This window comes from Haliotis rubra, unplaced genomic scaffold (genome assembly GCF_003918875.1).
Source record: "Haliotis rubra isolate DU_JTF1 unplaced genomic scaffold, ASM391887v1 Scf820, whole genome shotgun sequence".
Lineage (NCBI taxonomy): Eukaryota > Metazoa > Mollusca > Gastropoda > Lepetellida > Haliotidae > Haliotis > Haliotis rubra.
Window position 1 is genome coordinate 36,682 of NW_025767547.1, and position 107,513 is coordinate 144,194.

Here is a 107,513-nt window from a genome sequence, read left to right on the forward strand (position 1 = left end):
CGGGGAAACTGAAGCCAAAATAATGACTTCCTCCCAGAGTCCCACGAAGAAATGGAAGACGACGTTTTAGATAAAAGCAGCCTGTAGACAGGTTCCCTGCCATTTAGACTCGGACCACCATGCAGTCAACAACGTGTCCTGTGTGCTATCAGACCTTTTCCAGGACAGACAATATGTTGAGACATAGAAGAAAGAAACATCAACAACTCCCTCCTCCGCCTCCTCCTCCTCCTCCACCACAGCAGCAGCAGCAGCAGCAGCAACCAGTGCAACCACATTCATCAGAAAGTACTACACAGTCATTGGAAGAATGTAGGCTGCAACATCTCTTCACCATGATCGTCTCAGGGCCCACCTCCTGTGGGAAAACCTACTTAGTGAAACGGCTTCTAGAACGGATGAACATTAAACCTTATCTTGAACGTATAATATGGCTCTACAAACGATGGCAGCCCTTGTATAACGCCATTCAAACCCATGTTTATCCCTATGTGGAATTTCATCAAGGCATTCCTTCTGATCTCGAAAAGGATGCGTTTCTGGACCCCCATGTGGTAAATGTGGTGATCCTCGACGACCTAATGTCGACAGCGAGCAAAGACCCACGCATTACAGATCTGTTTACGGAAGGAAGTCATCATCGTAATCTCTCAGTGATAGCCTTGAACCAGAATTTGTATTTCAGTAAGGATCCCACACAACGAAGAAACTGCCATTATCTGCTTCTGTTCAACAACCCTATCGATCAACAACCCATCATGACTTTGGCGAGGCAAATGTATCCAGGTAACACAGACCGTTTCATGGAGCCGTTTCAAAGGGCTATCCAGAAACCATATTGCTACTTGTTGGTTGATCTAAAACCCCAAACACCTTCCCATTTGCGACTTTGCCCCAATGCATTCAGCTTAAAAGGAGACATCCAAGCTAGGACCATTCAGTCCGAGTTAGACTTTCGACGTGAGCAGACGTGTGAAGAAAACCTCCCAACCATGCCATCTTGTGATGACTGTGGACTCATGTTTCAAGACCTGCATGATTTGCAAAAACACAGAAGAAACTGGTGTCCTGTAAAGTCTTCAGTGTTTCCACCGGGAATACCCCAAGTTAAAAGGAAGTGGGAGGAAGACGACAACTTCTCCTGTGAAGGCACCACGTACACTGTCAGATTGTGACTATTGTGGTCAAGTGTTTAGCAATAACCACAACTTACAAAGACATTTACACGATAAACAATGTCCTGAAATGGAAAATGATGATGATGATAAATCATTAAACGATGTCACACAAAACAACAGGAAAAAAAAGATGGCTGATCTCGAAGAGCAAGGTATAAGACAAATGTATTCAAGTACACGTGAGCTGAATAAAGACTTTTTTGGATGAGAAATGACAGTTGTACATGAAAAGAGGTTTAAACGAAGACACGATTCAAGCCAAACTGAACAAATCCATGTGGAGCACGTTTAAAGAGACGTATGCCCGGTTTATTACTTATCTGTACCATATGCAGTATGGTCCAAATACACAAGGAATACTGAAACAAGTAGGAGACACAAATAATCTGTATCATGACGTGTTTTCCAATCTGTACCAATATAATTCTTGGGTCGAAGGCTTGACCGAAGATGATAATGCAGACATAACATCTGATGAAGAGAGTGAAGGCCATGACGATTAGGAAGGGTAATAAGACAACAGATGTAAAGTAGACTTCTGGGAGCGCTCCTTTCCCGTAGTTTTACTCGTTTGAAACGGAGCTAATAAAAAAAAATGAAATCAGTTTATCTTGTTTTTTTGTTGTCATGTATACCTCGTTAGGAGCCACATTAACTTAGTGCGCCTAGTGGCAGCAAGATGCTCCCCGGGGAGTTGAGAATGGTAATATGGCTGTGATTGTCATCCAAGGAAAAAGTTACCAGCCCTTTGAGCATGCATGCGGTATGGACTATAGTGCTATATAAATACCCATATAAAGATAATATACACCAGTGCGTTGTCATTTATGATTACTCTTTCATGCTAACACTATACAATTACACCCCATTCCTGATGGAATTTTAGAAAGTTGCATTCCTAAATATGATGTACAAACCCCCTGACGAGAACGCACATTTCAAAGCTGACACGCCCTAGCTAGTGTTCATTCTAACGAGCTTTCTCTTTATGGATGTTTTTACACTCGCGAGAAATGTCGTCAGGTTATAACTGTCGACAGAAACCTCCCTCCCTCTGTCACAGCAGTGCCCCCCTGCCCCTACCCCTCCCGCCACAGCATAGTGCCACACACGCAAATGTGGGTCACCAGATTGCGTCTCTGCTAGCACTGTGAGAGGGAGAGTGTTTTGCACGACAGAATCCCAGATATAACATATGTTATATTTACATGGAAGGTGCAATATTAGTCTCATGTGTTTTGGTGGTTGATTCATTCAATACAATCACAAAAATATGGGATTTGGGTATAACATCTCAATATCATCCCTGATTCCTAAATTTATCGCATTACAAGGCAGGATACAATGACAATATGGATTGGATATTCAAATATTGAATGTGAATAACGGTAAGTTTGAAATACATTTGAAATTCTTTTGAGTTGGGTTGTTTTGGTGATGGTCAAGACAAACTCAAACCATTTTCATGTGGCAATGAACGCTGATTGCATTGAACACATGTGTTATAAAACCGTGAACTGAACCCGTATCATTTCTTTTACACATATGTGTGCACATGTTAGACTAGACTAATGTTTAGTCTCTGAATGTATTATCTTGATTGTAACAAACAAAGCTATTTAAATTGAAAAGGAGCCCAAGGCAGACCTGGGGGAAATCTAGACTTCATTTAGAGCCTTAGCACTGCAGGGAGGGCTAGGCTGTAGGCAAAATAATATGGTTCAGGGACCGTGAGACAGGCTAATGTTAGACCCACGATTTTGAGTACAACTTGAGGAGGTATCATATTACACCTCGGCTGAGTGAGACGAGGGAAGTGTGTGGAGGCTGCGACTGTAATTCACCATGCCTCAACGGCGCGCACTCTGAGATAACAGATTTTCTCCACAGGCCACAGAAAAGGTTATTGAGTATGGAAAATATAAACATTTTGTAAGAGGACAAAATGATCACTTCAACTGACTGTCAGAGGGTTTTTTTTTTATAGGTAAGAATGAAACCGGATGAAACTAGTTTGTGGTCAGTGGTCCAGTCAGTCCGATAGTTGTTCTACGCTGATTGGTCTAAATTAATGGGGTGATGTCATGGTGTGATGCTGTGGTGTGTTTCCCACGGGACGCGCGGTCATTGACCCCTCAGTCAGGGTGAGTCACAACGGAGTAAGTTTGCTGTATGCTGATTGGTCCATACTGATGGCGTGATGTCATGGTGTGATGCTATGATGTGTTTCCCACGGGACGGACGGTCATTGACCCCTCAGTCAGGGTGAGTCACACCGGGTTGAGTTTGCTGTATGCTCATTGGTCCAAAATAGTGGCGTGATGTCATGGTGTGATGCTGTGATGTGACGCCGGATCCCACGGTCATTGACACCCCTGTGAAATGAGGTCAGCCAGGTGTTCGATGATGACGTCATTTTTTGGCCTATTCCAGCCTGTCTACAACACTCACTCATCGAGTGTCGACCATACAATCCGGTGCTTATTATCATGAGCCTCAATAAACACTCACTCACTCTGTTAATATGGTAATGTACGATTCATGTATAGTATGAATGTGTGATTGAAAGGTTTCATTTTTTTAATGTGTAATAATGAAAACTCACAGGTCCCTGTTATTTATTGTAATACTCACATGAACATATTTTATCCATTTAACAAAGTTGTCCTAATGTCCATTTTAATCAATGCGTAACTTTATGTAAACCTACACACACTTACAACTTTATAGTAAACAGAAGCCTGAGGGTTTCTCTGAAACATACTTTTTTATGTTAAAAAGAACTATGATAGAGTGCAAGGGTGAAGTTTGTACTTTGACCTCGAGGGGCATTTGATTCAAGTATCTGACCTACTCCTGAAGTGGCTTGCCTCCTCATCCAGAACATACGTCATTCCGGCCAGTCACTGACACTACAACTAGACTCATAGGCGGATCCAAAGAGGTGGGGTTGGGGGTGGGTGGGTAGTACAGGGGTGCGCACCTCCCTTTGTCCTGAAAGTTTATTAAATAACCATTGAACCTCTCGTGAAAATGAAGTGTGCACCCCTATTTCTCAAGAGTGTTCACGACCCCTTTCTCAACAAGCTGTTTCCGCCCCTGGACTGTCACGTATCACATTACAGAGCTGCATTGTGTGCACCACCAAGGCGTTCGTCTATTGTGTAATCCCCTGACATGAACACCCTGAAAAGTTGCTGAATCATACTATCTCCATTTCTCGGACCAATATTACTTTGCATGTATATAGCCTTGTGGTTAAAGCGTTCGCTCGTCACGCCGAAAACTTAGGTTCGATTCCCAGATGAGTATAATGTGTAAATCCGTATCTGGCGCTCTGGGCGTGATATTGCTGGAAACTGAAATAAACGGCTTTGAACTCACTCACTCATTCGTTAATGTTCGCTACTCCTCGAATATCGAATATCGAATCTATGTTTGAGACTTGTAAACTGAAAACTCATTTGGTTCACCTCCTTACTGACCTCATAAGTCGCCAATTCGCTCACATTGTATTTCCCAAAGAGGATCACACTTGATTATTCCATTACCCATGCTGATGACATCATAGATCACAGATTTGTCTATCTGTATTGCAACAAATTATCAAAATAAATGAGTGTGTTTTGTGTTACGCCGCTTTTAGCAATATTATCAATATCACGGCGGGGGACACCAGACATGTCTTTCACACATTGTACCCATGTGGGGAATCGAACCGGGTCTTGGTCGTGACGAGCTAACGCTTTAACCAATAGGCTACCCCACCGCCCATCAACATACGTGGGTGTAGCGGTATTCCAGTTATATCACGGCGTGTCAGCCTAATGAGCGACAAAAGCCATCAACATAATGTTGGATAACAGACCCGAGATCTCGGAGTCAATATTCTGTGTGTGAGCGGGGTATCGATGTAAAACTGTCAGAGTACAATAATAGACATGTATGTATCACCTGTATCCACGCACTTGTACATGCTCAAAGCGTCAATACCCCAGTTATCCCCAGCTGCCTGTAAGAGGGTTAACAGTCACGTGTCTTATCCATTCACCAATTCACTGCCCGGTGAACAGAGGCAATTTTGAACAAACTCACACTTGCCTGAGTTGAGGCCAGCAAAATTCCAGTTTGGTGACACAGCAAAAAAAGTGACGACAAATATGTTCAACGCCCATAATATTCTTAAATACTCTTCCAGATTTATGTAAAATATATATTGACGGCAAAAATGTTCAACACTCTAAGTCTCCTTACATATACCCGGGAGTGCATGACCCAGGGCAGTTAATTGACGGCAAAGCCAGTGAATTTGTATTGTGATGTCGGTTTCGACAAACACCTCAGACGTATCATATCGCCATCAACATATCTTTCCAGGAATTCTATTTTCTCTTATGTTTTTCTTTTCCTGGAACACGCTTCGGAAATAGCTCGTGGCTAAACCTAACCTATATTACATTGATCTCGTGACGCTTCTGTGGACAGATTCTGTGTAACCGCCATTGTGTGATTTCATGTTTGTCACACAATGGCGGATACTTGTGTCCAGTTACTAAGTTATTAGAAACAGCATCTGTTATATGTTATACATAGAGGTATTACAGCTTTATAATGATAATGTTGGACAGTCTTGTTGGAGTTAGAAAACGTAGAAATTGTTCAGTCTGTCCATAAATTCTTCTCAGAATCTGATAGAACTAATTAATCAGTATAGTCTTATACTTTGATTATATAATTATAATCTGCATGTAGCTGGAATGGAACCATGGAATTTATCATAGGCTCCTGGCGTGTCCAAGGGACGCAACTCTGCCACGGGGCCCTCTGACTGCATGAAAAAAGACGATAGTGTCAAATCACACGTAGATGGTCCATAGTGAGCAGCGTTACAGCCACTGCACTCACCCGTCAAAGCGGAGAGAAACAACCACGGATCAAGGATATTAATCAGTAATAAGATACATAGTTCACCTGAACAGTCTATAAATAGGGTGTGATCATGTAATTGTCCCGAGCGTGGGCTATGCACAGGTGATTTTATCTGAAATAAAGATTGCTGTTCCCGGAATTCATTGAAGGCGGGCGTACCTGGACACGCAAGGTAAGCGCTTGCTGCACGTCGGCCGGTCGGTTGGTCGGTTGTTGTGAAGGCTGAAAGTTGAATGCTTTTCTTTGAAGGTATTTTAACTTCCTTTACTTTTATTTGACGCGATGTTTGGGGATTTGTCACCCAGCCTACTGAGTCCCCTCTAATGGCAGTCAGTTGCTGTCACCTTAACCCATCTTCTTCAAGTCCGATTTGGGTTGATTGCGTCCCAGGTATTAGTCTCTCTTATACCACTACCACTAGGGTGTGTTATGTCCATTGTTCCGGCAGGTTGATTTTCTGTGTATCAACCTTCTATTTGCACGTGCAGAGGTTGATATGTGGATAACAACCTTGGCGGTGCAGGAAACGCACGTGCAACAAGCAATGTACGAGTCCATTCGGCGCCCACGTGGTATAAGTAGGTTAGCACCCCCCTCTGCGGGTGATATGGATTCAACGCTCTCGCCTGACGGCTCGAGCGTTGAAATCCATATCACCCTTGAGGAGGGTGCTAACGTATACATAACAGCAGGTGACATGGTCAGACATGTGCAGTGCGACGTAGTAGGTAAACACGGATGTGGTTATCAGCAGTGCTTGATTTCTGTTTCTGTGCATAGTTGTACTGTGAGTAGACAAGTCAAATGTAATCCATATGTGTACTACTTCGGTGTACGTTTTGAAAGCTCTACTGGGATGTCTCGTGTGATAAATAAATTGAACACATATGCAAGTTAAGGGTTTAACTTGCGTTCAAATTTATTGTTCACATTTAGGTACATGCCGGCTGAGATACGCAGGTCCTCTGTGTGACTGTAGCTATTTATACCATGCTGCAGTTCTCTAAGGACACCCCGCTCAGACACATTAACAGACTCAGAGCTGACCTTGTTTAGCCCCTTAATATCGAGTCCTCAACGGGATCTTCACGGGTACGTCGTTTAGTACAGACTGACTGACTGAGTAAGATTTTACGCCGCTTTTAGCAATATCACGGTGGGGGACACCTGAAATGGGCTTCAAACATTGTGCCCTTGTGAGGGATCGAACCTGGGTCTTCGACGTGAAGAGCTAACGCTTTAACCACTAGGCTACCCTGACTTTTAGTAACGTCTTTAGGCACGGCAAGGAGATTCAAGCTTCCATATTCGTGCAGACGCTAAATCTGCCAATTTAAATTCAGATAAATGAATTTGATTTTGCATGGACCACTATCAACCTGCCATCACTGTGAAATGTTCTGTCAATTCTACTTCATAGTGACTGAACCGAAGGCATGTTTAATTTGATTAATATTTTATATTAAGTTCTTTGGTTCTACCATAAGCTATCTACTCATTCTCTAATTTGGTTGCAGAATACCGTGTTGAACAAAATACAGATGCTGAAATACCCAAAATCCACTGGAAAGAGGCAGCTCCATCCACCTCTCACCCTGGTAAATCCACAATGCATGGTCTCCAAAGATCTGTCAAATCCAAATCCGCTGCAAAGTCTGTCTCTGGAGCCGAAGGGCAAATGTGTGGACCTTCATCAAAACCTTCAGTTACCAAGATACCTCAAGTAAGCTATCCTCCCCGGTCTAAGGACGACAAACATGGACTATCGCCGTCAAAAGACAAGAAACAGTCAGCAATAACAGCATCAAGTGCCTTCAGAAAGGAAGAGAGAAGTAAACCTAGTTCAAAGCAAGGCGTTTCAAAACGTGATGACACAAATACTCGTACCCGTTTATTATCGGATACTGTCAAATTTCCCAAGGTAAAGTATCTTCCCCCGCCCCAGCAGGGAAAACTTGAACAGTCATCTGTGAAAGACACAACACATCCACCAATACCAGGTCCAAGTGTCTGGACAAAGAACAGGGACAGCCGAGGCATATCAAAATTAGAGCCTCCAAACACCTCTCGACTAACAGACGACACAACACCATTGAAGAACCAAGGTAAGGCAGTGAGGCATAGGCAAACTTATTCTAAGTCAAATGCTAATCAGTCAAAGAAAGCTAATGAGGGTTCATCAACAAGGGCACCAAATAAGGCAGGGAGCGATGAGCATGAAATAAAACCTGCTGGCGATTCAACAACAAAGGGATCGCCAGAAAAGGAATATGATGGAGAAATATTTTCAACCTCAGACGTGATCCTGAAAATTTCGATCATAAAAGATTCAATTCTCTGCGTTTGTTCATTTTGTTTCAAAAATACATCGAGGATAATAGTTTTCTTCGGGAGATTAATCATACTTTGCCTGTCAAAAGTCACTTTTCAACCATTTCCCGAAAAAGATCGAAGGGACTGTCCTGCCAAGATGATATCCTCTGCCCATAAGCCTGCTGGGCCATTATCTACTGTTGGCGTGAAGCAGGGTTCTGGGAAGGCGGCAAGAGATTCTGACAAAACGAAATTAGGCCATTTACAGTGTGAACACAATGACAATGTTGTGGACACATCAGAGATGGATGCATTGATTACTGAGATGGTAAATAAACAGATCATTCGGAGCTCTGGCAATCCAAAAAGGGACATCAAGAACTTCTTTGAAAAAGAAGTGAAAATGGAAAAGAAGGATATCGACGTAACGTTGGGGCATTTTAGGAGGTTGAAAGAAAAGGTTATAGGACTATTAAACAGTGAGATGAACTTTGGAACATGGACTTCTTGCAATGCAGGTTCTCACTTCGATGGAACTAAGGTAGGAACGGAATAAACAAAAATAAAAGTTGGCTTCATGAGGTTATAACAAACGTGTTTTGGTATGTATTAAGGGGGCAAGGCTGACTATATTCTTATAATAATATTATAAGTAACACGTAAAAAATATCTAAAGCGTTAGATTTGAATACTGCTAAAGTCAGTCAGGTGTATAAGCCTCTTCCTTTCTCAGGTGGCCCGACCAAATGAATTTGACTGCACAATCTTCCCAGTTCTTCAGACCAAAATTGTGGCTGAGTTTGATGACACCTGTAAAGCTGGGTCATGCAAGGTGAAGGTCGTCGGTGATGTGCATGACCACGAGAAGGATCTCCAGCTATTCCTTGAGGGAAGCTATGTAAACTCTAAAAGGTTCAAGGCATACGTCTTTGAGAAGCTTGAACGTGTTCTTGAAACTGATAGAAAGTTAAAGGGTTCGTTGATTTATTTCACTTGTTCAAATTTTATAATGTCCCTGAATGATATGTATGTTTGAATGCACACATTATATACCAGACCCAGTATCAAGCGAGAAACTTGACATATTCAAATATATATAACTGCAGATATGTTTCGTTTCAGATGCTCGCAAATTTTCGTTTACCCAGTCTTTCGCGGTGAGCTATGAGGGTATTCCAACTGAAGAAGGGATGAAAAGTATTGACATTGACTTTTTGCCGTCGCTGAACATCAAACCCTGGCCTCCGAAGAACATTTGCCGTGACATCAAGAAAGTTATCCCGGACCAGACTAAAGCTACAGCCGTCCAGAGAAAGGGATTCAACGTAACTGCGAAGCACTGGTGTCATGGTTAGTACTCAAACAAAAATTGATTGACTGATTGTTGTTAAAGACCACAATTGGCAATATTCCAGCTATATGGCGACGGTCATTAAATAATCGAGTCTGGACCAGATAATCCAGTGATCAAGATCAGGAGCATTGATCTATGCAATTGGGATATGTGTCAACCAAATCAGCGAGCCTGACCACCCAATTCCAATTTGTTGCCTCTTAAGACAAGTATAGATTGCTCAAGACCAATTCTATCCCGGATGTTCACTGGTCGATCAAACAATAAAATATGTATGCGAGCTCTATATATATGGCTCTGAGAAGTGAGAGACCTATTTGAATTCTTAAAACAGCGTGTATACATAAATGTGTACAAACGAAACGACAAGAAAGGTAACCAACCGATCTCCTTCAAATATATCTTGTACTAAATGCCAAGGACAAGAGTTTGAGATTGCTCATAGTCCTGTTATTCTAACTGCTTGGGGGAAATTGTAAGTGAATAATTTCTTTGATGAAATATTGGAGTTCACCTGAGGTTTGTCTAAAGCACCCCATCCTTCATGCAAAGCTGGATCCCAGAAACCTTTGATCTAGGATTCGAGTCCTTGATTCACCCTCATTATAGTCTTTGGTCAACATCAGAGCTGTTCATGCTCACTTCAGGGTTTCTTCCTGTACAGATCAACCGTTGAACAGCAAAGGTACGAATCTGAAAATTCCTCATATATCTTTCTTTTGAAAAGCCAAAGATCCTGACCTCCTGGCAAGTTTCCTGTTCCTATGCTGAGAAGACCATCACCAAATATGCCGATAAAGTCTCTTGGAAACCGTCACTTAGGACATTGAAAAGAGTCTTGGAAATTGCGAAAGGCAACAGTGATTCTTGTGCCAAGAGTAACAGCCCAGAGCTCTTGCAGATCCAAAAAGCAGTGAGGTATGTCCAGAAACAGAAACCAGAACTGTGTTCTTCACTGCTTACAACGTATCACATCAGAACCTTGATGTGGTGGCAGCTGTATGAACTGACATTAGGGGAGCACGTGTGGGGGACAGAAACAATGGCCACAAGATTCCAGGAATGTCTCCGGAAGTTCCAGAAGATGATGACAGGGGAAATGGTTGTGCCGCACTTCTTCCTTCCCCAGATCAAGAACATTTTACCGCATAAGCTAGGAAAGGAAAGGGAATTCCTCTATGTCATAGCAAGGGCAACTGAGGTAATATTCAGCAAGAAGTGACTCCCAAAACTGGACAAACATTTAAACCATTGGTCAGTCAAGGATACGTACTTATCGGTCCTTGGGGGAGTGAAGGATGTGGATGCAAGTAAAACAGTCGTGTGGTGCTGATACTGTACATTGTCCTCATCTGTCTTGTTACAGTTGATGGACTGTGGGGTAGCTAAGTGGTTAAAGCGTTCGATCGTCACGCCGGAACCCGGGTTCAATTCCCCACATGGGCACAATGTATGAGGCCCAGATTTGGTGTCAAGAGCCGTGATATTGCTGTTATATTGTAATATTAGGCGTAAACCTAAACTCACTCACTCTTAAAATTGAGATATATGCAATGACCCTTACACGTATGTGTTCTCACTATTTAAGTATCATAGTAACTGTTAATATCCACAAGTTATTATTGTTATCACCCCAAGAATATGCGTCACTTTGAAATGACCATCTTAATTATGAAGTTTTCCAAGTAAAGACAAATCAGTAATTCGAGATACAGCCACATTTGTCAATTAATCAACGGCTCGCGGCTGGACATGCTGTCTTCTATGGATTTCCAACTGTACCATAGGGCGCAGGTGTACACAAGTACTGAATAAAGCATGAGTCTGTAAACTGTTTTGTGACGTTCCGTACTTGTATGACAAATCATATCAAATGTTCACATGCAACCTGCTTAAAGGTCACATGCAAGCAAAAAAACAAACATACTTAAAACACAATTATCATTAATTCATGACAAATAATATAAATTGCTGATTATGAAAAAACAAAGAAACAAAATTATAAGAGTACAATCGCAAATCAAAAGCGCAATATTTTGGGCTTGGGTTTACTTCCCTCGAAACGAAGCAGCCGGGATACCGAACCCAGCCAGAGCGGGTGGGCGTGCACTTTAGTGTAACGAAGTCTTTCATTGGCTGGTTCATTTGCCGATACACTCAGGACTCTTTGTGTGTGTATATGGAGATGTTGGGTTTTGTAAATACATGCTCATTGTTTCTGCATTTGCGTTAGATCCAATCAACAAATACTGAGATGGTGAACTACTGCGTAGCTGGAAACTGTCGTTCGTCCAAGTACAGAGCAGGACTTGAAACTGAGTTTGCACCGGTTTCCGTCCGATCCAGTCATCCGAGAAAAATGGATGCAGTTTGTTTGCAACCCACAGACATAATAACATGTCATGTGTACAGCTATCACACCTGCCTGTGTGTGTAATTACATAATGTGACACAGACACCCATAAATCAATGGGTTTTGTTTATGGTCTATAGCCTGATAGGTGTTAAGTTCAAATTGCATGTGGTCAGTGATCGAAGTTGCGTATTGTATATTGTCATTATCAGACAGGCAGGCAGACACATAGGTGTCAATAAAACAGACATTGAATTTTGTCTGTGACGGAGACTGCTTATCACAATCAGCATATTTTTCTATGTTTCAATAGACATGTATTAAAATATTTCAGTTTTCATGCTGAGCAATTTTTAACAATGAAATTAGTATTTCTAAGGCTACACCTTCTTGAAAATTCGGTTTGCAAATCTGCCTACCCCCCCCAAAAGCAAGATGTGAAAATATATAAGAAAAAGTATGGGACCAGTGTATTTTTATTACTGCAGACACAAGATTTTTTCATAGCGTTATTTTTCAACTTTATAACTTTTTTGATAATAAAGTCCATACCGAAAGGTATCAGAATCTGCAAAGTTGTGTTTTACGTTGCATGTGACCTCTAATGTGATTGTCCTGGGAAGTAATGTAATTCTTTTGAAAGAATCCTATTTGGAAATAAAATGATAAAGATAAGGTAACAATTTTCTCTCATTTTTCTGTTGGGCTCGGTGGGGTATGCTAATGGTTAAAGCGTCTGCTCGTCACGCTGATGACCCGGATTCGATTCCCCACATGGGTACAATGTGTGAAGACCATTTCTGGTGTCCCCCGCCGTGATATTGCTGGAATATTGCTGATAGCGGCGTTAAACCATACTCACCCACTCACCTTTTTCTGTTGTTAAATGAACAAATGTATGAATGTTTTCACCTTGTTTATTCGCTGTCGCGTGTTGCTTGAACAAGAACAGAATTGCAAGTTTATTTTTAAAGTGCCTATCACTTTATGCAACCCACATATTTAAACATGTCAACGACAAAGTGTATACCATTGTGTTTGTTTGTTGCTAAACGCAGCACTCGGCAATTCCAGCAGTATTCCAGCAATATTCCAGCAGTATGGCGGCGGTCTGTAGATGCACATAAGTTCAGCAGAGTGTAGTTGAACATAAGTTCAGTAGAGTACAGTTGAACATAAGTTCAGCAGAGTACAGTTGAACATAAGTTCAGCAGAGTACAGTTGAACATAAGTTCAGCAGTGTACAGTTGAACATAAGTTCAGCAGTGTACAGTTGAACATAAGTTCAGCAGTTGAACATAAGTTCAGCAGAGTACAGTTGAACACACAAGTACGTTCAGCAGCATAAGTACACTTGAACAGTTCAGCAGAGTACACTTGAACATAAGTTCAGCAGTGTAGAGTTGAACATAAGTTCAGCAGTGTACAGTTGAACATAAGTTCAGCAGAGTACAGTTGAACATAAATTCAGCAGTGTACAGTTGCACATAAGTTCAGCAGTGTACAGTTCAGCAGTGTACAGTTGAACATAAGTTGATCAGTGTACGGTTGAACATAAGTTATGCAGTGTACTGTTGAGCATAAGTTCAGCAGAGTACAGTTGAACATAAGTTCAGCAGAGTACAGTTGAACATAAGTTCAGCAGAGTACAGTTGAACATAAGTTCAGCAGAGTACAGTTGAACATAAGTTCAGCAGTGTACAGTTGCACATAAGTTCAGCAGTGTACAGTTGAACATAAGTTCAGCAGTGTACAGTTGAACATAAGTTCAGCAGAGTACAGTTGAACATAAGTTCAGCAGAGTACAGTTGAACATAAGTTCAGCAGAGTACAGTTGAACATAAGTTCAGTAGTGTACAGTTGCACATAAGTTCAGCATAGAAGAATTGAACATAAGTTCAGCAGTGTAGAGTTGAACATAAGTTCAGCAGTGTACAGTTGAGCATAAGTTCAGCAGAGTACAGTTGCACATAAGTTCAGCATAGAACAATTGAACATAAGTTCAGCATAGAACAATTGAACATAGGTTCAGCATAGAACAATTGAACATATGTTCAGCAGTGTATGATGATACGTATGATACCAATGTTTATTTAACAATTATTACAAGCGTACTTGGTGAAAAGAGTTTCCCAAATACACCCCGTGGGGCCTGTCCAGAAGCAAATTCCACAAGTGCCGACTGTGCAACATATCAGTATTTAATCGGCATAGGTTACAATGTTCAATTATTTTTCTGCCACTATGGTATGAAGGAGATTATCACTTGGCCAGAGATGACAAAGTATTGGAATGCATAACTCCGGTAAGGCATCCGATTGGGACATGAATGTCCACTGCACAATTGTCAGTCGTTTGGTCAGAAAATACTTGGAAACAAATAAAGTGAAGGACTGGCCACGTTCTGGACGACCCAGGGTGACGTCAGATCGTGAAAAAAGGTTCGCTATTGAGACGAAAAAAGACCAGAATGGCCTTAGAAGATCCGGGTACAACGATCTTCCCCAACAATCAGAACTTGCAGAAAAATACATTGGTCAGATGAAAGCCAATCCGTCCTATTGTAACTAATGTACGGTTGAGAATTTGGAGCAGCGAAATACAGCATTTATAGCAAAAATATTCAGAGGCCGGTGAAATACGAATGTACATATCTTTATGTTGAGGTATATATAGAAGCACATTCCTCCGTGTCCTGTTACAATACAGGTTATGCATTAGGCTCTGTCGATCTCCCGAAAACACGCTGATGTTGGCATGTACCATGTGATTAGTATCTCAACAGTTCAGTGTTTACAAAAGAGAAGAACAAAGTAGAGAGCCTTTACCGTGAGATCTACACCGGAATTCCCCCATACACACACACACCACACCCTCCATCCCCCTACACCCCCACCCCCAACACACGCAAGGTCATGGCAACATATTGAAGTATTTCCGACGTTTCAACGTTCAAATATTCCACATTTGCATTTACGTACATTTCCTAGAATTTCTCGCTAAAATAGACACTTATAGTGTTACGTAAACGCAAGAGATATTAGATTAACGCAGTTAATGGTGTAAATCGTAACTGTGTAAACAACTGAGGCGTTGTCGCTGCTGGTGTCTGCTTGTGGCTAAAGCAGCTTCGGCCTCCAGCTGTATTCAAGTAGTTTAACGGGGTGTCAGCCTCGAGGGGAGGGAGTGTGTGAGTATGGTTTTACGACACTTTTTTCAATATTGCAGCAATATTACGGTGGGGGAAACCAGGAATGGGCTTCACGCATTTTATTTATTTTGGGAATTCGAACCCGGGTCTTGGGCGTGACGAGCGAACGCTTTAACCACTATTCTACCCCACTTCCCCTTCTCACGAAACCCTGACGTGACTGACGTTTATAAAAACGTTTACCACTAACGTTCTGGCGGTAAAGGAATCTTGCTTTACACTTTTACTGACTACATTTGTATATTACTGTACACATCTATCTTCCTGTACACTGTCTTACTGTACACATCTATCTTCCTGTATACATCTATCTTCCTGTATACATCTATCTTCCTGTACACATCTATCTTACTGTACACATCTATCTTTCTGTATTCATTTATCTTCCTGTACACATCTATCTTACTGTACACATCTATCTTCCTGTATACATTTATCTTCCTGTATACATCTATCTTCCTGTATACATCTATCTTCCTGTACACATCTATCTTCCTGTACACATCTATCTTCCTGTATACATCTATCTTCCTGTATATATCTATCTTCCTGTACACATCTATCTTCCTGTACACTGTCTTACTGTACACATCTATCTTCCTGTATACATCTATCTTCCTATATATATCTATCTTCCTGTACACATCTATCTTCCTGTATACATTTATCTTCGTGTATACATCTATCTTACTGTACACATCTATCTTCCTGTATACATTTATCTTCGTGTATACATCTATCTTCCTGTATACATCTATCTTCCTATATATATCTATCTTCCTGTATACATCTATCTTCCTGTATACATCTATCTTCCTGTACACATCTATCTTCTTGTACACATCTATCTTCCTGTACACTGTCTTACTGTACACATCTATCTTACTGTACACATCTATCTTACAATATATAACAAGTTTTATGGATAACAACTTCTTTATTTTCGTGAGTGCGACGTTTCGATACAGATTCTTGTACCGTTGTCAAGCTCTTGCTCTTGCTTGACAACGGTACCAGAATCTGTATCGAAACGTCGCACTCACGAAAATAAAGAAGTTGTTATCCATAAAACTTGTTATATATTGTACGTCTCAACTTCTAAAATGCCACTCAAACAACACATCTATCTTCCTGTATACATTTATCTTCGTGTATACATCTATCTTCCTGTATGCATCTAAAGATTTTAAAAACTCTCCAAACAACAGTGCTTAAAATAATTATATTAAGAAACTGAACTAAAGTATTTTACTGAAATAAAACAAGTTTTTATCCATAGAGTTTGCCAATGTTGTACTTCTATCAACCTCTAAAATGCCATTCAAAGAAGTTATAATAATAGTATATTTGGATGATAAAGTTCAGGCATGTTCGATCTTGTACCGAAGCATCTCAGAATGTTAGAAACAGTATGGAACTACCACAGTTGCTATAGTGATGCAGATGCAGAACGCACAGACGCAAGGGAGGCGGGTATACAACCATTTCCCACTGAGGGCATCTCATGCAAGGACATTCTTGACACATGGAAGCAGTTGTCGCTGAGATGGTAGAGACAAGCATCATTCGGAAATCAGAAAGTCCGATCACAGTCCGACCACATTTTGTTTAAAAGACGTTAAGGTGGAGCGGGACACTAAGTGTACTTTAAAACTCCCCAAGAGGTTCCTGGAAGAGTAGGACCATTGTAGCAGTGAGAGAGAACTTAGGAACTTGTGTATGTTACACTTCTGGCTTATATTTCGTTGGATGCGGTGGGGTAGGCTAGTGATTAAAGGGTTCGCTCGTCACGCCGAAGACCGGGTTCGATTTCCCACATCGGTACAATGTGTGAAGCCCATAGGTGTGTGTATGAGATAATTCCAAAATGGAACTTTAAGTTCAACGCTGATAATACTTTAACAAACAGCATTTATCAAACATGATGTAATATCGCCAAAATGGGAAGAAATTTGTCAAAATTATCTGTCCTTGGCCTGCCTCTAAAATCAGAAGGTTTCCGCTTTAGTTCTGCATACAAATCGTGCAAAGAGACGCGTACAGGTCCATACTTTTTGCAACTTTGTACCCCACTATACACTTTCGTCGAACGTGAGAAAACACTTCATTCCCTGGAACATGTTTTGCATATTGAGGGAGGATGGTTATTGTTAAATGTATATTTAAGTTACATTTATACTGCCATCTTTAGGATTTTGTCTGGAATGGAAGTAAGTGTCAGCTGAAGTCTTTTTAGAAGACAAAACGTGAAATGTTAGAAATGTATAAACATTTAGGCATGTCGGCATGTTCCATCAGCTGTCCTCTGGGACTGACACGTTTATAATGCATGTGTATGGAAATTAAGTTGGGACTGACAACATGACAACAAGACCAACAACATGGGCATTAGGTATCTAGATGATCTCATATCGTTCATCAACGGTCACATTGCCACTTTCCGTTCACTAACCTCCTGAACTTGAGGAGGAACTGACCCTTCTGTTTCGTATTTTATCTGTGCAACAAACCCGTGAAGTTCTGGGTTAGAATTCTGGTTAGATTCATGTCATCGTATCCCATTTGCGTAGATCGATGCTCATGCTTTTGATCACTGGAGTGCCTGGTCCATATCTGGAATACTGCTGAGTGCGGCGTTAAACACCAACCACCAACAAATCCAGTAGTCAGCTGTCCTTGCCACACGTCGTGGACGCAACGTACATCACTGTATCCGTGTAAAACTTTGAACACGACATTCAACCCTAATTCCCTGACTTCATCTGTGTTTAATCCGACATCTGCTCATCCATTCGATAGAATTATTGCACAAAGAAAACAAGGCGAATATTCATTTATTTCCATTATGAATTACAATTCTGGGCAATTTCTTTCCAACTTGTCAAGGACCCAATCTACCAAAACTTACAATTTGATCTTAGCATCAGTGTTTTATTTTGGTGTGGAGTGAGTGAATGAGTGAGTGAGTGGATGTCATATAAACAATAGTTTTGTCAGTGAAAATACCTGTAATATGGTGGCAGTGATACATCCTTCCAATTTGATTTGATCATCAATTTCCTGTCTCAGATGGAAAATATTGCCGCTTTTCCTTTTCATAAAGAAACTGGTTAGTTCTACTTTTCACAATCAAATCTCTGTCTCAAATGGGATATATTGCCTATTCTACTTTTCATAAAGAAACTGGTTAGTTCTACTTTTCACAATCAAATCTCTGTCTCAAATGGGATATATTGCCTATTCTACTTTTCATAAAGAAACCTGGTTAGTTCTACTTTCACAATCAAATCTCTGTCTCAAATGGGATATATTGCCTATTCTACTTTTCATAAAGAAACTGGTTAGTTCTACTTTTTACAATCAAATCTCTGTCTCAAATGGGATATATTGCCTATTCTACTTTTCATAAAGAAACTGTTTAGTTCTACTTTTTACAATCAAATCTCTGTCTCAAATGGGATATATTGCCTATTCTACTTTTCATAAAGAAACTGGTTAGTTCTACTTTTTACAATCAAATCTCTGTCGCAAATCGGATATATTGCCTATTCTACTTTTCATAAAGAAACTGGTTAGTTCTACTTTTTACAATCAAATCTCTGTCTCAAATGGGATATATTGCCTATTCTACTTTTCATAAAGAAACTGGTTAGTTCTACTTTTTACAATCAAATCTCTGTCTCAAATGGGATATATTGCCTATTCTACTTTTCATAAAGAAACTGGTTAGTTCTACTTTTTACAATCAAATCTCTGTCTCAAATGGGATATATTGCCTATTCTACTTTTCATAAAGAAACTGGTTAGTTCTACTTTTTACAATCAAATCTCTGTCTCAAATGGGATATATTGCCTATTCTACTTTTCATAAAGAAACTGGTTAGTTCTACTTTTCACAATCAAATCTCTGTCTCAAATGGGATATATTTGCCTATTCTACTTTTCATAAAGAAACTGGTTAGTTCTACTTTTTTACAATCAAATCTCTGTCTCAAATGGGATATATTGCCTATTCTACTTTTCATAAAGAAACTGGTTAGTTCTACTTTTTACAATCAAATCTCTGTCTCAAATGGGATATATTGCCTATTCTACTTTTCATAAAGAAACTGGTTAGTTCTACTTTTCACAATCAAATCTCTGTCTCAAATGGGATATATTGCCTATTCTACTTTTCATAAAGAAACTGGTTAGTTCTACTTTTTACAATCAAATCTCTGTCTCAAATGGGATATATTGCCTATTCTACTTTTCATAAAGAAACTGGTTAGTTCTAAATAGTTTTTTCACAATCAAATCTCTGTCTCCAAATGGGAATATTGGTTGGGATATATTGCCTATTCTACTTTTTTTTAAAGAAACTGGTTAGTTCTACTTTTCACAATCAAATCTCTGTCTCAAATGGGATATATTGCCTATTCTACTACTTTTCATAAAGAAACTGGTTAGTTCTACTTTTCACAATCAAATCTCTGTCTCAAATGGGATATATTGCCTATTCTACTTTTCATAAAGAAACTGGTTAGTTCTACTTTTTACAATCAAATCTCTGTCTCAAATGGGAGATATATTGCCTATTCTACTTTTCATAAAGAAACTGGTTAGTTCTACTTTTCACAATCAAATCTCTGTCTCAAATGGGATATATTGCCTATTCTACTTTTCATAAAGAAACTGGTTAGTTCTACTTTTCACAATCAAATCTCTGTCTCAAATGGGATATATTGCCTATTCTACTTTTCATAAAGAAACTGGTTAGTTCTACTTTTACAATCAAATCTCTGTCTCAAATGGGATATATTGCCTATTCTACTTTTCATAAAGAAACTGGTTAGTTCTACTTTTTACAATCAAATCTCTGTCTCAAATGGGATATATTGCCTATTCTACTTTTCATAAAGAAACTGGTTAGTTCTACTTTTACAATCAAATCTCTGTCTCAAATGGGATATATTGCCTATTCTACTTTTCATAAAGAAACTGGTTAGTTCTACTTTTTACAATCAAATCTCTGTCTCAAATGGGATATATTGCCTATTCTACTTTTCATAAAGAAACTGGTTAGTTCTACTTTTTACAATCAAATCTCTGTCTCAAATGGGATATATTGCCTATTCTACTTTTCATAAAGAAACTGGTTAGTTCTACTTTTTACAATCAAATCTCTGTCTCAAATGGGATATATTGCCTATTCTACTTTTCATAAAGAAACTGGTTAGTTCTACTTTTTACAATCAAATCTCTGTCTCAAATGGGATATATTGCCTATTCTACTTTTCATAAAAAAACTGGTTAGTTCTACTTTTTACAATCAAATCTCTGTCTCAAATGGGATATATTGCCTATTCTACTTTTCATAAAGAAACTGGTTAGTTCTTCGTTTTACAATCAAATCTCTGTCGTCACTGTTCAAGAGTTTGGGTGATAAAAGGGTCTCACGTTTTATCAAACGTGTTGATATTTTCACAACAAATGTCACTTTGGTGAGAGTCTATTAAACTAGTACTTAAAGGACATCTGGTCAGTTCAGTTTACGGGGCTTTGTGGTAGATGTGATAATATAATATAATATAGTTACATCAATGTACATCGAGTAGGAACTATATCCTATCATCGTCAAGCACGCCGTGTGGCGTAGGAATATGTATCACTTCACTTCATCATGGCGGATTAAACTAGTAGTATCGTCTGCTTTGGTTGTCCCTGCCTTACCACGAGTACGAACGTCGAAACTGCATCCAGAAAAATAACATGGTGGCAGCGTAAGAAACGAACCTCGACTCGAACTTTTGAACTATGGTTTGTGTCATGACGACGGTTTCCTTGTCAGTGAAACGAAGATTTGAGCAGTGTAAGCCGACTGGTGCTAGTGCTTGCAGACAGAGTGGTCAGTAACGGACTTCGAATTTGATTGATTTGAACTGATTTCGTCACCCTGTACCTCGGTTAAGGTCTAAAGTGTCGGTATCAAGTACGTTCGAACATAAGGAAACATCCGAGAATAAGAAAATTGTGAACTTTATCAAGAGATTTGAACTTTTACTATGTTTAGAACTGTCGTCGCTGCAAGGAGCTCACTAATAGCGACCACGTGATAAGATGACCGCGCTCATGGATAAACATCCTGTTATCGCTACTCGATAAACGGTAAAATAGCACTTACGGGATCTGAACATTCCATACGCAAACAAGCATGGATATAATAACTACTGGTCAAGCCCGGATTTAGCGGAGGCATTTCGATTTTTTCGCCAAAGATGTGAACTTTATTTTTCAAATATCAAAGACGACAAACGCCGGTGACGAGGGAATAAAAGCATTCAACTCTTGGACGTTGACAGAGACACAAAAGAAAGACTCCAAATATATTTTTGACAAATTTGAATCACAGATTAAACCAAGCGTGAATTACAGATTGCAACGCCTATACCTTAAAAAATTCAAGCAAAATGATGTCAAGATTAAGGCTTCAAGCGCTTAGGTGTAAATTCAAACAAGATGAGATGAATGAGAGATTGATAGAACAATTGATATTCGGAACAAAGATGCCAGAACTTCAAAAGGAGTTGCTTGGCAAAGATGACAAATTAACTCTAGAACAAGCAATGGACTCAGCATGAGTTCAGGAAGCTTCAATTAAACACATGGCCGAGCTACAAGGTGCTCAGGAGTCCTGTGTAAATGCCATAAGAAAGGAACAACACCCGCGTGTACCTGCGTGTGAACAGTGTGGGAACAGCCCTGCCCTGCTCATGGGACATTTTGTGAGAGGTGTGGAGGGCTGAATCACTGGAGTATGTGTAGAAGTAACACATCAAACCATCGAGGACGAGCACGTGAGCGTGGCCATGGAAGAGGCCGAAGTCACTTGAGGGTAAGAGGTCGTTCCAGGCCTCATCGAGAAAGGAATATCCACTCTTCAACAGGCGAAAACCCTGAGGATATCGAACAACACTTCGAGCCCCTTACTTTCCAGACCACTGATGTCATCAAATCAGATTGCACTGAGGACGACGGAGAAGAAGTATTCGCAACTATCGATATCTCTTTAGATAATAACAGCCCTGCTCATCTCAAGGCAAAGGTCGACACAGGGGCTCAAGGTAATCTATTCCCTCTCAGAGTTTGCAAGTTGATGTACCCTCACAAGATATCACCCCAAGGGACTCCAATTTGTGGTGCGACGACAGCGTCCACAACAATCCTGAGTGCATATAATGGTGCCAGGATACCGCAGTATGGCAAGATAACCATACCCTGTCATTACAAAGGTAAGGATAGCGGAGCAGTATTTTATGTTGCTGACTCAGAAGGCCCGATTATCTGCGGACTTCCTACCTCGCGTAAACTAAGCCAAGTTACCCTCCACTGCGAAGTTAAACAGACTCCTGTGGACTCAATACCAGATAAAGATGGACTGTTACGAATGTACCCAGACCGTTTCCAAGGTATAGGAGACTTTAAAGGCAAGTTCCATATCACCATTGATCCTACAGTCACCCCTGTAGTCCATGCTCCAAGACGATGCCCTATACATCTCAAGGATGAAATTCAAGCTGAAATGGATGAGATGGTGAAGATGGGAGTTATCACAAAGGTTAACGAAACGACAGATTGGGTTTCGAGCCTTGCCTACAGCCGCAAGGCCAGTGGACAACTACGAGTTTCTTTAGATCCCAAAGATCTTAACCAGGCCATAAAGCGACCACATTACAAGACCCCTACATTGGAGGAATTCACACACCGTTTCTCTGGAGCCAGAGTCTTCTCCCAGCTGGACACCCGACATTGCTATTGGTCTATCTCTCTAGATGAAGAGTCAAGCAAGCTCACTACCTTTAACAGCCCATTTGGTCGTTACCGATTTCTCAGACTGCCATTTGGTCTCAGTCTGAGTCAAGATGTGTTCCAAGAAAGAATGGACCACATACTCACCAACTGCCCAGGTACAATATGCATCGCCGATGACGTTGCAGTATTCGGCAAGACGGAACAGGAGCATGACAAAAACATGAACATACTGATGAAATCAGCAAGAGAACATGGTCTCGTGTTCAACCCAGACAAATGTGAAATCAAGTGCGACAAGATTAAGTTCTTCGGACTTGTATTTGACGCTGAATGTGTCCCGATCCTGAAAAGGTAAACGCCATCAGAGACATTCCACCACCATGTGATGCAAAGAAGGTACAAGAGTTTCTCAGCAACCTACATGGGACCATTCATCCCAAATCTCTCTGAACACTCAGCTCCTCTGAGAGAACTCATCAAGAAAGACAGAATTCACATGGAATCAGTCCCACCAAGCTGCATTTGACAAGATAAAGGAGAGTGTGTGCAGCGAAGTAACTCTAACCTATTTCAACCCACAAGTCGATTCAGCTGTGAGATTCGATGCATCTACAAAAGGACTCGGAGCTGTTCTCCTTCAGAAAGACAAACCCGTAGCATTTGCCTCCAAATCACTCAGTGGAACTGAGCAGAGGTATGCAAATATCGAACGTGAGATGTTGGCAGTGGTGTACGGATATGAGAGATTCCATACCTTCTTGTATGGGAAGCAATTTACTGTTGAATCCGACCACAAACCCCTTGAGATGATTTATCTCAAGAATCTATCAGCAGCTCCACAGAGGCTCCAACGCATGCTATTAAGAGTTCAACCATATGACATGAAAATCAAGTATCGTCCTGGTAAGGACATGGAACTGGCAGATGCCCTCTCGAGATCACCTACACCAAACAGTGTGACCATAGACTTGGACACTCGTGTAGACATTGTCCAGTTTTCAGAACAGAAACTAAAATCCCTCAAAGAAGAACCTCGACGTGACGCTGAGCTACAAGCCCTGAAAGAAATTATTCTGGAAGGATGGCCAGAACGCTAGAAATCACTGCCTGTCCCAATGAGACCCTACTGGTCTTTCCGTCATGAACTGACGATAGAAGATGGTATACTCCTTAAGGGAGATTAGGTACGGATCTGTTCTACTTCTCAGGAGATGAATACCTTATGCTGTGTGACTATTATTCCAAGTTCCCGATTGTCCGGAAAATAACTGAGACTGGAGGAAGTCATGCCGTCATCAAGGCACTGAAGGCCATATTTTCAGAACAAGGCATCCCTGAAAAACTAGTAAGTGACGACGGCCCACACTACGCATCTGCCAACTTTGCCAACTTTGCCAAAGAATGGAAGTTTGAGCATGTAACATCTAGCCCACATTACCCTCGTCCCAACGGGTTTATAGAGAGACAGATACAAACTGTCAAGAACACATTACAGAAGGCGAAAGTTTCTCATGTTGACTACGACAAAGCACTGTTGGTACTACGGACAACCCCGATCGATCACCATTTTCCGTCACCCTCAGGACTCCTCAATGCACGGAGAATGAAAACGAATCTACCAGTTAGAGTAAGGAATGAAGATTACAACATAGACAAACTAGGAGAACATCTAGAAACTCGCCAAATGAAGCAGACGTACTACCATGACCAACAAGCTGGCAGTAAGTTACTTCCCCTGGTACAATTCGGAATTCAGGACCAGCTGTCTGGTAACTGGAAACCAGGCATCGTGGTGCAAAAATCTAAGGAGCCGCGATAATACGTGGTGTCCACCCCAGAAGGTAGACTGTTACGGAGGAATAGGCTGCACCTCCGAGAGGCACATACCCCAGCTTATGTTAGACCAGCCGAATCTGCCAGTCCTCCAACAACCGACAGGCAGCCACTCCACCAACATGATGTCCCAGCACCAGAAGTGACCCGCACCAGGTCAGGCCGGATTGTGAGGCCGCCGAAACACTATGACGACTGAAATGTCCTACTCATCTGATACTGGATTCAAGTTAATCCTCAAATAATGATTCACGTTAATTCTCAAATGACGATTACTCAACTTAACAAATATCACCCTGAGCGCCCATCTCTGCAAAGACTATAACATTCTCTCTCATAAATTACATGGACTCTAATCGTTAATTGAATGAGAGGGATGTGATAATATAATATACTATAGTTACATCAATGTACCTCGTCAAGCACGCCGTGAAGCGTAGGAATATGTATCACTTCACTTCCTTACTACTAGTTTAATCCGCCATCATGAAGTGAAGTGATACATATTCCTACGCCACAAGGCGTGCTTGACGATCACAGGATATAGTTCCGGATTAAACTTGTCACGCCGAACACCCGGGTTCGAGTCCCTGCATGTCTGAAGCCCATTTCTGGTGTCCCCAGTCACGATATTGATGGAATGATGCTAAAAGTCGGGTAAAACTGAACTCACTCACTCACTTATGTTTACGAATATTGGTCGGTGACTCTAGAAAACAGGATTTCCATGGATCTGACCAAGATGTACATGAACTCTCTGTCCTTCCAACGCACCGTGCTCATCATATTCCGGACGTTAGGCAGGAAGAAATGGGGCACCGTCATCTCGCCAGTCAACATTTTCTTGAACTTGCCCAGACAGAAGTGTAACCTATGTTCCTGAGTTTCATCCTCCCACACATGGAACCCGGCGCTGAGGTCGTACAACAACGTCCACATCAACGTCCTGATGTGGTAAGTTGTGAAACATAACCGAAATGAGGCATCCCTCAAGTAATGTTGTTTGGTGTGTTCAGCGACTTGCTGGATCATCTGTGATTTTCCTGTGACCGTGAGGCCCTGTTGGCCCTTGGCAATCTCCATCACTCGTTTCATTGTTCGGAGGATAGGCTTCCAGCTGTCTTTGTTCCCGTGCAAAGTGAGTTTGTTCTCAGCGAGGGAGAACGACATCTGCCACTGATTGTCTGCATGGTGTGCTGAAAGAAATATGAGCAATTTAGTATTTGAACCGATGTTGTGATATTATGCAAAGAAGAAGATTCGATAGACATTACCCACTTGGCATTTTCAAATGAAGTCGTACTTAGGAATAACTGAGAAGACCCTACCTGGACAGCACTTTGTTGTAATGTTGAATCCTTTTTCCTTGATGTCAGAAAGGTTGATGAAATGGGATATTTCCTTGAGATTTTCGCATTTGCTTAGATCCCGAGCAGTCGAAGACGGTGGCCACTGTGGTATGTTGATTGCTGGGACGATGTCCACGTCGATGTCAAGGGTGCCGTGGAAGGTTGTGGTGCCGGTGTAGGTGATGCCGAATGATGGGGAGTTTTGGTGTTTTAGGTTCCCTGTGAGAAAGAAATGTCATCTATACCACTAAAGTGAAGGAACCACTTAGGCAAGGAACGACAGAGGTGATGACACAGTTTTCATGAACGTGTATTTCCATCATTACCAAGCCTTTATAATTACTGAAACACTGATCAGTAGGTCTTGTGGTTTGGGATGCATCACCCCTTGGGGTGAAAACATCATAACACATACCACATCTTCTTCTTACTCTTACTCAACTGAGTAAATCGATTCTCATGTTGATCACTAGATTGTCCAGACTTGATTATTTACAGACCGCCGACATATAACTGAATTATTGCGGAGTGCAAAGTTAAACACGAAATAAACACACTTACTCTTACACCTGCGATTTCTGCGCACAAATTCGCCCATCAGGTCAAAGAAATACTGCCTATACTCCCCAGGGTTGAGGAAGCTATCTTTGCACAGACTGTTAAGAGCTGAAGACGTATTTTCAACTCTGACCTTGCAGTAGCCAGGATAACAGTCCCTATACACTGGCTGAAGAGGTGAATCAACTTCCGGAATGAATAAACAATCCATTTCATTGGGTCGAGACACCTTAAACAAGAAAACTGGAGGCTGAGCAGTGCACCTACAGGTAAACATGATTATGAAAGATCTTTCTGTAAACTGTGAGATATTTCTATTTGGCTAACACTTTGATCTTAAGTGTGGTGGTGCTTCTATAATCCTCTGAGAAAATATTACGACATGTATCAGTAACATGTGCTTATCATATGTTGTCGCAATTCACACTTAATCTACTGCAACTATGATTTCAGTGAACACACGAGATGTGAGTTGTTATACCTTCAGTGTCCATATGCTGGTGTAGAATGTTTGTGTAATACTAAGTACTTTGATGAAAAGATATTGCTGAGTGTGGCGTTAAACAACAAACAAACTAAACAGCAACGAACACTCACCTTAGTTCTGTCGTAATATGAACCTCCCCGAAACACGGTCCACGTCCAAGGCGTCTTCGATTTGAGAAAGGTACAGATATCGTTCTGCAACTCTGTAAAAATCGGTGCCACATCCCCGATTTCATTTTGTTTCAGTGTCACCTCATATTTGAAGAACTTCAAAATATCACTCCTTGGATTCTTTGAATGTTTCAGTGTTTTAGTACTGACCATGTGCTCAATAAAATCTTCCATCTTTGCCACGACATCTCCACGCATCACGTTTGAATGGGGCATGTGTTGTCCGGTAGTTGGGTTACCGGATCTTAAGGGTGTGGTATTCACACATGGAGACATTCTTGGGCGACTTCTACCATCACATTTGTTGTGGTTACTCAAATCCACAAACCACTTGTTGTCATCATTTGTCCTTTGCCTTACAGACTGGTGTCTACCATGACATATCTTGTGTTCACCTAAATCCACAAACCACTTGTTGCAGTCACGACATTGTTGTTTGTCATCATTTGTCCTTTGCCTTACAGACTGGTGTCTACCATGACATATCTTGTGTTCACCTAAATCCACAAACCACTTGTTGCAGTCACGACATTGTTGTTTGTCATCATTTGTCCTTTGCCTTACAGACTGGTGTCTACCATGACATATCTTGTGTTCACCTAAATCCACAAACCACTTGTTGCAGTCACGACATTGTTGTTTGTCATCATTTGTCCTTTGCCTTACAGACTGGTGTCTACCATGACATATCTTGTGTTCACCCAAATCCACAAACCACTTGTTGCAGTCACGACATTGTTGTTTGTCATCATTTGTCCTTTGCCTCACAGACTGTTCTCTACCATGACATATCTTGTGTTTACCTAAATCCACAAACCACTTGTTGCAGTCACGACATTGTCGCTTTCCGTCATTCTTCTTTGACATGGTTGGCTTGATTCGTTGTACAACAATGCGTACTCAATATCTGCCGTATGGATCGGGGGTTAGTTTAGACACTGTTGACTGTGTAGATTCGCTCGGAAAAGAGGCAGTGGGTCTGAGATCCTAACCAACATAACACTGGGCGTTCACGGTTGAATAATTGTCTACGTTCGTTTCTTAAGGTTACCTGTCCTGATGCATGACTTCACGTGTGATTCCGAGAATAGGTCACCGGCAACCCACGCAGGTCGAGCGAGGCGTTCCTTGGTTGGGGCGTGGTCGACTGTGTGCCATAGTAACCAACGTGGATTGTTGCTGACGTAACATCACTGACAATGAAATTATTGATTCAGTGAATCGACCAAGTCGGTTTGCTCATTACATGGTATCTTTGCTGTTTGTTATTGATTCATAAACACCAAGTCGTATCATAAATGCACAGAAATGTCTTATAAAGTGTTTTATCGCACACATGTATTAACAACCACAAAAAACAATACGTCTTTCTCGTTTACAGTGAGTACTATCACACTGTCAGAACGACTAGTTATAGTGAACTGTCGACATATGCAGATCCCTAGTTTCTCGTTTTCAGTACTCACAGGCGGAGTCGAGCTTGTTCTCCTGTCTGCCATTGACTGTGGTTGAACACTCTCACTGAAGTATTTCTCTCATTCATAACATTATACATTTAATGTCTGTCACGTGACACCGCAATGTTTGGGCGTATTTTATGCTATCATGTTGCTCGCCAAGCATGATCTCCGCCGTCAGCAATAATACTAGCACATGCTACTGATCAATACATTACACCCCCACAAGGTCTTCGTGGGCTTTCTGTTGAGGCGGAAGAAGAGATGTACAGAGTCTTGGAACTCACAAAGGCTGAGGTCGGGTTGTACTTTCTTTTATACGTTCGCAGGAAATCCAATTTTCCAAGAACTGGTTTAACCAGGTCGCCTACGGGTGTAAACGACTTTAAATATTCATAATTATGTCAACGTCTGCAAAGGATACGGTTTTAACAATATAACATTAAGGCAGACCTTTAGATTACGCTGGGTTGAGGGACGAGGGGTGCGTATGTTTTTGTGGTGTGTGTGTGTGTGTGTGTGTGTGTGTGTGTGTGTGTGTGTGTGTGTGTGTGTGTGTGTGTGTGTGTGTGTGTGTGTGTGTGTGTGTGTGTGTGTGTGTGTGTGTGTGTGTGTGTGTGTGTGTGTGTGTGTTGTGTGTGTTGTGTGTAGTTGTTCGTCACTGATCCCAAAAACATAATCTCTAGCCCCATGTGTAGTGTAATTAAGAACGGTTTCGTCAGGTACTATTGTACTAGCAGAACGAGAACGCTTGCAAAGAGGTTGTTGTTATGGGACTTTTTACCAGTAACTGACATGATTCCAACAGCATCAACAGCATCAATACCGACCTTTGACAACGTCGTAGCTGCCGTGGCACGGACACAGTGGTTTGTGTACGTTTGAAATAAACCCGCTATTTTGGAGATTGTTGACATCATTTTTTCAGAGTATTGTTTCCCATGCGTTGCTGGGAATAGCAATAATCTGGCACAGGGTTGGATAAAGGACAATGAACGAAAGACGTATTTAACGGATTTCTTTTTTCAAGGTACAGTGGATGTTTAGACTTTTCTCGACTTTCCACCTCATGACGTGTTTTGCCGGACTCACTGTAAGTCATGTGAAACCTTTCAGCCCCAGCATCATCAGGGGACAAAACAAAGGAATCATGGCGCAGATCCCAAGACCTACAGTACCACGATGGTCAAACTGAAGGGCTACCTGGAACCACACTTTCCTGACCAAACTAAGGGGGAGAGTGATGCCACTTCAATTCATATTTCTTAATCTCCCTGTGAAATGGCATCCTGGTGGCGTGTTACGTCTTCGCCAGCTCGTTTAAATTTTGGACACTTCCAATGAAAACATGGTTTGATGTCATAAATTCTTTAAACAGATGGAAGTCATAGCAGACATTTAATTTTGTCCTGACTTCTTCTCAGAATGGAATTTAGTTTTTTAACTGGTTGCATCTCATAATCTTTGCAATTGGGATACGATGACATGTGTTGCATCTTACGACAAACGTGTTGCCGAAGGGTAGGGTATCCTAAAGGTGGTTAAAGCGTCGGCTCGTCACGCCGAAGACCCGGGTTCGAATCCCCACATGGGTACAATGTGTGAAGCCCATTTCTGGTGTCCCCCGCCGTGATGTTGCTGGAATACTGCTAAAAGCGGCGTAAAAGCAAACTCAGTCAGTCAGTCAGTCACGCGTTGGAAATCTTGAGGTCTGATGCCCCGGTTGCCCAGATATAACAGGTGGTAGATACCCGATAATGAAAATTTCATTCGAGTCCATAAAAGAAAAAGGCAGTGGGTGTGAGCCCTTAACCAACATAACACTGGGTTTCCCCTGTTGAGTCATTGTCTACTTCCGTCTCTGAAGGTTATTTGTCCTGGTGCATGACGTCACGTGTTATTCTGAGAATAGGTCACCGGCAACCTACGCATGTTGAGCGAGGCGTTACTTGGTTGGGGAGGGGGGCGTGGGGCGTGAGCGTGATAACATCATTGACAATGAAATTATTGGTACAGTGAATCAACCAGGTCGTTTTGCTCATTTCATGGTATCTTTCTTCTTTGTTGTTGATCCATAAACATCCATAAGTCGTATCATAAATGCTGCCTTTAGCAGAAATGTCTTATAAAGAGTTGTACACGCATACATGTATTAATAACCAGAATAAACAATACGTCTTTCTCGTTTACATTTTGTACTATCACACTGTCAGAACGACTAGTTCATACTGACCTGTCAACATGTTCAGATCCCTAGTTTCTCGTTTTCAGTACTCACAGGCGGAGTCGAGCTTGTTCTCCTGTCTGCCACTGACTGTGGTTGAACACTGTCACGGAAGTTACTTCCCTCATACAGAATACCATACATTAAGTGTCTTAAGCCTAATTTATGCTGTCATGTAGCTCGCCGAACATGATCTCATCCGCCAACAATAATAATAACTGTCCCTAGTATGCTACTGACATACTAGCATATGCTACAGACATACTAACATATGCTACAGACATACAAGCATATGCTACTGACATACTAGCATATGCTACAGACATACTAACATATGCTACAGACATACTAGCATATGCTACTGACATACAAGCATATGCTACAGACATACTAACATATGCTACAGACATACAAGCATATGCTACTGGCATACTAACATATGCTACAGACATACTAGCATATGCTACTGACATACAAGCATATGCTACAGACATACTAACATATCCTACAGACATACAAGCATATGCTACTGACATACTAGCATATGCTACGAACATACTAGCATATGCTACAGACATACAAGCATATGCTACAGACATACAAGCATATGCTACTGACATACTAACATATGCTACAGACATACTAGCATATGCTACTGACATACAAGCATATGCTACAGACATACTAGCATATGCTACTGACATACAAGCATATGCTACAGACATACTAACTGACATACATGCTACTGACATACTAGCATATGCTACTGACATACTAGCATATGCTACTGACATACTAGCATATGCTACTGACATACTAGCATATGCTACAGACATACTAGCATATGCTACAGACATACTAGCATATGCTACAGACATACTAGCATATGCTACAGACATACTAGCATATGCTACAGACATACTAGCATATGCTGACATACACAGACATACTAGCATATGCTACAGACATACTAGCATATGCTACTGACATACTAGCATATGCTACAGACATACTAGCATATGACATACTAGACATACATATGCTACAGACATACAAGCATATGCTACTAGGCATATGACATACTAACATATGCTACTGACATACTAAGCATATGCTACTACAGACATACTAACATATGCTACAGACATACAAGCATATGCTACTGACATACAAGCATATGATACAGACATACTAACATATGTTACAGACATACTAGCATATGCTACAGACATACTAGCATATGCTACTGACATACAAGCATATGTTACAGACATACTAGCATATGCTACAGACATACTAACATATGCTACAGACATAAGCATATGCTACAGACATACAAGCATATGCTACAGACATACTAGCATATGCTACTGACATACAAGCATATGCTACTGGCATAAAAGCATATGTTACAGACATACTAGCATATGCTACAGACATACTAGCATATGCTACAGACATACTAGCATATGCTACTGACATACTAACATATGCTACTAACATACAAGCATATGCTACTGACAAACAAGCATATGCTCCTGACATACTAGCATATGCTACTAGACATACAAGCATATGCTACTGACATAGTAGCATATGCTACTGACATACTAGCATATGCTACTGACATACTAGCATATGCTACTGACATACTAGCATATGCTGCTACTGACATACTAGCATATGCTACTAGCATATGCTACAGACATACAAGCATATGCTACTGACATAGTAGCATATGCTACTGACATACTAGCATATGCTACTGACATACTAGCATATGCTACTGACATACTAGCATATGCTACTGACATACAAGCATATGCTACTGACATACTAGCATATGCTACTGACATACAAGCATATGCTACTAGACATACAAGCATATGCTACTGACATACTAGCATATGCTACTGACTAGCATATGCTACATAATGCTACTGACATGCTACTAACATAGCATAAGCTACTGACATACTAGCATATGCTACTGACATACAAGCATATGCTACAGACATACTAGCTTATGTTACTGACATACAAGCATATGCTATTGACATACAAGCATATGCTACTGACATACTAGCATATGCTACTGACATACTAGCGTATTTTACTGACATACTAGCGTATTTTACTGACATACTAGCATATGCTTCTGACATACTAGCACATGCGACTGATATACAGGCATATGCTACTGACATACAAGCATATGCTACTGACATACTAGCATTTGCTGCTGACATACTAGCATATGCTACTGACATACAAGCATACTGACATACTGACGGAATGCTTATCAGTACATTAAACCACCACAAGGAGTTGATCACTAACCACAAAAACATAATCTCTTGAGTAATAAAGTACAGTTTTACCATGAACTATTGTACTTACAGAACGAGTACGCTTGTAACTAAGGGTGTTATATAACTTTGTAATGACTGCACCTTCCTGTGCCCTGTACCTGACATGATTCCGAGAGCATCAACGCCGACGACAGACAACGTTGGAGCAGATGTAACACGGACACGGTGGTTTGTGTACGTTTGTGTCTCCGCTGGTTTGGAGATTGTTGACATCATTTTTTAAGAGTATTTTTTCCCATGTGATGCTGGGAACAGTAACACTCTGGTATAGGGTTTGACGTATGGAGGAAAGACGTATTTAACGGATTTCTTTTTTCAAGGTACAATCAGTTTTTAAGGGACAGTTTGCATCGTCCGTCTCGTACATCCGAAGATGATTTGACTTTTCTCGACTTTCCACCTCATGACGTGGTTTGTCGGACTCGTTGTAAGCCATGTGAAATCTTTCAGACCCAGCATCATCAGGGGACAAAACAAAAGAATCATGGCGCAGATCCGGAAGACCTCCAGCACCACGATGGTCAAACTGAAGGGCTGCCTCGAACCACACTATCCTGACCAAACTTATTAAATTTGAGAGTGTACCACTTGAATACATTTTTCCTAATCTCCTTGTGAAATGGCACCGTGATGGTGTGTTACGTCTTCGCAAGCTAGCTTCCATTTGGACAACTCCAATGAAAACATGGTTTGATGTCATAATTTCTTTGAACAGACGGAAGTCATAGCAGACATTTGATATTCCTTTCCAGTTTTTGTGCTGACTTCTTCTCAGAATGAAACTCAGTCCTTGAACCAGGTACATTTCAAAATCTACGCAATTAGGATACGACGACATGTGTTGCCTCTTACTACATGCATGGGTTGCTGAAGACAGTCCTACCTGGATCTTAAGTATCAATAACCGCTCTCGCTCGGGGAATACAAAATTTCACACTCGTTTCATATAAGTCGTATGACACACTTGCCCGTGTAATAATCTGTATTTATGTAGCACCTGTGCACTTGTGCATGCTCAAGTCGCTAATACCCCGGTTATCACAAGCTGTCTGTAAGGCGGAAGAAGGCTATCAGTCATATGTCTTATCCATTAACCCATTCAGTGCTGAGTGAACAGAGGCAATTTTCAACAAACTCACAGTTGCCTGAGGTGAGGCTACATATGTCACGTGGGCATCGTTGTGGGGCCCGACTGAAGTCCTGAAACTCTCAGGAGTCAACCTAACATACACGGTGACCCATTCAAGGACTTTCCCTGACAAACGTTGCTTGCCCTAGTCTCTATGCACAAGAGCACACACCACTACAAATATCAAGTAAATGATTGTAAGATTTAAATTGCGCTACAAAAAACATAGAACGTATACAGCTTTGTGGTTTAGCACAGTACTATTGCCTTCATCTAAATGCGAAAACACCCACCCGTATAAAGTTCGCAGAGAGTATTTCAGCTAAACGAAAATTTCTCAGCGAAATAAATACCTTTCAACAGCGTTTATGGTTGCTTGGGTAGACATGGAGATACTGACGGAAATCATGATGAGCCAGGGACCGTTGGAAAACCAGAAATGGCACCAACTGTACCAATGTGGGGACTCGAACCCCATTTTCGTCGTGACGAGCTCGAGACAATACCCCACCGCCATTCACGAAACATACGGCACAAACGCCACAGAACACCCATTCTCGATCTCTACAAGATTCAGTTAGACCTGAAAGGCAAAAATGTTGAAAGAATCCATGAAATCCGATGATATGGTGTTCTCTGAAAGGCAAATATGATGAAAGGATCCATCAAATCCGATGATATGGTGTTGTCTCTCTGATGATGAATGGATCCATGAAATCCGATGATATGGTGTTCTCTGAAAGGCAAATATGATGAATGGATCCATGAAATCCGATGATATGGTGTTCTCTGAAAGGCAAATATGATGAATGGATCCATGAAATCCGATGATATGGTGTTCTCTGAAAGGCAAATATGATGAATGGATCCATGAAATCCGATGATATGGTGTTCTCTGAAAGGCAAATATGATGAATGGATCCATGAAATCCGATGATGTGGTGTTCTCTGAAAGGCAAACATGTCCTGTCCAACCGATAGCGCTGGCAAATTCACAAAATGTGCTCAAAATTTATATTAAAAAAGCTATCTTCTGATAAAGCCTGTTATTTCTTTTTTTTTTCTCAGAGATTATGGGTGATAACAAATGGTCTTTTCTGGAAGTTTTGTAAGGTTGTTTTAGGAACTGGTTCAAAGGCGACAATGTTAGGAGAACGTGTCACTTTAGTATACATGTTGATACTCTCGACAGGTCTGTGAAATATAGATAGACATCCCTGACTGTGTTAAGATAATGCAATCGGGAGAAAAACACGAGCTATATATCAAAATCATTGGTCATGGTATTGTATAGAATATGAAGGTATAGGAGAGACTGTATGGTTCTTATCGGTATGAATTTATCGGCAGAATAAAAAAATGTATACAAAAGTCTTGAGTTTTCAGGTGCTGTAAAATAGAAATATTCGACGTTAAAAGGTCCTTGACATAAAAGCAATTCTTGTCCCGGTGACTTTTAAAGAAAATAAACACATGCTCACTTTATTAAAGTGATCTGGAAATTATGCTTGGTGTAAGGGGAGAACGAGCATTGATAAGACACTTTTGTTCATTACAGACGCCATGTCTTCAATACCTGTGCACTACTTGTTGGGTTGACTGTACATCTGGCTTCAATATATGTATACTACTTGTTGGGTTGACTGTACATCTGGCTTCAATACCCGTGTACTACTTGTTGGGTTGACTGTACATCTGGCTTTAATATATGTATACTACTTGTTGGGTTGACTGTACATCTGGCTTCAATATATATGTACTACTTGTTGGGTTGACTGTACATCTGGCTTTAATATATGTATACTACTTGTTTGGTTGACTGTACATCTGGCTTCAATATATATGTACTACTTGTTGGGTTGACTGTACATCTGGCTTCAATACCCGTGTACTACTTGTTGGGTTGACTGTACATCTGGCTTCAATATATATGTACTACTTGTTGGGTTGACTGTACATCTGGCTTCAATACCCGTGTACTACTTGTTGGGTTGACTGTACATCTGGCTTCAATATATGAGTACTACTTGTTGGGTTGACTGTACATCTGGCTTCAATATATATGTACTACTTGTTGGGTTGACTGTACATCTGGCTTCAATACCCGTGTACTACTTGTTGGGTTGACTGTACATCTGGCTTCAATATATGTATACTACTTGTTGGGATGACTGTACATCTGGCTTCAATACCCGTGTACTACTTGTTGGGTTGACTGTACATCTGGCTTCAATATATGTATACTACTTGTTGGGTTGACTGTACATCTGGCTTTAATATATGTATACTACTTGTTGGGTTGACTGTACATCTGGCTTCAATATATGTATACTACTTGTTGGGTTGACTGTACATCTGGCTTCAATATATGTATACTACTTGTTGGGTTGACTGTACATCTGGTTTCAATAAATGTGTACTACTTGTTGGGTTGACTGTACATCTGGCTTTAATATATGTATACTACTTGTTGGGTTGACTGTACATCTGGCTTCAATATATATGTACTACTTGTTGGGTTGACTGTACATCTGGCTTCAAATATATGTATACTACTTGTTGGGTTGACTGTACATCTGGCTTCAATATATATGTAATACTTGTTGGGTTGACTGTTGACTGTACATCTGGCTTCAATACACCGTGTACTACTTGTTGGGTTGACTGTACATCTGGCTTCAATATATATGTACTACTTGTTGGGTTGACTGTACATCTGGCTTCAATACCCGTGTACTACTTGTTGGGTTGACTGTACATCTGGCTTCAATATATATGTACTACTTGTTGGGTTGACTGTACATCTGGTTGACTTCAATACCCGTGTACTACTTGTTGGGTTGACTGTACATCTGGCTTCAATATATGTATACTACTTGTTGGGATGACTGTACATCTGGCTTCAATACCCGTGTACTACTTGTTGGGTTGACTGTACATCTGGCTTCAATATATGTATACTACTTGTTGGGTTGACTGTACATCTGGCTTAATATATGTATCCTACTTGTTGGGTTGACTGTACATCTGGCTTCAATATATGTATACTACTTGTTGGGTTGACTGTACATCTGGCTTCAACATATGTATACTACTTGTTGGGTTGACTGTACATCTGGCTTTAATATATATGTATACTACTTGTTGGGTTGACTGTACATCTGGCTTCAATATATGTATACTACTTGTTGGGTTGACTGTACATCTGGCTTCAATATATGTGTTGGGTTACTACTTGTTGTATACTACTTGTTGACTGTACATCTGGCTTCAATATATATGTACTACTTGTTGGGACTTGACTGTATTGCTACTTGTTGGGTTGACATCTGGCTTCAACATATGTGTACTACTTGTTGGGTTGACTGTACATCTGGCTTCAATACCCGTGTACTACTTGTTGGGTTGACTGTACATCTGGCTTCAATATATGTATACTACTTGTTGGGTTGACTGTACATCTGGCTTTAATATATGTATCCTACTTGTTGGGTTGACTGTACACCTGGCTTCAATATATGTATACTACTTGTTGGGTTGACTGTACATCTGGCTTCAATATATGTATACTACTTGTTGGGTTGACTGTACATCTGGCTTTAATATATGTATACTACTTGTTGGGTTGACTGTACATCTGGCTTTAATATATGTATACTACTTGTTGGGTTGACTGTACATCTGGCTTCAATATATGTATACTACTTGTTGGGTTGACTGTACATCTGGCTTCAATATATATGTACTACTTGTTGGGTTGACTGTACATCTGGCTTCAATATATGTGTACTACTTGTTGGGTTGACTGTACATCTGGCTTCAATACCCGTGTACTACTTGTTGGGTTGACTGTACATCTGGCTTCAATATATATGTACTACTTGTTGGGTTGACTGTACATCTGGCTTCAATACCCGTGTACTACTTGTTGGGTTGACTGTACATCTGGCTTCAATATATGTATACTACTTGTTGGGATGACTGTACATCTGGCTTCAATACCCGTGTACTACTTGTTGGGTTGACTGTACATCTGGCTTCAATATATGTATACTACTTGTTGGGTTGACTGTACATCTGGCTTTAATATATGTATCCTACTTGTTGGGTTGACTGTACATCTGGCTTCAATATATGTATACTACTTGTTGGGATGACTGTACATCTGGCTTCAATATATGTATACTACTTGTTGGGTTGACTGTACATCTGGCTTTAATATATGTATACTACTTGTTGGGTTGACTGTACATCTGGCTTTAATATATGTATACTACTTGTTGGGTTGACTGTACATCTGGCTTCAATATATGTATACTACTTGTTGGGTTGACTGTACATCTGGCTTCAATATATATGTACTACTTGTTGGGTTGACTGTACATCTGGCTTCAATATATGTGTACTACTTGTTGGGTTGACTGTACATCTGGCTTCAATATATGTATACTACTTGTTGGGTTGACTGCACATCTGACTTCAATACCCCTGTACTACTTGTTGGGTTGACTGTACATCTGGCTTCAATACCCGTGTACTACTTGTTGGGTTGACTGTACATCTGGCTTCAATATATGTATACTACTTGTTGGGATGACTGTACATCTGGCTTCAATACCCGTGTACTACTTGTTGGGTTGACTGTACATCTGGCTTCAATACTCGTCTACTACTTGTTGGGTTGACTGTACATCTGGCTTCAATACCCGTGTACTACTTGTTGGGTTGACTGTACATCTGGCTTCAATACTCGTCTACTACTTGTTGGGTTGACTGTACATCTGGCTTCAATACCCGTGTACTACTTGTTGGGTTGACTGTACATCTGGCTTCAATACCCGTGTGCTACTTGTTTGGTTGACTGTACATCTGGCTTCGATACCTGTGCACTACTTGTTGGGTTGACTGTACATCTGGCTTCAATATATGTATACTACTTGTTGGGATGACTGTACATCTGGCTTCAATACCTGTGTACTACTTGTTGGGTTGACTGTACATCTGGCTTCAATATCTGTGCACTAATTGTTGCGTTGACTGTACAGCTGGCTTCACTACCTGTGCGTTGACTGTACACCCCGAGACGTATCATGTCAACCTCACACACATCTTTCCAGGAATCCTATTACTGTATGCTGATTGATCATGAGTCCCTTTTATAGCTGCAACTTCTGGTCTTGTATATCATTAAGTATATTGGGTTGCAGTCTTTCACTTTCTGGAGGACTCGATCTCAAATTGAGAGTTAGATTACCACAAGGCTGTTGCGAGTTGTTATGGTAAATGCGTCTTGCAAATATGTTGACTTGTTACCTGTCTACAGGGGAATTAAATAGTGTGGCGTAATGGGAATTCAGGGCAATGTCACGTAACTCCCTGCCTCTTGAAGTGAGTCAGTGGGTTTGGTTTTACGCCGCTTTTTGTAATATTCCACCAATATCACGGCGGGGGACACCAGAAATGGGCTTCACGCTTTGTACCCATGTGGGGAATCGAACCCGGGTCTTCGGCGTGACTAGCGAACGCCTTAACCACTAGGCTATCCCGCCTTCCCCCTGTCTCTTGGAAACAAGTTTTCTTATAGCAGGAAAATGATAACATTTTTGTGATGGGAGGTATGTGAATAGCTGACAGATACATTTAGTATCTTTGGCCTCGAACATCAAATGATCTAAAAAGTACTGTTCATCCCGTAGGTTACATAGAAGCCCCTTGTCGAAGTGAATATGAGGCATAGTTTTGGCAGTGGTAAATGGGCTGCCATTCCGTATAGCACCAGATGATGTTGTTATGTGCTGGTTTGATGGGTCCTTTCAGCAAAATGTCATGTGCAAATACATTTTTCCACAGCCTCTGAGGCCAACTATGACCGCATTGGAAAGGATGGTATACTTGAATTGTTCAGGCGCATATTGTGGCGGCGGCAGTAAAGTGAATCGCGATGGATATACTTCAGTGACTTTGTTGAGACGATGTTTAGTTCTCTGGTGACGTAACATAACGTCTTTTCTTAAAAATACTTTCCCCCACTCAGGACATGATGTTGACTCCATGGTTTAAAGACAGCAACTGAGGGTACAGCTGTTGAATTCCTTAGGATAGCCCATCCATTTGACAAATACTTCCTTCTGACCTTTACTCTTTCTGGTTTGCAAGGTTTTTTCAACCCGCCTCATAGTATCCCCAAACTTGTAGACTTTCTGCATTTCACTTACATTAAAACTAATTTGATCCTATTTATTAGATAGACGAATACTTAGTTATTTAAGGATTTGTAAACTGATAGTTATGATCAACGTATGGAGGAGTGAGTAAGTTAGGCTTTACGCTACTTTTAGCAATATCCCAGCAATATTACAGCGGGGGACACCAGAAATGGGCTTCACACAATGTGCCCACGTGGGGAATCGAACGAGGGTCTTCAGTGTGAAGAGCGAACGCCTTAACCATTAGGCTACCCCACCAAAGTAGGGAGGAGAACGGTCATCGACACGACGTCTTGTTCATTATGCAACATAACAATTAGTTCCGTTACATCACGGAATATATATGGAAGGAAAGCCATGAGTGATGTAGGGTATGCTGATGACACACGCAGAAACAACCAAGAGATTCATCATAGGCTCCTGGCATGTCAAACACGGATCGATGATAATAAATCGACAAGAAGATCGTGGGCGTGGGCTTTCCAGGTAAATTTCTCCGATATATAGATTGGCTGTTCCTGGAATTCACTGAAGACTGACGTATATATACCGAGTATGTATACCGAGACGCAAGGTAAGATCTCGCCTCTGTTCGTTCCTACCTTCCTTCATTCGTTCGTTCGTTCGTTCCCTTCGTTGTTTGGTTGGTTGTCACTCGATCCACTGAAGGCGGACGTACCGAGACGCAAGGTAAGGTCTTGAGCTGTTTTTTGGGGACGATCGGAAAGATCGGAAACATATTATTCCTTCCAGGATTATCGGTTCCTTACTGACAACCGACAACCACGAGTCAATTCGAAAACATATGAGTACCTTTCTTTAGCTTTAATATATTTTTTGACAACCAGTGCAGTTCTAACGCTAAACGTGTTTCTTTTCACAGTATCGCGGAGAGTGTTTGTCAAAAATATATATTTGGTGAATCAATGATATGGTTAACGTGAAATGCATTTGACTAAATTGTATTTATTGAACTAATAAAACTTTTAATTAATATATTATTGCTATACATAAAACAGTCATGTGTTACCATCTTATCACGTTGGTATTCTATTCATATTTGGCCACACTGACTCATTATCAATTAAAGTATGTAATTTCTAAATTTGAATATTTTTGTTTGTTGAATTTGTTATTTATTTTCTAATACATTTGTTATGCTGTAACAATGTTTTCAGTAACTATTCCAAATTATAAACTATTTTTACCTGTTAACATTTATATTTGATAGGAACTAGTTAATAGATATAATTAATGGAGACAATTGGCTTTATGCAATGTATAATGCATGTGTATAATACTTGAGTTTTTTAACATAAATAGTTTGTTAACTAGTCGGTAGGCTTAACATATAATTTTATTCTCTTTCAAGCCTAAGGGATGACTGTATTAACTTTACTGGATAGATGACAGAGATTTGCATGTGTCAAATTGGTTTTCTTTGACGTGCTGTAAATATATTGATAATGACATAGTGTAATTATTTCAGTTACTACTGTCAGATATTCAAAACAAAAATGTCAAAACCCTCAGCCAGATGAATTTTCATCATGAAACAATAATTTATCAAATTATGTAAACATTATTTTAGTGCGGTAACATATAAAACAGGTTGATGGACAATATTAATTACACTTTGTACTGTCATGTATGTTATGAGCCATGTACTATGATGTACAGTACATGCGTGTTACTTAGTTCTTGGTTATGCAGGGGTGAGGTTCTGCTGTGCTGTAAGCAACATATTAAGCAGCGCACAGCACCTTCGAGTCACAAGTAGACAAAATGCAAGACCAAATACATTCAAATATGGGGCAATCACTCAAAGACTTTTCCTGTATTGTAAAATATACTGACCAAATACATTTCCTGTATTGTAAAATATACTGACCAACACATGGGAAAACTAAATATGTATACATAATGTATACTATGTCATGACTGTAGATTCTGCAGACACAGGCTGATAGCAGCATGAGTATGATTACTTGTCATGAAATATAATGTTCTTCACCTACTTTTTGTAACTTCTATATTCCAAATATTCTGCCATTAAGGCCATGTTGGGTAACTGGCATTCTCCAATGTTTTAAAATAATTGAAAGGAATAATGTGTACTGGTTATTGTGCTATGAACCAGTGTTGAAATCTGACAGCAAATACAAAGAAATTCATATCTCAACAACGATTTTATGCCATGTAGAAATACATGTCTGTGCCATTGATAAGTTTAATTTTCATTGGCAAGCATGTTTCTTTTTCATGGAAACCGGGGTAGTAGGGTGGCCTAGTGGTTAAACTGGTAACTTGTCACACTGAAGGCCCAGGTTGATTGCCCAGGTGGGTGCAAACTGTAAAGCCCATTTCTGCTATCCCCACCATGATGTTGCTAGAATATTGCTAAAAGCGGTGTAGAACCGATCTCACTCACTTGGAAACCTTTGCTATATACACTGAAAATCTAATCTCATACCTTCATCGTTACATATTTTATGTTAAATCAATATCATCGCTAAAATCAGAAATCTTCCAAACCATTCAATTTGTACTTGGTTTATCCACACTTAAAAACAATAAACAAGTTTTAAAAGTATTCTGTAATTTTATTCCAAGTGCATAATTACTCAAAACATTCTTTGCATTTCCCAGATGTTAAACCTGAAAAATAATGTAACAGTATGAACTGGAATATTTTCATGGTCACACGTCTAAATTCTCACTGAATTATATGAGAGTCCCAAGATGTCCCAAGACGTTCCACAACACCTTGCTGATGGCAAGCATTTCCTGTTCAAGCAAGTGTCTAAAGTATGATGTGTAGGGCTATAATATGTTTTATAACTGTATATGCAACTCTTGCTGTATATTCTTTGGCAATGTATTGCTTGACCACCAGATGTTAAAAGAAATCTGAAGAATCTGTTTCAGTTTGAGTTGCTCTAGATGTCAATGATAATTGGGGTGATACAGACATTCCTCCTTCTTTCTCCTCTTAAAGATGTACATCTGCTCCAACTGAAAAAAATACATAACACATGTGAGACCAAGTATGATATACTTCTAAAATGTAAACAGTTCCTTACAATGCTGATATCAAGATAGTATTGATAAATTAAGCATGTTGATGTTATGTTTAACTGAACACAATAAACAAATGCTAAATGGGGTCGTATTAATCAAGCTCATATAAAAGAATACATTTGTGAGAGACACCGATTCAGAGCTATTCACATCAATCAAAGTGTGGATATAATCATAATTGTTTACATGCTATTAAATTACTATTTAATGCATTACATTTATTTTTTTAGAATTACACCTTGGATTTCATTGCACATACATGTATCTTCTAGATATTTCCAAATTGCAAGATATTGTATATATTGACACACTTCCCGATAAAATGTTTTTTGCACAACTTTACAAATATTGACCAAAAAAACTCACATGTTTGTGAGGTTTAAGTAGGATATTAAATGCGATCAAACGACTCACCAATCTGCACACATGTCAACTCCACCCTTACTGTGCCTGCCATGCTTAAACTATACCAGCCTTTAAATGAATACAAAGAAACCGATGTAACAAATAAACTTACCTGGACTAATGAATGATTCAAAGAACCAGAAATGAAGACGACGCTGTGACAACTCTGCAGCTTTTGGCAGGTATCCACGTGCTATTCATGCAACATAGCCATGATACGTTTATAGTCTGTTACATGACATAGTTTTCTGAGTCACACAGCGAGTGTAGAGTATGATGACCCACGGCGTGCCCCATGTAACAGCGTTATCGCCATTGCCGAAAAACGTTTGTCACCGGAAGTACTAAACAACGTAAGGTCTCGCGAAGTGCCGTGACCTACTTACGGGTACTATTGGTTAAAGGTTGTTGTAGTCACACATGGTATTCTGAGGCGCCGAGTTACTCTAAACTAGAATTATATTCAGTGTTAAATAGTCCGGTGGCATCAGAGCCACTCATGTTTAGTAGATCTTGAAAATAAGATAGACGAATGCTTAGTCATTTGAGGATTGGTAAGCGTATGGTGAGGTGAGGTGAAATTGGGTTTAACGTCGTACTTGAGAATATTTCGCTCATATGACGACGTGCATGCGTGTGTATGTGTATGTGTGGCTGCTTGTACTAGCCCAGACTTAAGCTGGTTTTATAGTGCTAGCCCACTGAGATACCATGCCGCAGTGAAGCATGAATACCCCACCCAGACACATTATACTGACTCCGAGGCGACCAGTACCCATTAATGCCGAGCGCCAGGCAGGCACCAACAAGTACCATATTTTAACGTGTTTTGGTATGACGCGGTCGGGGATCGAAAACGCGACCTTCCGCTCTCCGGGCGGACGCTCTAACCACTACACCACGGAGGCGGTCGGTAAGCGTATGGTTATCCTTAAAGCAGGGACTAGAAGAGTCATCAACACGACTCTGCCCATTATGTAGCAGTTACATCACGGAATACAGATTGATGTTCCTGGTATTCTGGGAAGGCGGACGTACCGAGACGCAAGATAAGGTCTTGCAGCTGTTCGTTCGTTCATTCGTTTGTTCTCTTCGTTGGTTGGTTGGTAGGTTGGTTGATTGATAGATGTGAATAGGCCAGCAATATAGGTTGAATTTTGAATAATTTTCTTTGACGTTTCATTGCATCCTTTTTATACTTTTAATTTAATTTTAACACGATGTTTTGGGCTTTGTCACCCTATCTATTGCTTAAGTCTCCTCTATTGACAACCAGTTGCTGTCCCCTTTCCTAAACTTCTCCCATTAGATGAAGTTCGATGTGCCTGTGTGACTATCGTTGAGGTATTCCTCTGTATGTAAGGTATGTTCACTGTGACGTAATAGGCAAACGGACAACGGGTGTGGATATTAGAAGTGCCCTGTGCGGCTTCTGTTCCTGTTTTGTATGATAGCCAGCTGAGATACACAGGTCCTCTTTGAGCTTCTGTTCTTATGTTGTATGAAAGCCAACTAAATACACAGGTCCTCTGTGTGGCTTCTGTTCCCAATTTGCTTGAAAGCCAACTGAGATAAGCAGGTCCTTTTTGTGGCTTCTGTAGTTAATTTGTTGTCAAGAGTTCTATAAGGACACCCCGCTCAGACATGTTAAACTGACTCAAATCTGACCTTGTTTTATCCCCTTGATGTCGAGCCCTAGAGAGTTACCATCTATGAACGTAGTTTAGTTGGTTGGCTGGCTGGTTGTTTAGCGCCGCACTCAGCAATATTCCAGCTACATGGCGGCGGTCTTTTAATAATCGAGTGTGGACCAGACAATCCAGTGATCAACAGCATGAGCATGACATGTGTCAACCATGCAGCGAACCTGACCACCCGATCCCATTAGTCGCTTCCTACGACAACCTTTTGTTGCTGAAGATCAGTTCTAACCTGGATCTTCACGGGTACGTCGTTTAGTACAGACTGACTGACCGAGTAAGGTTTTACGCCGCTTTTAGCAATATCACGGCGGCACGGCAAAGGGATCCAAGCTTCCCTATTCGTGCAGACACTCAATCTACCAATCCACAGAGGTGGTGTAATTTAAATTCAGATAAAATGAATTTGATTTTGCATGGACGACTATCAGTCTGCCTTCACTGTGAAATGTACTCTACATTTAGAAAATTACACAGTTTGATCTGATTAATTTTTGAATATTAAGATCTTTTGTTCATGATCTACCATACACTGTCTATTCATGATCTATCAAAACTTGGTTGCAGATACCTGTGTTGTACAAAAGCCTAAAATACGGATGCTGAAATACAGACCGAAAAATCCACTAGAAAAAGGGAGCCCCACCAACTACAGCCACAAACTCGGGTAAACCCACCCATGTATGGCCTGAAATCATCTGTAAAAACCAAACCCCCTGCAAAATCAAAACCTTCAGTTTAGAAGATATCGCAAATAGGCTACCCTCCTCCGTCTAAACATAAACTATCGCCGACACGAATCAGCCAACAATAACAGCATCACGTGCCCATATAATGAAAGGGAGAAGCAAACCTAATTCAAAACAAGGCTTTTCAAAACGTGATGGCACAAATATCCGTTTATCATCGGATAATGTCAAACGTCCCAAGGTGAAATATCCTCCCCGGTCTAAGGACGGCAAACATGGACTTTCGCCGTCAAAGGACACGAAACAGCCAACAATAACAGCATCACGTGCCCATACAAAGAAAGGGAGAAGCAAACCTAATTCAAAACAAGTCTTTTCAAAACGTGATGGCACAAATTTCCTTTTATCACCGGATAATGTCAAATTTCCTAAGGTGAAATATCCTCCGCGGTCTAAGGACGGCAAACACGGACCATCGCCGTCAAAAGACACGAAACAGCCACCAACACCAAGTCTAAGTCTCGGGACAAAGAACAGGGCCCCAAAGGCCTCTCCACTCACAGACGACAAAACACCAATGAAGGACCAAGGTAGGACAACGTGGCATAGGCGAACTAAGTCTAAGCCTGTTGCTAAGTCAAATGCTCATCAGTCTGAGAAAAATGTTGAGGGTTCACCAACAAGGTCATCAAAGAAGGCAGAGAACGGTGAGCATGAAACTGCAGGCGATTTAACAACAAAGGAATATGATGGAGAAACATTTTCAAACTCAGACGTGAACCTTAAAATTTCGATCGTAAAAGATTCAGTTCTCTGTATTTTTTTCAAACCCGTTGGTTCATTTTGGAGGATAATAGTTTTCTTCCAAAAAATGATCATACTTTGCCTGTCAAAATTAACTTTTCAACCTTTTCCCGACACAAAACGAATGAAATGTCCTGACATGATGAGATCCTCTGCCCATAAGCCTGCTAGACCAGTATCTACTGTAGGCGTGAAGCAGGATTCGGGGAAGGCGGCAAGAGATTCTGACAAAAGAAAATCATGCCATTCACAGAGTGAACAGAAAGGCTATATTGTGGACATAGCGGAGATGGATGCACTGATTACTGAGATGGTAAATAAACAGATCATTCGGAGCTCTGACAATCCAAAAAGGGACATCAAGAACTTCTTTCAAAAAGAAGTGAAAATGAAAAAGAAGGATATCGACGTAGCGTTGGGGCATTTTAGGTGGTTGAGAGAAAAGATAATGCGATTATTAAACAGTGAGATGAACCTTGGAAAATGGACTTTTTGCAATGCAGGGTCTCACTTCGATGGAACTAAGGTAGGAACGGAATTAACAAAAGCAAAAGGTTTCCTTCATGAGGTTATAACAAACGTAGTTTGGGTTGTATTGAGGATGCAAGGCTGACTATTTTAAGGGTAATGCTATTTTTGAGGGCATTATCATTTGCAGAAGCCCGAGGTCTTCCATTAACTGCCCCGACAATGGAGGGCAGTTGAAAAAGACCGAGGGCTTCTGCAAATGATAATGCCCTCAAAAATAGCATTACCGTAGTTATTATTACTAAAATACATGGAATTTGTGTTGAAAAGAAAAAGGAAACAATGAAGGAATTTGACTGTAAGTTTACCCAAATCAACTTCTGACGGGGTTGACTGCCCGAATGCAATTACGTCATCGAACAATTCAAGTGACGTCACAACAGAAAGTGACGATATTCGACTTTGGCCTTTGACAAGACCATAGCCTGCAACATGTCAAACTATGTCAGTGTTCGGTTTTGGTCCATCAACAGCCTTAATAGTGCAATGGTTAAGGTTCGCACCAACAAGAAAGCCAATTTACCGCTATTTAAAGCGGGAATTCGGGTTGCTTTGACTTGTTTGACCCAGAATATCAACAACAGAACTGATCGTGGCCCGTCGTTAAGGTTGAGCGGTCCAATATCATTTGCAGCGGCCCACAAATTTCTGATAATGGGAGGGCCGTTTCATGATAATTCCATGTATTTTAGCTATAAGTTCTTTTCTAAGATGCCTAGCGGTTAGAACAAGCGAAAAAAAAATACATTATCAGACAATAAAGGTATAGTTTTTTGATGACGTAACAATTGAATGACGTTATCCCGTCACTGCGCCATTCTAGTGTGCCCTCTCGTAATCGAACCATTTTACATTACGTCACAATGTAAGCGACGCCACGATGCATGTCAGTTGTCATCGACTCGTACGGCCTCCTACAGTAAACTTCACCGTTGCATCCCCTTTCTTGGTTTGCAGTTGCTTCACGCAGCTAACATCACTGGTGGAAACATTACGTTTATGTTTTACGACGGTTAAAATGTGTCAATTCGACTCACAAGTTTTCAGCGACACGGTAACGTTCGCAATGCTTACATTCCCACAATGCAATCTTGGAAAGTCGCTTGACTACTCAGCTTCATCTGGATGTACTGATCTAAACTTACGTTGGTAGTAGAAATGCGACGTTCGTATTGCCCCATATGGTTTGATGTAATTAAAATAATTCAGAGGAGATATTTAATCCGAACGTAAACCGTCATCAAACTGTTATCATTTGTTTTTTTCTGTTAACGTTCGTCTTAACGTAGGGGGGCAGACACATCAATAGAACAGCGCGCCAGTTAGCCCTGTGCGAAGATTCTTAGGAATTTAGGCCACCGACACCTTCGTTTGTTTTCTGCCTTAAATTAATCGTAATTGTCCTTAGAAAGTATTACATTTGGCATCTTAGAAAAGAACTACAGTTCGCTCTACCACCATGTATAGTGTAATAAAGCACACTTTCGCCCTGAACTATTATAACGTATTTATAAAAGCACTCGGATGCAAGCGTCCTCGTACTTTAGCTATAATAGTTCAGGGCGAAAGTGTGTTTTATTACACTATTCATGGTGGTAGAGCGAACTGTATTTCTTAAATAATAATAATATATTTAAAACGTTAATGATATCTATAACTTTAGATTTGAATACTGCTAGAGTCAGTCAGGTGTATAAGCCTCTTCCTTTCTCAGGTGGCCCGACCAAATGAATTTGACTGCACAATCTTCCCAGTTCTTAAGACCAAAATTGTGGCTGAGTTTGATGACACCTGTAAAGCTGGGGCCTGCAAGGTGAAGGTCGTCGGTGATGTGCATGACCACGAGAAGGATCTCCAGCTATTCCTTGATGGAAGCTATGTAAACTCAAAAAGGTTCAAGGCATACGTCTTTGAGAAGCTTGAACGTGTTCTTCAAACTGATAGAAAGTTAAAGGGTTCGTTGATTTAATTCACTTGTTCAAATTTTATAATGTCCCTGAATGATATGAACGTTTGAATAGACACATTGTAAACCACACCCAGTATCAAATGAGATACTTGACATATTCAATGCCACCAGGCGGAAATTTAAACAACAACAGATCTGTTTCGTTTCAGATGCTCGCAAATTTTCGTCTACCCAATCTTTCGCGGTGAGCTATGGGGGTATTCCAACTGAAGAAGGGATGAAAAGTATTGACATTGACTTTGTGCCGTCACTGAACATCAAACACTGGCTTTCAAAGAGCATTTCCCGTGACATCAAGAAAGTCATCCCGGACAAGAGTAAAGCTACAGTCGTTCAGGAAAAGGGATTCAACGTAACTGCGAAGCACTGGTGTCATGGTTAGTAATGATTGATTGATGGTTTGATTGTTGTTTAACGCCGCACTCAGCAATATCCCAGCTATATGGCGCCAGCCGATAAATAATCCAGTCTAGACCAGACAATCCAGTTATCAACATCATAACCTGGGTGCCGTTCCACTAACCTATCTTAGCCCTATGCCAATCGTAAACCCCTAAAATCCCAATCTTAGCGTGACGATCGGCATACCGTTCCACTAACCGATCTTAGCCTTATGCCAATCGTAAACCCCTAAAATCCCAATCTTAGCGTGACGTTACGATCGGCATACCGTTCCACTAACCAATCTTACCCAAGTCAATCGTAAAGTTAAGATTCAAAGTCTAAGTTGCTCATGGCCAATTTAGGATAACTAAAATCAATCGTAGAGAAACCAAAATGGTGGCTTTCCTATTCCATGTGAAAAATAAGAGCGAGCATTTCACCGTGAGCGTCCCCTAAAATCCCCCATGAAATGAATTTGTATATTTCTGTGATGTAAACAAACACTGCACTGCCTTACAAATGTCAGGCCAGTCTGACCACTGTTGTCATGGGAACACAACCGAGCGAGTCGGTGTAACACATTGTACAACAATATTGCATGGTTAAGAATAGGGACAGCCGTGAAGTGAACAATGTTCTAAAACAAAAAGATGAAAATATGTTTGATTTCACGTGCACTTATTTGGTGGGGGGATTCTAAAGGCAGGCCGCGTGTTATTCAAGACCACTGACAGATTCTGCGTACGTTATAGAGGATGCCTCCTCACGCCTTGTTTATTCTGATTGACAAGGTTCAGGCACATATTAAAAGCTCTGACACAATTGACATTTTTAAAGTCCAGACTGAAACCTGTTTTCAGTATATTACTTATAATCTCGGCTGTAAATACTCTCGTGTAAATTATCTGTACATAGCGCTTTGAGCATGCCCCAGGATGTAGAATAGGCTCACTATAAATATGCATTTATTATTATTATATTATGCCTGATACCCAGCGTTCACACGCACTTGCACCTGAAACCAAGGTGCTCACTACCCTAATATTTTGCTCTAGGTTTTTTTCTTTACGTTTACACATGGCTGGAAAAATACCCATGAAGGACCGGGTTAGAATAATGAACTTCAATAACCCATGCTTGTCGTAAGAGGCCACTAACGGGATCGGGTGGTCAGGCTCGCTGACTTGGTTGACACATGTCATCGGTTCCCAACTGCGCAGATCGATGCTCATGCTGTTGATCACTGGATTGTCTGGTCCAGACTCGATTATTTATAGTGATCGTAAGACCGGCTACGATCGGCCTAAGATCGGGTAGTGGAACGGGTGTAACTTTAAGCTAAGACGATTGTAAAATTGGCGTAACTTGCTAAGATTGATATTAGGTAAGATCGGTTAGTGGAACAGCACCCTGAGCAAAAAGGGATACAATAACGTGTGGCGACAACGTCAGCGAGTCTGACCACCCAATCCCGTTAGTCGCCTCTTACGACAAGGATATGTTGCTGAAGGCTATAATTCTAACCCGGATCTTCACGGGTCAGGCAAACAATGAAATATATATGCGAGCTATAAATATATTGATGGCTCTGAGAAGTGAGACACCTATGATTTGAATTCTTGAAACACTGAGTATACATAAATGTGTACACACGAAAAGACAAGAAAGATAACCAACCCATCTAATTCAGATGTATGTGAATATATCGAGGATTCGAATAGGAGATTCATCCTCAGTATATTCTTTGGTCAACATCAGAACTGTTCATGCTCACTTTAGGGTTTCTTTCTGTAAAGATCAACCGTTGAACTGTTTGTTTTGGTAAGCAAATGTACAAATCTGATAAATTCCTTATTTATCCTTCTTTTTTGAAAAGCCAAAAATCCTGACCTCCTGTGGCAAGTTTCCTGTTCCTATGCTGAGAAGACCATCACCAAATATGCCGATAAAGTCTCTTGGAAACCGTCACTTAGGACATTGAAAAGAGTTTTGGAAATTGCGAAAGGCAACAGTGATTCCTGTGCCAAGAGTAACAGCCCAGAGCTCTTGCAGATCCAAAAAGCAGTGAGGTATGTCCAGAAGCAGAGGCCAGAACTGCGTTCTTCACTGCTGACAACGTATCACATCAGAACCTTGATGTGGTGGCAGCTGTATGAACTGACATTAGGGGAGCACGTGTGGGGGACAGAAACAATGGCCACAAGATTCCAGGAATGTCTCCGGAAGTTCCAGAAGATGATGACAGGGGAAATGGTTGTGCCGCACTTCTTCCTTCCCCAGATCAAGAACATTTTACCGCATAAGCTAGGAAAGGAAAGGGAATTCCTCTATGTTATAGCAAGGGCAACTGAGGTAATATTCAGCAAGAAGCAGTGACTCCCAAAACTGGACAAACATTTAAACCATTGGTCAGTCAAGGATACGTACTTATCAGTCCTTGGGGCAGTGAAGGATGTCGATGCAAGTAAAACAGTCGTGTGATGCTGATACTGTACATTGTCCTCATCTGTCTTATTACAGTTGAGGGACACCGGGATGGCCAAATGGTTAAAGCGTTCGATCGTCACGCCGGAACCCGGGTTCAATTCCCCACATGGGCACAATGTATGCGTCCCAGATTTGGTGTCAAGAGCCGTGATATTGCTGTAATATTGCTAAAACGGCGTAAAACTAAACTCACTCACTCTTAAAATTTATGCCATGACCCTTACACGTATTTAATGTATGTGTTCTCACTATTTAAGTCTCAAAGTAACTCTTAATATCGACAAGTTATTATTGCAATCACCCCCAGAATCATCTTAATTGTGAACTTTTCCAAGTAAAGACAAATCAGTTATATGAGATACAGCCATGTTTGTCAATTAACCAACGGCTCGCGGCTGGATATGCCGTCTTCTATGGACTTCTAATTGTACCATAGGGCGTAGGTGTACACAAGTACTGAATAAAGAATGAGGCCGTGAACTGTTTTGTGACGTTCCGTATTTGTATAACAAATATATTCCATGTTCACATGAAACCTGCTTAATGTGATTGTCTTGGGAAGTAATATCATTATTATTTGGAAATAAAATGATAAAGATAACGTAACACTTTTCTCTTATATTTCTGTTGGGGATGGAGAGTTATTTAAAAAATGGAACATAGAGTTCAAAGCTGATGATACTTTAACAAAGTGCATTTATCAAACATGTATCCCGGGCTGGTTATAGCGTTTTGGGGATATCTGTCTCTTCAAACACAGAAGTCCATCAGTGGGTCCACAACACTTTATTTGTAAGCTAAGTATGCAATTACATGATAGTGCAGCAACGGCAGGGCAGCATCACAGAGGCGATCGTCAGCCCAACTGCCAAGCCGCTGTCCGAGGGTCAAATCCCGTTACATTCAGAATTCGTTGTCTATATACTTGACTGTCAGCCTGGGCCTAGATTTTCGAAGCTCTCTTAGCGCTAAGATAGTCGTAAGTTAATGTTAATGTATGGCACTTACGACTATCTTAGCGCTAAGAGAGCTTCGAAAATCTAGGCCCTGCCCTGTATCGTAGTACGATACAAGTATGGTCAGCCTGCAGTATCCAGCATGCACCTCAACCACAATGTTAAACTTCCGTGGCCAACCGGCCATATACTCTAAGGTTAATTAAGGTTAATTACACGCAGGCAGCTGATCTGTACATGGCTGTGCTGATGGTCATAATAATAAGCTGCTGATATTTCATGTATATTGTCAGCACTGTGATCTAGACTTAGGTAACACAACTTTAACTTAACTCAGAGAATATACAAACATGTCTATATTCCCGGGTAAACCCATACCCCATCAAAGTGCCTACGACACATGTCGTACTCTAACCCAAAGGGGGAGAAATTTGTCAAAATTATTTGCCCTTCCAACATTTGGCCTGCCTCTAAAATCAGAAGATTGGCGGCGGTCTGTAAATAATCGATCTAGACCAGACAATCCAGTGATCAACATCAGGAGCATTGATCTATGTAATTGGGAACCGATGATATGTGTCAACCAAATCAGCGAGCCTGACCACACGATCCGGTTAGTTGCCTCTTACGACAAGCATGGTTTTGCTGAAACCCAATTCTAACCCGGATCTTCACGGGTATCTGACTATTGGGAAGCTGAAGTCATCCCTGTACAGTCTGGTGGATAGTGGTTTGTCAAACTTAGACTATTTAAAGAAAGGTTCCACAATAAATGGTACATATTACGCTGATGAATTACGTAGGCTGCGTCATCAGATCAGAGAAAAGCGCCAAGGTGTCTGGCTCCTCCAAGACAATGGTGCAGTTCATACGGCCCAAGTGGCAGTGAATGCTGCACAGGACTGTGGCTTGGAGATCCTCCCTCACCCAGCCTATTCTCAAGATCTTGCCCCTTCTGAGTTCTTCCTCTTCCCTCAACTCAAATCTGTCCTTTGAGACGGATGAGGAGGTCATCACGGATGATGAGTTTTTAGGGTCACGTGACAAACAATGGCTTTCGGGCGGGTTAAGTGATGTTCATCGCATCCAGGACGTGTGGCAAGGATAGCTTACTATTGGGTTGGTTGGTTGTTGTTTTACGCCGCACTCAGCACTATTCCAGCAATATGGCGGCGGTCTGTAAATAATCGAGTCTGGACCAAACAATCCAGGGATCAACAGCATGAGTTGAATCTTTATGCATAGTTTGGTTTGTTTTTTGTTTGGTTAACGTCGCACGCAAGTCGCAAGGTCATCCCGCTCTGGCACATTAAACTGACACAAATCTGACCTTGTTTTATCCCCTTGGTGTCCAACCCTAGAGACAGCTACCATCTATTGACGTCGTTTAGTTGATAGAGTCTGGACCACACAAGCTAGTGATCAACATCATGACTATCGATCCACTCAGTGGGGATACGATGACACATATCAACTAAGTCAGAGAGCCTGAACATCCGATCCGGTTAGTCATGTCTTACGACCAACATTGTTTGCTGAAGATCAATTCTAACCCAGATTTCCATCACCTAATGTCTGTGTCATGTCATAATGAATTTGAAAAGAAAATACTTCATAACAGCCCTGCATTCGGTTCTCTCCATTTTGAGAGGAAATGATAGGGTTTGACAGCTATATATAGGAAAGTTTAGCACGTGGAATTCATCTTGTGCATGTCAAGCACGTGCTAAGATACTGTTCTTAAAACACTGTGAGTTTTGTAGAGTTTGTGCGATCCGTTCATTGGGACAACCCTCGTAAAACTTTGAATACAGCATTAAACCCCATTTGCCTGACTTCATCTGTGACTTTTATCCGACATCTGCTCATCCATTTCAGAAAATTAATACACAAATGAAAAGAAGGCGAACATTCATTTATTTCCATCACGATTTAGAGTTCTGGGCAATTTCTTTTCAACTTGTCAAGAACCCAATTTACCCAAACTTACATGACTCTATTTAATCTAAGCATCAGAGATTTATATGGTGAAATGTATGTATGTGCGTGCGTGTTTTCGTGTATGTGTGCGTGCGTGAGTAAGTGAGTGAGTGAGTGCATGAGTGAGTGAGTGAGTGGAATATAAACAATGTTTAGTCAATGAAAATACGTAATATTTTGTGGCAGTAATATATCTTTTCAATTTGATTTGATCATCAAATTCCTGTCTCAAATGGAACGTGTTGATATTTTTGCAACAATTGTCACTTTGGTGAGAGTCTGTTAAACTAGTACTTAAAGGACAAGTTGTCAGCTCTGTTTACGGGGCCTTGTGGTAGACTAGTGGTTAAAGCATTCGCTTGTCGCGCCGAACACCGAACGCGCCGAACACCCGGGTTCGAGTCCCTTCATGGGTACAATGTCTGAAGCCCATTTCTGGTGTCCCCAGTCACGATATTGCTGGAATGTTGCTAAAAGTCGGGTAAAACTGAACTCACTCACTCAGTTATGTTTACGAATATTGGTCGGTGACTCTAGAAAACAGGATTTCCGTGGATCTGACCAAAATGTACATGAACTCTCTGTCCTTCCAACGCACAGTGCTCATCATATCCCGGACGTTAGGCAAGAAGAAATGGGGCACCGTCATCTCGCCAGTCAACATTTTCTTGAACTTGCCCAGACAGAAGTGTAACCTATGTTCCTGAGTTTCATCCTTCCACACATGGAACCCGGCGCTGAGGTCGTACAACAACGTCCACATCAACGTCCTTATGTGGTAAGTTGTGAAACCTAACCGAAATGAGGCATCCCTCAAGTAATGTTGTTTGGTGTGTTCGGCGACTTGCTGGATCATCTCTGATTTTACTGTGTCCATGAGGCCCTGTTGGCCCTTGGCAATCTCCATCACTCGTTTTATTGTTCGGAGGATAGGCTTCCAGCTGTCTTTGTTCCCGTGCAAAGTGAGTTTCTGCTCAGCGAGGGAGAACGACATCTGCCACTGCAGATTGTGTGGATTGTGTGCTGAAAGAAATACAAGCAATTTAGTATTGGAACCAATGTTGGGATATTATGCAAAGAAGAAGATTCGATAGACATTACCCACATATTCAAATGAAGTGGTACTTAAGAATGACTCAGAAGACCCTACCTGGACAGCACTTTGTTGTAATGTTGAATCCTTTTTCCTTGATGTCAGAAGGGTTGATGAGATGGGATATGTCCTTGAGATTTTCACATTTGCTCAGATCCCGAGCAGTCGGAGACGGTGGCCATTGTGGTATGTTGATAGCTGGGACGATGTCCATGTCGATGTCAAGGGTGCCATGGTAGGTTTTTGGGCCGAAGTAGGTGATGCCGAATGATGGGGAGTTTGGGTGGTTTAGGTTCCCTGTGAGAAAGAAATGTCATCTATACCACCAAAATGAAGGAACCACTTGGGCAAGGAACGACAGAGGTGATGACACAGTTTTCATGAACGTGTATTTCAATCATTACCAAGCCTTTATAATTACTGAAACACTGATCAGTAGGTCTTGTGGATTGGGATGCATCACCCCTTGGGGTGAAAACATCATAACACATACCACATCTTCTTCTTACTTTTACTCAACTGAGTAAATCGATTCTCATGATGTTGATCACTAGATTGTCTGATCCAGACTTGATTATTTACAGACCACCGCCATATAACTGAAGTATTGCGGAGTGCAAAGTTAAACAAGAAAGAAACAAACTTACTCTTACACCTGGGACTTCCGCGCACAAATTCGTCCATCCGGTCAAAGAAATACTGCCTATACTCCCCAGGGTTGAGGAAGCTGTCTTTGCACAGACTGTTAAGAGCTGAAGACGTATTTTCAACTCTGACCTTGCAGTAGCCAGGATAGCAGTCCCTATACACTGGCTGAAGAGGTGAATCAACTTCCGGAATGAATAAACAATCCATTTCATTGGGTCGAGACACCTTAAACAAGAAAACTGGAGGCTGAGCAGTGCACCTACAGGTAAACATGATTATGAAAGATCTTTCTGTAAACTGTGAGATATTTCTCTTTGGCTAACACTTTGATCTTAAGTGTGGTGCTTCTATAACCCTGTGAGGAAATATCATGCATCAGTAATACGTGCTTATCATATGTTGTAGCAATTCGCTCTTAATCTACTGCAAATATAATTTCAGTGAACACACGAGATGTAAGTTGTAATGCCTTCAGTGTCCATTTGTTGGTGTAGAATGTTTGTGTATTACTACGTACTTTAATAATAATATAATAATGGCATATTTGTAACGCGCATATATCCATGCTTATGCATGCTAAAAGCGCACAAATAAAAATGTAAGTAAGGCAAAGAGCTACAGTTCAAAGGCTATCTTGAACATGTGTGTTTTCAGATTGGATTTAAAGGCATGAAAGTCACAACAGTCTCTGAAACTCTGTGGGAGACTGTTCCAGGCTATTGATCCTGCATGGACAAAGGACCTGTTTCCATACAGCACTGTCTTCACTTTGGGAAGAACAAGCAAGTTCTTATCCTGTGAGCGGAGAGATCGGGAAGGTGTGTACACGGTTAGATGATTGGATAGACAGGAAGGCGCAGTTCCAGTGAAAACAAGGCATAAGAGTTTAAACTTGATCCGGAACTCGACTGGAAGCCAGTGGAGAGTGTACAGTATAGGAGTAATGTGTTCATATTTTCCAGAGCGAGTCACGATGCGGGCGGCGACGTTCTGCACTCTCTGTAGCTTGGCTATCTGGGTCTTTGATGCGTCGGCCAGTAAACAGTTACAATAATCAAGCTTACTCATTAAAAGTGACAATACAAGAGTCTTGGCAGATTCAACTGTAAGACATTGGCGAATATGTCCAATTTTGCGGAGTGGCGCTTCTTTGGACCAAACAGAATGCATTCTGTCTTGTTGCTGTTGAGCTTAAGTTTGTTGTGGGTCATCCATGATATAGCGTCATCACAGCAGTAACTCATGTCACTTTGATGAAAAGATATTGCTGAGTGTGGCGTTAAACAACAAACAAACAAACAAACAAACAACAAAACAGACAAACAAACTAAACAGCAACGAACACTCACCTTAGTTTTGTCGTAATATGAACCTCCCCTAAACACCTTCCACGTCCAAGGCGTCTTCGATTTGAGAAAGGTACAGATATCGTTCTGCAACTCTGTAAAATATGGTGCCACATCCACGATTTCAGTTTGTTTCAGTGCCACATCATCGTTGAAGAAATTCAAAATATCACTCCTTGGATTCCTTGAATGTTCCAGTTTGCAAGTACTTACCATGTGCCCAACAAACTCTTCCATCTTTGTCACGACATCTCTATCCATCTCGTTTGAATGGGCAATATGTTGTCCGGTTGTTGGGTTACCGGATCCTAGGGGTGTGGAATTCACACATGGAGACATTCTTGGGCGACTTCTACCATCACATTTCTTGTGGTTATTCAAATCCACAAACCACTTGTTGCAATCAGGACATTGTTGTTTGTCGTCCGGTGACCTTTGGCTGGCTGTTTGGCCCCTACCATCACATTTCTTGTGGTTATTCAAATCCACCAACCACTTGTTGCAGTCAGGACATTGTTGTTTGTCATCCGGTGACCTTTGGCTGGCTCTTTGGCCCCTACCATCACATTTCTTGTGGTTATTCAAATCCACAAACCACTTGTTGCAATCAGGACATTGTTGTTTGCCATCCGGTGACCTTTGGCTGGCTCTTTGGCCCCTACCATCACATTTCTTGTGGTTATTCAAATCCACAAACCACTTGTTGCAATCGGGACATTGTTGTTTGCCATCCGGTGACCTTTGGCTGGCTGTTTGGCCCCTACCATCACATTTCTTGTGGTTATTCAAATCCACAAACCACTTGTTGCAGTCGGGACATTGTTGTTTGTCATCCGGTGACCTTTGGCTGGCTCTTTGGCCTCTACCATCACATTTCTTGTGGTTATTCAAATCCACAAACCACTTGTTGCAGTCGGGACATTGTTGTTTGTCATCCGGTGACCTTTGGCTGGCTGTTTGGCCCCTACCATTACATTTCTTGTGGTTATTCAAATCCACAAACCACTTGTTGCAATCAGGACATTGTTGTTTGTCATCCGGTGACCTTTGGCTGGCTGTTTGGCCCCTACCATTACATTTCTTGTGGTTATTCAAATCCACAAACCACTTGTTGCAGTCGGGACATTGTTGTTTGTCATCCGGTGACCTTTGGCTGGCTCTTTGGCCTCTACCATCACATTTCTTGTGGTTATTCAAATCCACAAACCACTTGTTGCAGTCGGGACATTGTTGTTTGTCATCCGGTGACCTTTGGCTGGCTGTTTGGCCTCTACCATCACATTTCTTGTGGTTATTCAAATCCACAAACCACTTGTTGCAATCAGGACATTGAAGCTTGTCATCCGGTGACCTTTGGCTGGCTGTTTGGCCCCTACCATCACATTTCTTGTGGTTATTCAAATCCACAAACCACTTGTTGCAGTCAGGACATTGTCGCTTTCCGTCATTCTTCTTTGACATGGTTGAGTGGACTTGTTGTACAACAATTTGTACTCACATTTCTGCCGTGTGGATCGGGGGTTAGTTTAGACACTGTTGACTGTGTAGATTCCCTGTGTAGCAGGTCCGAGATACTACCTTGTCCTTCTCAGTAGGCTCGTGGCAGTCACGTCACACCATGTCTTTGTACAACCGGTGTTAGAAACCCGATACACTAATGAATCTTTCATTTGATTCCATACAAGAATAACATGCACTGGCGAAGTGTTTTAATGAGATCCTGATGATAAAAAGCTCGGAAAGAGGCAGTGGGTCTGAGATCTTAACGAACATAACACTGGGCGTTCACGGTTGAATAATTGTCTACTTTCGTTTCTGAAGGTTACCTGTCCTGATGCATGACGTCACGAGTGATTCCGAGAATAGGTCACCGGCAACCCACGCAGGTCGAGCGAGGCGTTCCTTGGTTGGGGCGTGGTCGACTGTGTGCCATAGTAACCAACGTGGATCGTTGCTGACGTTACATCACTGACAATGAAATTATTGATTCAGTGAATCGACCAAGTCGGTTTGCTCATTACATGGTATCTTTGCTGTTTGTTATTGATTCATAAACACCAAGTCGTATCATAAATGCTGCCTTTAGCAGAAATGTCTTATAAAGTGTTTTATCGCATACTTGTATTAACAACCACAAAAAACAATACGTCTTTCTCGTTTACAGTGAGTACTATCACACTGTCAGAACGACTAGTTATAGTGAACTGTTGACATATGCAGATCCCTAGTTTCTCGTTTCAGTACTCACAGGCGGAGTCGAGCTTGTTCTCCTGTCTGCCATTGACTGTGGTTGAACACTGTCACTGAAGTATTTCTCTCATACAGAACATAATACATTTAGTGTCTGTCACGTGACACCGGAATGTGTGGGCGCATTTTATGCTATCGTGTTGCTCGCCAAGCATAACCTCCGCCGTCAGCAACAATACTAGCACATGCTACTGACATACTGACGGAATGTTTATCAATACGTTACACCCCCACAAGGTCTTCGTGGGTTTTCTGTTGAGGCGGAAGAGGAGGTGTACAGTGTGTTGGAACTCACAAAGGCTGAGGTCGGGTTGTACTTTCGTATATACGTTCGCAGGAAATCAATTTTCCAAGAACTGGTTTAACCAGGTCGCCTGCAGGTGTAGATATCGCAAGTCCTCGCCCACTTTAAATATTCATATGTTAACGTCTGCAAAGGATACGGTTTTAACAATATAACATTAAGGCAGACCTTTAGATTACGCTGGGTTGAGGGACGAGGGGTGGTTTTTGTGGTTTTTGTGGGTTTTTTTGGTTTTTGCGTGCGTGCGTGCGTGCGTGCGTGCGTGCCTGCGTGCGTGCGTGCGTGCGTGCGTGCGTGCGTGCGTGGTCACTGATCCCAAAAACATAATCTCAAGCCCCATGTGTAGTGTCATTAAGAACAGTTTCGTCAGGATCTATTGTACTTACAGAACGAGGAAGCTTGCTAAGAGGGTGTTGTTATGTGACTTTTTACCATTAACTGACATGATTCCAACGGCATCAACACCGACCTCCGACAACGTTATACTGCTGTGGCACGGACACAGTGCTTTGTATAATTTTGTGATAAAACCGCTGTTTTGGAGATTGTTGATATCATTGTTTCAGAGTATTGTCTCCCATGGATCTCATATTCTACGCAATTGGGATACGATGACATGTGTTGCATCTTACGACAAGCATGTGTTGCCTAAGACATTCCTGCCCAGATCTTCACGGGTTGGAGGTCTGATGCCCCGGTTGCCCAGATCTTCACGGGTTGGAGGTCTGGAGGTCTGCTGCCCCAGCTGCCCAGATCTTCACTGGTTGGAAGTCTGGAGGTACGATGCCCCGGTTGGATCGTACCTGGGTTCAGTCAGCCACGTGTTGACCTCAGAAGACTAACATGGTTGCCCAATTAAATTACATTTGTGACGTCATTCCAGTGTCTGCTCGCTCCATTACTTTTCACGAATGGAGCGATGTGTACCAGTTTCAAATTAAAGCCTCCACTTTGTCATTTTGACATTTAATTTTGATAACAGAAATATTCCCAATACTTTGAATGTAATTTAAGAGGGTAATGTCCTCGTAACTCTGCATTCCTTAAAAATAATGGAGCCGAGGCCCTCGGACATTACCCACTACATAAGGGGGCGCGGTGGGCGAGCTGGCTAAGGCGCAAGGCTAGTGATCCAGCGAGGTTGAGGTGTCGGGATCGAGCCCACCTGTGACCGGGTGTAAAAACCTTGGAGTCAACTTTGTGTGCAGACTCTTTCAGTGTTGTCACAACCCCTAGTGTACAGTACACAACTCTGTGCACTTAAAAGAACCCACGAATCCGTTGGTATTTGACCAGATGGTGGCCACATGAATACGTGCAAACACCTAGTTGCGGGTACAGCAACGTGCAGTGAACATGGACAAAGTACTGTGACTATGTGTCCCAGTCCACCCAGCTGTGAATGGGTACCTCGTTAGGATGAGAAAGCCACAATAACTCGGTGCGCCTAGTGGCTGCAAGAGTTGTATACTCCCAAGGGAGTTGAGATTGATAATGTGATGTGCCCTTGAGATTGACATCCAATGATCGAGGGAAAAAATACCAGCGCCTTGAGCATGCACTAGTGTGTGTATATGTGCGCTATATAAATATCCTATAATAATAATAATAATAATAATAATAATTCATATCTGTCCATGGTCATTTCAGTCTTCAATCCATGAAACATAACCAAAACTCAGATGGTCTACATATTGTATTTCAAAACATAACCAATAGATATATCATAACTGTGACAGTAAATTGTATTTAAATACTTTTGTCACCACACAATAAAAATATGCTGCCTTTATTAAATATATGTCCATTTGTATGATCTACAATCTAATATACACATCTGCACTTCTACATAAAAGCATGAAAAACAGAACTATAAATGACAGTGATGACTGGAAGAAACAGCCAAATGATCAACTCACACCCAGTAATCAAAACAGGGCCATCAATTCAACTTTGTCACTGGCTTTAAATAGAAATATAATACAAACATACGCCTGACAAATCAATTCAACACTTATGCTATATTTCATTATCTAATAAGTAATTGATAATAATAGACTTTAACAGATAGATATCACAGAGAATGACTTTGAATATATTCACACTTTCTTCATGTACAAATTTATTTAATTCATTTAAGAGGGTTTTCAATAAGACAATTTTTTAACACACAATCAACTTCAACACTGAAAACAATTATCCCATTTCTACTATCATTGCTACTGACAAACTAGTATTCGGTGAGTCAGCCATTTTCTGAAATTTCATTTTTCAATGAACACAAACAATCTTGTTGCAGAGACTGCTTACCCAGGACAGCTAACAAAATGTGTTGGTCACAGTTGAGCTATCTTCGCTGTCCTTATTTCCTTTCTAACTGGTGTGATGTGATTACATGAGGAGTTTCTTGGAATACCCTGTGGTTTAGCAAATATTAATTATCATTCCAGCTAAGTTAAAGTATCAAAAACCTTTGGCTGTTTGTCTTGCAGCCAAACATCAATAACACATTTACACTATCCTAGCGCCATCCCTTCCATCACAATTAGGAGTGTAGACAAGTGGGGGCCGGTATAATCCAGTTTAAATCTCTAAAGTTGTCAGGACTGTTTTTGATGAGTGAATGAATGGTGTTGGACAATGTGAACTGGTGTAAACAAGTGTTCATCTGTTGAAACCAGTCTACACCAGTCTGAACCTCTGTAAAGTAGTCAAAGACATCATGACCAGTTTGAACAAGTCTAAGCCATTGTGACCTTTTTGAACCATTATAAATCACTGTAGGAAATATGAACCACTGCATACCAAAATAGGCCAGTGTAAACCAGTGAAAGGACAATCACTACATTGTTTGATACCATTATCAAATTTTATCAAACAATGCATAAATTCTGATGGTCAGAACTTGATAAATTATAGAATTATGTCTTCATATGTGCATAGATGTAAAACTGATGCACATAGGCGTAATCATAAATCCATAAAATTTGAAAGATTTGCTGTTACTTTAGGTTGGTTGGTTGTTGTTTAACGCTGCACTCAGCAGTATTCCAGCTATGTCTCAGTATTATTTTAGGACTGTTTAAGTGCATGTGGCCTTTTTATGCTCATTTATGGTTGAACTCTGCTCATTTTAGAGGCTGGCTGTTAAAAGAAGCTGGGCCCTATATCTATGTGTACTAGTGAAAAGAAGGGAGGTACAGTTTAGTTAATTGGCGATACTGTTAGGATAAACCCAAGTCATCAGGATCTCCCACCTGTGACATGTATCACAACTAAGAGGGCCCCTTTCACAATGTAATCACAGTGCTCAGGTAATCCCTTACTTTATGCCAACAGCTTATCGATCATTTTACTGGGAAGATCGATTTGAGGGAGGGAACCCTGATGAATATATCTACATGTTGCTGCAACGTATGTTTGTTTCAAACACTACAAAACTGTTCAGGATAAGGCAAAATATAGGAACTTTGATTACCTACATCACATTTTCAAGGTAACCCTTGAAAAGAAGGAGTGCGGTGTTTATGACTCTTTTGGCAATACTGCCATGGCAAGAGGACCCCAGAAAAGGATTTGATTCCCTACAGGCGTACAAAGACCCATTTCTGGTGCCCACTGTGGTAATACTGCTAAACACAGCATGAAACTCGACATCCTCAATCTAGACTACTTCTTCACTTAACAAGAATCAACAGTGTGTTGGACAAGGTGTACTTTTTCTCCAAGGCTTTCATTAAGTGATTTTATGTCTGCTTCAGTAAGTTTGCAGCCTTCCAGAACAAGGTTACACAGAGCAGGAGCTGCAGTCAGCTGTGTGAGACCCTCCAGACTGATCTGACGACAATAGGCAACATTCAGACTCTGTAACTCCTTCAGTGCCCCAGCTATTGTCCCGAGACTGGACTGGTTCATCTGCCCACATCGTGACAGGTTCAGATTCTTCAGATGAGGTAGGTTACGGCACATGTGATGGATGGTGAGATCTGAGCAAGCGGTGTCTGACAGCTCAAGATGGGTGAGGTCAGTCAACATGGTAACGATCTTCTCCAAACCTGACTCTGTTACACGGTAGCAGTGATTGAGGACAAGATGTTTCAAATTGGGGAACTTCTCTGCGATGTCTGCAAGATCAAAATTGTCAACACGGGAACATTTTGTGAGGTCAAGGTTGGTGAGGTCAAGGTCAATAGAGGTCTTTAACCAGCGTGGTGTCCATGCACACTGGTTCATTGTTAGATGTTTCAATGAACGTGGGAGGTTTTTGCAGTTTAGATTGTCTGTGTTACACTTCACCAAGGTCAAGGACAGCATTTTGGGACATCTCTCTTGTAGATCCAGCAGCATTGCATCAGACAAAGAATGTTTCTTCCATTTTGTGGACTCTGAAAGATCAAGAATATTAATAGTTATCATGGATATGAACCTGTGCTTTCCACACCTCCAATAAAGTACCTGCCTTCTAAAACATTGCAGGGGCGGTGGGGTAGCCTAATGGTTAAAGCGTTGGCTCGTCACGCCGATGACCCAGGTTTGAATCTCCACATGGGCACAATGTGTGAAGCCCATTTCTGGTGTCCCCTGCCGTGATGTTGCTGGAATATTGCTAAAAGCGGCGTTAAAACCAAACTCAGTCAGTCAGTCTAAAACATTGCAGTATATGCAGTCATACATAGAAAAATCAGAAAAATTCTTCCATAGCCTTCAACCATGTACTGTGGGCACATGTGGCCCAAGGGTCTAAGACACCACACTTTATTGAGCAGAGCTGCTTTCCAGGGGCACACTGGAAACGTATGATTGTGGTCAGTTAAGCACCTGTATCGGACATCATTTTTGCCACATCTTCACAGAAATCTACGTCTATTGATGCCTGGGGTTTGGCAGCTGAACATCCTGACCAATCAACACCAAAGAAAGGGCATGAAACTGTTAAAGAATATGCCATCCATAATTGTGTTTACTTTGAATCCCACTGATTATGAGGGTCGAAGTTCAATTATATTTTTCATTCTGAGCCACTCCAACTTTTTTGCTGAACCTACACAAACACATCATAATGATGGTGATGATGATGAGCTTTCTGATATTGAAAACCACAAGACGGCAATGCATGTAGTTAGAACTGGGAACGTTAAAAAGCTTAACTTCAGAATACAAAAAAAACTCCAGATATATTAAACATGCTAACTAAAAACAAAGTTTCCATGTAAAAAAAACAATAACAAAAACCCACCGGGGTCTGGTCAGTTGTTAGGGTCGGTCAGTCTGTTGGTCTTCCGGTTTCAAGAATGCTTTAATGAGGGCTAATCATGGTAATGGGCACTTACTTGGATCACAGAAGCCCCCCAGCTTCATCGTCAGCAGACACTCCGAGAAGTGAGCCCTCATCACTTTCCACATCTTGTTGAGACTGAGAACATATGGCAGCAGATCAACATGGCGCCACAGGGAGTTGTCTTGGACAATACGGCGCCACCTTCTACACACTCTGAAAATACAGTTGGATTCTAATCAAGATCAATATTTCACATGCATGTGCATTCTCATTATAATGCCAAATCATTTGTCAAGTCTCACTTAAGTTGATCATTTTTTACACAAAATCCCATGCTACAGGATTTGCCATTTATTACAAGTTTCAAATTTCCATCAGCACCACTTAGAAGAATGAATACATGTTGCCAGGTTGAGGCTAGTTCACTTTGGCTGAGTTAATCTCATCCTTCTTATTTGCCAACATCCAAGGGGTCGTTGTCGGCACAGATATGTTCCCCAAGTACATATCTGCATACAGAAATGTATCGTAAACACAGTCCAAATACAGAAACGTACCTGGTACCCTAAACCGCGGACGAGTCCATATTCGGCAATACAAAACCGAAACCGTATGTTGTTATTCCCGTTCAACTGATTGCGAGTGAGCATTTTGCACCGCGAAATATTCGTTACTGTGTGTAGCCGTTTCTTATATAACGCAATCAAATGCATCTAATACAACAGTGTGACAGTTCCGTTCAAGACAACAACACGGAATGGAAGGGTCCTATGGTACGTTTCTGTATTCTGATTGACAATTAACGACCCCTTCAGCCCCAATCATGGTCGCTATCACAGTTGGCTCGTTTACAGCTTACCGATAAAGGAGACATACAGTAATGGGGAACCAAGGGCAGAGGATACATTTGAAAACCTACCCTAACGCGAATCCGAATGTATTAAACCTTAACCTAGTACCAGCTAAGACCGCGTAGTATGTGAATCGACAGCCACTGTCGATAGCCTGCGCAATCACCACTTCCAATTTGTTTAATCCTCCCACAACTACAGTAAGCTGTGCCCGGTAAACTGCATTGTCAAATGAGAGGCAAATATGCGGACTTTTCTTACCTGCCGTCCAGAAATACAGCGATATTTGACGGGAAGATAACACACAATATTTCCAGTATGATGTTATAGAGGACTTAAAAATTATCTCATTTTTGTAATTTGTTTTTAGAAGTGAGTTCATGCTAGCAAGCCACTGGGGCCGCCATTTTGAAAATTATGATCACATGATCAATTGTGATACTTATATGAACGCTTCCTTTATTTCACGTACTGAAGCTATGAGACTCTGTTTAAACACATACATATAGTGCATGAAATACCCCACCTACCAGGAATAAAAACATGTTGTTGTAAACATCTTGTATAGTTGTCGAATAAATCCGTTACCCGATAGCAAGTTTCCCGAAAAAGGGAGGTAACTCAACAACTGTGTGCATGTTCACTTGCAGGTCAAAGGGCAGCTGTTAAGCCTGTGCGGACATTGTATACAGTCTGCAGAGTGTGTCATCCGTCCGTTCCAAGTCCCAGCTGGTAGCAGCTGTCAAAGTAAAGTTTCATGTTATCTACAATGCATAGAAGCTAGTCTCTTCTTTAAAAGAAAGTTTTGGTGACGCAAAATTGGCGAACATCATATTAAGCATCTGTTAAATACTCATAAGACCTTTAGAGTGAAGGAAAGAGTTTGGAAATTTGTTTGGGGCTCAGGGACCGTTCATACTTTATGGCTAGGTGGGGTAATGATGACTTTTTTTGGAGATGCATGGACAATGTGAATGACCCCCCTAAAAGTTATGTACATAGTAAATGACCCCCCTGCATGTCATGTTCAAAATCAATTACCCCCTGCCCCTTCCCATAATTTTTAAGCATTATTTCTAATAGTATTTGTGTACAAAATCGCTGACACCCCCAACCCACCCAGTAAATATGTGAAAAAATTGCTGAAACCCATCCCACTTGTAGATGTGTAGATGTGTACGAAATTCATGACAAAAAAACCACCACCACTTCCCCAGAACAAAATGGGTGACCCCCCTCCCTCCCCCACCTTAAAATCATCATCACCTCCCCTAGCCACAAATGATAAACGGTCCCTTACCAGTAATGGACCTTTCATGATCAGTGTGGAAGCATCCTGTATAATAATAATAATAATAATAATACATTCATTTATAGAGCGCGTAAATTGATAGAGTAAATGTGTTCTTTGCGCTAAAAGAAAACCATAATTTTAAAGGTAGTGTAGAAACAAGTGGGTCTTTAGTTGAGATTTAAAAGATGAGAGACTGGAGCTAGATTTGAGATATCCTGGGAGATTGTTCCATTTTGATGCTGCAGCATATATCAGCATATATCAATAATCCTTTATCCATGTGTACACAATAATGTTTTTTCTGTTATTTCTTTCAGATAGCATTTATTTCATCTTGAGGTTTAATGTATACATCTATCAAGACAAGTTGTGAATTCATCCACACCTCAAAAGTCCATGTTTCCACCCTGTAAAAACTTGGGTTAGAATATTTAGTCCCTAGCTCTCTACTGCTTGTCATAAATAGATGATAATAAACAACCTTCCGTGTAATACCAATTTTCTTAAAAGAGTTAATGATTTGGTATCATACGAGCGAAAGCAAGTTTGATACTAAATCTTTCGCGAGTTTGTGAAGATCCGGGTTAGAATTGATCTTTAGTAACCTATGCATGTCGTAAGAGGCAACTAACAGGACCGGGTGGTCAGGCTTGCTGACTTGGTTGATACATGTCATTGTATCCCAATTGCGTAGATCGATGCTCATGCGGTTGATCACTGGATTGTGTGATCAAGACTCGATTATTTACAGACGGCCACCATATAGCTGGAATATTGCTGGGTGCAGCGTAAAAGTGAACACTCACTGATTCAGACATGAAGCAAACTAAAACCTCACAGAACAAATCTTCACCTTTGCTACGACACACTTGTGTGTGTATAGATGTCAGGGAAATCTGATTTGAAAGGGTGCTTGATTCATCAGCAACAATTTTATACTGCTGTATACTTATGCATTAAGAATTTGTGGATGTTATTTGTTTTCAACGTACAGAAATTAGATATTGTCGTATTTTCTGAGAATTCAAAAGTCTTGACTATGATGAGTTTATTAGAAAGTGTGCCTCATATTGAAGTGTCTTCCGATCTTGTTGCATTGAGAGGCAGAGGATAGCCAAGTGATTAAATGGTTCGCTTGTCATGCTGAAGACCCAGGTTCGATCCCTCACATGAGTACATGTGAAGCCCATTTCTGGTGTCACCCACCTCAATATTGTTGGAATATTGCTAAAACGGGCATGAAACCAAACTCACTCACTTTGGGTATTTTTGTCTGGGTAAAAGATCTGATTTGAATAAGATTAACTCAAATAGATAGTGTCCAAAATGTTTCAACTGCTGTATGTATAGCAGCTGCAACATATTAGGCACTATCTATGTATAGAAATGATGTAGATTGATGCTCATGATGTCAGTCGAGGGTACAGGTAGCCCAGTCATCTAAGGTGATGCAGTGTGAAGAGTTGCTTCCCCCTTGCCTGTCACAAAAGGCGACTATGCTTGTCGTGAAGAGGCTGACTAACGAGGAGCGGGTGGCCAGGCTCTCTGACTTGGTTGACACATGTCATCGGTTCCCAATATAATATATGATAATATAATAATTGATTTATAGAGTGCCTATTTCAAAAGATATTGCTCAATGGCTATGAAGAGAAAAGATTGTAGACAATGTCTATGGAAAGAGAGTTTGAACAGATGAGTTTTGAGGGCAGTTTTGAAAGCATCAGCAGATTCTATTTCTTTTAGGGCAGTGGTAGAATGTTCCAGAGATGGGCTGCAGCAGAGAACGCTCTTGATCCCATGGCTGTTTTGACGTGAGGCTGTGTAAGCAGTAGGGAGTTTGATGAGCGGAGCAATCGGCTTGGAACATGGAGATGAATGAGGCTTTTAAGATATTGAGAAAACATGTTTTCATAGATGCAGCTTCTTGTAAGAAGAAGAAGTTTGTATTGAATTCTGCTTGATACAGGAAGCCAGTGAAGAGTTTGGAGGATAGGTGTCACAGTTTGGTAGCGTGGTGCACGGGCAACAACATCGGCGTTCGATGCTCATGCTGTTGATCACTGGATTGTCTGGCCCAGACTCGATTATTTACAGACCGCCGTCATATAGCTGGAATATTACTGAGTGCAGTGTAAAACTAAACTCACTCACTTACTCATTTACTCAAATGGCAGGCATACTTTGTATGTGTCTCACAATGGTGATTTGCAGGAGTCTGACCCACTGCAATTTTCAGTCATTTTACATATTGACAGTAGCATATACTCATGATTTTATTGATAATCAGTGTTCAAGTGAAATAGTTTGTGTTGAAGTCTAAATAGTAGAGCTGGGATGATTCACCGATGCACCGATGCACCGATACATCACGATACATTTAAGTTTGATACAGCTATCATATCGCCAACTGGTGCATCGATACAAAACGATACACAACTTTTTTACAAAACAGTATTATTTTAAACAGAGAAAAATATGCAAGTATGAAAGAGTTACTTGTTTGTTTATTACAATAGTGTTAATGTTATATACAAATACCTTGCAATATATCATTTTAAATATTAATACTGTGTCATTGTTGTGAGGTGTATGTATTGTGATATGTATCATATCGCAGGTAAAATATTGCGATACATATCGTATCGTATCGTGACCTAGTCCCAGCCCTACTAAATAGTGATAATTAAAATAACACTTACCGGTATCAAGCAAGTTGCATCCAGATTTCATCATGCATCTTACGATGCAGCACACAAAGAAGACACATTTCCCTACAAAAGATGATATTATAATTTATCTTTCTTGATCAGTATGAGGATAAGTTCTCATATGTGCTTTTGATTGGCAGAGCATGGATTGTGAACCAGTCAATCAAGCTTTCTGAGATGTCATCCGGATGAGAATCAATAACAGGCACCAACCAGCCTGGAAAATTGTCAGAGATTAGTGTACCTTTATTATCCCTTGTTACAGTGGCATGGATTAGCGAGATTTATGTACTGGAGTGAGTGAGTTTTTATGCATCTTTTTGCAATATTCAAGCAATGTCCAGCAAGGGACACCAGAAATGGGCTTCAAACATTGTACCGATATGTCGGAACCTGGGTCTGTGACGTGACAAGCAAACGGTTAAACCACTAGGCTACCCCACCCCCCAATCTTGAACTGGATGTCAATTTGATTCAGTGTCAATGGGGTCAGTTCAAGAGATGTTGAGATTTTGTAGAGTGAACCAGCTGTGGCTTTACACAGAAGATTTTTAACAATCATGTGAATAGTTTGTGTAGGGTTGCACAGCTGCAAAAGCAATTGGAAATACATCTAGTAATAAATATTAAATAAGGCATTGTTACATTTATTATAACATCATTGGCATATGTTGCTGAACGGCACGCAATATTTGTTAGATTTTAGTTGAAATTTAATTCCAGGAATTTGCTTCATGTGACATACACATATTGAATAGATGAGACAGTAGATAATGAATGTTATATTGTTAGGCAGTCATTGGTAGATGTCAGTTTGGAAAGTAAGTATTTGTCTCCGCTGGGTGGAAACTCGACACTCCTGTATGGGAAATTTATCCAAAGGCACTATCAAGACAAAATTGCTTAATGGTTTTACAGATTTTCTATGTTTATTGTATGTTTTGTTTTACTCTTTGTAAAAATTGTTTTAAATGTACATCAGGTTTTCATCTGCAGTCATTGTTTAATATTTACCATACAACCAATTACTTATCTTATGATATTCTTTTATTCTTTTTTTGGTAAACAGAGTTTGGGGTGTGGGGTGGGGTGGGAAGTGTGGGCAGTGATCAAAATGAAAATTATCAATTGTGTAAAAACCTTTCAGTTTCAGCATATTTGTGAATACTTGGATTGGTTTCAGCTTTCATGTGTCAAACTGCAATCTCTTTAAAAATGTGACATATGGAACAGTTTTTGATAAAGTTTTGATGACAGATGTGGCAGAAACTGAGAGAGTCAGCTATCCTGGCAGACGTCCCCAGCATGGAGTCACTCCAACACGCGGCGCCGACAATTGTGGGGTGCTGTGTTGCTGCATGGGCCGTTAGGGCAGCATGGAGGAAGCATGCATTTAACCAGAAGCTATCCAAGAAGAGAAGCCAGTTAGAAGCTTCCATGAACAAATTACGACAACAGCTTTACCAATACCCAGTAAGATATAATTTCATGAATTTGTCCTCTTCCATGAACTATCCTAGAACCGATGCCTTTGATAATGTGAGTTATAACACGCCTAGCTCAAAGATGTCTTTCTAGGACTGGGCACAGCTTATTATAAGGATTCATCATTATGCTAACATTGAGACTGAGCTGCCTGTTGTGTCGCGTGTGTTTGAGACTGAGCCGCCTGTTGTGTCGTGTGTTTGAGACTGAGCAGCCTGTTTGTGTCGTGTGTTTGAGACTGAGCTGCCTGTTGTGTCGTGTGTTTGAGACTGAGCTGCCTGTTGTGTCGTGTGTTTGAGACTGAGCTGCCCGTGTGTTTGAGACTGAGTTGCCTGTTGTGTGTGGTGTGTTTGAGACTGAGCTGCCTGTTGTGTCGTGTGTTTGAGACTGAGCTGCCTGTTGTGTAGGTGTGTTTGAGGCTGAGCTGCCTGTTGTGTATGCGTGCGTGTGTTTGAGACTGAGCTGCCTGTTGTGTCGTGTGTTCAATTTCTGTAGCATCATGTTAAAAATGATACTTCTTCAGGGCTCCAGATAAGGCCGGTATTGGCGCGATGTCACGGATATAAAATAATATGCACGAGGAAGGTAGGAAATAATTTAGAAACGTAAGCAGAATCGCACTACAGCAATGGTGAGACGGTCTTAGAATCATTTACAGGCGTGTTTATCTGAAAAGTATTGTTTTATTGTTCATTGACCTGTTTTACACAAGAGTAGCAATGTTGTGGTGCATATATGAAACGATCCACAAGATTACTGATACACCATTAAATTCCATTCAATTACTCTAAATGTACTGCATTCCCAGTACTCTTATATTGAAAAAATAGACATTACTACTGGTGTTGAAAATTATCTGGAGCCCTACTTCTTTTTTACCAAGCCAGGCTCTTGGTATAAAGTGGATGAAAGAACAACTGGGTGGCTTTGTGCCTGTGTACTGTGTCTGACTTGGATATTCACGTTCAACTGTGGCATAGCTTGCACTATCTCAGTGCAGTATAAAACCAACATTAATCTTGTTCATGGCATACAGCCCCATTCCAACTCATCTATTTGTTGGTGTTATGTTTTCAGTGGAAATTTGCATGTGGTGAAAAAAAGGAAATTTGTCATATATATCAGCAATTTTGGTGTACTTTGTTCCGCAGATGTACAAAACTCCAACATGACCCTTGGCCTGTCAACATATTTATGTTAGTCTGTTTCACCAAAGACTTGTATCACTTTTGCTTGTCTTATCTTTTAAGCTGACTGGTTGTGGTCAAACAAATTTTGTTGAAACAGCATTAAACCCAACTCACTCACTCACTCACTTCAGCTGAGCCTGACGACAAGAGAGTATATCTTGAGCCTTTCACTGACAGACCTCCAGCACAAGCTCCAAAGAGGGGACCTGACAGCTATGGATGTGCTCCGAGCTTACCAGTCTCGGGTATGTATGGAGTACCCCTTCACCCAGAACAAGTATTCGGATTGTAAGTAAGGCTTAGAATTAGTTCTGTTTGGGACCTGACATTGACTATTTGGTGTTGTGAAGGGTCATGAAGTAAACTGACAATTATTTTGCTTTTAGGAATCATGTCATTGTCATAATTTGATTAACTAATTTCATTAATATGGAACTACCTCTGCAGCATAGTGGTGTTGCAAAACATCGAGTCAGTGTCGACAGGGGAATGTGAACGGGCAGCCAGGTTCACAGAATCATCAGTGTATTTGGGATTGTAAACCATTGTGTTGTCATGGTTATGTTTTCAGGCTTTGGAGGTTGATGAGAAGATGAACTGCGTGGTAGAGCCAATTTTAGAAGCCGAGGTAAGTGATCATGAGTATCATTGTGTCAGCCTTACGTGTCATTGTATCATTGTGTCGACATCACTGTCAACATAAGCCATTTGTGTCAGTTGTGTCAACATAAGCCATTTGTGTTATTTGTGTCAACATTAGCCAACTGTCACAATATCAACTTCAGTCATGTGTATCATTGTGTCAACATCAGTCATGTGTATCATTGTGTCAACATCAGTCATGTGTATCATTGTGTCAACATCAGTCATGTGTATCATTGTGTCAACATCAGTCATGTGTATCATTGTGTCAACATCAGTCATGTGTGTCATTGTGTCAACATCAGTCATGTGTATCATTGTGTATCATTGTGTCATTGTGTCAACGTGAGTTGTGTGTGTCATTGTGTCAACATCAGTCATGTGTATCATTGTGTCAACATCAGTCATGTGTATTATTATGTCGTCACTGACCATGTGGCCTCAGTATCTATGTTTAATCCTTCCAGGAAATGTTGTACCGGTGAAAGTCCGGGTTAGAATATTGATCTTCAGTAACCCATGCTTGTCATAAGAGGCGACTAACGGGATCGGGTGGACAGGCTTGCTGACTTGGTTGACACATGTCATTGATTCCCAATTGCGCAGATCAGTGCTCATGCTGTTGATCACTGGATTGTCTGGTCCAGACTCGATTATTTACGGACAGCCGCCATTTGGCTGGAATATTGATGAATGCGGCTTAAAACTTCACTGGCTCACTGGCTCACTCTGGCTCACTCACTCACTCACTCACTCACCCACCCACCCACTCACTCACTCACTCACTCACTCACTCCAGGACCTTGACCTTGTAGTAAGGGATGTAACTCTCTCTCTGCAGGAACTGGCAATGTTATGTGACTCCAAGACCGATCCGAAGGGACCACTTCATGGTATTCCAGTCAGCGTCAAGGAAAACATTGAACTGAAGGTTGGTGGGTTGAGGTTAAACTGACACTTTTTAACGAGTACTTGTCATAAAAGAGGTACATGTATGTCAGTGTTCGCAGTAGGAAAGAATTTTTGCATTCCTAAAAGGATAGCCCCGAGAATCTTGCGTGTGCATGCACCAGCATCCCATCATAAAAGTTTGAAATTTAGACATTATTTCCTTGCATGTTAGAGCATGTTGTCATCGGTCGCAAGTTAAATTAGCTGTGAGAATCTATATTTTATTATGTTGTTTCCTTGAGGGAAAATATATTTTTCCCAGAACACAGAACACAAAATGCTTTGCGTGCTAAACACGCAGGTAGATAATATTGTGCGTTAAAGGTAGATTTATTTGTGTGAAACACGCAGGTTTTTGCGTTGACACGAACTCTCTTTTTACGAAAATGTGTTTATGTGAATCCAACATGTCCTTCTTGTGGCTGCAGGGTTATGACTGCACGGGTGGTATGGAATACTACGTCAACAAGCCGGTAGCTCAAGATGCAGTGGTTATCCAGGTAACGGCTGCGCCCATACACTTCAGACAGGTTGTGTTTACTTATCACACACTTCAGACAGGTTGTGTTTACTTATCACAGACTTCAGACTGGCTGTGTTTACTTATCACACTCTTCAGGCAGGTTGTGTTTAGTTATCACACACTTCAGACAGGTTGTGTTTACTTATCACACACTTCAGACAGGTTGTGTTTACTTATCACACACTTCAGACAGGTTGTGTTTACTTATCACAGACTTCAGACAGGTTGTGTTTACTTATCACACACTTCAGACAGGTTGTGTTTACTTATCACACACTTCAGACAGGTTGTGTTTAGTTATCACACACTTCAGACAGGTTGTGTTTACTTATCACAGACTTCAGACTGGCTGTGTTTACTTATCACACTCTTCAGGCAGGTTGTGTTTAGTTATCACACACTTCAGACAGGTTGTGTTTACTTATCATCACACACTTCAGACAGGTTGTGTTTACTTATTACACACTTCAGACAGGTTGTGTTTACTTATCACACACTTCAGACAGGTTGTGTTTACTTATTACACACTTCAGACAGGTTGTGTTTACTTATTACACACTTCAGACAAGTTGTGTTTACTTATCACACACTTCAGACAGGTTGTGTTTACTTATTACACACTTCAGACAGGTTGTGTTTACTTATTACACACTTCAGACAAGTTGTGCTTACTTATCACACACTCCAGACAGGTTGGTACTTATTTACTTATCACACACTTCAGACAGGTTGTGTTTACTTATTACACACTTCAGACAGGTTGTGTTTACTTATTACACACTTCAGACAGGTTGTGCTTACTTATCACACACTTCAGACAGGTTGTGTTTACTTATTACATGCTTCAGACAGGTTGTGTTTACTTATCACTTCAGACAGGTCATGTTTACTTATCACACACTTCAGACAGGTTGTGTTTACTTATTACACACTTCAGACAGGTTGTGTTTACTTGTTTACTTATTACACACTTCAGACAGGTTGTGTTTACTTATTACACACTTCAGACAGGTTGTGTTTACTTGTTTACTTATTACACACTTCAGACAGGTTGTGTTTACTTATTACACACTTCAGACAGGTTGTGTTTACTTATTACACACTTCAGACAGGTTGTGTTTACTTATTATCACTTCAGACAGGTCATGTGTACTTATCACACACTTCAGACAGGTTGTGTTTACTTATTACAAAGTTCAGACAGGTTGTGTTTCTTCATGTACTTACACACACTTCAGACAGGTTGTGTTTACTTATTACACACTTCAGACAGGTTGTGTTTACTTATTACACACTTCAGACAGGTTGTGTTTACTTATCACACACTTCAGACAGGTTGTGTTTACTTATTACACGCTTCAGACAGGCTGTGTTTACTTATCACTTCAGACAGGTCATGTTTACTTATGACACTTCAGACAGGTTGTGTTTACTTATCACTTCAGACAGGTCATGTTTACTTATCACACACTTCAGACAGGTCATGTTTACTTATCACACACTTCAGACAGGTCATGTTTACTTATCACACACTTCAGACAGGTTGTGTTTACTTATTACACACTTCAGACAGGTTGTGTTTACTTATCACACACTTCAGACAGGTTGTGTTTACTTATTACACACTTCAGACAGGTCATGTGTACTTATCACACACTTCAGACAGGTTGTGTTTACTCATCGCACACTTCAGTCAGGTTGTGTTTACTTATCACACACTTTAGACAGGTCATTCTTAGTGTTTATGTGATAACCTATTCTATGTGTGATTTTTACTCTCAGTGTTTAAATGTGTTTTGTCCTACACTGACACCTCTATATACTTAGTGTTATAATGATCTGTATGTGATCAATCTTTTTTCTTAGTGATGAAATGCTGACAGTTCCAGTTTGTGTAATATTTTCCAAAGTTTGCTAGCCGTTTGGGCCAGCTATGCCTGAAAGTTACTAGCCCACAAAAGGATTCACAGCCCGAAATTTTAATGTAGAAACTAAGCAAAAGATTACAAAAATAGATGAGAAGAAGATATTGTAGACATGACCGGGTTTCGTCATTAAGGTGCTAATATGATGATTTTTATCAGGCCATAATCTTGCATGGTTTAAAAGCATATTATAATTTAACAAATGAGAGAGAGCGATATATTTACAAAATGACCCCATGAAAACTCATTAGCCAGTCGGGCCAGTGACTGGAGATTTACTGGCCCGACTGAATTTTTACTAGCCACAGGCCAGCGGGCCAATGGCTATTTGGAACACTGGACAGTTCTACACATCCTGGATGATCTCCAGGGTATACGTTCCGATAAATCTCCACTGTACCCTGGATGCATCTACGGCTCGAGCCGATGATTTCATTACCTCCCTTGGTTGGCTTTTTTATCCAATCAGGTGTCTACGCTGGGAAGTTGAGCATACCAATCACAACTCACTTTCGCTTTTTAAATCATCTAACCGATTAAACTTGGCAACACAATAATATATCGTTGCCGAGGTACTCTGAAAGAGGTAGAAGGAGTTCTGGCATATATATTTTGGGGGGGTTTCAGACCTGTCAATTTGTCTGTATGTTTTCCCCCCAAATCTGAATCACACTGCAAACAAACTTTCGCGGCTGCGATCGCTATCTTTCTTGACACTGGCAAGCTCAGTTGTAACGGTGGCTTATCTGATTGGCTACTGTGAGAATGCGGAGCCAGCAAAGGGAGGTAATAAAATCATCGGCTCAAGCCATAGATGCATCCAGGATATAGTGGAGATTTATCGGAACATATACCCTGGAGATTATCGAGATGAGTTCTACACTGCAGTGTCCTATGTGATCGCTCTGCACAAATTGATGAAATGTTCTATATATGACAGGTGCTGAAACAACAAGGCGCTATTCCCTTCATGAGGACAAATATCCCCCAAACTTTGTACAGGTATGCTTGATCTTGTACACTAAAAGTGATAATACTATAAAAATGAACTTATTATGCAACAGATTCTTCTTATATCAGCTGTTTGCTGGGTATGTGCCCTCACAGTGGCTGGTTGGTTGGTTGGTTGGTTGGTTGGTTGGTTAATTGGTTGGTTGATGTTTAATGCCGCACTCAGCAATATTCAAGCTATTTTGCAGCAGTTTGTAAATTATCGAGTCTGGACCAGACAATTCAGTGATCAACAACATGAGCATCGATCTATGCAATTGGGATACGAAGACGTGTGCCAACCAAGTCAGCAAGCCTGACCACCCGATCCTGTTAGTTGCCTTTTTAAGACAAGCATGGGTTACTGAAGACCGATCCTAATCGCTCATCCATAACAGGGTGAAAACTTTTATGGACATTTTCAATATGTTGAATTTTTTGGTGGAGCATCTTAAAGAAGTTCTCATTTTCAGTTACGCTTGCTCTAATCCCATATATGGCGTGACAACACATCCCAAAGATCCCACCAGGAGCCCTGGTGGGTCATCAGGGGGTGAGGGTGCCCTTCTTGGGGCTGGAGGCTCAATCTGTGGGCTGGGGACAGACATTGGGGGCAGTGTGCGAGTACCTGCTCAGATGTGTGGTGTGTGCGCCCTCAAGCCCACCAGAGGGAGACTCAGGTATGTTCTTCTGCACTTTGTCCTTGTAATAATAACAAACTGCTGTGCAGTTATTTAAAGGTTGCTATCAAGCAACACATAAAGGCTGGAAGTCTCCAAGTAACTTGTGACCTAAATATGTTGTGACAAAATTGCCATCCTCAAAGGATATTATGAATACAGTTTAAAGGGATGTTTATAAGTCATTCATGAAATAATTTCCAAGTGTCACATCTTAGTTCGTGCACGATTCAAATCTCAAAACAACACAATAGAACTCCCCACAGCAAAGCCTAAAGTGTAAGAGTAAACTGAGTTGTGCCTATGTTTTGAAGACAAAACTTCTGTGATGTGTAAAAATATGTTGTGATTCATCTCACTGTTGCAGTTATATGTAAAACTATACAAACAAACGATCGTGTTTCAAATTCATTTATTAAGCGATTCAACACACTTGCATTACGAAATAAACACTATCAGTACACACAATGTCTGATGCAGAACTTAACCAGGTCAGTGTGTGTTTGTTTTTAGTCCTGAGGGCCACTTCACTGTGAATCCCGGACAGACACTAGGTGAGTGTGACACCCATATGTGACGTTAGCCGTGTGTTCTTGTACTACAGGAAGGGAGCTGACATGTTTGGGGACCAGTTATTTTCTAAAAATCTGTCAAAGGCGATGATGCATTGCTATGTGTTTGTAACCATGTTCTAATAATAGTAACAACTCTAAACTCAACTCGATCATGTTTCAAATTCTTCGACATTACAGTTAACTACTGTTAAGAAGTCAAAGGCAAAACTAATTCATCAATAGTTCACCATAACCGTAGTTCATTTTATGCATTTCAACTAGAAATGCAGCAAGTGGTTGACTCAAAAATACCAAAGTTCATTAATCCGGCAGTTGATTATAACCATGTTCGTTGTAAATGTAGCTTCCTGTAAACATATTTTGTGGCAAAATTTTGTTAACTAACATGCTTGAGGTAAATGTTTGGCAACTTAAAGACATGAAAAACGTCCAGTACCCTTCGATTGTGCATGCATTTTTATGAAGGATGCATTCAATTTTAGAATGTTTAGTATACTAAAGAAGGATTCATATTTGTGTTGTATATCTTCTCCATAGTGTAAAGGATATTGATTTATCTTCCTTGACCACTGGTCAGGGTTTGAGAACCTGCTATGTATGATAGCTGTTTGTTCATCCTCCATCCTTGAAGGTCCGGGTTAGAATGAACCTTCAGTAACCCATGCTTGTCGTAAGAGGCGACTAACTGGATTGGGTGGTCAGGCTCGCTGGCTTGGTTGACACATGTCATCGGCTCCCAATTGCGTAGGTGCATGCTCATGCTGTTGATCACTGGATTGTCTGGTCCAATCTCGATTATTTACAGACCACCGCCATATAGCTGGAATATTGCCGAGTGCGGCGTAAAACTAAACTCACTCACTCAGTGGTTCATCCTCCCTGACCAGAGAACTTTGAGGTTGTGAGTACTGATGATATATTAAAGGCCGTTGCTTCATCACTCTGTCCACAGTTGAGGTAGTGAACGACCACTACATATAAAAGCAGTTGCTTTATCCCCCCTGTCCACAGTTAAGGTTATGAGCATCTGCTGTGGTTACAGGCTGTTGCTTTATCCCACCTGTCCTCAGTTGAGGGTGTAGGATCTGATGAGTATAAAGACAGTTATCCCTCTCTTATGACCATTGTTCAAGAATTGTGATTGAATAAAAGCATCTGGGCCTACTTCCACAAAGTGATCTTAGTGCTAACCATCTTAAGTCTATATTAGAGTGTGGTATGTATCATCGTAAGGCTTTAGTTGCACAGGCCCCCACTGCAGGTCAGAAAATCGATAAACTAGGCCCCAGTTTAGTATCAACACCCCATACTATATAATACATAAAGGTTCATCACAGAAATACGGTGACATGATCGAAAACCGGACAATTACACACATGTCAATGAATATATCGTATTTTAAAGGTCTCACAAGTATCAAAAGCTTTTGTCCATATCTCCGATGTATGTAGGAGGCATATACATGGGCTTTCCGTGGGGATGCATTTGATGGTTTTTATTAAATCGCCAAAGACCGAGTTGCTGTGCCAGAAGTATACAAAACTAGCTTGTCTGCGATTGACTTCACTACCTCCGGCGATCTGATTGGCTAACACATTACACTGAATGAATGTGTTTCTTTAAAAAATATTTGTACTCGTTTTTAAAATTATTCTTACCAAGATAAAACATCAGATAGTGACATCTTGGATGATAGACGTTTGAGTTTCCCTCTCATTTTCGCACGTGCATTTGTTGTCATTTTATTTACCAATTTGATTGAGCTGACGACCTAGTTTTGTACACTTCCGGCACAGCAACTCGGTCTTTGGCGATTTAATAAAACCCATCAAATGCATCCTGACGGAAAGCGCATGTATATGCCTCCTATATACATCGGAGATATGGACAAAAGCTTTTGATACTTGTGAGACCTTTAAAATACGATATAGTCATTGACGTGTGTGTAATTGTCCGGTTTTCGATCATGTCACCGTATTTCTGTGATGAACCTTTATGTATTATATAGTAGGGGGTGTTGATACTAAACTGGGGCCTAGTTTATCGGTTTTCTGACCCGCAGTGGGGGCCTGTGTTTAGTTGCTATGTATAAAGGCTGTTACTTTATCCACCTCCCCTATCCTCAGTTGAGATTCTGAGCATCTGTTATGTACGGAGGCTGTTGTTTTATCTCCCCCACTCCTATCCTCAGCTGATATTTTGAGCATCTGTGATGTATAAAGGCTGTTGCTTTATCCTCCCTGTCCACAGTTCAAGGTGTAGTTGGTCCTATGGCACAGGATGTGGAGGGTCTGGTTAAACTCACAGAGGCTCTCATGGCCCCTGAGATGTTCGCCCGTGACCCTCAAGTTGTCCCAATTCCTTTTAGGAAAGAGGTGATTATGACCATTGTTCTTTTCTATGAAAGCCCATTTCTGGTGTCACCCACTGTGATATTGCTGGAATGTTGTAGTGTCTAACTAAACTAACACTCACTACCATCATTTGCCAACCCAGATATTTTATGGCCACAATTAGAATATTACTGATTTTGGATCTCCAGCAAAAATGGCTGGTTTGATAAGGACTTTTGAACCAGAATAATGTGACATCTTAATGAAAATCTTCACTTCAAGATGTTTGACAGAAAAAAATTCCATTAATGTTCAGAAAACCCATGATCTATACTGTTATTGCTATTGTAACTAAATAAAGTCCGAGTCCTTCATTACATGTGACCCTATGTGATGTGTCTCATTACATGTGACCCCATGTGATGTCTCATTACATGTGACCCTATGTGATGTGTCTCATTACATGTGACCCCATGTGATGTCTCATTACATGTGACCCTATGTGATGTGTCTCATTACATGTGACCCTATGGGATGTGTCTCATTACATGTGACCCCTTTAGATGTGTCTCATCACATGTGATCAAATGTGAATGTGTCTCATTACATGTGACCCAGTGTGATGTGTCTCATTACATGTGACCCAGTGTGACTCATTACATGTGATGTGTCTCATTACATGTGATGATGTGTCTCATTACATGTGACCCTATGGGATGTGTCTCATTACATGTGACCCTATGTGATGTGTCTCATTGATGTGTCTCATTACATGTGACCCCTTTAGATGTGTCTCATCACATGTGATCAAATGTGAATGTGTCTCATTACATGTGACCCTATGTGATGTGTCTCATTACATGTGACCCTATGTGATGTGTCTCATTACATGTGACCCTATGGGATGTGTCTCATTACATGTGACCCTATGGGATGTGTCTCATTGACCCATGTGTCTCATTACATGTGATGTGTCTCATACATGTGACCCATGTGACCCTATGGGATGTGTCTCATACATGTGACCCAATGTGATGTGTCTCATGTGACCCTATGGGATGTGTCTCATTACATGTGACCCTATGTGATGTGTCTCATTACATGTGACCCTATGTGATGTGTCTCATTACATGTGACCCTATGTGATGTGTCTCATTACATGTGACCCTATGGGATGTGTCTCATTACATGTGACCCTATGTGATGTGTCTCATTACATGTGACCCCTATGATGATGTGTCTCATTACATGTGACCCTATGTGATGTGTCTCATTACATGTGACCCTATGTGATGATGTGTCTCTCATTACATGTGACCCTATGTGATGTGTCTCATTACATGTGACCCTATGGGATGTGTCTCATTACATGTGACCCTATGTGATGTGTCTCATTACATGTGATGATGTGTCTCATTACATGTGACCCTATGTGATGTGTCTCATTACATGTGACCCTATGATGTGTCTCATTACATGTGACCCTATGTGATGTGTCTCATTACATGTGACCCTATGTGATGTGTCTCATTACATGTGACCCTATGTGATGTGTCTCATTACATGTGATGTGTCTCATTACATGTGACCCTATGGGATGTGTCTCATTACATGTGACCCTATGTGATGTGTCTCATTACATGTGACCCTATGGGATGTGTCTCATTACATGTGACCCTATGTGATGTGTCTCATTGACCCATGTGACTCCTACATGGGATGATGTGTCTCATTACATGTGACCCTATGTGATGTGTCTCATTACATGTGTGATGTGTCTCCCTATGTGACCCTATGATGTGTCTCATTACATGTGACCCCTTATGGGATGTGTCTCATTACATGTGACCCTATGGGATGTGTCTCATTACATGTGACCCTATGTGATGTGTCTCATTACATGTGACCCTATGTGATGTGTCTCATTACATGTGACCCTCATGGGATGTGTCCTATGTGACATGTGACCCTATGGGATGTGTCTCATTACATGTGACCATGTGACCCATGTGACCCTATGTGATGTGTCTCATTACATGTGACCCCTTTAGATGTGTCTCATTGCAATGTGGATGTGTCTCATTACATGTGACCCTATGGGATGTGTCTCATTACATGTGACCCTATGGGATGTGTCTCATTACATGTGACCCTATGTGATGTGTCTCATTACATGTGACCCTATGGGATGTGTCTCATTACATGTGACCCTATGTGATGTGTCTCATTACATGTGACCCTATGGGATGTGTCTCATTACATGTGACCCTATGGGATGTGTCTCATTACATGTGACCCTATGTGATGTGTCTCATTACATGTGACCCTATGTGATGTGTCTCATTACATGTGACCCTATGGGATGTGTCTCATTACATGTGACCCTATGTGATGTGTCTCATTACATGTGACCCTATGGGATGTGTCAATCTGTGACCCTATGGGATGTGTCTCATTACATGTGACCCTATGTGATGTGTCTCATTACATGTGACCCTATGTGGATGTGTCTCATTTGACATGTGACTCCTATGTGGATGTGTCTCATTACATGTGACCCTATGTGATGTGTCTCATTACATGTGACCCTATGTGATGTGTCTCATTACATGTGACCAAATGTGATGTGTCTCATTACATGTGACCCAATGTGATGTGTCTCATTACATGTGACCCTATGTGATATATCTCATTACATGTGACCCTATGTGATGTCTCTGACAGATGTATGAGAGCACATGCCCCCTGAAGATTGGATTTTACACTTGGGACGGCAACATTCGTCCAGTCCCCGCTACCATCAGAGCAGTCCATGTCGCCAAGACGGCCCTGGAGAAGATAGGACACAAGGTGCACTATTGTCAATTGACTATACAGTGATTGGGGGTTGTCAGTTCACACAATAGTGAATGTGGTTGTCAGTTGACACAATAATGAATGTGGTTGTCAATTGACTATACAGTGAATGTGGTTGTCTGTTGACTGGACAGTGAATGGGGTTGTCTGTTGACTGGACAGTGAATGTGGTTGTCAATTGACTGGACAGTGAATGTGGTTGTCAATTGACTGGACAGTGAATGGGGTTGTTTGTTGACTGGACAGTGAATGTGGTTGTCAATTGACTGGACAGTGAATGTGGTTGTCTGTTGACTGGACAGTGAATTGGGTTGTCAGTTGACTGGACAGTAAATGTGGTTGCCTGTTGACTGGACAGTGTATGTAGTCGACTGGACAGTGAATGTGGTTTACTGGACAGTGAATGTGGTTGTCAGTTGACTGGACAGTAGATGTGGTTGCCTGTTGACTGGACAGTGAATGAGGTTGTCAGTTGACTGGACAGTGAATGTGGTTGTCAGTTGACTGGACAGTGAATGTGGTTGTCAGTTGACTGGACAGTGAATGTGGTTGTCAGTTGACTGGCCGGTGAATGGGGTGGTCAGTTGACTGGACAGTGAATGTGGTTGTCAGTTGACTGGACAGTAAATGTGGTTGCCTGTTGACTGGACAGTGAATGTGGTTGTCAGTTGACTGGACAGTGAATGTGGCTTTCTTTTGACTTGCCGGTGAATGTGGTTTTCCTTTGACTGGCCGGTGAATGTGGTGGTCTGTTGACTGGACGGTGAATGAGGTGGTCTGTTGACTGGCCGGTGAATGGGGTGGTCTGTTGACAGCGAATGTGGTTGTCAGCTGACTGGACGGTGCATGTGGTGACAGTGAATATTGTTGTCCCTTGATTCAACAGTGAGTGTCAGGTTGTTCCTCAGGCACCAGACCTAGACCTACCAGTCTTGAGACTTTGTTCCTGCAGTCTGATAGTTGGACAATGATTGTCAGTAGGACAATTCTAGATGACTATATCCTCATTCATTCCCTTGGTAGCAGAGCCACTCTGAATACGGTTGACCACTCTGTTGTATGTTTCTCCAGGTTGTGAGCTTCTCGCCTCCACAGATAGCCACGGTTTTCCCGTCTATGTTCGTGGCCCCAATGGGAGGAGATCGATGTCAGTCAGTCATGGAGCGAATGTGAGTACATGGTGTTCATCTTGTCAACATCCATTACATATCAATAGACATGTACTTTACAATCCTCGGGATTCACACATGTACTTCCTTCTGACATTATGTTTTATGCTGAGCAAAAATACAGCCGAATTAGCAAAAGAATTTGTATAAATTATCGTTTTAGACACCTTGCTCTAATTACTCAAGACGAGAAATCTTAATACTTAATTGTTTTGGTTTGTTTTTCATTTTACTTATCTCCTGAGTCACATATTATGGTGAATACGGTAATGGCTAGTGTCAGTGACTGTCATCATATTTAACAAGGTTTTTCTGAAGTTACTAAACTTCTGAGTCGAATATTATGGTGAATATGGTAATGGCTAGTGTCAGTCATGCCGTATACGTATATGCACTTGATGTCATGGTCTGATGAATATGCAGATGCGGTCACTTAGCAATCACTTCTTTCACGCTAAATACATTACTGCAATGTGTTTGCTCATGTGTGGACAAATTATGCCTGCAGTTGTTTGTTTTGGGGTGTTTCTGTTGCAAATAAACCTGTCAGTTTGCTCAAACACAATATTCATCGCAGTTGTTTAATCCATGAAAGAAATTAAAGAAATTCTTCCTGTGTGGAGGGAAAACACTACATCGTGGTACCTGTAACACTTCATCGTGGTACCTGTAACACTACATCGTGGTACCTGTAACACTACATCGCGGTACCTGTAACACTACATGGCGACACCTGTAACACTACATCGCGGCACCTGTAACACTACATCGTGGCACCTGTAACACTACATCGTGGCACCTGTAACACTACATCGTGGCACCTGTAACACTACATCGTGGCACCTGTAACACTACATCGTGGCACCTGTAACACTACATCGTAGCACCTGTAACACTACATCGTGGTACCTGTAATATTTTTGTCCTGTTTCAGGGCTAACGATCACGTAGATGAAAGTCTTACGCTAGTGTATGCAGCATGTTCTATTCCCACGTGGTTGGTGACCCTCATATCCAAAGCTCTTCAACCTCTGGTGAGTAACCTTAGCACATTTGGGACGATATTTCTCTGTGGCCGATATCAAAGTTGTGTTCCAAATTTGGGATATCACTTTCTTGTTCTCAAGTGGAGATATCACAGTTGTTTTCCTCAGTGGGGGATATCACGGAGTAGTATATCATAGTAGAATTTCTAAGTTCATGGTACTACAAAGTAGTATTTCCAAGTGGTGGATATTATATGTGTTTTCTGGGTGGAGAATATTACAGAGTAGATCTAGTATTCCTAAATGAGGGATATTACAATGTATTTTCTCTAAGTGGGAAATATTACAAAGTATTATTTCTACATGGATGATATTACAGACTAACATGTGCAAATGGGTGATATCATCCAGTCTTATCCATGGGCAATCCATACCACCATATTTAATGACAGATGTTGTCCTTTCAGGACCCTGTTTTGGCGAAATCCTTCCAGAAGTTTACAGGAGTGAAGTAGGTTACCTGTTCGTTGTTCTTGGTGGACTTTTATGACAATGAGTTGAACATTTATGTAAATGAGAATTGTATGAAATAACTGGAACAGAATAAATACTTTTGTAAATATTTTTCAGGTCAGTGTATGACTGGTACAAGGTAGCAGTCAGAATCCAGGTCAGTGATGAGTTGGATGGCATGGATTGTTGTCAGATGGGATTGAGTTGGGTGGCATGGATTGTTGTCAGATGGAATCGAGTTGGGTGGCATGGATTGTTGCTAGATGGGATTGAGTTGGGTGGCATGGATTGTTGTCAGATGGGATGGAGTTGGGTGGCATGGATTGTTGTCAGATGGGACTGAGTTTGGTGGCATGGATTGTTGTCAGATGGGGACTGAGTTGGGTGGCATGGATTGTTGTCAGATGGGGACTGAATTGGGTGGCATGGACTGTATTCAGAAGGGATGGAGTTGGGTGGCATGGATTGTTGTCAGATGGGGACTGAGTTGGGTGGCATGGATTGTTGTCAGATGGGACTGAGTTGGGTGGCATGGATTGTTGTCAGATGGGGATTGAGTTGGATGGCATGGATGGATGTCGAATGGGGACTGAGTTGATGGCATGGATGGATGTCAGATGGGGACTGAGTTGGGTTGCATGGATTGTTGTCAGATTGGATTGAGTTGGATGGCATGGATTGTTGTCAGATGAGATTGAGTTGGATGACATGGATTGATGTCAGATGGGATTGAGTTGGTGGCATGGATTGTTGTCAGATGGGATTGAGTTGGATGACATGGATTGATGTCAGATGGGATTGAGTTGGTGGCAAGGATTGTTGTCAGATGGGATTGAGTTGGATGGCATGGATTGTTGTCAGATGAGATTGAGTTGGTGGCAAGGATTGGATGGCATGGATTGTTGTCAGATGGGATTGAGTTGGGATGATTGTTGCATGGGGAGTTTGATGTGTTGTCAGATGGGGATTGAGTTGGGTGGCATGGATTGATATCAGATGGGGATCGAAAGTTGGTGGGATGGATTGATGTCAGATGGGATTGAGTCGGTGGGATGGATTGTTGTCAGATGGGAGTTTGATTGGTTGTCAGATGGGATTGAGTTGGTTGGATGGATTGATGTCAGATTGGGATTGAGTTGGGTGACATGGATTGATGTCAGATTGGGATTGAGTTGGATGACATGGATTGATGTCAGAAGGGGATTGAGTTGGTGGCATGGATTGTTGTCAGATGGGATTGAGTTTGGTGGCATTGATTGTTGTCAGATGGGGATTGAGTTGGGTGGCATGGATTGATATCAGATGGGGATCGAGTTGGTGGGATGGATTGTTGTCAGATTGGATTGAGTTGGGTGGCATGGATTGTTGTAAGATGGGATTGAGTTGGTGGGATGGATTGTTGTCAGATTCGATTACAGAGGCCCAGATAAGCTGCGTATCCGGGTAAAATACGCTTAGAAAATTTCCAATTACGCATTGAAAAGTAATTGTTAAAATTACCAATTCACGCATTGAAAAATGTTAGATAATGTTAAAAAGTTTAAAACAAATAAATGCACGGAATATATTTATAAAAATCGCTAGCATAATGAAAAGCCATGGATTGCTATCAAGTTGTACTGTAAGTAGAGGACTAGTGTTGCACTGTCAGTACAGGATGGATGCAATAATTTCCCTTATATTTAAGTTGGTTTTGATTAGGTATGACATGAGGCAGAACATACCTGCTTAGTAAACTTACACAATGACATAATACTTAGGTGAGTAAAATGACTGAAATACGCACATATTTGAAAGCAGTGGGTAACAGAAAATGAAATACCCACTCGACATTCATAATACCCACTCCAAAAAAATGCATTGGGTACAGTACCCACATGAGCTAAATCTTATCTGGAGCTCTGGGATTAAGTTGGGTGGCATGGATTGTTGTCAGATGGGATGGATTTGGTTGGCATGGATTGATGTCAGATGGGATTGAGTTGGTGGGATGGATTGTTGTCAGATTGGATTGAGTTGGGTGGCATGGATTGTTGTCAGATGGGATTGATTTGGTTGGCATGGATTGATGTCAGATGGGATTGAGTTGGTGGGATGGATTGTTGTCAGATTGGATTGAGTTGGGTGGCATGGATTGTTGTCAGATGGGATTGAGTTGGGTGGCATGGATTGTTGTCAGATAGGGTTGAGTTGGATTGCATGGATGGATGTCAGTTGGGGATAGAGTTGGATGGCATGGATGGATGTCATATTGGATTGAGTTGGGTAGCATGGATTGATGTCAGATGGGGATTGAATTGGTGGGATGGATTGATGTCTGATGATAATTAATGGAACAGAGGTCGAGGCTGAACACTGATAGAGACAAGAATGACTTTGGATGAACTTGGTCTGCAGCTCAGCAGATGAGAACAAGATGTATGGTCTAAGGGTCAATTCAAGGTCGTGACTGATGGGGGGATAGGGGAACTGAGTTCAACCAGGGATGTACATAGGGAGGGTTTGTGGGGTAATGGATTTGGACAGAATGATGTGTAGATGGTGGACAGGGTGAAAGTTTGCACTGTATTTAGACTGATTGTGGCAAGAGGAGTTGAGGGAGTGGGTGAAGGCAGTGGGGACAGAAGGAACACCCTGATGGATCTGTCTCCAACTGAGGTAGCTGACTGCTGTGCTACACATGATCTGGCACTATAGTTTACCTAGTTGCATTTCTTATCTTAAATCATGGATTAATTTCTTTGTTACTTTGGTTACAGAACTACAGAAAGGAGTTTCTGGAGCACTGGCGCAGACAGGACTTGGATGCCGTCATCTGCCCTGTATATCCATGTCCAGCTGTGGTTCTCAGTAGTGCAGGGAAACTGACGGGTGAGTCAAGTCATCTGTCCAGTTGATTCAGATAGAGCTACATTTCTTAGAAGTGAAGGGAAAATGACGAGGTTGGCCAAGTTATCAAACAAGGATACCTAATCTAAATCATGTGTTAAACATGTGTCTCCAATCTTAATTAATTTTTGTATGTGTGTTTGTGTGTGTGACATGTCGAGGTTTTATTTGTAATGTGTTGTTTGAAGCCGGTGGTTCCTACTGCGCCCTCTACAATGTGTTGAGATACTCTGCTGGATCCATTCCTGTTACAACGGTGACCGAAGCAGACGTACAGGAAGTGGCAGATCCAAAGGTGTACCCAGCTACTACGCTGCTGGAAAAGCTTGTCAAACGGGTGAGTCTTCATCTCTCACCATAAGTCTTCATCTCTCACAATAAGTCTTCATCTCTCACAATAAGTCTTCATCTCTCACAATTAGTCTTCATCTCTCACAATTAGTCTTCATCTCTCACAATAAGTCTTCATCTCTCACAATAAGTCTTCATCATCTCTCACAATAAGTCTTCATCTCTCACAGTTAGTCTTCATCTCTCACAATAAGTCTTCATCTCTCACAATAAGTCTTCATCAATAAGTCTTCATCTCTCACAATAAGTCTTCATCTCTCACAATAAGTCTTCTGCATCTGTAGGAGGAACTTAATCACTGTGTTCAAGTGTGACTGCAGTGTCTTTTCTTACAGGATTATATATTAATTCCGGCTTGTGAGCCTGTCAAAACTTCATGGGTTTGTGGTAATGGTGGCCCGATTAATTGAAATAATCGAAGATTGGTCGTAGTGACTAAACGACCAAACAATCGATCATAATTTCTCATAATCGAACACAAACAATTCTGGAACACTTGTTTTCATTAACAATATTTTTCACATGGTTGGTTTTGTCTGTTACATTTCGTAAGCACTACAATCTCGTTTCAAGACATGATTGAATTTATCTTAAAAATTCTAAGAAATTTATGTTCCTAACATACTAGTCATCCTTTAAAGATGTGAAATTTTGCCCAAAAAAACCCAAAGAACTACATGTTTTTTCCCCTTATTTTTATGTGCATTAACAAATTTCATAAATGACATTAACCAATTATTTTCTATGATTGATTGGTGGTAATGAACCAATCATCAATTATGAGATTTGAACCAATTCCCAACACTAGTTTGTGGACACTCCATCACCAGTAAATATGTTTCTCTTACAGATCCCACAGCATATGTTAATAAAGTATACCCCCCTAGCCCATTCTCACACCCATTGTCAGCTATTGTAGGAGCCAAAAGGTTAACCATGGACAGTATTCACTAGCAGATTACTAGAATACACAATGCCATTTAGAAAGTGGTGAAATGTAACATATGTTATATTTGGGATTACAAGTACAGATTCTTGAACATTTATTAGGTTAAGTCCGATCCGGGATTTGAACCCTCACAAATCAGGCATCTAATTGCACATGCACAAAGTCCGAGATCTGAACCTCTCAGCTTCCACAAAACTGAAGTCAGACAACTTATAGTCAAGATCACAAACTTTGTGTACCCTTCTGACTGTATTTACTGAGAGGATTACTAATCCATTTATACTTTTGTAAAGCACTATGACTGCTGTACACATTCCTGTACATTTCACACTATGGAATATGCTCTTCCGGTTGCAGGGTTCAAAGGGCAGCGAAGGTTTGCCCGTGAGTGTGCAGTGTGTGTGTCTGCCGTACCATGAGGAGCAGGTGCTGAGGGTGATGCACGATGTTGAACGAGGACTCAGAACATAGTACAGCCCACTACCAGCCTCGACATCAGATATAAGTCACAAGATGACCTGAAGACAAAATCAGTAATGAGTAACTGATCATTATCTATATGTATGCTGGAATGTTTTGTGAAGTTTAGGGCAGGAGGACCTGGGCCCACTTTCACAAAGCAATCTTAGCCTTCATGTGATCGTAACTCCAATACACAAACATAGACTTACGATCATCATAGCGCTAAGTTGGCTTTGTTGATGGGTCTGAGTTGATTGTAACTGCAATACACAAACATAGACTTACAATCATCATAGCTCTAAGATCGTGATGTGGAAGGGTCTGAGGTGACCTTAACTCCATATACTAACAGACTTACGATCATCATAGCACTTAGATCATGTTGTGGAAGGGTCTGAGGAGATCGTAACTCCATACATGAACATAGACTTATGATCGTCATAGCACTAAGATCGTGATGTGGTTGGTTGTGAGAAGATCGTAACTCCATACACGAACATAGACTTACAAACATCACAGCACTAAGATCGTGTTGTGAAAGGGTCTGAGGAGATTGTAACTCCATACACTAACAGACTTCGATCATCATAGTGCTAAGATCACTTTCTGGAAGGGTCCTACTGATGACATGGTGAGTGCCTGAGGGGGGTGGTCCAAGTGCTTGAACCTTATTGAACCATGGCCATCACCTAAAACCTTGAAACAGCATTGTATTAATAATCTAATTATAAAAGGTATTCAAATGATTACTGTGAATCATCTTTCTTTGACAGATGTGTTCTTGGAGTCTTCGCACATGCATCTAACTTTTTGCAACATAGACGATGAAATATCCAGTGGAAAGAATATATAGTAAACTAATGAACTCAAAGGAACCACTAATTGTAGTATGTTATAACCATAGTTCATCATCGACATTTCAACTAAAATATACATCAAGTGGTCGGGGCAAAGTATATTCATTGGTCTGGTCTGAGCATGTTTACTTTACTGTGCAGCTGATACCAGACCAACCTGAACACTTTTGTCAAGTCATGTCAGTAGTCCTTTCCCATAGCAATTAGCTTGACGTTGCCAGGAAAATAGTACTTAGAAACATAGGATATGCATGTCATTTGTGTAAAAGAAGAAACAGAAATTTTAGATGCTGCATGGACAAGAAAATATTATTATCCTCTATCCCTTTCCACCTTCATGTCAGATATCCGAGAGAACATTTTTTTACCAGGCAAGGGCAGGTTACTCTACCATGTCAGTGGCTAGGTGACGACCTTGGATTTGCTTTCTGGACATGACAAAGTGTGTCATTCAATCGTAAAACTTTGAAATTAACATGCAGTGTGTGCATGATTATTGTAAAAAGTACATATAGATTATATAAATTTGCTTAGTTATAAAAACATCCAATCTAACACAGTTAGAAATAATGTTTGAATTACCTCCCTTTGTGTCTGGGAATTTTTAGAGTTGTCTCCCTTGATTGGTTACCGTGGAGTCAGGTCTGGTGATCTGTTGTGATGCATATCATGCTCAAGGGGTTCCGATTATATGCTTGCTCAATTTCTGCCAATATTCTTGCTACCACAATAACCAGATGACTAGAAACTGAATTGTTCTGGACAAAGACTTAGTAGATGTCTCCAGATTCCTGGCGTTCTACCTTAACTGCGGACAAACAGAGGTCAAATTGTGATAATTTTATTCTTTTCCAAAAGAAAACAATCAAGAATGTCATGAATACAGAGTTTCAAATAATTGTGTGGACAAATGGAATCAGTACAAGAATAAAGGACAGAATGTGAAAATCTGTTCCAGTTTGTTTGCATCCTCACATGGCCAGGGTAGTTTATCTAATGCTGTTATGATAGTGAGTGAGTTAAGTTTTACACCGCACTCAGCAATATTACAGCTATATGGCGACAGAAGATCAATTCTAACCCGGATCTTTACGAGTATGCTGTTATGATTGGTAGCTTGGAACATTCAGCCCTTTATCTTCCTCTTGAAAGATATATCACTATCTCAATATGTCGTATCAATAATTAAAAAATTTCTACTGCACTTGATTTTGATATTAATAGATGTGTATCTAGTTTCTAAATTTACTTGGAACAAAACTCTGATTATGAATTGAATCTGTTATGATAGAATCGACACATAGAATACTTTGGATAATTATGGATATATTGCTCTATATGCATGATACTGATTTGAGATATATCTTCTTCATTCAAACAGACATGATTATGGTTTAAACATATTTATTTCCAAAAGAGGAACCGGATTAGTAAACAAGCAGTATGGTGCTTATCTGAATACCGCTCCGGAATACAGATATATTATAGATATAATAATCGTATGGAGAAAAACATGATATTAACAAACGATAAACAATAGCTTTCTGGAAATGTAACAATCATAAACTGTAACATAGCCGCTTTTAACGTTAGAACCATTAGTTTCGGAAAATACTTAATAGTAAGTGCAATTTCGTTTTTATATTACAACACAAATCTGCCTGACAGTACAATGAAAGAATGGATAGATTCTAATAATTATGATTATTTACAGACCGCTGGCGTATACATGTAGCTGGAATATTGCTGACTGCAGCATCAAGCAACAAACAAACAAAAAACTTAATTTGTTAACATAATCTTTACAAATTATCAGCATGACTGTTAAAATGTTTGAGTTACATGATTCGCACATTTATGCAAATATGTTACCACATATAGTACTGGTTGTTTTTCATGTTATTTAATGGCTGTTCATAAGCATGTGATAGTTAACTTTTTTTAAACAGACTTTTCAAATATTAAAACTGTTCATAAACAAAAGTTGTTATTTGTTTTTATTGTGACCTAGTAGGGAGGCACTTCTTTAAGCTCACATTATGTAATGAAAACACAATGGATCCAGTTCAGTTCAAAAGTGAGGCACATGGAGCAGTCTCTCAAACCAGCTCCTTCCTTTCCTGGCTTTCACTCACGCTCTCTCCTTCCTTTCCTGGCTTCTTTCCTGGCTCTCACCTCTCCTCCTTCCTTTCCTTCCACTCCTCTCTCCTCCTTCCTCCTTCCTTTCCTGGCTCCTCGCTCTCTCCTTCCTTTCCTGTCTCTCCTGGCTCTCACTCACGCTGTCTCCTTCCTTTCCTGGCTCTCACTCACTCTCCTTCCTCCTTCTCTTCCTCCTCTCCTCTCTCACTCACGCTGTCTCCTTCCTTTCCTGGCTCTCACTCACGCTCTCTCCTTCCTTTCCTGTCTCTCACTCACGCTGTCTCCTTCCTTTCCTGGCTCTCACTCACGCTCTCTCCTTCCTTTCCTGTCTCTCCCTCACGCTCTCTCCTTCCTCTCCTGGCTCTCACTCACACTCTCTCCCTCCTCACCTGGCTCTCTCACGCTCTCTCCTTCCTCTCCTGGCTCTCTCATGCTCTCTCCTTCCTTTCTTGTCTCTCACGCTTTCTCCCTCCTCTCCTGGCTCTCACTCACACTCTCTCCTTCCTCTCACTCACGCTCTCTCCTTCCTCTCCTGGCTCTCTCTCATGCTCTCTCCTTCCTTTCTTGTCTCTCACGCTCTCTCCCTCCTCTCCTGGCTCTCACTCACGCTCTCTCCTTCCTCTCCTGGCTCCTTCCTCTCTCTCTTGACATTCTCATGTCTGCATTTTAAGCAGCAGGTCAGATAGACCTGGAGATGCAACACACAGCTGTCTTTATTACTCAGCTTCTGAAAACAGTACGTCAATGACTAATGTCATGACGTACATGAAACATTTATCTTTAAATCTTACAGTCCTCATGATATCGCCCATTTGGGGCATAAACAGATTGGGAATCTGTAGCTTTCCAGTGAGCATATGTCTAAAGCATTCAAGACTGCCTTGAAGCATGTTCAGTGTGTCCTTTATCCTGCCAGAGTGTGTACCCTGATCCCAACTTTTTATCATACATCAGTGTCCACATCAACATCCTTATCGGGTACGTCCCCACGCCCAATTTTCCACAGTCTTGGAACAAATGCTCTTTTGTGTACTTTGCTGCTTTAATCAGTTGCTTCGTGACTCTTGTGTTTGTACTAATAGCTGTGTCGCCTTTGGCGATCTCCTTAGCCCGCTTGATAATTCTTAGGGTGGGCTTCCAGGATTTCTTGTCTGCGTGTTTGGAGAGCATTTTCTCAGCATAAGTGAAGCTCATCTTCCATTGTAGTGCTTTGTCCCCGGTACATCAGCTTTAACAAACAAACAATCATTTGATGTTGTAGAAAAACATCAGAAAAACATGGTAATCAATTAATCAATATACCGGTATGTTGTGTGATATGTGCAGCAGAGGAATTCCATTGCAACAGTTCTGGTCATTCAATTAAAATTGTTGTATCATACATTTGTTTAGATTATGAGCATTAGAAAAAAAGGAATATTAATCTGATAAGTGTGCCGCTCTTCAGGATCCTCACCTTTACAATGCTTCATGACTGTAACAAATCCTTCAGCCATTATCTCTTTAGGATCAATCTCACTGGGCAAATCAGTGGACAATTTCTTCTGTAGATTGTTGGCAAAGGGATAGACTGGCCACTCGTCAACATGAATGGCTGCAACGAAGTCGATCTCGATGTTCGGCAGCTCTCGCCTTGTCTTGTAGATGACACGGTAAGAAGGACTTTCAGGATATGTGAGATCCTCTGTAAGGAAAGGTGATTGTATGGTCACAATGAACCACAAGTAAATGAGCAATATTTCCCATATTTCTCAGGGTTTATTTTCGGAGGGAAGAGATGTAGGGTGAAGGTGTTTCTTGGTATAGTGCTGAGAAAGAGACAAACATGGTGAATCTCGAAATCAAATAATGGCACAAGGATGCATTTTATTTCCATTACCCATTTCTTGTTCTTGTCCTTTACTTTTTATTTTTACGTTTTTTATTTGTATGTGTATCAATGACATCAAGTCTTTGAGCTTGACTATCCAATCTATTTTGATAACTCTACAACAAGCATGGTTGCCTGGGAAACAATAGCCTGGAAATTTAGTTTTCTGATGAGAAGCATGACAAAAATATCTGTTTGCTCCAGAAGGGTCTCCGTCAACAGCAATCGCCACGTTTTATAACTGACAATAGTAAAACAGACGTGCTTAATATGTTAATATATCTTAATATCTTAATAATAAAAAAAACACACTCTTAATAATTCTCCGAGAGCTTTGAAATTGATCCATTTTGTCAAAGAAGTATCCTCTGAACTTGTCCATATTGATGAATCCTTCATCACAGAGCATGTGTATTGGATCCTTTCTGTGGTAATTCACCTCCAGCCTACAGTGGCTAGGTTCACATCCTTCATAGATGGGTGTTATTGAGTCATCTAATCTTGGTATAAGTTGACAGTCCATCTCATTAGGCCTGGATACCTGTAATGGAATGTAACATCTGCTATAATAACTACAGTTTGCACAGTTTTAGAACATAACAATATTGTTAGGAAGAATGCAAGTTCACTCTCCTATTTGGGGAATAATTCATTTCTTGCTGACTCACTAGTTCATGCTAATGAGTCCATTAGTTTAACTGGTTACCAAATGCAACATTATATTGCACATAAGCACTTTCCATTCTTTTGAGGGTGTTATTAATTATGTTGTACAATTTGGTTTGTTGCTTCAATTATATCCTTGTTATTTATGTTATTTTCTCAAAATTTGAGGGACTGCTATAATTACTTTCATTAGTTTCTCTCTGGTTCAAATGTATTAATGATTAAAATTCAAAATTTCAAGAATATAATAGAAATGAGGAGAAAGTAATGAAAACAATGAAAAAACTCTGAAAGCTTAGGAAAACAATAAGCGAAATATCGAGGTCTTCTAGATAAATATAAAATATTTATTTTGCTCCCAAACGCAGGGACAAGTAATGCCAAAAAACGGCATCAACCTATATGCTGTCACTGACGGGATCTTAGCACTAAATAGAAGGTTGGTGTGTTTGTTGTTTAAGGCAGCACTCCGCAATATTCCAGCTACAGTATATGGCAGCGGTCTGTAAATAATCAACTCTGGACCAGACAATCCAGTGATCAACAGCATGAGCATCAATCTACGCAATTGGAATACGATGATGTGTCAACCAAGTCAGCGAGCCTGACCACCCGATCCCCTTAGTCCCACGGCACCCATAGATTACTTAAGACTAATTCTTCACGTGTCCACAATGCTAGTGAAGAATAATAGAAGAATGCTAATAGAAGAGTGCTAAGGTCCCTTCATTAACAGTATATACCAAGATGCCAGAGGTTTTGCTTTACAAGCTCCTGTGCTCCCAAACTGCACCCTTAGATGCTTGTCTGAAATACCTTGGTTCCATCATAGTAAGATCCTGCTGAAAATGTCCTCCACGTCCATGGAGTGACCTCGTCAAGATATGAGATCACATCAGACCTCAGTTCATTGAAATTGTCTGCAATTTCACTGATTTCATCCTGGTCCAAACTGACTTCCATTCCTAAGAAGTCCCGTAGATCAGTCTTTGGTCTTTCCGGGTGATGAATTATGCCTTTTCGCACCATTTCGTTCACAAAAGTGTGCATCCTCAGTGTATTCATCTGTGAGAAATAACATTATTTTAGTAAGAGATCATGATCAATTCTACTTGGGTCTATATTCATCAAGATCGGTACTTTTGTGTAGCAGTAGAGATTCTTCCAATTAATTTTCCATGACTGTTGGTTGCAACAAATGATTGAAGAAGAGCCAGTAAAATCAATCAATGCTTCCACTGAATACGCAATGCCAAGCAGGCTGTATCAAGCCATTTTTTTAGTGTAAACCCTATAGGTTGCTAAGCTTTTTGTTTATATAGTATTGTGGACTTTCCCAACCTTTTTAGCAACAATCATGTGTAAGTTTCATAATGGTAGCTACGCCCCTGCCAAGTGGTCAAACTTAATGTAACACGGGGGGTTTAGTGATCAAACTTAATGTAGCACAGGGGGTTTAGTGATCAAACTTAATGTAACACATGTTATATTTGGGATTACACTTTCTCAGTACAGTACAGATTCTAGTACTTTTGGTGGGTTGAGTTCCATCAGGGATTCGAACCTACTCCCTCAGAGTCAGGCACCTAATCGCCAGCACACAAAGTTAGTCGCCTGACCCACTCAGCCATCGCAGTGGCTCTATGGGTTAAGTAGTTGACTAAAGTACTAGAATACTTCCATTGTAAAAAGTTATTAGAATACTACCACCATTACATAATTGCAGTGAATATGCTCTCCTTATGTCCAAATTAGGATCTTTTGATTCACATTAGAGATCACAGCTTGAAGAAGTGACCGGGACATTAAGATTTCCATGGTATTAACTAAAGGTTATGTTTATTGGTTTGTTGATCTCTGTTAAAAAAAACCAAAAGGTCAAAAAAGAATTTTTCTTTATATTGAAATATTGCCATCCACATAACAACAGATAAACATTTAAAGTTATCTTGAAATATTATACACATATCCATTTCATATCAGTAGCTCACTTGCCAACAAAATTAAAGCATAAACATAATAACTGTAGTCAGCCACTCCCTCATCAAAAGGCTAACCCACTGAGAGAGTGAGTGAGTATGGTTTTATGCCCCTTTTAACAATATTCCAGCACTATCACTGCGGGGGACACCAGAAATGGGTTTCACACATTATACCCATGCTGGAATCGAACCCGGATCTTCGGCATGACGAGCAAACGCTTTGGCCACAATTCGACCCCACCGCCGCTCTAACCCGCTGATCCGACCGTGTTAGGCTTAAACCTGTTCATGTCGCGATGTTTGTAATGCGACAGAGGAAAGGTATGTACTTACTTTTCAGGTGAAGCGGCTGATAACTGGTGATTGTGTTATTAGTTCTGGTTTAATACCCCGCGTCTGGTGCCTGTCAGTTTCTTCTGGAATGTTTATTACGTCATTTAGATCACTATTTTTAGAGCCACATCAGTTTTGTCAGTATCACCCGATAACGTTTTATCAAAGGTCGCATGCAACCAAAATAAAAACAAACATAATTAAAACACAATTATCGCTTATTCATGACATATAACATACATTGCTGATTATGAAAAAAAGATATATACAAAATTATAAGCGTACGATCGCAAATCAAAAGTGCAATATTTTGTACTTGGGTTTACTTTCCTCGAAACGAAGCAGCCGGGATACCAAACCCAGTCAGAGCGGGCGTGCACTCAAGTGTAACGAAGACTTTCCTTGCCTGGTTCATTTGCCGATACAATTCAGGGGTCTTTGTGTGTGTATAGATATGTTGGTACTTGTAAACACATGCTCATTTTTGTGTATAACATTTTGCAATCAACAGACACCATAATATGTCATGTGTAAAAGTATCACACATGCCTGTCTGTGTAATTACATAATGTGACAGAGACAGAACTCAGGTGCATGAGCCATAAATCAATGTGTTTTGTTTATGGTGTATAGCCTGATAGTTGTTACGTTCAAATTGCATATTGTCTGTGATCGAAGTTGTGTATTGCATATTGTGATTAGCAGACAGGCAGCCAGACACATTTTCAATGCGCATGCGCCATGAACGCAGTGCAGTGCAGCGCAGCACTCCGATTTCGAGGGGGTTTTTTCATCGTGTTATTTTTCAACTTTATAAGTTGAATTTGCATTTTTGATCATTTGCTACTGTAAATCCATACCAACATTAACAAATCCAAACATGTATCATAATTAATCAGTACGAACACTGCAATTTTCTCCATGAGGAGATACTTCAACATAGACAGAGGTATACACTGAAAGGTATGAATATTGCAACATTGCAAACCCCAAACATGCAATTTATTATATAGGAGACAGCATAAATCCATGAAAGGGTGGGCAAGGGCGGGTATTTTCGTCTGCTATGGTTCAAATGTGACCTTGAAACTGTCATGCCTCTTAGCTCATTAACAAAACATAAACAAGGCCCTTAGCACCTTAATAAAAAGGGTTATCTCCCTTGGACCAGAGGTGAAGGCTGGGGAAATTAAGTTCCCAAGGGTTATGTCCCTTTACCTTCAAATCAAGCCTAAGTAGGTTAAGCTGTCAGTTTTAATATCAAATAAAATAGTTTTATTTTCAACACTATTATCAGTTTGACATCGTCTTTTCTCAGAGACCGATCCACATGGTAGAGACCAGGAAGTAGAAACTGGTGGCATGTAACCGTTAAAGCACTGACGTCTCCTTCAAACATCAACAGAATGGATTCCAGCCGTAGATGATGGAAACCATGAGGTTGACATGCCAGTTTCGGTAGAGGACCCATGGAACCTATGTGTTCCTTGTTGTTAAAACCTTACAGTAACACAGGAGGACTCACTCCTGCTCAGACCCACTTCAACTATAGGCTCGGATGACATATCAAAAGTACATTTGGGCGTTTCAAATGTCATTGGAGAAGATTTCTGAAAAGAATAGATGTGAATGAGGACTTTGTTCCTACACTAGCGTCAGCTGCACAACAGCTCCGAAAATGCAAATGGCGCAGTTCAACCAGAGTTGTTCAATGTTGACAATGATGATCCTGGCATTGAGCTCCAAATGGAGCAACTGCCACAGAACAATGTCAACGGAGGACAATGTTCCTTCGGGAGGAACTTACTCTGCAGTTTGCTGCAGAAGGGAACTAAGCAACAACTGTGTCCAGAAGAGAAGCAGCGACGATACAAACTGAAAGCTTAAAAACATTGTCAGGAACATAAAACTTGATTTCAATACCAAATACATACTGGACTCCTCTTTCATTGTGATAATTAAACATAAGTGAATATTCATGTACATAACAACGATCAATTCTTATAAATTGCGCAAACACCACAGGTCAGGCCGCGCCACAGAGGAGCAGCAGTGAAAAAAGAAAACCATCTGGTTCTCCACTGGATTCTGTGCCACCGAAGTCCTCGAAACCACAGGTTCAATCGACACTACAGCTTGATTTACCAGAAGTATTTTCGTTTGGATCTTGCAGTACGCCGAGATCAACGACGCAAACCAAGATGGCGACCCCCACACAACAGAGCGGGACAAGTCACGGCGACCAGAACCAGGACCTCTCCTACCCGTCTACACTGTTTAATTTCATCAGTGATGCTTCCATGGATGTGATCACTACGAAACTGAGTAATGCACTCATGTTACCAGCTCTACAGCAGAAGTTCAGGGAATCGTTTGTGACTGTCGCTAAAGAAGCGCTGAAAGACATAATACAGGATGTTGTGGCCCCTCTCAAGCAGGAGATACGTGATTTGAGAGTCGAACTCCACCTCAAGACTGACGAGCTAGAACAGTACAGTCGGAGGAACTCTTTGAGGATATCGGGAATCAAGGAACCCAAGTGGGGAGAGGAGGGCGAAAATATTGAGGAAGTTGTGCTGGAGGTCCTTAAGGATGTGCACTCGGATATTTCACCCACAGATATTGACAGGTGCCACCGGGTGGGCAAGAAACAGCGAGAACAGAACAGGAGCATATTGGTGAAGTTTGTGAGTTATTGGGACAGAAACAAAGTGATCAGGAACAAGTTCAAGCTCAAGGGTAAAAGAGACAATATCTACATCAACGAGGATCTGACAAAGTACAGAAATCATCTGTTCAAGCTCGCCAGAGATCTGAAGAAGGAGCAGAGGATCTATTCCACCTGGACATACGATGGCAGGGTTTATATCTGTGAACAGTTGGAAGGACTCATTCGTGTCATTCAAAGTGAGTCTGACCTCGACAAATATAGGCGTCAGTAGTGACTTAAATGTGTTTCACATTCATGCTTGGCTTATATGTTAAAGGTATTCAAATATGTAAGTATGTAAATATTTATTTATTTATTAATTGTATGTACCATATAAACACACAACACAGTCTGTCTTTCTTCTTGTTTATGTTTGTATTAAATTGTGTATATACTATTCTTAATCTCACCTTTAAACTTTACAACTCTCAAGTTACATTTCCGAGTACACATGTATCCAAAACTGAATCACTGTATATATCCATTTTTCTGTCTTCCTCTTTAGAACAACTGAGAGATTCTGTATTGCCAATCCATGATATACTATCAAATTCATTATCATGTCTGCAGATAACCCGATCTGGTATCCGCACGTGTATCTACCAACATGAAATCAACAAGCCGTATGGGTAATGACATAATGCAACACCGTGCGGCGATCGGGTCATTCAACTGTTTCACGTGTTCTAGTAGCAATAAGAAATGTTCGAAAACCAGTAGCTTACTTGCTGACAAAAATGTACTAGCCAGGTTCCTATGCATTGAAGCAGAAACTGTGTGTAATTTACTATTGTTGGAATTGAAAGCTTGGTGCGTGTTTTTGTATTTATGTCTACTTCAATCACAGGCTACAAATGTCAATATCATCCTGATTTTTCTATTGTTACTTCAGCTTGCTGGTGACGTAGAGTCTAACCCAGGACCTATTGTTCAGACAGACAACTTACTGTCTATTTTTCACTTGAATGCTAGAAGTATTCGTAATAAGCAATCTTATTTGTCGGAATTTTTATCTGAATACGATGTTGTTTGTTTCACGGAGACTCATTTAGACTCAAGTATAGATAATGAAACAGTGGCCTGGGAAAAGTTTCATGACCCGATACGTAGAGATAGAAATGCTTTTGGGGGTGGTGTTATGATGTATATATCTCGACATTTAACTTTTGACAGACTTTCAAATCTTGAAAATATGTATGATGAATCTGTATGGGTTAAAATATTTCTTCCACAAAAAACCATTAATCATTTGCACAGTTTACAGGCCTGAAAGTAATACTGCCAACTTTTGGAGCAGATTTGACAATAGCATTGAAGGTGCTTTAGATATTTCAAGTAAAGTTACCCTTGTCGGTGACTTGAATGAAAACTTACTTTCCACATCCAATCTAAACCTAACAGACATCTTACTTAGAAAAAACTTACGTAATGTTATAACGGAACCCACAAGGGTGACTAAGACAACTAGCACTCTTTTAGATCCAATAGTTGTTAGTGACGAAGTTGATGTTGTTGAAAGTGGTGTTGGTGATTTTGATAAAAGTATAAGTGATCACAAAGGCACGTTTGTCAGCCTTGATGTACATGTATCAACTAAAGTTGCATATCCTAGAAAAGTTTGGTGTTACAATAATGGTGATTATGAAAAACTGAATGCACTTGTTAGCAGTACGGATTGGATGTCACTATTTACTGACTGTTCTAATGTTGAAGATGCTTGCTGTGTATTTTATGAACGTTTTAACGATTATACCAAACAATGTATTCCTTCTAGAATTGTGATGATACGATCTAATGACAAACCATGGTATGACTCAAATATTCGACGTGAAAGTAGGAAGCGGGATCGACTGAGAAAAAAAGCTAGGAGAACACGGAAGGAAACTGATGTTATGAAATACAAAAAACAGCGTAATAAAGTTAATAATATGAAATGCTATGCTAAAGAACATTTTTATTCAAATCTTGACGAATTTGTATTCAAACTTTATGGTGAAAATAAATCATCATATTGGAAAATGTTACGCAGTTTGATCAAGACGTCAGGTTCTGCTTCCTTCATTCCAGCTTTGAAAAGAAATGTAGATGAAGGTTGTCCATCAGCTTTTTCAGATTTTGATAAAGCAAATATGTTAAATGAATATTTTGAGTCTATATCTAATTTAAATGGTGCAGATACCACTTGTTTACCACATTTTGACAAGCGTACCGATGCGGTATTGGAAAACATTACAATCGAAGTTAATGAGGTTGCAGATATCATTAAATGTCTTACTCTTAAGAAAGCTGCTGGGCCAGACCTGATTAGTCACCAATTACTCAGAAAAACTGTTAATTCCATCAGTCCAGTCCTGTGCATATTATTTAATATGTCACTAAATTTGTGTGTGTATCCTAGCCAATGGAAGTATGCAAATGTTATGCCTTTATTCAAGAAAGGTGACCATTCGGTTGTATCAAACTATCGCCCAATTTCACTTATTAGTTGCGTTGGGAAGTTGTTTGAAAGAGTTGTGTTTAAGCATGTTTATAATTTCTTTGTGTCAAACGATTTGTTATACAAATATCAGTGTGGCTTCCGGAGAGGTCATTCTACTGTACATCAACTTGTAGAAATTTATAATCAAATTTGTACATCACTCGATAACAAAGAATACTATTGTATGGTCTTTTGCGATGTATCAAAGGCCTTTGATAGAGTTTGGCACAGAGGGCTTATGCTTAAATTAGAGATGTATGGAGTCAGTGGAAAACTCCTTGATTGGTTTAATAGTTATGTAACTGATCGCAATCAATCAGTCTTTGTTAATGGGTCGCTATCCAAGCCTATGGTGTTGAAAGCAGGAGTTCCCCAGGGATCAGTTTTAGGCCCATTTCTTTTTATTGTGTATGTAAATGAGATAGCTGATAAGCTACATTGCATAACTCGGCTTTTCGCTGACGATACTTCACTGGGAACTTTATCAAAGGACAAACAAGTGATGGAAAGAGCCATGAATGAAAATCTAAAAATATTAAACGATTGGGCAAAGGTCTGGTTAATTTCCTACAATCCGGAAAAACTGAAGCTATATTATTTACTTTGAAAGATGGCAAAAAAGACATTAATTTGAAGTTTGATAACTGCAATATAAAAACAGTCGATTTTCATAAACATCTGGGTTTAATCTTCACGTCTAACGGGAGCTGGCATCATCATATTGAAAACATTATCAAAAAGACATCTAAAATGATTGGATCATTTCGGAAATTAAAGTTCTTATTAAATAGAACAACACTAGCGAAAATATATACTGTATTCATAAGGCCACACTTTGAGTACGCATGCGAGGTATGGGATGGATGTTTAATTGAACAAGCTAATAGATTAGAAAAACTTCAACTTGAAGCAGCGCGCATAGTTACTGGTCTTCCAAGATATGCATCTTCCAGTTCATTGTATTACGAAACGGGATGGGATTTACTTTCTGAGAGAAGGAGAAGACGCAAATTAACATTATTTTATAAAATTAAAAAATGCCTGACACCAGTTTTTCTTCAAGATTTACTCCCACCTGTAGTTAGCAACCAGACAAGTTATGAGTTAAGAAACTCAAATAACTTTAGTCAACCATATACAAGACTGAGGTACTCAACGTCATCTTTTATTCCATCAACAGTTAAAGTGTGGAATAATATTCCCTTAGCTATTAGAAATTGCGACTCTGTTGCCACGTTTAAATCTTATATCCACGTGCAGGAAAAATGTGCACCTATATATTATTCATATGGAATAAGGAAGTTCAATGTTATGCACACTAGATTAAGATATATGA

The 107,513-nt window shown here is 40.7% G+C and overlaps 5 protein-coding genes and 1 long non-coding RNA gene across 16 annotated transcripts; 2 read left to right on the forward strand and 4 right to left on the reverse strand.

Annotated features, from left to right (window-relative positions):
- The first annotated feature begins 6,296 nt into the window (after window positions 1-6,296).
- LOC124262090 (cyclic GMP-AMP synthase-like) lies at window positions 6,297-53,529 on the forward strand. Of its 7 annotated transcripts, none has more exons than XM_046696526.1 (6): window positions 6,297-6,356; window positions 7,625-8,961; window positions 9,154-9,394; window positions 9,543-9,770; window positions 52,351-52,863; window positions 52,900-53,529. In XM_046696526.1, the coding sequence occupies exons 1-5, from the start codon at window positions 6,341-6,343 to the stop codon at window positions 52,848-52,850; spliced, it is 2,322 nt and encodes a 773-aa protein (XP_046552482.1). In that variant the 5' UTR covers window positions 6,297-6,340; the 3' UTR covers window positions 52,851-52,863; window positions 52,900-53,529. The 7 variants fall into 7 exon arrangements, with proteins under 7 accessions (XP_046552482.1, XP_046552486.1, XP_046552485.1 ...); XM_046696530.1 differs by having other exon boundaries at window positions 7,625-8,212; window positions 8,555-8,961; window positions 52,351-53,529; XM_046696529.1 differs by having other exon boundaries at window positions 7,625-8,211; window positions 8,548-8,961; window positions 52,351-53,529.
- On the reverse strand, window positions 18,513-21,084 carry LOC124262096. Its single transcript, XR_006894496.1, has 2 exons — window positions 19,701-21,084; window positions 18,513-18,599 (listed from the first exon to the last, which is right to left on the reverse strand). It is a non-coding gene; the product is annotated as an uncharacterized LOC124262096 (long non-coding RNA).
- Window positions 25,564-61,452, reverse strand: LOC124262089. Of its 3 annotated transcripts, XM_046696524.1 has the most exons (6): window positions 61,233-61,452; window positions 60,336-60,952; window positions 58,988-60,233; window positions 57,638-57,863; window positions 57,048-57,287; window positions 55,818-56,920 (listed from the first exon to the last, which is right to left on the reverse strand). In XM_046696524.1, the coding sequence occupies exons 2-6, from the start codon at window positions 60,443-60,445 to the stop codon at window positions 56,409-56,411; spliced, it is 2,334 nt and encodes a 777-aa protein (XP_046552480.1). In that variant the 5' UTR covers window positions 60,446-60,952; window positions 61,233-61,452; the 3' UTR covers window positions 55,818-56,408. The 3 variants fall into 3 exon arrangements, with proteins under 3 accessions (XP_046552479.1, XP_046552480.1, XP_046552478.1); XM_046696523.1 differs by lacking the exons at window positions 55,818-56,920; window positions 57,048-57,287 and adding exons at window positions 25,564-26,158; window positions 26,291-26,530 and having other exon boundaries at window positions 58,988-60,952; XM_046696522.1 differs by having other exon boundaries at window positions 58,988-60,952; window positions 61,233-61,356.
- Window positions 61,452-95,247, forward strand: LOC124262092 (fatty-acid amide hydrolase 1-like). Of its 3 annotated transcripts, none has more exons than XM_046696539.1 (18): window positions 61,452-61,539; window positions 72,930-73,145; window positions 74,479-74,592; window positions 74,919-74,975; window positions 75,831-75,920; window positions 76,369-76,440; window positions 79,329-79,390; window positions 79,852-80,058; window positions 80,572-80,612; window positions 82,884-83,008; window positions 85,691-85,816; window positions 86,894-86,991; window positions 87,926-88,025; window positions 88,445-88,488; window positions 88,608-88,647; window positions 91,250-91,361; window positions 91,568-91,716; window positions 93,037-95,247. In XM_046696539.1, the coding sequence occupies exons 2-18, from the start codon at window positions 72,930-72,932 to the stop codon at window positions 93,148-93,150; spliced, it is 1,767 nt and encodes a 588-aa protein (XP_046552495.1). In that variant the 5' UTR covers window positions 61,452-61,539; the 3' UTR covers window positions 93,151-95,247. The 3 variants fall into 3 exon arrangements, with proteins under 3 accessions (XP_046552495.1, XP_046552494.1, XP_046552493.1); XM_046696538.1 differs by lacking the exon at window positions 61,452-61,539 and adding an exon at window positions 68,287-68,414; XM_046696537.1 differs by lacking the exon at window positions 61,452-61,539 and adding an exon at window positions 72,193-72,493.
- Window positions 64,890-68,076, reverse strand: LOC124262093 (F-box/LRR-repeat protein 12-like). Its single transcript, XM_046696540.1, has 4 exons — window positions 68,038-68,076; window positions 67,929-67,999; window positions 66,869-67,029; window positions 64,890-65,923 (listed from the first exon to the last, which is right to left on the reverse strand). The coding sequence occupies exons 1-4, from the start codon at window positions 68,047-68,049 to the stop codon at window positions 65,220-65,222; spliced, it is 948 nt and encodes a 315-aa protein (XP_046552496.1). The 5' UTR covers window positions 68,050-68,076; the 3' UTR covers window positions 64,890-65,219.
- A 1,450-nt stretch (window positions 95,248-96,697) lies between the features above and the next one.
- On the reverse strand, window positions 96,698-101,140 carry LOC124262095. Its single transcript, XM_046696541.1, has 5 exons — window positions 100,989-101,140; window positions 99,490-99,738; window positions 98,320-98,548; window positions 97,594-97,821; window positions 96,698-97,365 (listed from the first exon to the last, which is right to left on the reverse strand). Exons 2-5 carry the CDS (start codon window positions 99,736-99,738, stop codon window positions 97,328-97,330), a joined length of 744 nt encoding a protein of 247 aa, XP_046552497.1. The 5' UTR covers window positions 100,989-101,140; the 3' UTR covers window positions 96,698-97,327.
- Window positions 101,141-107,513: the final 6,373 nt, after the last annotated feature.

Bases quoted from the DNA above. Each gene is read 5' to 3' on its own strand.
- LOC124262092 (XM_046696537.1), top strand. The intron at 80,059-80,571 runs GTATGTTCTTCT...GTTTGTTTTTAG, and splicing joins CCCACCAGAGGGAGACTCAG to TCCTGAGGGCCACTTCACTG. The intron at 88,648-91,249 runs GTCAGTGATGAG...CTTTGGTTACAG, and splicing joins AGGTAGCAGTCAGAATCCAG to AACTACAGAAAGGAGTTTCT.
- LOC124262095 (XM_046696541.1), bottom strand. From the start codon at position 99,738: ATGAATACACTGAGGATGCACACTTTTGTGAACGAAATGGTGCGAAAA. The intron at 98,549-99,489 runs GTATTTCAGACA...ATTCCATTACAG, and splicing joins CTTACTATGATGGAACCAAG to GTATCCAGGCCTAATGAGAT. The intron at 97,366-97,593 runs GTGAGGATCCTG...TGTTTGTTAAAG, and splicing joins AGTCATGAAGCATTGTAAAG to CTGATGTACCGGGGACAAAG.
- LOC124262090 (XM_046696525.1), top strand. The intron at 8,962-9,153 runs GTAGGAACGGAA...TTCCTTTCTCAG, and splicing joins CTCACTTCGATGGAACTAAG to GTGGCCCGACCAAATGAATT. The intron at 9,771-52,350 runs GTTAGTACTCAA...TTTTTTGAAAAG, and splicing joins TGCGAAGCACTGGTGTCATG to CCAAAAATCCTGACCTCCTG.
- LOC124262089 (XM_046696522.1), bottom strand. From the start codon at position 60,445: ATGTCAAAGAAGAATGACGGAAAGCGACAATGTCCTGACTGCAACAAG. The intron at 57,288-57,637 runs GTAAGTTTGTTT...TCTTTCTCACAG, and splicing joins CGGAAGTCCCAGGTGTAAGA to GGAACCTAAACCACCCAAAC. The intron at 56,921-57,047 runs GTAGGGTCTTCT...TATTTCTTTCAG, and splicing joins TACAACAAAGTGCTGTCCAG to CACACAATCCACACAATCTG.
- LOC124262093 (XM_046696540.1), bottom strand. The intron at 67,030-67,928 runs GTAAGAAAAGTC...CTGTATTTTCAG, and splicing joins GCTGTATTTCTGGACGGCAG to AGTGTGTAGAAGGTGGCGCC. The intron at 65,924-66,868 runs GTAAGTGCCCAT...TTGATCTTTCAG, and splicing joins GGGGGGCTTCTGTGATCCAA to AGTCCACAAAATGGAAGAAA.